The sequence below is a fragment of the Myripristis murdjan genome, chromosome 5, assembly GCF_902150065.1.
Source record: "Myripristis murdjan chromosome 5, fMyrMur1.1, whole genome shotgun sequence".
In the NCBI taxonomy this organism is placed as follows: domain Eukaryota; kingdom Metazoa; phylum Chordata; class Actinopteri; order Holocentriformes; family Holocentridae; genus Myripristis; species Myripristis murdjan.
Window position 1 is genome coordinate 17585508 of NC_043984.1, and position 135291 is coordinate 17720798.

The window sequence follows — 135291 nt, forward strand, 5'->3', positions numbered from 1 at the left end:
TTGTATTTTCTGTAACTTTTAGTGTATCATAAGATGACCATTTACAGTAGCTTGAATCATATTAGAATGGCAAGCTCCCACTATTTTTTTAAAAGGAAATTAAGACCTATCTTTTTAATCTCAGTTTTTATTTTATCTTTACATTCTTATTTTATTGTTTTAATGTATAAACTTACTGCTAGCAACATTTTATATATTGTTGATTGTTTTTTCCCCAAATTAAATGGAGCTGAGTTGAGCTTTCTAAGAACAGGCCTATCCACTGTTTTTTTTTTTTTTTTAATGACTGTGATAACTCCAATAATGCTGAGACTGAAAGACTGAAGGTTAGGTCAACAGGACCTCTTTACTCATGCTTTGAACAATGATAAATCAGGAGAAATGTAGTGTTGATAGGTGCTAAAAGTATTATTATTTATTTATTTATTGTCATTTCAACATAAATATGTCTTTAGATTAAGGCTCTTACCAGTGACTTCTTCCTTTCAAATCTTCCAGGATGAAAGTTGAGTATTTCAAGGTCTGGATGCTTATAAATGACACTTTGTTCAGTCCCTTTGTAATAAGTTTGTATTTCCTCCTCAAAGTGATAACAGGGAAAAGATTCATTCATTCTATGCTTGAGTCCAGCACTCTAGTCTTTAAATATCCAGGAGGCTCCACCTCTGTCTCTTGACCTACATGAACCTGTGCAAGAATCACTGGACGTAAAACCCTGCCTACTTTAGTTCTCATCAGCGGGAAGGAGCGCTTTATTATTTTTACCCTCTATGGTCGAACATTGCCAATTTATTCTGCATTTGTGTTGGGGTCCATATTATTAGGCTGACTCACACGCAAAGGCTTTATCTAGTAACAAAAGCTCAAACCAGGTTGTGACAGCCGTTCATACATCACGGGTCACACTTAGGCTATTCAGTGGCCAAGAAAGTAAACATTACTAATAGTTGATTGATAACTTTTTATTGACCTAACTAAGGTCATCAAAAATCTGAGAGTTAATGTTTAGGTCAACTCTGAAAGATCTTTTGTCAGGTTTTTGATTATACTAATAAATTACTCAGAAAGAATGTTTATTTTCACTACAAGCAAATAATAACTACATGCACTTTTTCATAATAAAGTAAAAGATATGAATGGTCACCATAAAAAAAAAAGTTTAAACATGGTTTAGTTTGAATATGAAAAAAAGACTGCACTGAAAAAAACAAACCAAAGGTGCTTTGCAGGGACAAATCTCCATTTTACCCCCATCACTGTGGTTCACTTCATTGACCAGCATATTATTACAGTTTAGTGAAAACAAACAACTGTAACAAGTGACTGTAATTTCATGTCTCCCCTGACTCAGTGCTTGCTCAGGCAAAAAAAAAAAGGCAATAAAGTGGAGTGGATTTTGGCACAGCCCCTTTTATCCTCTAAGGACAGCAATATCACAGACCGCTTTGTTCAAAACCCTTTCCCATGGAGATCGCACTGGAGAACTTTACAGACCTCCATGTCTCTCTTATCTGCATCCCTCATTAACAGACACACACATGCACACACTCCATCCCCCAGTGCTGGTTGCCTTTTGCAGCTTCCTATGCAGATGGTCCTTTTCACTGCTGGTGGAGGTCAGGAGTGTGATTTCAGCAGTGAACAGGCCCAGGCAGGTCATGCCACTGTTTTATAGGTAATCCCTTTGCCAAAGGAGGTGAATTTTCAGCAGGTCTGTGGCTTCAAAAGGACATTTAACAAATAGTTCTTTTGATATTGGCTGATAAAGATCACGGAGTTTCATTGCGGCATGCTGTATGTAACTTTGCTTTCAGAAAATAGATTTTCTCCTGAAACTTCCATCTCAGCATCTTTGCCTTCATGCAGGACATTATTACACTCACATAGACCAACAAATGCCACTATGTGTAAAAACTCCACTTCACTTTAACATAGCAGGCAGTTAAAAATGCTTCAGTGATAATGAGAGAAATACACACTATTGTAGAGCTGACTGAGCACTGAGTCAAGGTGGAAACTTTAGGGTATAAACCTTGCTTTGTTAGAGTCCAGTCTATTTTAGACCAACGCCATGCTCTGACCTCCTCCTATTAACACCAGTTAACTGGGTATAACTGCAAATTACGACCAGCATTAACTGATGTATGACAAAACTGAGAAGACATTGTGCACATTTCAGAGACTGCACTTGTAGCTCAGTGTCTTTTTTCCCCACTTAATCAGACACAGAATATCAAGACTGTTATTACCTCTATAGCTAAAACATTCGAGAATAAGGAAGCCTCTTAGATGAACAGCCACACTGTCTTAAAGAAAAAAGAAAATCCAGTCGTCTTTGAGTTATTACTTGTGTCTAAGTCTTTCTAAAGTGCTAACACTTCTTTGAAAAGCTTGAGCTCACTGATCTTTTGTTTTGGGATAAGATGAAACTTAAATAATTCTCATAAGGAAACTAGAAAATTGCAAAAATGTATCTATTTCAGGATGTTTACTTTACAGATGTAGATAACTTGGGTACAGATTATTTTTATTTGTATTGCACACTTATAGAATATATCCAGAAAACCTGATATGATGGTCATTACAAAAACTAATAAAAACTCCTAACATATTTGGAGCGTTCTTGAAACCAACTGTTTCTCTGGTCAAAACACTTTTTCTCTAGAAACTTCAAATCCCCAAAATGCCTAGTTAATGACAACTATTATCACAACTAGTACAAAAACAACCAAATGTACCTCCGAAATATGTCTGTCTTGGTCATGTAATCCAATAGTCTCCCAAGAACATGTGATCAAGTGATAACCTGCAAAATGAAAGGGAACTGGACTTCAGCCTGTTTTCATTACTTGAGCTCAGCAGATTAGAATATTTCATAAAATTTAATTTGATGTCATCCCAAATAGGAAAACTTAAATGTCAACGGTTATTCAGGAGGCTGATAGAAGTAGGAAAATTTAAAAACACCCTTAAATAACAGGGCCGGCGTTATGTTTCTAAAGGCCTCAATTTTGTAAAACATGCACATAAAACATGTAAACTCTGGTTGCAATAGAGGACATTTTAGTGCTAGGAGGCAACACATCACCCTATAACTTGAGGACTCAAAAGACACCCTTAAATTCACAGAAACTAATGTGCATGAAAGAGAGAGAGACCATGACACAGTTCAGCATTTCAAGTTGTAATTAAAAAAAAACAAAAAAAAAAAACAATGCAATTTTAACAGTTGTAATAAATTAAAATTGAAACATAATATGCTAAAGCATCAAAGGAAACAACAGGATCTCCTTTTGGACTCACTGCTGCTCTGTAGATGTGCGGCTCTGAGGTGTGGTCACACCAAGACAACTCCAACCAGCCTACCGCACATTACAGTATCACATTAACCCACTTCAGATCTTGTTGGCCACTGATTGTCAACTCTCTAAGTGTCGTTACTGATAAACAGATCCAGTTTCATGCATATTAAAGCAAGCCATGGTGGTATTGTACAAATAAAATGTGTGTTTTAGCGCTCTTGCTCTAAATTCTCTGGATGTACTCCTTATCTGTGACGAAGCTCAGCCACTGATATTAAACCACTAAAAACTGAAAGAAAAAACGATCATCAGTTTCGATTCAGCGTTCAGCATGACTTGAAATTCCCCTTGAGGCCAAAATTTACGAATCAAGACTAGTACAGTTCTACTTCCCACAGTTACACACAGAGGAACTTCTTACATTGTCCTTGAACTCGTCGAGTTCAATGAATCAAACCAGAAAAAGTCTGCTACAATACGGCTAGGACTCTGCCGCACTGCACCTCCTGCTCATATACACACACACACACACACACACAGACACACACACACCTGTGAACTGTAAACTGACTCGGTATTGCTGACCTGGAAACTTTTTATGTCCTTCTCGTCATTGCTATCTTTCAGCAGATCATCAATTCCCATTAGTGACCTATTCTGTGTTTAACTGCACACAAGCCAAAAACAGATCACATGCAGAGGCCCAACACACAAAGTATCAGCCTGTCCACATAAGGGCATCATATATATCAAGAGATCATGGTGTTTTGTAGGAGGGTTCAGGTTTCCAGCTCTAGGGGAAACCGCAGGACGGAGTTGACACAGTGGCTCGTCTGAGAATGCTCCACAGGCATCATCAAACTTCACAGAGGACAACCGGAAAATCTACATGGATGCAAGGGTGGTCCAGCTTTATAATTCCCTGAAAGGATAGAAAAGGGATTTAAAAATTATTTGGACTGATAACACTGAAAGAAATGTGTCAGCGAGTAAAGCCTTAGTTTGGGATTATAATAATAATTAAAAAAAATTCACACCTGAGGTATTAGGTTTTTCTGAATCCTCTTCAGCTTGGCTTTTTTACGCCCATTTTTTGTCACAATTGTCTCTTCATAGAACTCATGGGCCAAGTCTCCGTCCTCATCAAAATACAAAGAGCTGCAGCACATCAAAAAAACAAAACAAAACAAAACAAACAAACAAAAAAAATACAGTGTCAACAGTGTTACTCACTTAATACATGAATAAGCAAACAACACAGAAATACACAAATATGACATATGTCAGGATGTTACATAGGAAAACTTGAATAAAAAAAAAACTGCAAGCGAGTGCTCTCCTTTTCATATAAAGCATGAGCTAGGGAGTTCTTATATCACGGCGGACAAAGTAACTATATTAGGAAATCAAAAAAAAAAAAAAAAAAAAAAAAAAAAAAACAGAGCAAAATACATCTATTTTAGGTAACTACTCTTTAAATAAACGAGAACAAAATGAATACTTGGTATTATTGAGCAGTCTCTACAAATATGCCAGAATGTCCAATCACATCACAGTCTATGGGTCTAGCAGTCTACGAGGAACAGCTGCAATAGTCTGTGGAAAACCTTTGCCATATGAAACGTGATGAAGCCTACATGTTGCCAGGGCTATATTTACCTTCGTCTAGTAAACACAAAAGGTGTTGCATTCTGGAAACTTCGAAGTCTTGCCAATGACTGCTCATTTCCATCTTTGGTTGAATCTTCACCACTACCTGAGCCAGAAAAAGGCCAATATCCCTTGGATTTGGAGCCGCTACCTCCCATCTTCAACTGCAGCACATTATTTTCTTGGTCACAGGACTCCCAGTAGTAGTAGCTTTACTGTCCAAGATGAAATCTGACCTCCAGATTAGGAAACCTATGGAAAGCGACACAATGAAAGAGCAATTCAATATGTCTTCTGATTATTAAGCAAACAAAAATATGATCTTATTTGAGATCAAAGAAAGAACGCTTTGATTTCAAGTTAGGTGGTTCTATCTCTGAAACTAGAATATGACAAATTAGACACATTTATTAACCTACTCATTTGTTACTTTGTATCTTAGAAAACCAACAAAATAAATATACCATTAAAACAAATACATGGGGTACCTGTTAATTCAAATCTACTTTCCCTGAGACAACAAAATGACATTTGAACTCTATGTCCAAAAAACCAAAGACACCATTGTGTTAACTGTTCACTCTGACTATATGTTATCAGAGACTTTTCCACAATACTCTACTACTAGTGTTAGGAGCAATTATGGCTTAATGCCCAGGTCAGGTGGCTGAAAAGAAAAGGTTATAATACGGTCGAGTAAGACTAATAATGCCCTCTACCTGTTAATGTTAGCTAGCAAGCTAGTTTCATGACTCTGCAGTCAGCTAGTGTCATGTTGTACAAACGCAGCTCTGCTAATGCTAACGTTACCTACCGGGCCAACTTATAAAATGATTAGTTGGTGAATTACGACATAATTTGAGAGTTCAGCTCCAGGTTAGTGTGGATCATGTTAGGAGCAGGGTCCCGTCGCACAGTTATGCCAGTTTACGTTATCAAACTCTTACAGTTAGCTGTCATTAACATACTGCTGTTGCCTTATGTGAGTAGCATTAGCTAGGTCAAACTGTGTCTGCTCATCTGTTTAGCCCATGAGACGTTCACTAACGTCACGGGCACAAGAGTTAGCCGGCTGGATGACTGACTGATGTGGCAACCAGCTTAATCAAACACATACCCACAGAAGCCTTTTCATCCGCTGTCGGTTCGCAGGGGTGATTTCTTTTTATGGTCTTGTTGTCTTGCTAATTTGCAGCAGCACAGACCTGAACACAAACAGCTAACTATGCTTGTGCTAACCGGATGCTGTTCTGACGCTGGAGAGCAACCTTCACGATGCGCTACCGCCACCAAACGGGCTGGAGGGTGAACAGGAACGCCACACGCAGTATTTGGACCGGAGTCGCACAGTTAAAAAAAAAAAAAAAAAAAAAAAAAAAGTGTTACAAGCAAAAGTCCTGCATTCAACAGCTTACGCAAGTAAAATACACAAGTATTAGCATTAAAATATACTCAAATCTGCCACTGTAAAAGCACTCATTATGCACATTTCAAGTGCCCAATTTCATAATCCTATCCTGTATATCATATTATTGGACTATTATTATTGATGCATTAATGTGTTCATCACTTTAATGTTGCAGGTGGTAAATGTGAAGCTAATTTGATTTACTTTATTTACTGCTGGGTAGTGTTAATCTATTAAAAATACCCTAATTTGCACAACACAACACAACACAACACAACACAACACAACACAACACAACACAACACAACACAACGCCAAACACCACAACATCACAACATCAAACAACAAAAACATGCCAGTCAGCTCTACTGTGTGAAGAAATATAAAAGAGAATTGTGCCTATTACACAAAATTTGTCCTATTATTTACAGCCCTTTAATTCAACTCAACAACCTAACCTTTCTTTCATTGTCTCTATACTCTGAAGAAACTGAATGCATACATCAGTTATTTTAGTACTCCTTCCACTTACGCTTACTTTAATCCAGAGAGTGAAGTTCATCCTCTATTAGTTATAGTCACTGAATCAGATGATTAATGTACAATTTAAAATAACCAAAACAGCAACTTCCACAGACATGTGATACGTTATTAGTTTAATTAGATAATTAGATAATTAGCATACAAACACTCTTTTTCACAGTCCAGCTTACCCCCAGTTCATTTCACAGATACATTAAAGTGCCAAAATTTAGAGGGAAGGTGTCTGAGAACATCTAAATATTCACTTTATAAATGACTGACAAAACTCAGATCTGTGGATAAATAATCTAGTCAAGCAGCATGATTTTTCCAAAGAGAGTACTGCATCCGAGTTATCTTAATAATCTCCTGAATTCTGTCCGCTCAGTTCTTCACCACAGTGTCCACACACGTGCTGGAGGGCACTAAGTTTTTTGATGATTGACATAAAATCTAACAGCACTAAGGTCAACTTTGCTTTATTAGGCCTTTTTATCAAGACAGTATCAGAGTCAGACCTTTTTTCCTTTGTTTTTCTAGTGCTGTACATTTTTACTGTACTTAAAATTTAACCATGTGAACCAGCTGATTGTCTCTGGCTGCAGACAAAATCAACCAGGGGTAGTGATTCTCGCCATGGCCTGCTTCATCTTGTCTCTGGCAAGAGCGTAGCGCCTCACAATTTGCCGGACGTGCTCCTCTTCCTCGCGCTGCAAGATTCGCAGAAAGTTGCACAGCTCCGGAAGGCTGAATGCATCCCACTGTGGGAGAGAGCGAATTCAAATTACTGACATTTCATGTACAGTTTAGTAGCATACACAAACCGGCGCATAATATGATTTCATTGTCTGTGCAAAATGTTTTGAGGATGAAAACTTACATTTACATCTCCTGTTTCATTCTCTTTCAACACCAGACTCAGGGCTTTTTCACTGGGGCCGGCACACAGGCGTAGGTGGAGGGGACGCTCATCATCAGACAATTTTCGCAGGTAAACTGAAGGGTAAACATATTTATTTGTTAGTATTTAACTAACTTTCTGTCATTTGTCCTCATATATTTTTTTGGTTTGCAGTAACTCTACAACACTTGGGGCTCTACCTTGATTCTGTCGTTCGGTGCGTTCAAACAGGGCAAACTTTGCCGGGTTGTCCACCACAGTGAACTTGTTGAGCAATGCTTGTATGACTTCACGTGCCCGGGTTCGGGAGCTTATATGCAGGTGCTTTGCAGTGTCTTTAGGGAGGTAGAAAGATGTCCGGCGTTTTTTCAAGCGTTCCTGTGGGCCGCCTTCCTGTGTCAAGGACAGTTTCTTGGGAGGCGGGAGGGAAATGGGTCGAACTAACTGGAACTGCACCTTGATGAAACCCGTGTAGGAGCCATCTTTATTCTGCAAGGTAGAGAAATATCCATTATAAGACCAAATGAAAGGGTTTCATGCAATAATACGACTAAAATACAAAATTCAAGCACTAATTTTGTCCGTGCCTACATGTTCAGAGTAGAAAGTTATTAAATAATGATTCACTCACAACCACCATGTAGAGACTGCTGTTGATTTGAGCATTATACTCCTTCACCTTCTGCTGAATTTCACCAATGGTCAACTCTTGCTTTCGCCAATCAATTTGTTCATCCTGAATAGAGGTAATGAAAGCGAATTTACCAACAGAAAAAAAAAATCCAAGTTAGTCACCAGTGTTGAAAAAAATGAAGATTTGAATGGTTCATTTGCATAAATCACACAAAGAAAAAAGAAGCTTTGCACAGGACTGATGAATTCTCCCAGGGCCTCACCGTTGAACTTTTGGCTTTGTAAAAGAAAGATGTGTGTGCAGTGAAAAAACAGTCCGGTTCTGAGCCTACATCTTCCTGACCACCAAGACTGCGACTTGCTGTGTTTCCCCAGGTCATCTCAGAGGTTCAGGTGAACGGGATTAGTGGCTGTCCTCTTCAGATTTTTGTCATCAAGACTATCTTAGAATGATCTCTTACACGACAGTAATCGTCTTCTTGCAGCGCTGCTCTCCTCTGCCTCTCTCTCCTCTCTGGAGAAAACTAATTGTAAAACAGCTCTTTGGGCCCGGGTATACCCACTGGCCCCTCCCTGCCAATAAAACCTCATAAAGGTGTCTGCAGCATCCCACCTCCATTCTGCTGAATTCTAATCTTTCTTTTCACTGCACAGTCTTTGGATTTTTTTTTTTTTTTTTTTAAATTTTACTTGCTAAGATGGCCTAAAAATAGGCCTCAGGGGTGTAGATGCTGACCTCATTGTTTGATAAGCTGCCCTAGCCCATGAGCCGCTGCTGTGTCAGAATTTTGTGGCTCTGAAACAAGGGCAGCTGTTTTATTGTGAGGCTGTTCAGTAATCCCCTCCCCTTAGCTCTCTCCTAAATTACTCTCTCTCCTAAAAGTCTACATGCCTTGACATGCAAGGAGGTAATAAAAGCAGCGTCTTTGTGGACATATGGCTCACTGACGCTCAGATGACAGCAGAGGACAATCTGGTAGCCTCCATCTGCCTTCACCTTCCCACCCACTCTGATTGGACACAAGTTATCTGGGCCATCACAGTATGGGTTGCATGTGTGTGTGTGTGTGTGTGTGTGTGTGTGTGTGTGTGTGTGTGCGAGGGTTGTGTCTCTTTGGCTTCACAGAGGTACAGCTCAATTGATGATTCAGTTGAAGAATGATTTTTCTCTTTTGTAACAATTCAATTTGAGTTATAAACTGAGATTTCAATTAATGGTCTGACAAAGTACTTTTAACCAAAATTTTCTATCCATTAAATCAGTATGTGCAGTAATGTAAGGCTTTTATACATTTTACATATTTTTTTATTCTAAAAAATATTATTGACAAAACAGTTAAATTCAGTGTTTTGTTAGATCACCACAATGTGAATGATTTAATTCAAAGCATTTCAGAGCATTTCAAAATCAGAGTGATTAATTCCATTTACTTCTTGTAGTAGATCGATGCTGTTGAATCTGAAGAATTTATAACTGATGCATCAAACACAATGAATGAATTGTTAAACAGAGAGTGAGAGGGGTAATAATGCACAACAATGTGAAAGAGACATTGGTGCTGATTTGGTTAAAATTAAGTTTGCAGAGTGATTGTAATCGAGGTGGAAACATAAACTAAAATATATGACTAGCCTAGCAACAAGATAAATGAAATAACTTCAAAAACTCTCCATACTCAAAGTTCCCGTGCTGTGTCTCTAGAGTTAAATATAAAATTATCTGTAGTATTTATAGCTTACTTTTTACATCTTCCTCAATTTTACTGCAAATTCTCTGTACACCTTCTCCCATTCCATCAACATTTATAAATAACTAAACAATTCCAGGAAGACAGCATGGCCTCTACAGAGAAGTGCCTTTGTTAAAATGTCTTAGGTGATTCCTCTAATCCTTACGTCATCATGCTCCTTACCACATTTGTGTCTGTCTCTATGGTGTCCTCGGAGAAATCCGCCTGGTCTATTGACACACATGCATCAGTGCTGCAGTCCAGCTGGATGAATGGTCGGCAGCGGTGGTGGCAGGTATATCTGCAGTCTAGGAGACAGAGAATACGAGAGAGAGAGAGAGAGAGAGAGAGAGAGAGAGAGAGAGATCATTCAAATTCACTAGAGGCTGTACAGAATATTTGGTGTGCAACCCTAACCCTCGCAAAAGTAAAGAATTATATATTGTGGGCAAGATGACTCTTATAATATCTCTTGTCTGCAAGCTAAAAAGTGCTCAAATTTAAGTGATAAAATGAGAGACTTAAAGCTGACTCTTAGCTATTCAAATATTGGGCAACTGCTCTTGTTTTCTTGCTACAGCTGTTCACTGCTTTGTAGTATAATTATAAACGGCCCCTAACATATCAAAGCATTAAGTCAAATGATATGGGGAAAGAAAATATTCCCATTCTCTAGCTGTCCAAAAACGCGAAAGCATGAAGCTTCCCAGAGCTTCCTACAGATTGGGTTTTCCTCTGTGATAAAGTTTCTCCTGACTGGAAAAAAACAAGGGCAGTCCTGCATCCCAGCGATGTTGGAGCTTGGAAAGAAATGACAACAATAATAATAACAATGAACTCCACAGCCTTTGGATACGAAATTACTTAATTCCTATGACATTAAAAAGTAATTATGACATTTAATTTGAGGGTATTTTCAACCATTCTCAGAAGTGTAATGATTTTATCTCCGTACAAACTATGGGGGAAACTAGTAGTGACAAACAAGCATCATGGTTTATATTGCCTATTTTTAATCTCTGTTGAATGGTGATTTGAGGAAGGGTAATACACTATTTCTCTATTTCTGTTTCATCCTGACTCATGCAATGAACATTTGGCTGCCAGTTGAGTTTCTTTATTGCTTTGGTCAATCCCTAAACTGAAAACATGTGTTTATGAACAAATAACACCAGCACACACCCCACACAACCATCAAATCACACACAAGCATACACACACATACACACACACACACACACCAAAACAGAACAAATGTATCATAATGGCCAATGGTACTCACTGGCACAGCGTAAACTCTGCTTGTAGAGACCCCAGATGAAGTCTCCACACAGGTCACACCAGGTGATGTGGGTGTAACTGCATGGCTGGAAGTCATGGCCATCACCAGCCTCTCCTGCGAGACCCAAGGGTCCCTCAACGCTGACACTGTCTCCAACCAAACGGACCACACTGAACTGGCTGATGGGATGTTCTGGGTTTAAGGGCAGCGGGGCTGTTGCACGTGCCGCCGGGGCAGCCAGCTCAATCCGGTCATTTACACTGAGGTCCTTCAGCTCAATCAGCTCACATTTAGACATTTTGTCCCTGACACAGAGACTGACATGTCATGTGAGCATGCAGCGTTCAGGGTGAGCATGGGTTTGGATCCGGTCCCAGGAGCACAACATTAACCTTTACACCTCCACATCTTTAATGAAGACCTCAAGAATGTCAGATAATGATGCAATGCTGCCGAAAACAGCATCGACTCCGTTTCTGGATTCAGTCTGTATCCAGCTTGGTGCGCGGCGTGGAAGAACAGGTGGCCACAGAGTCCTCAGGAGCTGTAACACAGTCATTGTTCCAAATCACAGAGCATTTACTCGCTCGGTACTTCACTAAACCACTCCTCAGTATAATCCAGTCATCAAATGTCTGGATCCCACTGAGGGCAAAAACAAAAACCCTGACATATTTAAATCAGTATCAGTTCAGTCAACATACATTTATGAAATCCATTTCTCTGCTGTCGTAGCATGGACTTCACAAATGAAAAAAAGATTAACCTTTGTTATTTGATGCGAGGATTCATAAGATTACATTAAAAAAGTGGGACAAGATGACTGGTTTAATCCTGCACAAGCTGGGGGAGCTCATATATGCTTTTATATGAGTGGCAGTGGAGGGTGAGGGTAATTCTGGCTAGGGGAGCTTTCTCAGTCAGCCAGCACTGGACCAATTCCATTTTCATTCATTAAAATCAGAACAAATGGATAGTCCCATCCAGACAACACTAAAATATAGATGACAACACTCATTATCATAAATATCTGTCCACATAATTAAGGTAAGCCTTAAACCTGTAGGATTGACGCTTTTAAATGTGTGTGTGTGTGTGTGTGTGTGTGTGTGTGTGTGTGTGTGTGTGTGTGTGTGTGTTTTAATTATAATAACTGCGTGCTGCTTGGCCTATGCAACTGGGGTGAGTAGGCTGCACAAATATGTACCTCACTTGAATATCAGTCGGACTCTTGTGGATAAGTTAATGACAGCATGCTCACAGGTACCTCTGAATCTGCGTTTCATTAGTCCTCCCGTGGAGCTGCATTGTGACTTGAATATGAACAACACATGGGCTTTATTTGCCAACTGGGTCACCACACGGCTCAAGTATTCCCACAGGGCAACAAGAGTACATTGTAACCAGGATCACCCAATAATAAACTCCCTGTTAGCTGCTTTTTGTCATATCATGGCATAAGTTGCCTTCGCCTGTATGATGAATTTATTTGTCATTTATTGCAGCGCGCATCCCAGCCTGTAACGGGACAGTCAAGTTTAATCCTGTTCTCCGCCGGACCACAAACTCTTCGTTGAACACGTTGAGGATTACTTACGGATTCGCTGACACACAACGTTTAAAAGTGGCCTTACCTCATTTCATTTCTGACCACCACTTTCTTGCGGATGAAATTTGGAGAGTGGAAGTAGTTTTGTCGCCGATAAAACATCGAGTCCCCTCGGTGTCCCGACGCACGCTCCTGAATTCGCGCATGCACATTGTGACCACCGGATTACAGTTTAATCCCATGTGTTCATTAACCATCCTGAGAGGGGGATATACCCTCTGTGCTTCTACATCAGAAGCACTGTGTGCAGGGAGGGCGTGGGGAATGAAAAAGTGGGTAAATGTAACCTCCAGTTAGTGGTCATGGCAAAACCAATCAACAGCATCCAAATAAACAACAAACAAATCATTTATATTTTCAGAAAACTTCACAACTTGATTTTTTTCTTCTTAAAAGACCATATACATGTATGAGTAACTTTATATTACATGTTGTGTATATGAATTCTATAAATAGCCTACTATGCATTTATGTCAAATCGGATTATTTAAACCTAAAAAAGTAACAACATGCGCCAAGAAGAACTTCACCCTTATAAAAACCTTAACTACAAACCTTGTACATGTCCCACCATTCACTCAAATAAACCTAACTTCCGTTTTGTATAAATTAGGCTGTTCCTCACCTCTGATGGTCCACTGTCAGTGTTTGGTCTTGATTTTAAAACTTTTAAAACTCTTCTAGGGAAGCAAAAATAAAATCCTGAAATTCATCATTTCATGTCTGAAATATAGACGGCCTCTGTAGAGAACAAGGGAGCCTCTTTTTTCAACCGATGGATATCTCATTTTGGACTGAAATGACTCTTCAAAGTTTAATTACGAGCCATTTGAAAATCACCCCTCAGGGAAAAAAGCCTCTAGGCTGAAATATGTTGTCCCGATGAAAGGCATTTGTGCTGCAGTACAGTATCTTTCTCAAGACAGACACGCCAGCAGAATCCTCTGATAAAATTAAAAAAAAAAAAAAAAAAAAAAAAAAAAAAACAGAGCATCACGAGGCTTCATAATGAGCAGCCTACCTCTGTGCAATTTTCTTAAATGACTTGAGTATTTAGTGTTATAGGACAGTGAGATGAAACAAGGGGAGCGAGGGCAGGTAAAGGACTGCCTACGACTGCAGTTGTGAGTTTGACAAGCGTGACCTTTGGCCAAGGGTCAATGAGGAACAACTCTGTCTGTTTTGGAAACACCACCACTACTGATACCTCTATACTAGTGCACTCGTGGGCCGGTACGTATACTGTAGGGGTGCAAACAGTTTTACAGTAAAAGACATAGCCCTATTGTAAAATGATGAGGAAAGTGCCGCTATCCGCTTGCTATGTGACATTTAACAGTGTCTCGCACAATGTTGCTGACTTGTGCTGAGGAGAAACAACTAGGGATATAGCAACTATAGTAACATCATGATAAATGAATCATAAAGTTTGCCATAGATGTTTGACCAGTTACAACAACAAGGGCAAAAAAGAAAATAGTTATTTTGTGGTGTCACATGTGGTGTCAAGGGCATTTGTGTATATTTGTTAGAATGAATTTAATTTGTCACATTTGTTGATGAGTGGTTGAACTTTTGCAGAGTTACTGCATGTCTATTTTAGCACTTACTTTAACAGTTCACCAGTTAATGGTTGTCATTGAGGCCAACGATGAAATGAGTAGTTGTGATAACATTAAAAAAAAGAAAGAAAAGAAAAGAAAAGAAAAAAGAAGACAAGGACTTCTATCAAAATGGACTGTAAAGATCAATCAGGGGGCCAAACAAAGAAACAATATTTTAATTGAAATTGCCGCTTGATGGCCCGCACTCCGCTGGAGCTCTATTATTAGACTCCTTTTTGTGAGTAGAATGAAGAGAACGGAGGCCCTGTGCCACCCTGTTTCACGGTCAGTGTGTGTGTGTGTGTAAGAGAGACAGAGAGAGTGAGAGAGAGAGGGTGAGGGAGGGAGAACCAGAGCCATCCTGAATGAGCTGTGTTGTGTGAGAGCATGTTGTTGTTGTCTTGTGTCATGCCTGCTGCCTGTGTGCCCGGTGAGCAGGCCCGGCACAGTCACAAGCTTATTAGGCAGGAACTGGAGCACAATGAGCATCCAACAGTCGAGCACTGAGTGTCCAATGAGCTGTTGAGTCTGGAACGGATGGCATTACTCTGAGACATCGCATACATGACAAAAACCAAGTTTACACTCACTGACGCATTCTCCAACTTCACTTAGCCAGGTTATCATAGTTTGGACTGGGTTAGTTAATTTTAAAGGGAAATGTTTATATCTGACACGTTATCAGTTTGAAAGACGGTTAACTTAATGTGTTTCAGCTAAAAAGTCAATTTTGCAGTGGTTTTGTGACTGTTTTACTAAATTCAAATCTTAGCACTTCTTAGTCATCAAGTGCTTTAGACATGCAGCTAAAGTATACAACTACTACACGATACATTACATTGAAAATTAATGGTTAAGGCTCCACTTCAAACACTTGATCGATCTATCTATCTATCTATCTATCTATCTATCTTTTTAACCAGTGGTATGCAGACATATTTCTTCAAAACAACTGGGTAGTTTTTTTTTTTTTTTTTTTTTAATGAATTATGACGTTTTAATAGAAACATCAATCTTACTAAGCCGGTTGCATGGCCCTTTAATGAATCTTTGTGCTTTTTGGTAACAGCAGCCTGTTATAGTCCTCAGTCCTAATGAAAGCCTTTTCTCCTGCGGTTTATGTCTACAGGCTCCCCCACACACCACGGTGTGTTGGGTGTTATTGTTATTTAGCTCCCCACCGACCCTGACTGAGGACTACTGCGTCGCTCACCAGTGACGCTGTAAAAACTCAGTTTCCCAAAATGCACCTGGGGAAAAGCAGGAAGTGTCCACGTCAGAGAACAGCAGGCTGATGGAGAACAGTTATCTAAAGTTTCGTAAAGAAGCGGCGCTTGTTTTTTGACTGTTTCCAATGTAGTCTTCAGTTTGAGCTCGGTGACTGTCTCCAGACCCGGACGAGACTCCCGGCAGGTGGAGGTGGCAGCTTGTCCATCAGCTCGGCTCCGGATCTGAAGTTCACTTTAGGTAACGCAGTGTGCGCGGTGAGTTTTAGCTTCCTCGTCCGCCTCTGTCACTTTGAGCTTCATCATGGGTCAAACCAGGGGCCCTGAATCCGAGCCGTCTATCTACGGCTACACCAGGACGACGTGCGCACTCCTCACCCACTTTGTCTGCATCGTTTTCACGGTTTTAGTTGCTGCTCTGTCACGACCGGGGACAAGTGAGTGTTCATCCTGCGCCCAGCTTGAAAACAAACAAAACAAAACAAAACAAAACAAAAAAAACAAATCACCTCACTGTGTCCTATCTGTGTGCACTGATTGACAATTTAACTGCATCCATTTGTTTCATTTCAGGTTGGTTTTCTTGGCACCCCTTCCTCATGACTCTGGCTGTAAGCTCTAAAGTCTAAAAACATCCTAACCAAGATCTCATCATTAAACACTTGAAGACAAATCCCCCTCATCTTTATTTTATATGCTTTTTCTCCTCCAGTTCTCCCTCTTTATGACAGAAGCCATACTCTTCTTCTCTCCCCACGGCTCCCCCATCAAAAAGCTTCCACACAAGACCAAAGGCCGAGTCCACTGGATCCTGCAGTGCCTCTGTGTCTGCTGTGCCGCCCTGGGCCTGGCAGCTATCGTCTACAACAAGCACCTGAATGGCAAACCCCACTTCACTTCATGGCACGGTCTGCTGGGCCTGGTGACAGTGTGTGTGGTCGGGGTGCAGTCCTTGGCAGCCGTGCCCCTCATCTATCATTCCCTGGCCAAAGGCTGGTCTCTGGCCAAGCTGAAGCGCTACCATGCGGCGTCAGGACTCGTCACATACCTGCTGGGCTGCGCCAGCCTCGTCCTGGGCCTCTGCTCCACCTGGTTCACTGCCTCTGTCAAGGGGCACGTCTGGTACCTGTCAGCGCTCTGCCCGGCGCTTTGTGCCCTTGTTATCATGAGCCAAGTGACCAATGCCTACATGGCTAAAAAACGCCTGCAGTCCTGACAGAGGCCACAGTATCAACATGACACTTTAACAAAGAACAAATAACATTTCCTTTTCTTTAATAATTTAGTTAAAAAGCCAGCTTTGTTGTACAGTTGGCATCACAGAATTTATCCCCCCCAAGTCAAATATAGTCCATTTGCTTCCATTAATGCCTTTTGTCTCCCAAAGAATCAATGGTGCCAAATGTGGAATATAGAATATGTATTTCTTTTCATTCATTTGTCTTTTGTACGTTTCTACACATGGAATTAATGAATCTCAGGTTACTATTTTCTTACTGATGCTGCTGTTTGATTATTAGTGATTTTCCTGCGTTTGAATGGCCCGATGAATCACATTCAAATCTGTTGTATAGTAAAAGCATTACCAAACTATTCACACTGAAATTGAAGAGTTTTATTGTTAAAATAACACTGATAACACAGTCATATTCTGCTCCACTCTAGGCTGCTTATATGAAATCAAATTTCTTACTGGATCAGCCATCAATGGGTCGAAGTGAACAAAAAGGTTAAAAAACGTAATTACAAAAAACTGAGAATATATTTTCCATCATAAATAAATAAATTTGGTAAACACATCGAAATAAGGAAAAAGAACTGCCAGAGGTGAGCTAACACCGATAAGAATTTATAAAAAACATTAAAAAAATGAATTATTCCTATGAAACATAAAAAAAAATGCACATAACTGACAAGAAATGACAGACAGGGTTTGTTTACAAACTGATAATACCATGATTCAGATGAGCAGTGTTTCCAATTGATTTAGAAGACTGAGAATGAAGACATGGGGCCAGTATGATGTACTTTGAACAATTCACAAGTTCAGCAGATATGATTTTTTTTTTTTTTTTGTCAAAGTGCCAAGCCTGTCTACCTTCGAATTGGACAAACCAAATCAGAAGTTCCCAAGACATAGTTAAGAAAACTGAAGGATGTCCATAATCATGGGAAAAATATAGCACACAAAATAACAGATAAGGAGCCAGTAACAAATTAAGTAAAATGTGTACAGTACTAAGTGTTTGGGGCCTTTGAGCAAAAAGCAGACCCTGCAAAAAATGGAAGAAAAAAAATAATTCCATTGGGAATGATCAGCTGTGTTAGATTATCCAGTGTTCTCATAAAGTTAATTAGTACCCACTGCATCTACCCTATGTATCAACGGATGAAAGGGATCTTCCCGGATCTAAATACCTTGAGGTGTCGTCACAACACAGAAACACAAGGCTACAGAGAACAGCACAGACCTAAAGTCCCTAAGCATCGCAGTCCGACATGGACACTACAGAAAGAAACTACACACACTGCACTGCTTTAGAAGACACACCTCTGTGAAACGCTACCACATAATGGCACTGTCAGTTTGGTAAGGCTGTCACATAACCTGACTCGATCTGCCACAGTCGGTGGTGGAAGTGGTAAAATGTAACCGGCTTGGTGACTAGTAGCTACACTGACTTGAGGTGTTGTACACTCGGGCTGCACAAATGCAATGGCTCCTGGGTAACTGTTCTCAGCATGTCTCTCTGAAACTAAGCCAGACTTTATAAGCAAAATGTAACAGTCAAAGCATGGAGCATGTAGGTGGACTCTGCAGTGTTACATGAAATAATGGTGGGGATACTTCAGTTAAAAGTCAGTGTGGAACAAAAAAACAAAACAAACAAACAAACAAAAAAACAAAACACATAATAAGCTCTTGTAACTGAATTAGCAACAACAAATCTTGGTTTGCACTCTATTTGACCCCTGCACTTGGTGCTTTTAGTCATAACGCTGAATCTACCTTAAACTTGTGTTTTGAGTTTGACACCAACTGTCTCAATGCTCAGTAGTTCTTCCAACAGATTGTAAAAGGATGTGTTGACATAAATGCTAAGACTCAAGACCCCTTTGTGTCATTTAAGGCTAAAAATTAAAGAACACAGTCCGAATCCATGTCCCAGCCCGTGTTATCAAAGGCTAGCATGAAAGTACATTCATTTTAGTTTAAGGATTCTTTGAAAGAAAGTAAATTTGTTTCCCCGGCATCAATGCAAGGGTGTGTTTATCGTCATGAGAGTCATCATAATAATAAACCATCTCCCTAAAACCACTCCCTTGAACCAAAATCTGCACACTGCACAGTATTAACTTGCAATATAAACAATGATAATGACCGCTATTTACAAAGTATCAACATTTTCAGGTATAGTATTGTAATCAAAACATCCAGATCACATGATATCCTTTCCAACAGGGGATGCTACAATGTCTATCAAATTGCTAATGACTAAAATAAGCTCTCTGAAAGCTTAATCCAATTTTTAAATCTTGAAGGATTTTCTCCAAATATATATCGTCGAGTGAATTGTGCTAACAACTTACACTACATTCTATAGCCCCTGCGAGCTGCTCGTTGCTGTGCTAATCTATTATTTCCCCCTTACATATTTAGTACCATTCCAGTCTTGTTTATCAGAGGGGAAAACTGCACTGAAGAAGTCCTGTCCTGGACTACATGAGTATGCAGATCACCGGGGCTACTACCTGCAACAGCAGTATTCACTGTTTATTTACTTTTTTGCTTGCACTTGAATGGTTCACAATTCACAACCAGCTTCACAATATATTATGAGAAAATCCAACATGAAGCCTATTTTTGTAAAATCAAATGATTCCTTCTCAGCACAGTGGAAATAAACATATTTGCATGGTGAAGCCTTGTTAAAAATACAGCCTGATAGGCTGTGCTTGGAAAGCCCCTTTAAAGATTGAGCTGGTCCCCATGTGACAAAAGTCTGTTCCTGTCGTCTCTGTAGCTTTAGCTGAACAAATCGGAGATATTCAGCATAAGGATTTGTTAACTCTGTCCTCATAACTTCATCAACTTATTTGCTCATTTGCTTGAGGCATGTGAGAGTCTGTGTGTGAGTTTGAATTTGTATGATTTCATTAGGAATGGGAATTTTGATTTCACTGATGAGCTGAATGATACACTGTTTAAACGACTAGCATGAAATAGAAATAGAAAATGCAAAAACAGAAACACTAAACAACCTTTGCCAGTATAATTGTATTCCATCAGATGTTCGAAACAAGTTAGGATTTTTTAGGTGTACGTGTCAAGTTGATCTCCTTTATTATTCTACTCCTGTGCGTTCCAATGTGCTTGTACACTCAAAAAAGTAGCAATGCAATTAAACTTAAGTAAGCAGCTATGAAATATAGACATATACACCACATACCAAATTGAAGAAAAGTAATATAGGGGTAAAATTAAGGGACAGTGCTGAAAACAAGAAAGTTTTGATGGAAGGCGTCCAATAGAACTGTGCCTTTTAATGTTGAAGACCAGTTCTGTCTGCATCTAGTTTCACATATACTTTTTTTTGGCAGAAAAGCACAGTTAAAGAAACAAGATCTTTTAGGTTTCTTATACAACTATCATTTGGGACTTGTGAAAATAGGAAAGACAAATTAGAATTTCATCAAACATAAATAGCTGTACAAGTGGCAAGTGTAACAAGAAAAACAAATTTTACATATTAAATTCATGGGTAAAAGTAATTAATTTAGTTACACTATGATTTTAATTGTGCCTGACTTAACAACTAGTCATGTAAATGTGTAATCATTGCCGTCTCCAGTGAATGTTCCCATCCCTAATGTAGGGTCCCCCATTTTTGTGTGTGAAATCGCCTCTTGAGGTCTCTGACTGTCTACTGCCCTGTCACCTCTATGACGTCGTCATCAGAGCTACTACCGCCGTTCTCTGTGGTCAGATGTGTATCAGGTTGGCTCAGAGCTGCCCCCAATAGGCTGGAAGTGGGATTGTTGAAATGTGACAGGAAGCCGGCTGCAGCAGAGCTGGGGCTGGGTGCAGGGAAGCCCCCGGACCCGGAGAGAAGAGGGGTGGGGAACATTCTGGGCTCAGAGAGCAGGGACTGACTGTAGTTGAGAGTGAAGCCTGAGGACAGCAGACCAGCCATGTTGGGGTTCATCAAGTAGGGGGGCAGAGAACCTGACGCCAGGGAGGAAGAAGAAGTGGCTGCTGACGGGGTAGAGGACATGGGGATGGTGGTGACAGCAGAAGGGAAAACGGTGGAAAGGGAGGATGACGATGACGAGGAAGAGGAGGTGGAGGATGTGGGAAGGTGTCCATTCCCTGTGGCTGACTGGCTCAGCAGATCTGATCCTGCAGAGGGGAACATGTTTTGCAGGTCACCCAGCGTCTGTCCTGGTGTCTGAAGGAATGAAGATCCGCCACTGCCACCCATCAGAAGTGGGTGACTCATGTGGCCGAGGTTTCCCAGTAGGGAGGAAGAGTTCAGACCCACGGGGGGAAAGCTGAGCCCACTGCCCAGGGGGAGGTTGGGGAAATGTGCTGTAGCACAAGTGCGCTTGCCTCCTATCGGCTTGTTACCATGGCTTTCAGTACTCTTGCGTTTGCCACTGCGCACCTCTAAATTAGAGCCTAGGAGGTCATCACTGAGTTGCCGGCTGAGGTCACCGGTCTGATTGTTCTGCAGATTGCCTCCGTCCCCTGCTGGCAGCGCAGACATGTCTGATGGCGACGGCAATTCACCTCCCCCACTTGCAGCTGCATTACCTGTGGAGGTGGTGTAGCGGCTGAGCTCCCGCAGAATCTCCGGGCTTTCTGGGGTTGAGGGGCGCTGCTCTCTGTCCGGGCTGCGTTGTTGCTCCGCAGGAGATGAACAGCCATTACTGACCGGGTGGATTTGAGAACCCTGGGAGTCTGCAGAGGAGAAAGATAATGCAGTCATAAAATGTCTCGAGACATGTTTACCTCCACTTATTCATGATTTATTCTTAGGAGATTAATCCTGAAATAGAACTAGTTTGCACATACATAAACGTGAATGTAATATTAAAATTAGTATTCAGTGTATTTACCCAAGCTTTTATGAAAATGAGTGGGTATGACTTTTGAAGGGGCTCAACTGCGCATTTTAGAAATTTGTGATATGATTGATTACAATCATGTGCTCTGTCAAAATGTGGCTAATTTCAGAATAAAAGGTCAAACAAATTCACTCCAGAGGTCAAAACTTCCTGGAAATATTCCACCATGTAACACTACATGTTTATTAGTCCTGGACACAGGACTGATTTGTAAACATAAGCAAGTCAAGATTTTCTTGGAGATGACAAATTTTCACAATACTTTTTGGACACAACATTATTCACATGGGAATGCTGGTCCATCTTCTAGTTAATACATGAACCTTGGCCTCATATTTTTAGCACCAGGTGTAATATATTAGGCAAACAAAATTAGAGACAAGTAGAGATGCCAGACAATCCCAAGGCAGTTAGCTAGGTGTGCAGCACCAACTGTTGCTGTAGCTGAAGTTACTAGAGTCCTGCAACAATGAGGATGAGAAAATCATTCACCAGTGGCTTGTGAAATAAAAGCATAATACATTGAATTTAATGTACATTGCAATCATTGCAATGAAGCAAATGTGGTGGGATTACACAAACCTGTTGAACCTCTAGAAGAAGCAGAGCCTCCCATCGCTGGTCTACTGATCTTTCCAGACCGGATAGCAAAAATTCTTCCATCGTTGGTCCTAATGTAGGTACCTGCAGTGGATAAGACATCAAGTGATGGAAGCAGTTTGTTGAAATGTATTGTCTGCAGGCAGAGTCCTTACTGGGTTACTGACACTACCTTTAGACCCTTTGATGACGTGGATGCTCTCTCCTGCACCAATTCGGGCTTGTACATCCGTTGTGCTGTTGGCTCCTGGGATTACAATATCTGTGGATTCAGACAAAATGGCTGATGTTAAAATAATGCTTCATGTCAACTGTCCATTAAGATGTTTCATACCATTAAAACAAGAGAAAAAATGTTTTCTGGTAACAATAAATGAATTTTCTTTTTTAACATACTGAAACTAACATACCACATTTATGAGTATAGATTAAATATTGTTAAACAGAGTTATATTTATCATGAATACAATAGTAATTACCAGTTGTGGTGACAATCCTCTGCACATAAACCCCAGCTTTCTGCAGGTAGTTGACAGGAAAGCTGCCACCAGAGCTGGAACCAGCCATGCCCATGGTGACCTGACGAGGCATCATGGGAATTGGGGTGGACTGGATGGGTCTAACACTTGCCACGGGCTTGTCATCTGGCCGTGTCATTGGACGCCTGGAAATAAATGGGTTAAACTCATAAGATGATCATAAACACAACCTATAAAAGATTTGAAATTGAAACCGCTTTTTTATCTCTGGTCCAATGGCTCACAACCTCACTGAAGCACTGGATTTGGCTCTAAAGCTTAGTATAATGCTTTGGCTTTATTAGTGGAATATAATATACCTATACTTTTATTTCACTCTGTAATAAAGTAAAAGATGATCCTCAGAGTTTTTAGTTGAAGTTCACAGTTTGAAACTCACCAGCTGCGCTGACTAAATGCTGGTATATTGGCAAGTGTCTGGTCACTGGTTGGGTAATAGTGTGCATAAGATGGGCGAGAGTAGGGCACAGAGGCTCGCTTCTCATCTTCATAGCTCTTCTTGGCCGCTCTTTTCTCTGCTTTGGTCAGTTTTGACTCCTTCCGGTCCACTAGCAGAGACTCATGATGGAAAGGTATCTGCTGAGACAAATGGAGAGACATTTTATTTGGGGGACTGAATTTTAATTCAACAGCCAAGTGGAGCTCAGAAGGTCCAGGGCAAACTTGACATGTTCATATATTGTACATATGTATAAAACTTTCACATTATGATTTGTTTGTGCTGAACTGCAATATGAAATTGAATATCAGTGTAACCTAACGATACAAAGTTTGTAGCCTGTCTTTGAGCAGCAAAAATCTTCCTCTATTAGCAAAACTAACTGGTAAATTCAACAAAAACAAGCTCGTTAACTCTAGTTAACAATCCCTATGCATTTACACTGTACCTTGGTGATGAGATGAGGGTGGAGCTGACACGCTCGGCTGAGGACCTCCTCCATGTCCTCCCGGAGCTCCAGAGCGACTTTGGCTGGATCGGGCTCCTCCTCTACAAAGTGCAGCAGTGATTCCACTTCCTTGCGGGTGAAGTTCAGCACTGGGTTCAGGTCATCTACCACTCGGTCTTTGAACATATCAAATAAAAAAAAAACAAAAAAAACAAAAACATTTTAAGGTTGGCTCAACTATTCATAACAACCATGAATATAGATTCAAGCCTTATGTAAGTGTTCATGTAATACCTTTACAATGAATCATTCAGTCCAAATGAGTCATGTGCTCTGACATCTACAGTGGATTATATTTGTTTCATTATCTTTTTTTGTGAGCTGAATACAGTCCCTCAATATAATCACTGTTCTCCCAACATGGTGGCATGTTTCCCCTCAGACAACAGGTTGTCACATAATTTTGGGCTCATCCAGTGTGTACAGATGAACCATGAGATCCGGTGTTGTGTAACTTTTCAAAATTAATATATGTTACATGCACCACCCCTTTTACTGCCAGGTCAAGCACTTCTGATGATCTGCATCACCTCTGCCAGCAAAGTATTCCTACTTTGCTGGCAGAAGGTTATGTTTTCACCCCAGTCTGGTCTGTTGGCAAGATATCTCAGAAACTAAAAACAGATTTGGCTAAAATTCTGTGGTCTATTAGCCCTTGGATCAGAATCATTTGGTGATCTGGGTCTGGGATTTCTTCCATTAGATGATTCTGATTTTTTCTGGCTACTATTACTATGCCGTGTCCATGTGCTGGACAGTGTTGCAGTCACATGCTATTTTGTCAGGAAATCAAACCAAGAAGACAAATGATGAAAATGCTAGGAAGCTTTGCAAGATGGAAAACTGTTCAGTGTGGGTGGAGGCTTGTGCTCTATCAAGTACCCTCTAGTTAGACTGGCAATCATCAAAAGATTGCCTCAATATGCCAAGACCATAAAATATCTTAAATCCCTGAGAGACTGGAACTAAATAGCCTTCATTTCCCTCTGAGGTCACAGTTGAGCTTTGTGTTTTTTTCCTTTTAATTCACCAAGGTTTAAGGGACCAGAGAGTCCATTTACTGGATCTACACTGTTTATGGAGAGGTAGCTGAAGTGTCCTAAGCTATTCCTGTAGCCAGGTTGGGGGTGGTTTTGCAGTATTAGCCAAAAAACCATGGGCATAGGACACTATGTATCATGTAAACATGATACATAGTATAAACAACTCTTTATGGATATTCCTAATACAGAAAAAACTCACTCACTCACTTAAGATGTGCAAATGAGCTAGATTTGACCCATGGTTAAAATGTAATTTAAATATGGCACATGGCAGGGGATATGCCAGTAGTAAAATAGACACTGGCTAATACTACACTGTAATAATGCTGATATAACCATACTGGTTAACAACAGCTGGCAAACGGCAAACACAATAACAGGAGGGGTAAATAGACAAATAGTAACTATTTGAGAAGCACATGAAATGAAATGCACAATTCCTCCATTGAATACATACAGAAGGCAGATATTTTGAGCAAAAATAATAAGGCATGGAATAATAAGGCCTTTCCAGGTCCTATTAATGTGCTTCTGCCAAAGAAATCCCACCTGCTGAAAACCTTACATGTATGGTAAATGATCCAATTACATGAGAAGGTGTTTCTCCACTTACACTACTTTTTTAAAATTCCTTTATAAAATCTCATAAGATGACAACATTTAGAGATCAAGCCATAGCCAGTTACCACTCAGTGAATAAATCAATCTCCTTACAGTAAAGTTACAGTCGCATCATTTTGATGTATTAGAGGATTGGGAGCTCTCAACTAATTATAACTGATTTACTGACTATACAGGAGCAGAGATGATGAGAAACCATTTTGTGAAATGGATAAAAAAGAGGGGTGGTGCAAATAACAACACCATATAATGTCTGAAGAACAGATTCGTCACATGTAGACGTTATCATGGTGATAACCAAGAACTGCTTTTCCCCATTTAGACACTGTAAATTGTGAAATTTGTTTTGTGCACCAAATAACTTTCCTGTTAAACTGCAATATTGTAAGCATGCAGTTCATGCCTTCACATTCATACATCGGTACACACACACACACTAACACACAAACACCCTCTTACCAGACATGCCCTGTTTGGAGACTTGTCTGTCATAGATCTTTTTCTCCAGGGTGAAATCACAGACGAGGCGATAAATGTGGCAGGGTTTTTTCTGGCCGTAGCGGTACACCCTGCACACTGCTTGGGCATCGTGACACGGGTTCCACGAGGCATCAAACACCACAACGCGGTTGGCCCCAATCAGATTTACGCCCAAGCAGCCCGCTCTGAGAGGAACACAGCAGATTATTGGTGAGATTTTTGCCATTGTGTGGGGGGATGGCATAATGAAGAATGGAGACAGCTACCTGGTAGAGAGCAGGAAGACCCATGCTGTGTTGTTCTCTGGGTCATTAAACTGGCTGATAAGTCGTTCTCTCTCTGTGGCTGATGTACTCCCATCCAGTCCTTTAGAAAGACAAACATCACATCTCTACACCAAAGCACCCAGACCCTTATCTTTAAATGACACGGAAAAAACAAGGCCAATATGTTTCAAGTTGTAACAAGACACTAAATTAAAATTCATTCATTCATAACACAAAGGGGAGAATTCATTTCTGCACCAGCTTATCAGTCCTGCTAAACCATACTTGAGCACGACTATCCATTGTGGGCAGCATCGACTGGCTTTCTGACTTCAGGTAAAATACACAGATGTAGATGTGTTACCTAGAGATATGCAAACAAATAACGTCTTACTACATGACTGATGACTGGGGCACTAAATTCCTAAAGATTTAAGAGGAAAACGTGTAGGTGATGGCTACGTGAGAGCTCTAGTGCTCATGGCCATTGTCTACCAGATGCATTTTTTTATATGCCATGTGGATGTGTGCATCACAAGCATACACACAGCTATATTAGCCAGTGTTGCTGAGTCCACTCGGTGCAGTGCATGGGCTGGACAGGAGCGGCATGGCATTTTGCACATTTCGCTGTTTTTGTCCTATTTTTGTCTTATATGCTGGAGCAGCTTGCATTTGTGAAGCATACAAACACACTATTCTGACTTCTGAGTGTGTCTATGGAGATAGAAAATCAATATATCGTTTTATTTATTGTGCAAAATTTTGAGTTTCCCAACTGAAACTAATGAGTCAATGATAACAAATGGCTAAAACTTACTATAGAGTACCAGAAACACATTTAGTCCCTATAGTAATACCATAGCACTATTTTAGTGATTTTTCACATTGTTTTTGTAGCATAACTGACCCACCTATTTCTCTGGACTTGACTGCTCTGTAGCCTAATTGTCAGCTGTGAGTTACAGCCTTTAGTGACTTTCTATTATGCAGCAAATTCAATTTCCTGATTGAAGCTGACATAAAAAAAAGTGATGCCACTGCAAGCGACACTTGTGAGCTCATGATTGTGTGAAAGTTGAGAAATCATTGTGGAAACATCAGGTATACTACTGTTATATCAAGACAAATATCAATCATAAGAGTTTCCACGGTGTTCAGATCTGATCTTAGGATGGATAGAGGTCCAGAGAACTGAGGCATGTGATGAATAAGGGTGCTGTATATAAAAACAACAAGCACTTTATTTAATTTCTCTCAAACCCACAACTTCAGGGATCTTCAGTGCCCAAGGGAACCCTTCATGTGTTAAAATTACTATTTTTGCCAAATTTTTTTGAAAGGAGTGTTAGTGAAATTAAAATCAAAGAGTATCCTAAAACTAAAAGGGTATGGGAAAAGACAAATTAAAACTCCCTTGTCTACCATGGCAAATAAATTGATCTTAATGTTGCTTAATACCAAAGCACAGAGCAAATATGCAGAGAAATCTGTGCCAAGATAGAAATATGGGCAATGACACTTTTAATGATTCCATGGTAAAGATCACACCCTCTGTAAAGTGGTTGTTAAGGGAATAAAGCACAAGAGACTCACTGTAGTAGTTGAGGTTGCGGACCCAGTTCTGGTTTTGGGTGTCACAGGATCCTATGCCTGTCGGCAGGGGTCTCTTTGACAAGAAGTCCTCAATCACCGTCAGGGTGGACAAGCTCTGGCTGATGGGGACACACCAAAAACAAATGAAACAGGTATTAGAGGTGAGTTTGGATTTAAAATGCAAAACATGACTCTGAAATATAGCAGAGTTTAACTGACTGCAGGTGTTTGAGAACCATGGGTACGCACAGATCAATGAGAGACAATCAAACTTTTTTACTAGCCAATAGCCATACTACTATATATACACACACAGAATTTGTAGGGTCAAAAATGATCAGTTTCAATTTCAAGGCAAGGCAGTGGTATTTTAGATGATAAAGTAGACACGATTCAGGCCAATTAATGAAATTTCCATTTACAGAGATAGCCTGGCAAGAAGCAGAAACCCTCTGGAGATTCAGATAAAATAAAGAGTAATTAATTTGAACACAATCAGCAACCTAAAAATTAATATCAACCAATATCCATCTATCTAAGATCTGAAAGCTGTAACTGGTCCAGTTAAATGGCCTTGCCACACAGTCAGTGTACCTCTAGGATAGGTTGGTTCATATCTGATTTATATTTAATGTCTGGTACGTTGAGCAGAGGACCTACCTGAAGACCAACATCTTGTCTCCTCTCCTCACACTCACATCAATCAAATGGAAAAGCAGAACCATCTTAGCAGAGTTGTCCAGAATGCCTGTCTGGTAGTTGGACATTATGTCTTTTGCCTGAGACACGTCAATCAAAGAAAAGACTGTTGAACTGCACAGAAGTAGACATGTAAGTGTTTCACACTCTTCAGCATTTGAAATTTTTGCTTGGAGCTTTGAAACAAAGATATTACAATGACAGGATTTAATAAGCTGTATTTACAAAGTAACACTAAGCTGTAGGCTCCAGGAGGATGATTATTCAGACAAAGGAGGTGCTTAGCATGAAAATTAGCTTTAATGCTTAAGATTATGTAGCTTTGTTAAACCTGCTTTCTATGTAATACCTTTGAAAGTTTTCTAGGCGATGAATGCCCCTGAACCTCCTGGGCTGATCTTTTTCTTATCGAGTTGGCTTCTTTTTACCCTTGTGGCTCACACTGACATTGTGCATTTTGTTCTAGGGCTGGTTAACAATGTAACAAAACTGCTAAACCTCTTGTGTACCTTTGTTCAAAAGGACAGACTTACTTATAAAATAAAGTAAGTTTTCAGGCTATTTCTCTATGGATGTCATTATGTATTGTGTTTCTAAGGGACAAAAGTTAATGAAAATATACAAAAAGACCTAATAATATATAATAATATTTTCTGACTGTGTTTTGCATTTGGAGGTCAGTTTAATTTCAGCTCATAGTCCGCCTTTCCTGAATGGAATCACTTAAACAAAGCTACACAAATGATTACTATGAGTGAGTTGTATTGTATTTAGGACTGAACAATGAGTCCGCAATGAGTTTACCGTGTCACGACTGTGATACATCTTTGTAATGAGTGGGTTGTTATTATAGCATACCCATTCATATGTGATGACTTGATTGGCTCTATCCTGAATGGGATTGAGCCCTGGCAAGTTGTTATTAACTTTGCTGTTGGTGGAATCGGCTACTTTAGCTTTGAGGCCAGTGCCGGGGGCGGGGCAGCGGGAGTTGCTAGCTGAAGTGATGTCATCGAGGTCCAGGTCCTGCTCGCTGGCCTGATTCTCCTTCTGCAAAGCTTCATAGAGGACGTCCGGGTGATTCCAGATCTGGAGGGAACAGGAATCAAAAAACAGGATTTTAGCCATAGCCAGAGAGGAATCAGATCAATCTCTGGAAAAAGTAGGCAGGTTGGCAGGTTCAGTCTGAATGGATGGACCCAGAACCAGTGGCTTCTCTAAGTTGCTCTTGGGGACCTAACAGCACATGCAAAAAAAACAAAAAACAAAAAACATTCTCACCTTACAGCACACACAGAAGGCCTTGAGTGGGTTGAGACCGAGCCAACCACTGTTCCCAGCCTCTCGGAAGCGGTTCATAAACTCGGTATAGAGCGCCCTCTGGATGGGAGACAGCCGCACCAAGATCACATGCTCCTCCTTGGAAGGAAGCTGATCTCGCAGTACATCATGACCACGTCTGCACACCAGAAAAACATCACAGACAACTCAAACCAGTTAGAATGGTCCACATAAGAAAAGTAATAATGGTTGTTTTCATGAGATCTCTTTATGAAATGCAGCCACGGTCAGCAAGCAAGCTCACCTCTGGACAAAGCCCTCCAGCAGGCTGTGCAGCACGTGGCTGCGGTAGCGCATCAGGCGAACATCTTGAGGTGTGCTGTCCACACACTGCCCATTCAGAATGGGCCGCTCAAACATGTTGCTGAATTCTTGACGTGTGCCTAAGAAGTCAGGCCTAACAAAGTCCACCATGCACCAATACTCAATGAGGTTATTCTGTAACGGGTAGCCTGTCAGAACCACTCTGCGGCGTGAACGGATGTTCTTTAGAGCCTGCGATGTGTTGGCATGGCAGTTCTTAATGCGGTGACCCTCGTCACAAATCACCACATCTGGGCCAGGCCGTGCAAGCGCCTTTTCAATACCTGTGCAGAAAAAGAGGAGAGAGGGTAAAGAAAGAGGAGACAATGAATAAAATATCATAAGACAATTTGCTGAAGTGTTTTTGCGATCTCAGTCTCATTGTCCCAGAGGAAACGAGTCACAAAAAATGAAATCAACATTGTCATTTACAATGTGTTTCTTAGGACTATAGACTATAATTTAAAGTAATTGATTTACCTTTCATGAGCTCCTGCTGTCTATCCTCCTCATCCAGGTCAATGATGATTGGCCCTGCTGGTTTCTTAGACTTCCTCTTCCGGCCCATGACAAAACTCTTCTTCATGGACAGCAGACGGTACATCTCATAACCCATGAGCAGCACCCCCCCATCTCTGGACCACTCCTCCACAACCTTGGCCCTGGCCAATGTCGTTCTGCAGGTCACACACAGGATGATTAACAGATTAAATGTTGGCAGATAAATACCTGACTTCACACACACACACACACACACACACACACACACACACACACACACACACACACACACACACAAATATATACATGTGCACACAATATAGTATGTTACATACTTGTGCTCATCGTTGAGGATGTGAACTTTGAATGTGCGGCCTGTGACAAACACAGGGTCAGTGTCAGGAGGAAGGGCTTCTTGGGATGGAAGCCAGAGGTTAAACTCCGCCAGCCAGTTTTGAAGAGTGTTCACCTGACACAACCAAATGAAAGAGTGCAGAGTTAAATCAAAATAAAAATACACAGTTCAGCCAACATACATATGCGTATGCTACAAAGAATACACAGAATACTCACAGGGACAATGGCCAACACAGTGTGTGCCCCAGTGTGCCTCAGCAGGATGTCTATGAAGGAAATGACCTGAAGGGTCTTGCCCAGTCCCATGCTGTGAGCAAGGATGCACCCGAAGCCGCTGCTGGTCTTGTACCGCTCCAAAGACTCAATCAGGTTATCATAGAGAAACCTGATTCCACCAACCTTAAGAGACATGAGAGATGAATGTTAGTGTGTGTACAAGAGATGTTACAGGAAACTGAAAGTCAAAACAGCTTTAAGTCTATTCCTCAAAATTCATGCAGAGCTCGGAAATGGGGGCACTCGGAAATCTTTAACAATAACTAAATAAATAAATAAGACAATGAATCCTAGGTTACAGAACATTATTATAAAGTAGATGGGTGTGTGTAATACCTCTTGAACTGGGACTATTTGATCCATGTTCAACCCATCTTTTGTCAATTCAAATCAAATCAGTCAACATGGGTTAATCTGAGGTCATGACAATTCAGATACAATCGCAGATACAACCGCTCCTATAAAATTAACTCACATGCTGTTAATGGGCGAGAGTTTATACATCATATTCAGTGGACACCTAACGTTGTCAACTTCCTGCACAAAGCCAACAGCACTGGCCCCCTTCTTGAGCTCTTCCTCACCACAGACGGCCAGGAGCTCTCGCACCTCAAAATCTCACCACACATCGGTGTTCACAAAACTGTAGTTGTCTGAGTCGTTTACCTCAAATGAATCAGAAAACATTCCAGCTGCCATCGCACCATCTGTTTATGGGCTATGGACCCTGTGATAATTTTGTCAAAGCTGTGCGCCCCATCTGCAGCAATGAGATAATTTGTCCCACACCAGTTGTTAGCAACCTGGGTAGAATCCTATTCACTTTGAAAACAACCGCTGTCTGACATTTTTACGTGAAGCCAAGTCGGTCAATGCGAGTTAACCTTTTCAAACGCAAAATCAACACTGGTTCAAGCCTGGTTGAGACCTGAGTGTGAAAAGCTCCAAGAGTCTGTGACTGGGATTAGAGAGTGTATACCTGGTGAGGTTTGACAGCCCGGGCCAGTTGAGGGGCGAGGTAAAGGTCCTCTTCTTCTGCAGGGTGGTTGATGTTGACCAGCACTCTACCCTGGGCATCAGGCTGGTTCAGTGTGTCGTTGATGTGCGCCCCGCTGCTCTCCTCTGTTCCACCGGTACCCTCAGTCTCTTCATCAGCTGACTCGCTGCTAATCTGCAGCGCATCCTCGTCCCCAGAACTGAGCTCAATTACATCTGTGTCAACATTCGTGAAAGCACCGCATGAGAGCATGCTCACAACTCATATGGTCTGTGATCAAGTGAGACTGCAAGAGTGCCATATCAAAATAAATATTATTTCAATCTGTGAAGTTTCAAGCTTTGCCTGTGTATATCTTTCAGCAAAGAGAGAAAAGCATAAAGTGTTTAACAGATATGCATCCACCTTACCATCTTTGATGGCAAGTGCAGGCAGCTTAGGCTCCTCTTTTTCCTCTTCCTCCCCACTGCTATCCAGACAGATCACATCGTGCTTGATCAGAGAAGCAGGTACCAACTGAGATACTTCCCCTAATCTTGAAGCAGTTTCACCTGCTGGAGAAGCAGGAAAGCAGATGGAAGCTTAGGATAGAAGGCAGGGCGAAGCAAAGCAACAAATGCATGGAACGAAAGTGAGCTTATAAACAAAGGACTGAAGTCAGACCGCATTTTGATAGATGATGTGGTATATATTAGAGAGATAGGCATGTCAAGATATTATTGCATGAACCATCCTTATCAAGCAGACAAATACCCAGTAAAATTCTCAGTATTCAGCACACACGCAGCATATATATATCAATAGACAGCCAGCACAGGAGAACTAAGCACAACCAACGCAAAATTTTCAATTTCAAAAACTTAATTTTAAAAAAATTATGGGACCTCAGTTTAATTCATGACAAAAAAACTTCCCATCAGACTTTGGTCTCTTAAAGTCCAGTTTATGTTCAACTCAAAAAACAACCTCTACCAATGTTCACTTTGTATTAAAAAACAAAAACAAAAAACAAAACAAAACAAAACAAAACAAATAACCAGTACACTCCTTTACCATGGTCAGTCAGAGATTAATCAGGAAAATCACCAGTTTCATCCAGCAGTAGTTGTTAGTAAATTGATGCATCAATATAAATAATGGATGTTAAACTGCTGGCATTTCAGTGTCTCTCAGACAGATATATAAATGAAAATGCAAGGAGAAAAAATCATCCAAAAGTACAGGTTTGTTGACAGAGGAACAGTCACCTATTTGAGAGTCAGGGACAGGCGGGGCAGGTGTAGGAAAGTCCTTCCTCTGCTGTTCCAGACGTTTCCGCCTCTCCAGCTCTTCCTGCTGGGCAGCCTTGGTCCCTGCCTCCAGCTGATGCTCTTCCAGCAGCTTTCTATGAGGACAAGGGAAGAGAGGGTCAAGCTACAGAGAGAAGATTTCCAATTATTTATGATGGGAAATGACAAATACATACCTGATATTCTTCCTCATGTGTGCAGGCTTAGATGGCTTGGAGGGTTTGGAGCCTTTTGGAGCCTTGGAGGACTTGGACAGTTTAGAGGCCTTTTGTTTCTTTGTTTTGCTGGCAGGTGGCTTGCTGTGGGTTGAGTTCTCTGGGCTGGTTGGAGGCTGGGAGCGAGAGGCAGGTCTGGAGGGAGCTCTGGAGGAGGGGCGGGATGCAGGCTGAGACGGAGGCTCAGAGGAAGGCTCTTCAGAGGTAGCTGAAGTGGAGTCCCCACCATCCTGAGCTGTTTCTGCATTGTCCTGGGCACTTGCAGGTCGTTCTGTGAGAGAGAAAAAGAAAGAGTAGCATCAGCTGGCTAAAACACAAGCCGGGTAGAAAGGACTGCAGAGCCTGATTGGACATGAAAGCAATGCTAAGCTATGACAAAAGAACAGGTTAGTTTTTTGGATGCATGTATCATACAGAAGAACACACCAACTTGTGCTAGAACATGTTTAATTCTTACATCTTTGGATCAGAACACAACACTGAAAAAATAAGTCTTTTTTTTTTTCAACTAAATTCAACAACTTCTTATGAAACTCTCCTAAGATTTCAACTTGTCTTGCTGATTTTCCCCATATCTCTTTCCCAGAAATGGGGGAAAAAAGTGGTCAAGAACGTTTTTGTATCACTCATCACCTGTATCATCCTCATCATCTCCATCATTTTCATCCTCGTCTTCATCCACATCCTCCTCCTCCTCCTCTTCATTTTCCAAATCCTCCTCTTCACTGTTAAGACTGTGCTCCAGGTCACTTTCTGAAAATGCCTCTTCAGACATGGCGTCCTACGGAGCTCTGAGAGTATTACCTACACACCCTCATTAGGAGCCCTTCAACAAAGACAAAACAACACATTTTTTGCAGAGCAGTATTACACTGAAGCATTTGATTCTTTAAAAAATAATAAAACCTCCAAAACCCAGGAAACATTCTGGGTGCCAAGGAGAATTATATCGATTTTAAGAGGCGGCACGCTTAAGAGGGAGGCCTATTGAGTAAGTAAAGGGCGAAACATTGGTAATAGGAGTGGGGAAAAAAACAGTAACTTAAGTATCACGATTTATTTTTTAATCAATTGTGAAGATATTGGTATCATATGAAACTAGATGATCTAAGGAATCGATTGTTACCAAACAGTGGTGTCGCATAAATTGGGTTTAACTGGAAAAACTGAGACTCTTGTTAACAATAAGGCCAATATTATTCATGCAGGATGAAGTTAGCCCCCATGGTAGCCATTTAATTGCCATGAGACCATTTTTTGGAACTTGACATCACTGTATGAAACGACTTATTGTGATATTCGGGGGGATCACAGCATCGTGAGAATTTAGAACCACAAATTAGAGTATAATTCAACATACAAAAATCACAAATACCTGATCACAATACTTGTAGAATCACAATAGTTACTGAATCGAAAGCCCAGTATTGTGATAATATTGAATCGGGATATGAGCAGATGGTAGATGGTGAATTGAACTATAATGTTAAGAAGTGTATGGGTCACAGACTTTTATCACTCAGCGCACAGGACATAACATTTTTGGACAAGATGAACTTTAATCGTGTTCACCGGATATCCCATAACACTTTGCTGAGTGGTGGCCTGCTGCGGCTGAGTCCCTGACAACAACTCGTATACCTCAGTTTAGACCACAGAGTAAATGTCTTCTTTTTAACTGCAGTGTTCAAAGACTTTCCTTTGATCAGAGGGACATTTTCACATTGAGAAGTGGAGTTACACATGACGTGAGCCATGGGAGGGACTTCACCCAGCAGCTAGTGAGCCGAGGATGGAGGCAGCAGGCAGCGTTAGGCTAACTGCGCAGCCATCCTGCTATTATATCATGTTATTGTCGCTCCTGTAAACACTGGCAGCCCCGAGCCGCGGTGCGTTAGCCTGCTACACAAGCTACTCAAATACATGTAAATCCTGCTGCTGCCGTGCATAAACCTGCAGAGCATTACTGGGAGTTACACAACAAAGAACGCAATTTCAAACGCCAATAAAAAAAAAACAAAAAACACGAAACATCCATTGTCCATCAACAGCAACAACAAGGTGGCTGGCCGGTAATGAGACAAGCAAGCAAGCAAGGATGCTACCCCTCGCTAACAAGCTGGATGATTGTTGGCTATCACAGCTAGCAATCTAACATTGTGTAGGTGTATCGTCACTTGGCTAACGCTAGCTAACTCCCATCATCCAAGCTAGCGCTGTAAGCTAAGTCAGACGCGCTAGCAAGAAACCAAGTTCAAGCCCGGAGCTGCTGCCCGGCCGCGGCCTCACCTCGTGTACGCTCACTTTCTCCCTCCAAGAAACGTGCGTGTTGGTGCCTGCAGCTCAGATTAATCAATTACTGTGCCCGGTAATTGTGTAAATGAACTGGTAAAGGTTGCTAATTTCCCAGATATTCCAGTGTGACCATAAAGATCGTCCCTGCAAAAAACGGGGAAGTGGTTAGTCGAGCCAAAGGTTCCGGGGTGTGTGTGTGTGTGTATGTGTGAGTGTGTGTGAGTGTGTGTGTCAGGGGGCCTCTGGCAAACTGTGAGTCCTGACCCACTGTTTGCTTGTTTGTTTGTTTGTTTTTGCGATTGAATTTAAGTCAAGCACATTAAGTACAAATGTTACATGCATTTTACATTATAACAGTGTATGTTTACAGTATAGAAATAATCAAAATAAATTACTATGAACATAACAGAATATAGTGAAAAGAAAGAAAGACAGAAACAAACAAACAAACTAATTAGAGCACATTTGAAATGTCTAAATAACAATAACAGTTTTGCCAGTTGGTGATTTCTGAGTTTATTAGTCAAATCTTAAAATTTGAATCTTTAAAAAATGTAAAATGAGGGATATATTTTGAGCCAACTTATTTTATGGACAAAATATTTAGCTAAAATAATAATCAAATTAATTATATTAGATTAATCTGCCCTGGCCCACCGGTGTCTCCCAGCAAAGGATCGTTTGGGCAAGTGGATTACAGCAATAAAATACAATAGATATAGAAATCAGACTAAGAGCCACAAGTTTACAAGCTGGCGTCGCAATATTTGATTGCTCTTTATTTCCATTCCCTATGGGTACATTAGTCGCAGCCCCTTCTATACTTAACAAAAAATTCAAAACCCATCTCTGCTACCTAAAAGCTGGAGTATCTTGAGTTTTCCACATTCAGTATAGGCCTACTGCTAATCCATTCCTCTCTATGAGCATTTCCCCTCTAAATCTATAAATTGTGATCTTCTCTGCATCTTGCTTTCTCTTCTTCTCTCTCTCTGCTTTTGTAGGATTAATGCACATATTTAGACATAATGCACATACTACGATTAATGCAGAAGATGGTTTTCTCTTCTTTTCTTTTTTATAGAAATTTCTACGGCACATATTTGTATATTTCTTATTATTTTTATCTATTTATTCTACTTTAATTCTTCTCTTGAGAATTTGAGCAACTGTAACTGACCCAGTTTCCCCTCGGGTGAGTAGCCTATTTTCTGATGTTTCCGATTCTTCATCTGCAGAGAAAAGTGAGGAACAAAGTCCAGTCACTGATGGCGAGGATCCCGGACACTGAAACTACTGTACAAGTCACAAATAATGCATTAATCGCTACTAGCAATTACAGTTAATTAAGTTACAAGGGATTTTCATTATGTTTTCGCCTTTTGATTATCTGCATGCTACTGGCACCAGTCACTAAATAAATAAGAGTGACAAAAACAAACAAACAAACAAACAGACTGACAGATAAGACAGATAAAATAGATAAACAAAGACTGAGGCGAAGGACCCCCCCGCCTTTTCTAGACGTTTTCTGCAGGACAGGTGCTCTCTCTCTCTCTCTCTCTCTCTCTCTCTCTCTCTCTCTCTCTCTCTCTCTCTCTCTCTCTCTCTCTCTCTCTCTCTCTCGAGCGCCTGTCGTTGCGTGATGACGTAATTTGTAGGCGTCCATGCCGTCTTTTGTGTTTATCTTCGGTCCCTAACAGCCATCTACAGTGATTCGTGGATAGATGGGTGCTATGTTTTGAAGTCTAACTGATTCACAGGCCTGACCGGACTATGGACTGGCAGGCATCTTAAATATCCAGAAAGCCGAGCACAAATGCAAAGATGAACAAAGGCTGGCTGGAGCTCGAGAGCGACCCAGGTGAGGAGTCAGAGCTACACGGCTAGCTGGCGTTAGCTTCCCCCCTAATTTGATGCTTTAGCTGCAGTGGTAGTCAGCTTAAAGTCACAAAAAACAAGCCAGCACTGCAATATGGTTAGCTAGCGTGTTTATCATCGCCTGAATGAGCTGGTCAATTCAGTCGGCGTGTGCTAAATCCGTCTATTAAGCAGGAGGCTCTGTGGCTAGCGGTTCACACCGTCCATAGGAAACAAGGCTTTAATGTTGTTTGATTCACTTTTTTTTTCTAGCAGAGGAAAATGAGCTTACTAAAGGAGCCTGGCTTGTACCTAATGTCACAATATTGGATTGGTAATAGTGAGGTAATACTTAACTAGCTTACAATGCGGTATAATTTGAATAAGTCATGTTATAGAATTTAACTTAAGTGTCTTTGGATGAGATTTAACAAGCCAGAGTGAGCAAAGTTAATTAAGGGAGGTGTGTTGTAGTATTTAAGAGTGAAGTGTGAAATGATAATGAGTAGGGGGAAATAACAGCCCTTCTAGTATTCCTCTAACAATATTGTTTGCATCCCTTATTAACGGGTTTTGTTGTAATTTCAGGACTGTTCACTCTGCTGGTGGAGGATTTTGGTGAGTGCTCAATATTGACTGTCTATGTGCACCAACACAAATACACTCTCAACATGTAGAGCGACATTTAACTCATCTTGGACGCTGTGAGCACGGTTGTGGACACATTGGAGTCAATCATGAGCAAGAAACTTGAGATTTGTGTGTGTGTTTATGTGTTTCTTTAGGTGTCAAAGGCGTTCAAGTGGAGGAGATATATGATCTTCAAAGCAAGTGTCAAAGGTATGTTGCTTGGAGGAGTTAGTTGAGGCGCAGTTCCTCGTATCCTGAGGACTTGGCTTCCTGACACCAGTGTTTGTGAAATGAATAGGTGTCTGAGCTGATGGCTGAATATCAGTAGAGGATCCTGTGTGGCTGTGCCTTGTCGCTAACCCAGCTCTCAGTCACTTGCACCATGTGAGACATCTTGTTTTGAGAGTTTCATTTGGTGATTTTGAAAAAAAAAAAAAAAAAAAATCTTGTTCAAGTCTACAAAAACATTTTGAGCTGGATTTTTAATAAGGACTCCAACTCCTTTTTTTGCCAAGAAATTCCTGACTTGTAATGTAAAAGTATAGTGTGTTAACATCTAAAGCATTTCTATTTAACCAAGAGATCGGCACATTTTTGTCCAACTTAAAGTTACGTTTTTGCTCCATCATCTTCACCAGCGGTAGTCTTATCTACTTTTACTACTGAGGAAGGGTAAAATGTAAATTGGCATCTGTTTTTAATGAGTTTTTTTAGACTTATGCAGTTGTATACAGCATAACAAGATATCAGTAATGCCGACAGCAAACACTGGCTACTACATTGAAAAAGAATGTGAGGATCAAGAATTATCAGATTTCCTGTAGATGTAGTTCCCACAAAAGCTCCATGTAACTGAGACGCAAAGAAATTTTAGACCTCACAAATGACAAAGCCCTGGTGCTCATATAGTGTATTTTGTTGTTTTTTGAGTTTAGCATTTCCATTTTTCATGTTCACAAACGCAGGCTCAACTGTCTAATATGATTAAAAATAACACTTGTAGGTATTTTACTTACTCTACATATCAATTGGACATCCTTAACATTTCAAAGTAATACAAATGAAACCTCACTGATCACAAATGAGCTCAATGGAAAAAAGTTACGGCAAGTTAAGAAAAATACTAGTGATTGCCCAGTGTGACATAAAACTTCTTCAGGCAGATAATAATGTTTGTGTAATTTTACCATCAATTCTAAAGGCCTACTTTATTAATGCACTTACCAGTAGTAGTCTATATAAATTAGAATACCTGAAAATGTATCGATCACTGATATCAGTCTTATGTCTATTATAATTAACCTAGTTAGTACAAATGCATATTTATGGCTAATTACATTTATTGACAGCATCCAACGCTCCTATGCATTTTCTGCTTTCATAGCAAGTTATGGACCACTGCCTTTTACATGTAAAATTCATAATTAAAGTATGGCACCTCAAACGTAGCGCAGTACCATGAGTAGATTCAGAGATAATCACACTAGACTGTCTTGAATATCCCAAATTTGAAATACATTCAATAATAGCATCCATTCCTGAAAGTCTTGCAAGATACAACTGAGAGGAAACAGGCCAAAGCATAAGTTCACTGTTGGGGTTTCCCACCTGTTATACGATATCCTTATATCTCTCAAACAAATGAAAAGCCTTTGGCAAGATCTGAATCTCTTCATTTCTGTCCTCTTAGCCCCGTCTATGGCTTCATCTTCCTCTTCAAGTGGATTGAGGAACGCCGGTCCAGGAGGAAGGTTTCCACCTTGGTGGATGAGACTTCTGTCATCGATGAAGAAATTGTCAATGACATGTTCTTTGCACATCAGGTAAGGGTCTGTGTGGTCATGCACGATGGTAGATATTATTATTATTGCTGTGATGTTGCCAGGTTTTGTATTAATGTTTACCATGTTAGTATTTTCAAGTAGCAATTTGGCTGGGGAGCTGTCTTGTTTAAAAATTCTTGGGATGGCCCTGTCATATGGATTTTTGTTAGCACGTCTTTTTTAAAGTCACCAAATAGTCAAATTTGTCTGTATTGTATCCAATTATAAAAGTAATGTTTTAAATGTTGGTATGGACAGATCATTTTAATATACAAAACCACAGATCTAAAATGCAATATTCCCACAGTAATAAAAATAGGATTCCAAAATATTGGATGGTTACATATCAAATATTACCACGGCAGTGACCAAAATGTATAACAAGTACCCATGTCTGTTACTGAGAAATTGCACTTTAATATCACAAGGGATAGTTCTAATTTAATTATAAAGTCTGTTTTTTTTAAATAGATGTCCCTGGCTTTTACAATTCTTTCTTGAAGTACTTCTAGTTGGTTATCTGTGTAACACGGTCATGTAAAATAGATATATAGTAAAAGAGAAGTCTTTATTTGAAGTATAATAATCATTATTCAACTGAGTATAAGGCTATTGCAATTATAGACTGCTGAGAGCGTTTCTAACAGGCTGGTTGAACAATGAGCCAGTGGAGACAACTCTGAATTTCACTGTTCTTTTTCTTCTACTGTAGAATTAACTTCCTACGCTAAAATACTTGTAATGAGATATCTGAGGTGGTGTTGGTGTTAATGTTGCCATTTCTGTCTCTAGCTGATACCAAATTCCTGCGCCACCCATGCATTGCTGAGTGTGCTTCTGAACTGCAGTGGAGTGGAGCTTGGCAACACTCTGAGTCGTATGAAAGCTTTCACAAAAGGCTTTAGTCCAGAGGTAAGGGCTCTCCTCTTTCTCTTTCTGTTATAACATTAATACCTGTATATTATTGTTTCTTTAGGAATTGGTGACTCAGTGTGATTAAAATCAAATTCGGGGTTCTCAAGGTTTTCTGCTTGATCATTCTCAACTGAGAATCAGCTCTCACATTATTTTTGGCTGACATTCCCAAATAAGAATTGACGGTGGTCAACAACCATCAAATTGACAACATACTGTACAATTCAGAGCTCCACTGCACTGACTCAGAAGATTCAAAAACCACAAGACGTGATGGGGAGTGCAAAGGACAATCCAAGACTTATGAAATACCACTGAAGTGCACTCTAGATTTCCCACTTGTGCGGCCAACAAATTGAATCAACTACAATATGTCAAAGAAAATTGGTCATCCTCACCTACATTACCAGTCTCCCTCTTTTTCATGTTAACTTTAATTCTTGTTCTTTTTTTTTTTTTTTTTTTTTTTTTAGAGCAAAGGATATGCTATAGGAAATGCCCCAGAGTTGGCCAAAGCACATAACAGCCATGCCAGGTAGGTGACAGCCCATGACTCATAGTCCAATGTTTTGAGGTGCCCAGGCACATGATTGCTTTGCATTGTACTGGGAGACCTCAGGCTTTGTGCAGTCCCCAGTTTCTCAAGCCCTCTTTTCTTGTTTCTATGGAGACCGGAGCCAAGGCACTTGCCAGAGAAACAGAATGGGATCAGTGCAGTGCGGACCATGGAAGCCTTCCACTTTGTCAGCTATGTGCCCATCAAAGACCGTCTATTTGAGCTTGATGGGCTCAAGGCTTACCCCATTGACCATGGTAGGACTCCATACCAATGAGACTGTTTTTTTTTTTTTTTTTTTTTTCACAATGACTGCTATCTGTTAGGGACCATTAAAAACTAAAATAAATAGTTTTAAAGATTATCTAAAAGTAATGTTATAAATGGTACACGGCAGGGCCTTGGGGAGAGGAGGAAGAATGGACTGATAAAGCTCGGCGGGTCATCATGGAAAGGATTGGACTGGCCACTGCTGGGTGAGTCTTTAACCAGTGATCTTAAGTAATCATAGCCTGGTTTCTAGATCACATGAATCACACTGTAATTCATAATGGTCTCTCTCAGAGATGATTTAGTCAGTGCTTGTCCCATCTATGGGCTAAGACAGGCTTTTAATTTACCAGTGGCATAACAGATTCACACAGGAATGAGTGCAGTTCCAGACCTTAGGACTTGCTATGTAATTCAAAAATGTGGGTGTGGCAATTCAGGAGGGCTGGATCCAGGCTCAGTGTAAACACACACTCTACTACACTCATTTACAAATTTCTGCCCTTATGTTTTCCCCTTCTTTAGTGAGCCATACCATGATATCCGTTTCAACCTGATGGCAGTGGTACCTGACCGCAGGATGAAGTATGAGTCCAAACTGGAGATTTTAAAGAGGAATCGACAGACAGTCCTGGAGGGCCTGCAGCAGGTCAGGAACCACCAGGATGCTTGTCAAAGACAGATCATTTTCCCAGAGTTCCTTGCTGAGCAGAGCTTTACAACTGGCATTCCTCGACATGTAGTTAGACGCTAAAATTGTGTGAGACACACAGACTGGATAAATGTCTCACAGTGATACTGCATTTTGAGAGCAATAGGTGCCTACAGACCTCTAGTAATAATCTTTATTAACCTATCATTTTTCAGAATGCAGTCATGAAGGGCTTTACAGAGCGGTGGTAAAATTTGAACATACATTAGCAGCAATTAAAATAACATAAGAAATATAAAGAGACATAAAAGTAAATCATAAAGGGAGGTCAAAACAGTTAATTTAAAAGTCATCTCATAAAAGCGGGTCTTTAAGAGTGATCTTTTCTTTTTATTCCAGTATCAAAAGCCTCTGCTGCAAGTTGCACATGAGCAAGACCGCTGAAGCAGGAATACAGAGAACAGCAGTAGTTAAGTGAAAGGAGATAAAAGCATAGATGAGCATAGATTTTTTTTTACAGATCTCTAAAGGATAAGAAGTGCTTAATTTTTGAAGTATTTCACAGTTGAAAGACCCAATATTACACAACTCTCTTCACCTGTTCTTCAAAGTTTGGTTAGTTCAAAGTTCTTTCTTCAAAGTTTAAAAATACACCTAAGTTTCTTGCTGCTTTACACTGGCAGACAGAATATGTTATGCTTGTTGGCAGAGGAAGCATGTAAATGGAGAATAAGATGGAGCCAAAATTGAGCCCTGCAGGACCCGACAAGTCAGGGAGGTTGAGTTGCCCATGGTCACTAAAAATGTACTGTTGGAAAAGTAAGAGGTGAACTAGTGAAGAGGCTATGTTTTCGTGACCAGCCACGTTTCTCAAGGCTACTCTGAGATGTGAAATGATTAAAATGGAGCATAAATGAAAGTTGCTGGTCTCTCTCAGGAGGGCAGAAACATGGTGAACACTTTGCCAATCGTGCCCTATTTAATTTCTGGGGACGTGAAATGTTTTGTTGTTTCTCCAGCTGATTCGGCTCACCCAGCCTGAGCTTGTTCAAGACAAGAAGCAGCAGGACTCATCTTCTCCTGATGATACAGCCACTGCTATCAAGAAAGAAGTTGATGCGGAGCCAGTTACATCCCAGGGGGCTCAGCAGGCATCTTCAGGTACCGAATTTTACTTTATTCCCGCAACTTTTTGATGAAATGTACAGTATTTTATTGTAAATTGTGTGAGGACTTGGCTTAAATATTAATCTGATAGAAATACATACACTGTCTCTCAATTTAGATCCAGCAGATGAGTCCGGAGTTCAATCCCAGACTGCCTCCAGCCCTTCAGGCAGTACCAAGGTCATGGGCAAGCCACCAATACCCACTGGAGGAGCTTCCCAGCCTGTCACCAGTCCCAACCCCATTGTTCAGCGCCTGCCTGCCTTCCTGGACAACCACAACTATGCCAAATCCCCCATGCAGGTACTAGCGTTTTCCTACTGGCTGGCAATTTAGCTGTGGCCAGAGAGGTGTGGTGGTGTTATGAATGAACTGTCCTTAGTTACAGCAACAGCGTGTCCAATGGAGATAGTTAACAGGGAAATATGCCACTTATATTAACTGTGTCTCTAAGTGTTGGGTAGCCTTAACATGACAATTACATAAAATGTCAAGGTACTGTTTACAGAGTTAATAACACATTCAGGTTTGATACCAACTAAAGAAATTTGTTTCCATAGCTTGGCGGACATAACAGGATTGGCACCATGGAGAGAGACACTTAGATCTATGCATGTACTGTGCATTTAGGGGCGTGTGTGTGAATGTGTGTGTGACAGCAATGTGGGGAGGAGTGACAGTCTGGCACATGCAGGAGGAAACAGAATGATCATAAAGACAGCTAAAGTGATAGTAATAGTAATAACAATATATAGCATTATTTTTTTCTGAGTGATGTGAAACTGTGGCTGCAGAAATTAATCTGTGGTGGTCTGACACAGTTTAATACATTAATGGGAAACACTGATGTCAGCAGGTAGCACGTAGCTCAACCTTTACCTTGTAATTTATTGAAGATTGTCTGTGACTGACAGGAAGAAGAGGATCTTGCTGCTGGAGTTGGTCGCTCTAGGATACCAGGGCCCCCCCAGCCACCTTACTCTGATGATGAGGATGACTATGAGGATGATGATGAGGAAGTTCCTGGTTCAGCGGGCACATCTAACAGGTTAGCACTGCATGTCTTTCTTTGTACGATCACAGTGTTGGGAACAAATCCCTGTCTGATCTTGCGTTGATTTGCTTTGTTTAGGTTTAGACGAAAATCAAGTCTGCGTTCACGATCGGGGCGAGTCGGTGGCATGGAGAGCCAGATTGCCCTCAGTGTACTGGCTGAGAAGCTAAAGAAGGAGGTCCAAAGGAAGGACGCCCTAAACACACCCCTGTCTGTACGCACAGAGGGCCGTACCGGGGGCATTTGTATCACAGCTGCATCGCAGCCTTCCCCAACGCCCAGCAACGAGAGCACTGATACAGCTTCTGAGATCGGCAGTGCCTTCAACTCCCCGTTGCGCTCCCCAGCACGCTCCCAGGCCGCCACCCGCCCGTCCAGTCCGGTTGCCTCCCATCTCTCTCGTGTGCTGTTTGGAGAAGATGAGATGTTGAGGCTAGACTCCAGACACAACCGTGCTGTACGAGAGCTGGGTCCCTTTGTCAGCATCGCCTTGCTGCACCTGCAGGAGGACGGTGTCATCTATGCTCTCCCACCAGCCGGTAAATATTTTATAGATCATTCTTGTCACTCATTTTAGAATGGTTTCAAAGCCTTGGCTAAAGGAAATATTTGATTATATTGCATGACATTTGGAATGCACTTCTGAGTATGAAGGACACAAGTAATTCAGTAGTGGGTTGATGGTATCTTGATAGTTTTCATAGTTTTTTTCCCCCCCGTTTAACTTTTGCCTAAACAGTAGATTCTGCTGCTGATGGGACTAAACGGCCTTGTACGCCTGAGAAGGTAAAAGACAAAGAGCAAGGGTGCCATCTAGCAGGAGAAAGGGAAGGGGTGAAGGCGGGGGATGAGGGGCCTTCAGTGGAGGTGACTGAAGAGGAGAGCAAAGATGGAGCAGATGTCAAACCCAGCAAGGAAAAGCTCAGCTCCATGGAAATTGTTGGAGCCCAGAAACCCCCTGGGGAGAAGTACTCTCCTAAGGTACATCCATGTTTTTTTTTTTTTTTGAATATATATATATATATATCTTGTTTCACTGTACTTTTAATTCTGTCTCCTTATTAATTACAATTGAAGAGCTGTTGCTGAATCAGTATACTATTTTTTGTTTTCACACAAATGCAACTGTTAATTTTTATTTTGTTACTTACAGGAGTTGCTTGCTCTGCTCAAGTGTGTCGAGGCTGACATTGCCAATTATGAAGTGTTTCTAAAGGAGGAGGTAGAAAAGAGGAAGAAATATAAGGCAGGTTTTATTCACATTCGCCTAGAGCAGTCAAGTCTTATCAAATATCTTTGGATCTGTTGGTTCCTAAACACAATATTTCAACTTCAATTGATCAGATTGACGATCAAAGGAGGACCCATAATTACGACGAGTTCATCTGCACCTTCATATCAATGCTGGCACAAGAAGGTAAATCTGTCAACCTAGAGATTTCAGCTTCTCCTTCTTTTCTAATATCCACTGCCTCCCTTTTCCTTCACCACCACAACTGCCTTAAGCTTTTTCTGAGTTTTATTTAGACCTCTGTAGCCCCAGTGGACAAATCCTCGAAAGGCAGGACTTAGTGTTTGAATGGTACATTTCTGCTTCGGCGCTGGGTTTTGTCTGCAAGTACACTACACCACACTGATTTTTACACATTTTTACACTGAATACTACACACTGTAGTCTATTAGAAATTAGAAGTCAAGGAAAACTTAGATTGCTCTCTTATTTCTGTGTGTGCTTCCTCACTGGTGGTATGCACTGCTGCATGTTGTAAAACATTTATCAAAGCTGGAATCTCTTTAAGAGAACCTGTGTAGATATGAAATACATTGGTGTTAATTCTGGGTTCAGTCCTTGTTAACAGTTTGTTGCACTTGTCATAATTTCTCCCTGACTGGGTCTCGTTTCCAGGCATGTTGGCCAGCCTTGTCGAGCAGAACATTTCAGTGCGTCGTCGGCAGGGAGTGAGCATTGGTCGCTTGCACAAGCAGAGGAAACCTGATCGCAGGAAACGCTCTCGACCCTACAAAGCCAAGCGGCAGTGATTACAAACTGCTTTACAGTCACTGCTGTAAGTCACGTCTGTAAGCACCAAGCAATCACTGCAGAGAGAGGGAGAGGGAAAAAATACATAGCTCCTGATACTTCAGTCTGAAAAGACTTTATTCTTGTATTTTAGTCTGCCTCTTTTTTCGTAAAATTGACCATGGAGGTCGTTTCTTTTACCATGTATGTATATATGCACTCCTGTTTTTGCCCCAGTGTAAAGTTGCTTCTGTATGTGCCACTACTATTTAGGATTGTAAATTTTAAAAGTATTTCACAAGTAATTTGGAATGATCTTTGTTGATGAGGGATTTATTCTCAGAAAGATTTTTTTCTACGATCATTTATGGTCATTAGATATTTGGTTCATTTGGTTATGTTTTTGTTATAAATTTCTGTAAAAGCACCTTCGTACTACAGAATATACACAGTTTGCTAATGTGAAAACAATTCCTGCATTTGTTGCTCTCATTTCCAGTCATTTCAGTTCCAGTATTTCCACTGTAGGTAATATAACACTAGCTCAAGCATCTTTAATGACATTCCTCAGCGGACAGTTTGACCCTCAAGAGGATGTTGTGTAATGCTTTACCCTTTGATATATCAACTTTTATTCAGCAAAATGTCCTTTCAACTCAAATAAGCCTGTAAGAAGGCTGTTTGCGTGTACTGTTTTGTATGACTTCAGCTGTGTGTGTGTGTGTGTGTGTGTGTGTGTGTGTGTGTGTGTGTGTGTGTGTGTGTGTGTATGTTTATCGTTTGAGGTCATGCAAATGAATAACAAGCTTTTATGTTATTTTCTTACCTGAAATGGATCTCAAAATTGAGTGAAATTGAGTGTGTGCAGTTGTGTGTTTTGTACATATGTATCTGTTCATCAGCTTAGCATCACTTGTGTACAGTGAGCTCAGTTGGTTTTTGTGCTTGCCAATTGATACAACAATAAACTTGAAACCAAGTCAAGGCTGATTTGCATTTTTTAAAATCGTTTTCATAATGACATTTCAAAAATTATCTTGACTGCAATTTTTGTTCCAAACTCACAGTTTTGTAATGACGTTGTCAGGTCTCTGTTGGTTTCATGATAATATGCCAAAAAGTTAGGACTAAATAAAAGATTTCTATTGTTTTTTTAAATGTAGAACTAGCCTTTCTACAGTAGGGGGAGCAATGACTCAGAGAAGATGGTACATACTGTGTAAGAGAGTGATGGTTGTCCCAAGCTTTCCTAAGTTGAGGCCTTCATTCACAATAAAGTGCTTTGGATTCACCTCAACGGTGTTGTGTCACAGTGGCTTTGCTGCACGTGTACTCACATGCAGATTAACTTCACTACATCCAAGTAGTAATTAGTAATAAGTAGTTGCCCAGTGTTCCTTTGTAAATTTTTGATTGATTAACACATTTAAAACATGGTTATTGTCTGATCACAAATTTCTTTACTCTTCATGCCACTGCCATTCTGGTATAGTCATGATAACCTTTCATTTATATTGTGAAAATACCATACAGTCACAATTTATTGTGTTTGATTAAATCACCCACATGAATTTGATGTTCAGCTTAGACCAGTGAAAGCAGCCGAACAGGGCAAGATCTCTAAATAGTGTCTACACCTTACAACTGGACATGGAGTAGTTATTTGACATTACAGGCACCCATTACTAGTAACAGTGTCATTGGCAATTGCCCTGTTGTTGGAAAACAGTTTTGTCTTTATGTTGTAAGTTAATGGGCTTATTTGAAGCAAGCATTTTTGTAAGTAATGTCACTCCTTATGTTGCCACAAGGTTGAGCTCTGATTTGCTCTTGTAATTTTTATTAATGCCACTCATAAGGTCTAACTTGGTGAAACTTAGACCTTATGAGTCAGCCTTTAGCTGCTAAGTATCAGTGGAGCACAGGCTTGTCTAAAACAACATTTTTTTTTTAAATCGTTTTTTTTTTTTTTTTTTCTACTGGGCTAAATTGATTAACTTTCCTCATGCCATGACATATTATTCAATTTGGACAGTAACACTGGCTGTTGTGCCAGGAAATCATTAACAAGGTCATATTCAAAGCAACATTTTTTGTAATTTCTCATTCCAAGTCTAAATAAAGCTCTACCCCACCTAAAAAGGATTGCTGTGATTTAACATTTATACAGACTAAACATTATAGGCTCCACACTCTGCAGTAGCCTGGCATTTAGGCCTGGAAGTAGAATTTATTTAGCCTAACATGACAAAGCACTGTCCTATTTCAAACATGCTGCTTGTTATTCATAACATCACAAATAGCCTCTTTACTAAAGGTAGGCACTGAACTAGTAAAGTCAAACAGACTGTGCTCCCCGCCTGTGCAATAGAGGGCCAAAAGAATACAGGTTTTCATTTCAGCCAAACATATTTTGTAACATACTGATTAGCACAACTTTAACCAGAATGACAGAAGAAAATAGCGCAACAAACGGGAGTTCAACAGCAGAAATCAGAACTTGCATATCTTACACTTGGACCTCCATTGCTCTACATTGGAGAATACTGATGTAGCCCATTTGCGTTGTGGCTGACAGAAACTGGGACGGTGAACGCGCACGTAAAAGCGCTTGTTCCCACCCATTGCGTCAGCGCGCTCCCTCACTCCTTCCGTCAGCGCGCGTGCTCCGTGCAGGATGCTGAATTGTAGGTGATGATGGCGGAAGGGGAACAACGTTGAGTTTTATCTGAGTTTTTATTGCAGCTGTAGAACCATCTACAACACCGTTTCTCTCCATCGAATCACATCCCGTATCGATGGGGAACGAGGCCAGTCTGGAGGGGGAGGGACAGGCGGCCCAGCCCGGCTCCGCCGTCCCTGCAGCAGGGGCTCCGACTTCCATTTCAGCACCACCGGACTCTGGACAGCTCATAAAGCCCAGCAATGGTGCGCCAGCCGGAGGAACGGGGGCTGGACCCGGGCCGGGGATTAACAGGTAGCCACAATCTAGGACGTTTCTCTGCAAAACTATGGAAATAAATCAACACGGTGCCACGAAAGGGTGTTGTGCTCCGCGTCTATACGATGTTGAGCGTATGGGATCAGTCGATTTGCAATGAGATAGACTAGTATGGGTGCTTAATTATTTATTTCAATATCCCTGTCAACACAATTCACCATCCCCTTTCAGACCGATTTTTGCTTCATGACGTATCATTTAGGCTATGCCAGGCTATTATTCAGTGCCATATTGAGTCGAGCGCAAAGGCTGGATTTTAATAGGCACCGGTTTTGATTGGAAATCAATAACGCGTGAATATAGCTTTCAGATGTCTGTACAGGCCGAATAGGAATTTCCACGCCCGTTATCACGGTGTCTGTCCTGAGGCATCTTCAAGTATCATGAATGAGCGAAAACCCTTTTTTTTTTTTCTTGTGCTCATGAGTGGGGAAATGCCGAGTAAATAGGAGTACTAACTGGGAACTGGATTTCAGAGATATCAATCATATTTTTTACAGTTGCTATTAACTGCTAAAATAATGGGAGGGAAAACTGAGGATGGATGCAAAGAGTAATGTTTATCACGTTGATGGGTGCTGCTCTGTCGGTGCTGTTACAGGTTGCATTTTCCGAGCATGACTCGATCATTCAGTCCCACACAGGACAAGATAAATGTCAGTAATTACACAGTCATTCTGAGTAATCGCCTTCCTCATCATGATGAAGCATCAGTAGGCCTATCCTGATGACAGTGTTCTCTTACAGGATAACAGTGCTCCCATCAAATAACGCCATTGAGGGGCTTGATGGGTATGAAAATGACACAAGGCGTATATGCCATTGCTGTCTCAGTTGCCAGATGAATGTAAGAAGTGGAAATTTTGGAGCACCCACAGACAGTCTTTTCCACCTCCATCAACAGAACAACAATGGGTAATTTCTTGTGCAAGAGTGGTGTTGCATCACAGACACCCAGAGCACAAATGCATTAACAATGCTGTTTCCCAAATTAACAGCCCATGTCCCTCTAAGCATTCAAAAACATGTGGTATAGCTCTGCATTTCCCATGAGCGTGAGAGAAGCATTATCCTTTTTACCTTGATAAAGCCTTACCTTAACAGTTACAATCCTTTAGTATTGCAATACCTCAAAAGCAGCAACACAGCAAAACCTTGTATTTGTCGCACCTTTTTACTGTTAGGTTTCACTCACATTTTAGCCTCCGATCTAAGTAGATGCGAATATTTTAACACCACCCAGCCCTAACCAAATGGCCACATTTCAGGAAATGCTGATTCTCCACAAGACGTCTTCACTTTCTGATTTGGTTTGAATTGTGTTGTTATGCAAGCCATTCGTAATGTATAAGAGTGAGCTGTGTGTTACATAAACTGTGCAGGGTGAGAGGAATGATAATGTTTAGACCCGTTCATAAATTTATTTGGGAAGAGCACTCTTTGTACATGTATTCAATATAGGTCAGGATTAGAGCATATACACCACATGTCACCTTATAATTCTTTTATAGCACTATATCTGTCTGGGTGGACACCTCTCGTAAAGTGATGGCCACTGCTGAGAGAGTGAGTGTGCTGAGAGATGAGGAGAGAGAGTGAGAGTGAGAGTGAGAAAGAGAGAATTTCATATAGCTGATGAAAAATGGTTCTCTTGAGATCATGGCCCCGCATTCGGTCCTGAATTTTGCCGTAGTCAGTCTGCCTGAAATTCAATGTAGCAGTGGTGAGGTGGGGCGATCGGCGATTAGAGATGTTGGAAGAGTTTCATCCTCATCAAAATGTGTTGCAGCATTTTACTGGTAGTTAATCTAGAAATACGCATGGGGACAAAATACCTGAGTTAAATAGGCTGTAACATTACTCAGAAGTGAATGCCGTGTAGACATTTTTGTGCTCTATTTTGGACTAGATTATATATATTTTTTCAGAACAGACAGAGAGCACAGTTTGAATCCATACGTGAATCCTTGAAGCTAATGGAGTCGACCTGCTCCTCTGCTTGTCTGAGAGAAAGCATCAAATTGGGTGTGTTCCCGTCTAATCATAAGAGCTTTGACTAAGTGCTCAATCATTTAGACTGGATGGTGACCACAGTAGAGAGGCATTCAAAATGTGATCCAGCCTGGCATCTGTCCTCATTGACTCTGATGTATCACCTCATGTTGAACACAAGACTGATACTTTTCCTGTTTCCCATTGTGTGCTAACATAAAGCTGAAATTCTGTACTGCTACTGTACTGCTGTCTAATCATTTTCCTGTTGTTTTGAAAATAGGCACAGAGGTTTCATGGCAGTAGCATTGATTAAAGTTAGTAAAAACCTGTAACTCATCCCATCATGTAATAGCATATTCTTTAAAAACTGTGATAGCCATTTTATTATTTGATTTGTATAACTAATATCATCCACACAATGTAAATTGTCAAGTATTTAATGTAAGCCAAATTTAATCCCAACAAAGCAGCAATATACAGGATATCCTAAATAGCACAGAAGAATGCTCAGTATTTATGATGCATGAACGTTTAAGTCCAGACGTAGACAGCACACTCAAATTTCAAAATGATCAGACCACTAATCTTATGAAAGCTACTTAATATTATTTAGAGGACACATATACTTAAACATTGCTTTTTGCTTGCACAGACTTGAAGGGCAGAATGCTGGAAGTGAGGCACTGAACCTGACCGAAGCTGCAGCACAGACACACTCCCATCTCAAATCTAGGCCTATTGCAGTTTACGAGAAGCAGTGGGTGAGGTTAAACCCCGCTCAACCTCAACATGCAACCCTTATGTGTTGTGGCAGCATGGCACCAGTTGGCACAGTGGGAAGCCACTTGCAAACAAACGCGTCAGCAACACCAAGTTGTCACAGATCTCAGTGTATTCATGTCATTTTTATTTATTTATCTTTTATTTATCCAGGAAGGTTCCACTGAGATATAAGATCTCTTCCTCTAAGGGGCCCTAGACAAGACGGCAGCACGACTAGTTTCACATAAAAAACAATTTCACATGATAGATCACAAAGCAATACGTAACTGCAACACGAGAGACATAATCAAGGAAGGGACATATGCAGGCCATACCAGCGATATCCAAACACAGTCCATCTCTAGTCAAGGAAATTATGTAACAACAACACAGTAGTTTGTAAAAGACCTTTAAAATATTCAAAGAAGGGAGTACTTCTAAGGTAATCATTTTTTTGCAGCTCATTCCATGCCCTAGGTACGTAAAAAGACACACGGTGCAAGAACAGTCACCAGAAACAAAATGCAGCTGTAACACGCCATCTGTGTGCTGTCTTCGTCATCAGTATAAAGGCCTAAATGCAATAAATGCAATTTTTGAAGTATGCCACTTCACACACCTCATTTGATGCTTTTATGAGGCACTGCAGTCAGGGGTTTTAAAGCAGCAGCACCACAGCACTTGCATTTGACCACTACAATTAAGAGTACATTTTCCTCTACAGTGAGCTTTGCCATGTCTGCCTTGGCTGCTCATCAGGTCGGCCAGTTTGACAAGATTTATCAAGTCAGAGTGACATCAGTTAAAATGATAGGTTGCCTGAAAATGCTGGAAATGAGAATGCCAGTGTGCCTGTGGCCTACTGCTGCTTTGCAGTTCTGTCAGAAATATTGTAATTATGAGTGAAGTGCATAGTGTAACAACTCTGACTCTGTCACATAAATGACCGAGCAAAATGATCAGCTGCACAAAGTCAGAACTTTCTATGAGTTTCTATAAGTGGCTTAGATGTCATGTTTATGGGCTGCAGTCAACAGGTGATAGTTTGTTTTTCTTTTAAGTTTTGCTTGGTGTGGCTTTTTAACTTTTTTTTGTGCTAAAAATGGATACATATCTGGCGCACAGATTCTCCTCTTTATTCTACAAATGCAGCATAAAGCAATTCTTTGCTGCTTGATTTCTGAAATAAAACGGCGTTTACAGGACCCAAAACACGTCAGAGTAAACCCTTGCTCTTTTTGCATGAAGAGACCAAATGAATGCCACCACATAAATTTTAGTTAAGACGTTTTGCTGAGAAGTCTGTGCTACATTCCAGTTTCTTTTCCAGTAGACAAAAGTATAAATCAATTAGAAACTTATCCCTTGAGTACAGGGATGCTGACACAGCATTAGACATCAGTCTGATACCAGGCTAAAATAAAGTATCAGGGACAAGTCTAAAGCCAGGGCAAACATGTTTTTTTTTCATAAGGAATGTGAGACCTGTCTTATATTTTTGGGTCAGCACTTTGTCCCAGCAAATGCTTTGTCAAGCATTCAGAGTTGGTTGTCAGTGCAAACATGGAATAGGTACATATTTACTTGGAAGAGACATTTCATTTAAAACTATTGAACACAGGCTCTTCATTAAGAGATGGAAAGACATTAAGAAACAGGTAGTACTGGCTGTTGAGATGTTACTGATCTCACCTGTGATTTTCTGTTGAAAGAGAATTTCTTGCCTCTTTATTCTGTGTACACATTAAAATGTATTTGAATATGAGCTTTTGATCAAACAACATTGTTTCAAACAGGGTGTAGAGAAGCTCTGAGGCACATCACTGCATTTTCATATATTGGATAGTGAAGAGGCTTGTGTTTGCAGAAGGGAAGAGTATTCTGCTTTATTTTAATATTATTATTATTATTTTTTTTTACTCTGCAGAGGTATGAAAAAGGTGAGAAAAGTTTGTAGCGTGACAGTGTAAGATTACCCGCGTTGTATGCTTTTATCCTCTAAACGGTGGAGTTGTGCTGCAGCTGCTGTGTTAATTTGTGTGGTGTGCACGTTTACATTTCCACCAGTGGCACTGGGATATTGTTGAAACATATATTGTTGAGGAGTTGTAGACAACCTCACTGCGTCTCTGCTTTCTCAGGACTGATCGTTTCACAGGGGAGTTCCCATCAGAAGAAGCAGGACTGGCAGCTTCTAAACATTTCACTATCCACTTAGTGATAAAGCAAACAACTTATAGTGCTTTAGACACAAAGCCTCAAGTTGCTCTCAGTGGACTAAGATTTGCCGCATGATAAAAAAAACTTCAGAGATCTTTAGAAAAGATGACCTCTAGTCAAAGCTCTCTGATGAAACCATTTCTTTTTTCCTCTTTTTTCCCTCCAATATATTTATTGATTTCTACATAGAAAATCAAAGTATTAGAATATTAGTATTAGCCAGAGAGGTTAACAGATGGGATTCGGCCAGGAAAATCAGACAAAGACAAGGCTTGTAGAGTGCTTAAACTTATGAAAGCCATTTTTAAATCACAGATGAAACTACTTTATGCCTTGTGAGTACACCTTGAAGGCTAGATTAATATAATAAGGGTCAGTAGTTTACTAGCAACCTCAAGGGTCAAGTTTAGCATCAGACAGAGTGAGACTGGTGGTAGTAGCACAATCAGGATTGTGTTAAAAGTTGTAAGAAAGTAAGTAGTAAGAAATGTTTATTTGTAAAGCACCTTTCAGCACTTCAAGATGGTGTACAGGAGAAAAATGTAAACAGTGTAGAAAGAAAGTAGAGATTACAAATATAAAACAAAACAACAAAAGACACAAAGAGACGAAGGACAGAATATTACTCACTAAAGTATTTATAATAGAAATGAGTTTTTAAAGGCGCCTTTAAGCCTGCAACAGACTCTGAAGATTTAGTATAAGTGAGGGTAACTCCTGAGGGTGGGAGTGATAACTGAAACAGCACAATCTTCCTTTGATTTCTGCCTGGACTCGGGAACCACTAAAAGGCAGTGGTCAGAGGACTGAAGTGATCTTGCTGTGTTGTAGGGACATGTAGCTCTGAGATATGTGGTGGGACCAGCCCATGCAGGGCCATGTGTGTCATCAAAAGAATTTTGAATTTAATCCTGCGCTCAACAGGCAGCCAGTGTGGAGAGGCAAGAATCGGGGTAATGTGTATCCTGCGTGAGAATTTTGCTAAAAGTCTGGCAGCAGCTTTCTGGACCAACTGGAGTCGGGAAATAGCAGAGCAACTTAGCCACGATAAGAGAGCGTTTCAGTCACCCAGACAAGAAGAAACAAAGGCATGCATGATCGCTTCCAAATCTTGAAAGGACAGAGTAGATGCTTCTGTTATTTTATTTCCATCCTCTCTCTCTTCCTGAAAAAAAATGACAGCAAAGACTGTCTTTAAAGATGACAGGCCCTATAAAACAATGTCTGACTTGTCATGACAGTTGAAATCCTCCATTTCTATCTGACTATTGGCGCTAATATCTTCAGGCAAGAATGAGCAGAAAAAGCTAAACTTTGCAGCGCTGTTGATGTCTGATAAACTGCCTTCGCTTCACACCGACCGCATCTCAGTGGCCGGCAGAGCAGCTTCAGAATGGAAACAAGCCACAAGGAGCACTTCACAGAAACTGATACAGGCTTTATAAATATTCAGCGTTTGTCTCTCTTGAGGCCAACATTTTGACTAGTGTGATAGCACATCATGAACAACAATAATAATCTTTTTCTTACATTATGTAAGGCCTATGTAAGCTCTGAACAGAATTACTGTACAGAATGTTACTGAGGTGCCATACCGACGAGTAGAAAGAATACCCAAATATCTTACTCGAGAAGCAAGTAAGTTTTGTGGAAATTTGACGGAAATAGAGAAATACTGGTCTAAAAATCTACTTAAGTAAGAAGTAACTTATTTAAAATGTACTCAGAGTAAAATTTACATTGTTGTATTGTCTTTTGCCTGTAACACTAAAACACTGAAGGGGCTTAAAATGAGAGTCTTATAATTAAACTAACTAACTAAATAAAAGTAAACCACTTAATGCAAAGTAAAGCATGCATCAACACAACTCTCAGGACTGTGCTTGTGCTGAGGTTTTCAGGACTGCTCATGTAAATGGGACAGCCAACTTGGATCTGATGACACTCACTGACTTACTTATTCACCATTTCCTTCTTTCTCTTACTCATTTTTTCTTACCCGTCCACACTTCCTCTCATCCATCTTTCCCTCAGTCACCCAAAAAGATTGTGAGTAGAGTAAATTGTGAGTTGGCTGTTGCTGATATAAACTGCAGGTTGAGGACATAATAAACGAGATAGAGGGGCCACATGACAATATGCTGCATAATTGCAGTTGGCAATAGTTATGGTCTGCACTGTGTGGACATCTGTGTTAACAACTCGGATTATTGTTTACTGTATAAATGTGGTGCTGATACTGAGCATGGTTCATATTCAGCAATCTAAAAAAAAGTAAAGATCATGAAATGAAGAGATAATCGTTATTTAACTTAATGTTTGATGAAGCTGCAGTTTCCAACTGGCTTCTCTCTGGTGCAGTGCTTATGCAGAGTCCACAGAATGTGTCCTCTGACTGAGATTTAAAATCAAAGCATATTACTTGACTCAAACAGGCTTGAGTAGGAATAAAATTATATACCTCAAAAACCCTCAAAAAGTATAAGTGCACAAAAGAGCCACTCAGTTACAATAACGTCAGTAAATGTGATTCATTACAATTCGTGACAGTACCACATTTTTAATTATATAGCCTATTACATGACCGTTACACAATCTAGAATGGGAGGTTTGTCACGATGTCGGTGGTAGTATGTGTGCTTGTGTGTGTGTGTGTGTGTGTGTGTGTGTGTGTGTGCTTGTGTGTGTGTGTTTATGTCACTGAATGATAGATGGAGTTGAGCCATAATGAATTTCCACCTGCATGTTAGAAACAGTGATATATATAGACAAAAATACATGCCACCTGCTTCCTCCTCTGTAGCAGGGAGAACTGGTGTGTCTGGGTATCGCCAGTGAGGTTAGGAGGCTGAAGGTGTGTGAGCAGTGAAACTGATTTGCACACAAAGTCCTGAGGGAGGCAAACACCACTTTGTGACCTGACCAGAAATTTTATCCGTGTATCATGGTGTATACTGTGTATGAGGGTATATATTGGTGTCTAGGAAAACACACACACACACACACACACACACACACACACACATACGCACAGATACACGTTTCCAGAGTCATGCAATATCTGTGCTATCTGCTTAGCCCCACACTCTGGCCTGCACCCTCTGTGACAGACTGGCCATCGCTCTATCCATCTCTGAGTCTTCTCCCTCCTGGCTGCCCAGAGGTGATCTTTCCACCTCACTCAGGACTTGCAGGGGCATTTTGCAGTTTCTGTCACAGACTGAAAAAGTTAGGCACTTAGCTCTTATTGATGCTATATTATTAGATATACTTAGACTTGCTTGATAGGAGTGATGTTTTTAGTTTAATGTTTGGACCATAGAATTAAATTTCTATGGTCAGAGCAATTTTTTACTCTTAACTGGCTACTTAATGTGTCAGTGTTTGAGGAATGTTCAGTTACTTTATTGTACACTAATTGGAAGTCATACTTGAGAGGAGCATTTGCTAAATGCCTAAATTGCAAATTGTATGTAGTATATTGTCCTTTTTAGTTGAAGTGGCAGAGTTTCACTTTGTTGTCTGACAAATGCTCAGTATATGTAGATCATGTTGTATCCCAATCGCTCTGCAATTAAATCATTTAAATCCCTAACCTATGATGCAGATGTGATCTCCAACTTGTTCTGTGATTTTTTTCCACAGTATCTCTGGCCGACCACCTCAATCAGACCCGGGGCCCAAAGCAGGTGTCCAGAGCGGTGTTGGGACGGGCGACAGGTTAGCGTCCCATGATAGCCCTCAGCCACCAGCGGCCCAAGGAGAGCAGGGTCAAGGTCACGTTGCCAGGAAGAGCCTGCAGGTGGACGTGGGTAGCAGCAAGACCGGCAGGTCCCCCTCTGTGTCCCCGGACCGAGGCAGTGTCCCCACCTCCCCCTACTCTGTGCCTCAAATTGCGCCCATGCCCAGCAGCAAGCTGTGCCCCGTCTGCAAGACCACCGACCTGACAGGCACCGGAGACGACCAAGCGAACTTCAATCTCTGCACACAGTGTCGCTTGATGGTCTGCAACCAGTGTGGCTTCAACCCAAACCCACACCTCACAGAGGTAGGCGCTGCTCCTCCGCTGAGAGTCAGAGGTTCAGAAAGATAATAATAATGTGGTGTTTTATTTATCCACATGGAGAAATTTTCCCCTCCCCTCCAGGATGTCAGACTGCAGGGTGAACCAGTACAGACCCTGAAGCTGGTAGGGATTTAATATCTTTCTGAGGGACACTTCAGTAAAGCTATAACACAGATTTAACAGCAATTCAAGCTCATGCAGTCAGTGTGGTTGTGATCAAAGTGGGTGATATAGGTACCTAATTTATTCGTTTATGGTTTATTTCATAGGGACCGATATCATCTACATAGACAAACTGAAAACAGCAATCCAACATTAGCATCATAATGTTTGTAGCGAATGCTAATTTGTAACACACATCCCCAGAAGGGCTTTTGTAAACATCAGAGAGATTAAAATAAAATCAAAATAACAAAAAAATAGAAGCTAAAGTGATTACAGCAAGAAACAATAAAACACACATTTAGCAGTAACATAACTACAGATAATTAGAAAAGGATACAGTTGTAAGCAGTGGACATAGATGTGATTACAGAGGTTCTGTGGTTCTTATGTGTCACTGGATGTGGTGGTTACAGTGTCATCGATGACTTTTGCTATCAGCCTGGATGTGGCCCCACCCACAGGCCGGGGTTGCACCAACTGGAGGCCCTGTGGTAGGATGGGAGTCATGATTTGAATTGCACTCATGCTGGGAGGGAGATTATCAGTCCATCTGGTTCCAGTCATGGTCTTCCGTGACTGGAACTGGAAGCAAATCAAATTCCCACACACACAGGATCACCTCTGCTTCGATTTATTTGTCAATGTTTTGGTCAAATTACCTTTCTTGGTAGAAATTAAACATTTTATGATCTGGTGAGCCCTGATCTTCCACACCCCAAAACTTGGCTATCACATAGTCCTTCTTTTTTATTTGCAGACGGGGGATCACAGGCTCTAATCTTGAAAGACATGCATAATTTTGCGAGGGAGGTTACAAAGAAGATGTAAATGAGACTTGAACAAAGTTACAGCCGTCCTCCTTGACACGCATTGGTGAGCCATCCAAATCGTGCCCAGAGCCTCTTCCAAGGCAAAGCTTTCCATAACAGCTCTGAGAAACAGTTTGCTCTATGCAGCGAGCATATCACCCCATCACTTGAAATCATTCATATGCATCTAAATAATCAACACTGTTAACAGGTATCTGAGAAAGCCTATTGCCTTCTTCCCAAAATAAATCACTCGCCTAATTTGAATTAGGCTATGCTTCGCTGTTACCATGAGTCAAGTTTGGCTGTGTCATCTGTCATAAAGTTTCTCATCAGCTCTAGTGAGTCATGTGGCAAATTGCATCCAAGTTGCAATGTCAGTTGTGCTGCCTACAGGCTTTCAGGGCTACTGTAGGCCAAATACATGTAAGAAATTCACGGGGTAAATATCTGCTGTTTGACATTATGCTAATGAATTGATTATTGTGTGTGTGTGCATTCGTGCATATTTGTGTGTACTTGAGGGTGAGAGAGGAGAGCAGACTCAACAAAAGACAGACAGAAGAAGACGGGAGAGGAAAGGCAGGGATCATGGAAGGCACAAAAGGGAGAGTGGACCAGGCGACAGTAGAAACAGACAGTGAGGAATAGATCATGGCAGAGAGTGAAGGAAAGCATGGAGGTATAGAGAGCAGCAGAGGTGGATGTTACGGGTATTTTTCAGCTGAGCCCCTGTGAGCTTGTCACATGCTGACAGGCGGAGAGACGGTGAGGGAAAGAGCTCTACCTCTGGAGACTAGAAGATTTACCCCCTAACCTACTTAGCATGGATTCAGCTTGTCTATCACTGCAGCATATCTAATACAGTCATTCATCAGAAATGTTAACGATGGCCACGTTGTTGTTGATAACAGAGATGATAATGCTGAAGATGAAGATGGTGATTACGATTGCAGTGATGGCAGTAGCGGAAAGAGAACTACAGATTGCCACTCAAGTAGAAGAGCTACTTTGCTGATATTTTACTTAAATAGAAGTAGACGTGCTGCCGTAAAAATCTACTGCAGTAATAGTAAAAAGCAGCTCGTTTAAAATGTACTCGGAGTAAAAGTGATAGATTTACTTTTTCAAAACAGTAACTGTGTTAGGTGTGATGTTTTCTAGGCAGTTAAAAAAAGGAGGAGAGAACACAATTCAAACTAGATTCTGCAATGCGCAAAATTGCTGATGGTTAATTGAAGTGGGGACCCAGACACAACTGACAATGTGGCAATAAGCAGGTAATACGATGGATGAGTCTAGTTCTCATCACCAGGCCAACTCACTGACATCATTTCCGTTTATTATTGACATTTTTTCCACACTTTAAAATGTAATGACGTATAGCACTCAAGCCAAAATATACTTAAGTAAAAGTAAAGTAAAATTACTGACTTTAAGAAATACACAAAAAGCTACACAGTTACAGCAATGAGAATAAATGTAATTAGTTACTTCCACTACTGACTGATGTGATGAAGGACTAGGCGAATAAGCAGTGCTGAGGAGGCTGAAGTGAAAATTTTATCCCAATGAATGACTAACCCGTAAACTTTGACAGTTAAATACTTGGATATGAGCATATTTAATATTTGCATCTTGATTTTGTCAAGATCTAGAAATGTTTTTACCTATTGAAAATAAGACTTTGCAGATTTTCTCTACTTAAAATAGTCATTTTATTCATCTAAACACATTTTTTTTAATGCCAGTGCTGACAGGAAAGGCATGCACATCTGTCTTTCATTCATTATCAGTTGTGCAGTTGGAGGATTTGTCTCTTGACGACATCATGAGGTCAGCCTGGGATCTCTTGCTTCTCGCTACTGTAAGGCTCTTGCCCTCGTCTGTTGTACACAGTGGTTTACAAATGCCAGCTGAAATGCCCCAGATAATAGGAATAATATGTGCGCTACAGAGGAAGATTTTCCCTTCAAATCACAGAAAGGCGACAGCGTTGATTGAAGTGTTGATAACCAAGGGGCATTTGCATAGTTTGATATTTTAGATTAAGCTTATCTACCACACAGCCCCAGATGGTATCTCCGCCACAGCATCACACATGAGGGAAAGGCTATGTAACATGCAGCAAGAGGCCATCCTATCACTGATTTTCTTACTAATTCCATTCTTGTTTATGTCAAATTCATGCGAAATGATGTCAAAATACTCAGAGAAATGCAAATTGGAGCAGGAATGTAATTTACTGAGCATTAAAAAGGGAAGTAACACATGGCTTTTTATATGCTCCCCTCTGTTTCGGGATTGTCTTTCGAACGCCGAAAGACGAGGTTTTCTGTAAAAATGCAGGCTTAGATTCGAGACTTTGCAGATAAATTGTGCATATGCGCATGCAGCGATGTGTGCAGTGTGCGTGTGTTTATGCGTGTGTGCATGTGAGGGTGTGATGCCGTACATAACACTGAGATAAAAATGAATAGTTGTCTGTGAGTGATAAAAGTGTTCTAATAATAACATTGTAATGAGCGAAAGGAGGAGAGTCAGGCAAACGACGAAGCAGACACAGAGACCGAGGATAAAACAAGAGAACAAGAGCTCAGAGAAATAGAGAAAGTACCACAGACACTCCCCACACACAGTGTTCTCCCACCATCGTTCAGGGGAACATCTGCTTTATAATTAGTCCATTTTCTATTTATAGAATCCACCCTCCTTCTGTCTGCAGCGATGGCCTGGTCCTGAGGAGCCACAGCTGAAAAGAGAGAGAGAAGAGAGAAAAAGGAGAGAGATGTTGGAGATCAGGGGAGGAAGCAGACAGAATGGGAGATGAAGCATTATCAAAAATTAGCCATAACAGTCTGACTGCTTGTTCAAACACTAAAGTGGTGCTGATTCTGCCTTTAAGCGCCACAATGCAAAAAAAGAAAAAAAAAAAAAAATTCAAAAAACAGTTCCAAGGCACTCTTCAAACGCAAACTTTAAAAGCTGGTTCTTCATGCACTTTCGTGTGCTACTCCATGATGAAGGCTTCGGTGTGGCAGTAACACGCTTGACTTGGTTTTAAAATGTTCTTTTGAAGAAGCCATGACATGAAGGCTTTTTTTGTTGTTGTTGTTTGAACTCGGAACTCCTTTTCTCATTTAAGTGACAATCCCAGACCAAAGAGGGCTTCAACAAATGCTTCCACACACATATACACACATGTACACACACACACACACATACACACACACAAACATGCAGCAGCAGTACTCTCTGTCCTTTCTTGTCTGAACAAAATATATAAGGTGCAGGTCTGAGGGTGCTTGCCATAGTTAGACGGCTGCACTATTTCATTCTGTAATCAGTCCAGTGATGCAAGGCATGACATATAAACAAACATTACTTATGATTCAAAAACACTGTGTTTCGATTTTGAAGTATCACTCATCACTCAATATTTCAAGGATATGGCAAATCTCATCATTAATGGGTTTCTAAATGTGTGCGGGAAAACTTAATCAGTTCTTTAAAACTGTGGATATTTCATTTTGGAATGAAGCTTTTCATTTCATCCTTCTCGATTTCTTGGTAGCCGGCTGACAAAAGCATGTTGGGCGAAAAAAAAGATGGGTTACATGAGAGAAATATTTAAGAGCAAATGAATAAAATAAGTGGAAGTCAGAGTTAAGGGGCCCGAAATTGATTTTCTCAAGGTAAGAGGGCCGACCTGGGAGAAGAAACTATCCATGGGGTCATAAATAAACATCTTGTTATGGGTCTCCTGTATGGAGTTTTATTGCATGCTCTGAACTAAAAAAAAAAAAGCCCATTAAGGCAAGTTCAAGGGCCCAAGAGCTGCGCTTTGAACTATAATTTAACACGAGAGTTATTTATAATGATTATAGTTTGTCAGGAGATGAAGAGTCTTGGTGTTCAATCAAGTGCTGCCATGTTATTATTGCTTGACCTAAAATAAGAGTTCCTTGAGTTGTTCTTAGTCAGATTATTTACAAAAATATGGTCGCAGTACAGTTCAGTACCACCTCTGACTCACTGCACATGTTCACATTTATTCTATATTTATGACAAATGAGAGCTAAAGAAAAAATAAGTGTAAAGTGCATGTACCAAAAATAATGAGGCAGTTATATCTTATGGCCAGATAATAAATCTGCTCCTGGTGAGTCAGTGCCTATATCATAATCCCTTCAAATTAAGGGCAGGGTTCAATTCCTGTTAGCACAAACACAAATATTTTGCATTAGAGAGCTCTATTGCCAATTTGGTTTTGCATTATATGGCACAAGAAATTCCATGACTTTGAGATCTGACCCAGAGGAAGATGAAGATGAAGATGAAGCCTGGATCCTCAGTTTTGTTGTGGACAGTTGAGGTGTTAGAATAGGATTTAGTAGAGAATCATGAAGTGCTCCCTCTGATAATTTTCAACCAGTGGTTTTAATAGCCAAGCTCCAATATTTTGCTAGGGAATGTGCTCTGGAAAAAAGGTAGGGAGAGAGTTTTTTTTTTCAAACTTGGAAAAGGTGTTGCTGTCCAAAGATCATGTCTGAAGTTCATGGCAGGTTTTTATTTTTTTGTTCCTGGTCATAAGACTGACTGAAAACAGATGGTCTTCTCATCAGATATCCTTCCCTTTTCAGTTTATTTTTTTAATTCCTTCCTGCAGCAGACTGGTGACCTGTCCAGTGTGTCTCCCAATGTGGCACCCAGTGTCTGCTGAGATTGGTAAAAATGAAGAAATTGAAAGAAAAAAAAATCTAGTCTTGGGATCAGGTGTGATTCCTTTTGTTTACGAGAGAAGCTAGTTCTCAAACATGTTGCAGGGAAGTGAGTTGCTCAGTTATTTGCAGGGACTTTTTCCAAAACAGAACATATTGGAAGTTATTAAGCCATAGTTGCAGTCTGTCTCCTATCACTTTTGCAGCACCAATCTGGCAAAACTTGAATGTCTATTTATTTTCTTTTGTGCGGTGAGGCCACAGAGGACAGTCTGATTTTAGAATAGTCACAGGAGGGGATCCAGCCAGATAAGGATATAATGCTTTAGTTAAATTAGAGCAGAATTAATAATTTATTAAACTGAAAAGCAACTTTTTGCCTTTTATCATGTCATTGCTCAAACACATGTAAACACAGATTTTTTTCTCTTGCATATACATTCATTACACAGTACTGACTTAAAACTTCACTATTTCTCTGGCCCCAAAATCAACCTGTACAAAGTCAAACTTTGTTTCTTCTTTTTATTATACAGATTTGGATTCACATTTAGAACAGATTGCAAAGCCACACTGTATCAAAGGAGAGCAGGTGCAGGATAGATTCATAACACTTGTAATAAGTTACTAATCATATATTTAGCTTCACTTCAAAGTCTCTACTATATGACCCTTGCTAACTAAAACATGGATATATTACCTGGTTTGTGTTGAGATTCACTTAAAAGATTAAATCCACAATTTATTTGATCATATAAATTATGAATAAAATCACATGCTATATGTTCTTGAAGACTCTGACTCCTTAAATGAGAAATAAGGATCAGCTGCAAACATTTAAAAAAAAACAAACAAACAAACAAAAAAAACAGCAAGCCTAAACATTTCATGGAACTGCGAACACCATTTTCACCCAGCTCCTGAGTCCTGAGTAAAACTGTCAGTGGGCAAAATTCAGCTTGAAAACCATATGTTTGATCTGCTACGTCACTATATAAATAAGGACAGTGGTGGTCCAGCAGTTTCTCAGCAGCGTGAACCAGACTGTAGTCACAGATTGGGCCTTTCAGTGGACAAACAGTATGAACTGGGTCAAGAATCCAGCTGAGACGCTACTTACTGAATTTTACATATACCAAAATATTTTGCAAGGAGAACTGCCAGATACTAAATCTAGGACACTGGTTACCAGCATTTTTTTTTTTTTTTTTTTTTTTTTTTTAATCATTGGGGCCCTATGACTTACTAGTGATAAAATGCCCAATCCCTTTTGTTAGCTCAGCTGTGCTGTTGAGCAAGGAATAATAAAAACAATAACCTTTTTTTTTCAATCTAAGTAAAAATTGAGATAATGCACATTTAGATGATGTTGTCCACTTTCCTCATTGTCTTCTGTAATATGATTAGACAGGCTCAGAGAGGCTCAGTGAAAGCTCACCCTCTGCAGTTGCACAGTGTGTTGATGGGCAATTATTTCATTTGTCTTTGAAACCTATTAGACAGAACTGAATGCAGTCCAGATGGGAGCCCCACAATTTTTCTGTGTTTGGAAGCTACATCCATGTAACAACCTAAAATCCCTTTTAGATGCACGGAAGAGAATTGGTGACATCTTTTTGTACTTTTTGAGCAATTCTATTCTTTCCAATGCATCTGCAGTATATGAAGCATCTTTAGAGAATCTTCGCTTTCTTTATTACTTAGTGTCAAGTGTCTATTTTTCTCCACACTGAGCTGAGCCTTTAGGTAATAGTTAGAGCTATAGGTCATTTTTTCCCATTTTGTGCGAGGTTGAGTGTCCCTTTATCAGTACCAGCTGACAAGACATTACATATTTTTGTCTGAACAGGTCACATAATTCTCTACAAGCCTATCACACGAATATAATTCCATAGTTCATTTCAGTGGCAGATCTTGAAAAAAAAAAAAAAACCCTGGCTACAGCTGTATCAAGGATTAATACTAGGCACCACCACTCTCCGCTACTTAACATCCTTAGAAGACTATGGCTCCCCCGCTGCGGCTGTCAGTGTAGCAGCACACCTGGTGGGAGATATTCTGTATTCAGCTATGGCAATATAATGGTGATTTTCGTCCAGGCCCCAGATAATTCTACCAGACTCTCTGCTTAAAAACTGTGACGAAGCTCAGCAGTAGTTAGCAATAGAGCAGATGTCTTTGTTGAGAATGCACTTGTGTATGTATGTATGTATGAGAGAGAAAGAGAGAGAGAGAGAAAGAGAAAGATAGAGTGAGAATATTGCCTCTTTAAAACATTCTTGCCTGTGCAGCAAATTGAATTGAATTGAACTGAGGGAGAGAGACGAGGGGGGCAGACAGACAGAGAGAGAAAGAGAAAGAGGGAGGTCTTTTGATGTCGTCTGGCCCAATTTGCACCAACTTGATAAAGCACTGCATTCTAAACATCCTTATTCCCAAACTGCAGCGCTCATCTGCTCCATGCACCGACTGCACGGTGATACTGCATTGAGATCAGTGGGACGGAGCTCGTTCGTCTGTCCACATCTTTGTCTGCTCAACTATTTATGTGATTCTCTCTGTGAGTCCATGCTTGTGACTTACCCAGCTGTCCTGGGGAATGACAGACTGTGTGATGCATGATGTCAAACTCTGCAACAAATGTAAAGAGAAAAGACAAGGGAACTTTGTGGACCTGTCTGATGTGTGGAGTGTAACAAATAATATTAAGCAGTCTGCATGTACACTTTACGACCTTTATATTTATGTCTGAAAAGTCTATGGGTGCTGGCGAGTTGTGCATTTGAAGGCTGTAATAAATAACTGGTTCTTGCATTATGCAGTAGCCGCTTCCAAGTCCTCCCGCTATATCATTGTTTCTTCAAATAAACTGTTTCCGTCAGCCTTTATCGCATTTTCTCCTCGTAGAAACGCCAACCAATCCACCTGAGCTGAATATGAAAAACTTTTTTTGCTAAGTTAAGGAGTGAAATTCCAGTATTTCCATGCAGGTTATCCAAATCCGAAAATTCACATAAAATTACTTGGATGGTTCCCCTCTGTGTCTAAATGTTTTTGTGTGTGAAAAAAAACCTTCCTTCTTCTACCCCTCTCCTAGCACGTCTTCCTTAAATGATCATGTATCATATATAATATCATATCATATCCTTACTATTGCTTGTGATAATGGTGAGCTCTAGGATTTCAGGCTTATTCTCCTGTTGCATCCATTTTTAATTGGTTTGAATGGGTGAGGGCATGAGAAAAATGCCCTAAAATGTTAAGAGTGTGTGAGTGTGTGAGTGTGTGTGCTCGTGGGTGGTGGGTAGATGCTGTGCTCTTATTATTTGATCTATACCCAAGTCTCTGTGGGTCCTTGCTGCTAAAAGGTTCTATTTCTGGCAGCAAACCGTTGTTCTCCATAAAACCACAGTGCTGGAGCGTCCCGTTGACACACACTGTGTTCTCACAGAGCTGTGGGCTCAGGTCCTGGCTCATGACCTTTGATGCACGTTGTCCCTTCACACACACACACACACACACACACACTCTCTCTCTCTCTCTCTTGCACACACACACCCATATACACAAATGCATAGCGAGCAAATGCAGGAATTGAACATGAGAGTGAAGGAGGTTGGCGAGGAAACGCTGGATGAAAGCCATCAAAATGTATAGATGAGATGTGACTGGAGGAAGGGAGAGAGAGAGGAAGAGTGAGGGGAAAGATGCAGATAAGAGGCAGAAATAAAGATGGGCGAAGGAGAGCAAGATGGAGGGTGTAGCTGAGAAATAGAGGAGGAGGGCAGGAGACTGTGATAGAGTGTGCCGCGCGCTTGTTTTTTTCATGATACAGATCAAATTTCATAAAGATCCACATGATTGCCTCATAACAAGGGGGAAGCAGAGAGGGATGAGATGGAGAGATGAGGCACAGGCAAGCAGAGAAACGATGAAATTGATAAATAGCAGCTTAGCCTCCCTACAGCTGCTTTCTTTGTTTTCCCTTTTTTCACAGGGACTAATATGATTATCCTAAATGGTATTTGGAAAGAGAAAAAGAGATCAAGGAAAACTATAATGACTGTGAGACCTGACTGAATGAAGACTTTAGTGTTAGTCTGGGTATACTTTTAATGTCTCTGTCTACATCACTCTGCAGGTTCACCTCTCCTCACAGCCTCTCAGTTTCCCTTGACTGACAGTGAAAACCGTGGCCTCATCACTCCTTATATACAGAGCTGGCAGGGGGCCAGACACAAGGCTAAGATGCTGTTGAGCCAATGACTGACTCCATCTGTCTATATATCTGACTGACTGACTGAGAAACACAGAGTCAGGCAGGAGGCTGACCAACTAACACATTAAACAACTGACCAATTCAATTTGCAGTTGAGGACTGGCCCTATAAAAAATATACTTTAACATTGTTTGGGATCTTGGTCTGCATGAAAAATGTTTCTGTGTCAGACCACTAAAAGGAAAACACTGCTTTGGTTTGGCCTGCAAAATATGGAAAGCAGGCTCAGTCTTGCTGGGCAGATTTACAGACTTGTTGAATTTTCACACTAATTTTGATAAATCCTCAGTGAATGATGCATCTAGCCATTGTAATCTGGTATTTACACGATTATGCTTAATTTCCATCAACAACAGGGAACAGTGGTGAAGAAGAGATTAGTGTTAGATGTCTATGTGGAGTAACAGAGAGGAGGGAGGCTGTCTGCTGATCAACTTTAATCAGAGTTCCCGGTTTAGCTGACAGTCAGAACATAGCAATGAGTCAGTGCCTTGTAATGTGTGGAGGAATATTAAGTACATTACATATTAGTTTTTTTTTTTTTTATTTAATTTAAAGACTTTTACTGGTTATTTGCAAAGTGGTTTTGAGCACCTACAATATATATATATATATATTTTTTTTTACATAGGTTAGTAGGTTAATACACTGTTAAGTGTTTCCAAAACATTTATAATTGCTCTACATAGTTGCTCTATCTCATAACTAACGAGGTGATGATGATGTGATGGTGATGGCGACAATGACATTTACTGGTCCTAGCAGGAACGAGCGTGTGCTGTTGTGTATTTGTGAGCTTGACAGCTGGCACATTTGGCCACAGGCTTGCAGAGATATTTGACTCCACAGCGTAAGTGAAAAGGTCTTGGGGAGAGACCACACCTTGCTGCTGGAGAGGGGGTGCGGGTGGGGGGTGGGATTCCCACTGAGGCAGAAAGAACAAAAAAAAAAGAAAAAGAAAAAAAAAAGCTCCCATAGTACAATAAGACGGTTTGGGTAAAAGCTCCCACCAAATGTCATGTGTATGAATCCACCATGGCCACAAGCTTGAAGAGAATTAAACTGAATGAGTGAAAAGTCCAGTGACAGATACTTCACCCTCTACACTGTCAGCCCTCCCTCCCACTTTGCTCTTGCATCTCTGACCTCCGAACAAACTCCACACAGTCATTTGTTGGAGGATTTCTGGGCAAGGCATTATGTAATGACCAAGAGTTCAAGACAGTGATTGCGCTGTGGCAGCTGTCAAGGCACCAGAGTGCCAATTACTACATATGGCCATGTGCCATCACCAGGGCCTCACTTTCATCCTCTCCAGCACCTACATGGAGCAAAGAGAGAACCAGAGAGGAGGTAGAAGGATGAAGACAGAAAGTAAATGAAGACAACAGTAGAAACAAGGGGAGGAGGGTAGGCTTGAACAAGGCAGGAGACTCTTAGGCTCTGATTTAAAAAAAAAAATTAATGTGTGCAAAAATTTTGCCCTTGCCCTTATTTAAGTCTTAATACTTTCTTTGAACACTAAAAACATTTTACTACCCACTAAAGGTTTTAGTAAATCTTTTCCACATAGTGTGGTGAGAGGGAATATAAGATGGGTTTTGGCGATGAAATGCAGAGAGAAGAGGTGAGGAAAAACTGGATATGCTGGAATATCAGGATAGCCATCTTGTTTAATAGAAGGAGTCCAGCATTTAACCCATGCATCATACTCATTTGTCACACACTCACTGGTAACTGCTATGCTATAAATGCTCATAATGTTGACCATCAAATTAGTTAATCCACATTGCTGATTAAAGGTATCCCACCTAATATTCTTTGTGAATACACTTTGCTTTGTTTACATGCAAATTTTTTCACCAAAATACATTGTGTGTGTCCTCAAGACCTAACATGAGGAATGCATTTCCGACCTCTTAAGACATTAAGGAAGTCTTATTTTGGAAAATCTTGTAAGCTTCTTTGTTTACACTGCAAGAACATGTTATCTAAACAAAATGATAATCCACTTTTCCCAAGAAGGGTCCAGCGGCAAACTGAAGACCTCAAAAACCTCAAGGAACAGTCACAAGGAACGACCCCTCATCCTTAACCCAGCCTTAACTGAACCAAACTGTTGCCTAAACTTAGCCATCTCTCAACCTAATGCCTACATTTTAAATTAATTGTGAGGAAAATGATGTGAAGTGGTCACAAACCACATTAGATACCTTTAACTTTGTAAAAAAAATCTTTCATAGGTTATATACTGCCAAATGAAAATGAGAAAACTCTTGGTGATTGTTATGTTTTTACTCTTTTTCCTTCATAGGTACAAGAGTGGCTATGTCTGAACTGTCAGATGCAGAGAGCTTTGGGGATGGACATGACCTCGACCACACCGCGCTCTAAGAGTCAGCAGCAGATACACTCTCCTTCTCATGCAGCCAAACCTGATGTTTCAGCTCAGCCTGCACCCCAGACGCAGACCCCTCCTCAGACACAGCCTCCACCACAGGCCCAACAAGCACCTGGCCCCAACAAACAGACTGCTCAAACCGGCCCTGGCCAGCAACAACCTAAGCTTCCCCCAGGCGCAGTCCCTCTCCCTGGCATGGCCAAGGCCCCATCCCAGCCTGACCTGTCCCGCAACTCCCCTGCCCACCAAGCCCAGAAACCTCGCCAGGACCAGACCCGCAGTGCAGGCAGCTCCCCTTCACGACAACCCCCACCTCCGGAGCAAACATTTGGGAAGTTGTTTGGCTTTGGTGCTTCACTTCTTAACCAGGCCAGCACTCTCATATCAGAGACTGCTCAAACCCAGCAACAGCCCCCCAAAGCTGCCCCAAAACCTCAGGGTCCAGCAGCTGGAGCAGGTAAACCCTCAGGACCTCAGCCTGGCCAACAGGGGGGCCAAGCCCCTCAGCAGCAGCACCCGGACCCCGCGTCTAAGTCCAAAGCTGTCTGTCCTCTCTGTAAGACAAACCTCAACATAGGCAATGCAGCGGAACCGCCCAATTACAACACCTGTACACAGTGCCACTCCCAAGTGTGCAACATGTGTGGATTCAATCCCACTCCGCACCTCGTCGAGGTAAGACTCTTCCTTTAACGTGGTGTGTCTTTCAAATACATGTGAGAGAGAAGATGAGGTCTCAGTGCAAGAGCTTGCAGACCGTCGCTTGGTTAAATGAAATGATTTATTGACGAGTTTTTTTCTGAAAACTGCTGTGTCATAGTGCAGTGGAGTGTGTTGTATCCATTTCTGGCTGCCTGGTCTTTGAGCGAAGAGCCATATTTTATCGAGGATCCCTGTTGCCATGGATCAGGGGCTTGGCTTCATGAGCTGTCATGTGGCCTACCATGGCCTCAGTTTGCTAACATTCCTTGTTTTATCTCTGGGCTGCTTCTTCTTCTTCCTTTTCTTTTTTTTATACCTATATTTCTCAACAGTAGTTCATAATTGGTTGGTATTATTCTTCAGTGCAGACGGATCAATCAGTAAAATTCAAAATATATAATATAAAGCAAGAAGAAATTAGTTATGGAAGGATTCTTGATAGTTGGATTTAGACATAGGGTGTTCTGTTCATGCAGCCTGTACACTTAATACCGAACTTATTGACTTACCGAGCTTATTGAGGTGATTCTATTTCTTCCTAATTCTCCTTCTTTATATTGTTGTTCGTAGTAATGGCCTCTCATGTAGTTAGCAGAGTGAAGTCGCGGCTGTGACTCACCTCATCAGTGAACGGTCTTCCCTGTGGCGGCACAGAAATATATGGCTCATCTACAGGGAACAGTTCTGATGTAATGGATGATCTTAATATTGATTTGTCACACTGAGATATGCTCACCTCATATCATCCAGGGGTCAGCCAAGTCCCTTTACTCCCCTTAAGCGCACCCTGTCCTCCTCATGGTGGGAATCCAGCTGGTTAGAAAAGGGGCTTGTTATACTTTCAACAGGCAGGCAATCACAGAGTTTAATTATGCAAATCAAGCCCAATTGAATGATAGCAGTAATAACAGGCTTTCTGCAGAGCATTGGCTTTTTATGGGCAAGCCTTGTCTTCCCAGGCATCTGGTTGTCACAGGCATAGGCAGTGGCCATTCATAGATTGCTATGGAAACAGAGAGATAATTTGTTTGTCAGGCGTCCCTTTCATGCTTGGCTGCTGAGATGCTGAAAATGTACAAAAAACTTTCAGAGACGGCTGTTCCCCTGTTTTCATGAGAGACTCTGTTATTAGGTGTGTTGTATTTCTGCTCTGCTGGGTGCAATCCGCAGTCCAATCCGACACAAGATGCATTCTTTCCAAACCTGTGAACAAATTTGTTTCCAATCCATGTGAGCTTGCAGGTGGGTTGCACCAGAGTGGGTGAGAACCATTTGGAGATGGTGTGAATCTTGTTACTTTTAATCTATGTTTCTCAGCTTGATTTCCACAGTCTGTTTGGCACATTCCACCTCCTCATCCCTTTCTAATCTCCTCAAATATTATAGGTTCTCCCTTTCTGCTGACTCTTCCTGCCTGTTGCAGGCATAGTTGTGACCACCCCTCTGTCTTTTAGTGAGGGCATGCCAACGGGGCCTTTGGGTTTGTTTCTGAATACATGGAACTTATGTTTCAACATATTGGCAGATTCGATCAGAACATTTATGTCAGGTTTGCATACAACTCAAATTTCCTCCTTTAATAGAGATGCAGTGCACATGACAGTACTTCAGTGACCTTGATATTCCTAGAAGTAATCATGTAATTTTTAGTTGATGTGCATTATCTGTCTTACTTAGAATACATAACGGTGTTACACATGTATTTTGTTTCTATGTAACCCTGCCTGCATGCATGGACAACTGGCAGAATGAAGTGTTTTAAATTAGCATTAGCTTTTGGAATGCAGGACAAATGCAGCAAATATTCATGAAATGATGATTTCTGTCACCTCATGGGTTACATAATGCATAATTCATACAGAGCAAATTAGATGAAACTGTATCATATTAAGAAAAGACAAATTTTTTTATCTGTTATGGGGGAAAGAATGCCAGTCATCTGTGTGAAAGAGAAAGTAAGAAAGAGGGAGAGCATGAGGTGACAGATTGAGACGGAGGAGAGAGTGAGAAGCAGAGATAATGAGAGAAGGCTACAGTTTGGTATGTGGCAGAATATTTTACATCAATCAGTGCTGAAATTCATGTGTCCCTGAGTAAATAAGATGTCTTTGTTTTGGGACTGCTTCCGCCCCCATTCCACTTCTCTAGTAGATTAAAACAAACCGTGTGTCACTCTCCTCTCCCCAGAGTTTGGTTGTAAATAGAACATAAACTGTTTTCACTGGAGTGTTTTCTGCCCGATCTGATTTACACTGCATCCCAATCCTCAATCCTGAATCCCTCTCTCTCTTTTAGCATGGGCATGTCAGAAATGGCAAAGTGAAGGCCTTGTCTCTGCTCTCCCTTGATCATAAATATAGATACAGGAGCGTTTGACAAAGTGTATTAGGTTACAGTTCTCAGCGGTCTCAGTGTAATATTAGTTTTTCATCCCCACTTTTCCCATATGCCTGAGATTTCTTCCCACAGCCAAGCCTGCTTACTAATCTGGCTCTGTTAGCCATAATGACATAGAAGGTTGCACACTGTTTATAGCAAGACAGAGGCCCTGAGTGGATCATTAGAGGAAGGACTGAATTCCTCATAGAAGTGTAGAAACAGAAAACATTGCTCATCAATAATTCAGTGAGGGAGAACATGGTAAATAGTTCATGAAATGTGGATTGAGAGTGCAGTGTTTGGTTCATCATGTCACATAAGGTCAGTCTGTGTGTATGTGTTTGTGTGTGTGTGTGTGTCTGTCTGTGTGAGTGTGATGCATGGTGTCTGCAAGTGCATTTATAAATGTGTGATGTGTGCCTGTTTGTAATTGGCTGTGAAAGTTATGGAGCACCGGGAGCAAGTTTTATTTGAGACACTGGGAGCAGATGTGATTTATTATGAAATCAGTAATGATGGCAAATACTGCACTTGGACTTTTAACAGGTGTGGTTAGTCTATCAAAACATAAATTTCTTTAGCTAGACATCCTGGCATGTCCACCACATCAAATATTCTTAACCTCTTGTATGCTGATATTCCTTTGCGATTCTTCTTAAGTAGCTTCAAAATTGGAAAAAAATAAAATACAGTTTCTCCACATTGTACCACACTGTCACAAACATATTCTGTATCTGCTGATTGCAATGCTTCATAAAAGCTACATCACATTTATATTAAGTGAAATGTTCAAACCCAAGATGCCTTTGTTTCATGGCTGCATCATTACATCACACAGAAAATATCTAGAAGTCTTTCCCTAGATGCGTTTTCCTGTAATTCAGTAGGACATATTTTGCGTCTTTGGAAACCTTGGGATCTCCACTAGAATTTAAAATAAAGTTCTGTGGGTTTGAACAAAGCTTGGCTGTGCGGCATGCATTTGTAATGACGAACTCTCCGATGGGACTGGCAGAGCTGAAGAGGGTTTTTTTTTTTTTTTTTTGGTCCTACTCGGTACATAATGTACTGTGAATGCAACAGTACAACAGATACCATTCCAACTTCGTCATGCCTGTTCAGCATAAATAAAACAAACAAACAAACAAATACTTAGGGCTGTCAAACCATTAAATGTTTACATTGCATTAATCACAAGGTAATTCAAAGATTAATCATGGTAATCACATATAAAGTGCATTAAATTACTTGCTTGTTTACCTTTTCACTGTTGTATGATGGACTCCCCAACACAGTCTATATGATGGTTTTCAGGCTGTTGTCCTCAACACCACTAATGGGCAGACAGTCCATGGAAATCCATCCAGCAACTGCATCGGTCAGTTTTGCTGTGCTGACAGATTTGCCCCATACCACAGTTGTGGTTTGACAAGCACAGACAAGCACCACCACTGTTAATACTAAAATTACTACTACTATTGGAAACTCAAGCAGAAACATGTTTGACATTAGCTGATATTTACAGTATGTACATACTACTTTATTTTTGTCCAGACATCCGTCAGGAAGCTTCTTGAAAGAAAACGTGTCATCCAGTGGGCCACAGGTTGTCTTTCTATTCATTTTTGTTTGTTATTAGTATTTAGTTGCTCAACATCACAACATCAGCTGCATCAAGTGTGATGTTGTGTGGGATTGCTGGTCCAACAGCCCATTATTCTGAAACCCCAATAGTTTGAAACATGTCCCATTGGACCTAAAGACCATTCATTTGACGGCCTGTTTTCCTGAAAGCAAATGCCCATTGCTCTGAAGGCCAATTGCTCACAAATACACACTCTTGAGTTGTTGGAGCTCAGTGACTGCTGGTGTTATGCTGAGTTTTGCATCCCTGCTGAGAAATGCATCCACCCCTGTTTATGCTAACCTTTCCCCGAGGAAAACCCTGGGGGTCCCCATGGGGACTGCCCATTGGTCAAAAGTGGATCATAAGTTTGTCAAAGATTAACATTGCATTAATTTATGTTAATTTTTAAATTCAGGTTAACTTTGACAGCCCTAAAAATAACATAACTAATGTTTTGTTTTTTTCACATATCGTGTGACATTGAGATGGGTCAGACATAGTTTCAGTTTTATATTACCATGTCCAAGTATTAGTGGGGTAATCTTGTTCATCCTCACTGCTGATCTATCATGACTCAGCCCTGAGGGCCGGGCTCTGGGGCCTGGCTGAAGTCTCGGTTTGCTAGGCTGGCTACTGGGAACAGTATAAATGTATAGAGCTGAAATAACATGGACATATCAAAGTAGTCACAGATAAAGTATTCATTAATTTGCATTCTACCTGTGTAATTTGAACATTCAACATTTCATAAACTATGTAATGAGGGATCACTGATAATGAGGAATTGTAGATAGTACATTGTGTAGCATGAGATTTTGACATGAACAATATTTGTCTTTAAATCATTTTCCCTTGTTTACATGCTGTGTTGTTGGCTCAGCTGAAGAAACATTCATGCCCATGTCCTTATTTTTGCCAAAAATGCTTTGAATCCTCTGTACATAAAGAGGGCTTGTCTTCCAAACACAGATGCACAGATTAAGTGTTTCACTTCAAAACCATCCAAATAAAATATTGTCATTGGTCCAACCAGGACTACAGATCGCTGCAGACTGCCATGCCCCTGATGATACACCTGACATGCCCAGAACATGCATGTGTTTTACGTTTGTGAACATCAGCGATGTTCACAGCTTGGCAGCAGCAGAGTTGCTGTTTTCACACTGAGTTACAGTATAGTTGAACATGTCAGAACATTGTGGAATATGCTGGAAGTGCTACTGAGGGTTGGCACCAGCCTGTGTCTCCCTCAGGAGTCCCATCCAATGCCAGATGGCTGAAGGCACCAGGCATCCAAGCCTGCCATGCTCCCACACCCACCCAGCCTCAGCAGCTCAGTGCCATTTAATATTTCCATCACTCCTTTGCGCTGCATGTACTAATGTATTCATGCAAATTAACAGACATAAAGTGCTGAATCTACACAGCTTGAATCTACACAGGAATTCAGACTAACTGTGGTGTGTGCACGCCCACACACAACTCACCACACGTGTCAGTGTGCACACATGCATGTATTCACACGGACTCGTGCATCACTGAGGACTACAGGATACATTACATGGAGCTGCAGTAATCTGATTACAAAACACGATACAGTTAAAATACAATAAAAACACATATACAGTACTTTTGAAGAAAACATTGTTGGAATACTCAGAAACATTTTGTGAATATAGAAATAACTGGTGCACTTGAAAGAATAACACCATTACTATAATAATATTCCACTAACAGTCTTATACAAATAAGTATCAAGGGTCAAGTAAAATTAAATGCATAATAGCTGTCAATGTTATGGTTCTTTTTTCCTTTTTGGGGAAATTGATTGTATTAATTGATATTTAATTTAACTGATAATTGATAATAACTGATTGTAATATTATAGTATTATGCTACTGATTATAATTTTAAAATGTAACTTTGAAATCTTAGATATTGGTAATAGTACACATTTTAGAATAAATGCCAATTTGTCAACCCTGCACGTGCACATGTGTGCATGCGTGTGCGCGCACACACACACTCACACACATACACAGAGTTCTTCGGCTTCATGTTCTGTTCTTTCGAATGAGTTAAATGAATGTACTGTGTGATCCTATCTCCCCTCCCAGTGGCCCTGCCATAATGACAGAAACAGAGATGTAATCTAATGAAATGTTTCATTGTTGTCTTGTATCTTACTTTGATCTCATTGAACTGTGCTCCAGCTCTCTTACAGTGCTCTGATTTAGGACACAGTGTCGGATGTGTTTAATCTTACATCTTTATTTTTTCATGACGTGTTGTCCTTTATTTTGGGAGTATGTGTTGCTGTTGCTTTGTCTTCTGCCTGTTTGTTTTCAGTCTGCCTCAGTCATTTTCAGGTCTGGATGTTTCTATGTACGCACCTCTCTTCTCCCTGCGTTCTCATTCCTCTTCCTGCTGTCTACATGCCTTAGTTGGAGACTGCTCGCTGTTGACACATTGATTGAATTGGCAATTACTGCTGGTTGAATTGCTCGCAGTTGACATTGCAACACGGGCACTCAACCCTCTTGATGCAATGCTTGCTCTGTTGATTTAGCAGCAACAGCAGGGAGAGCATTTTAAAACCCCTGCACACAAGACACAGTGTGTTTGTAAGAGGTGAGACAGACACAAATGGGGTGAAGAAGAAGGGGGGCTGGGGGTGGGGGTGGGATCTTGTAGAAGGACCTAATAGCTGAGGGTATTGGTGGTTATAATCCTTGTTGAGGGAGTGTAGTGATCCCCTTGAGGATGGTGCTTAACCCCAACACACTGGTGTAAAGACCATCCCACACAAATGAGTGTCATCTGAGAATAGGAAGCTTTGTTGGATGATTAAGCTGTGAAACTGCCATCGCACAGTTGTCTGATGAAAATGTAAGCGAGAGTGTAAGAGTCGAAGAAAAAGGTTTTCATCTACATGCAGCCTCATATAGTAAGATGGTTGCATGAGGCACATTCATACAAGATGTGTGTGTCTTTGTGTATTCACTGACAAAATTCACCCAGTGACCAAACTCCAACATGACAACAGGAAGCTGATGTAACGTACAGTTGGGCCTGCTTCCTGCTGAGATTAATGTGGCACCCAGCACAGATGGTTCGTTGGTTTGGAGGCTTAAACGTGACTCCCTGTCAGCTTGGACGCCTTTGTGTTTGGAAGCGAGTGGGCTCAGAGTGAGTTTATCCCCCACTGGAGTTACATACACCATCTCTAAACTCCTGTATATTTCAGATTTGTTAAGGTATTAATAAATCTGCTTCTCATCCGTAGATACAAAGGTGAAGCTCCCGGAACTGTTTTTCCATTAAATGATGAAGCACAGGATTTCATTTAGGATTCTTAAAAGGATGATAAATCCAGATAAAAATGTGGATTCTCCTATTAAGCTGTTATTTTTGAGTACTATCTTCATCATCCACCAAAATTTAAGAGTATCAGTGTAATAAAATGGCATGTTAGCATGTTAGGTACTACATTTTCGACAGTGATACTTTATTGTAGGGATGATTGGGCTTTATTTCATGCTGTAGGGTAATGATATTGTCTCAACTCCAGTCAGACCAAACAACTGTCCAGCAATGTGGAAACATCCTGCTTGTTGGAAATGAAACAGCTATTAGTCTAATAGTTATTTGTTGGTTGTAACAATTTGTTGCCACCGTTTTTTTTTTTTTTTCTTTTGTTATGACCAATAATGCTGTAGAGCTCACTCGCTAATAACATAGAGGCTTGTAGTAGAGTTGATGTGAAGAAGACCATGACTGACTCCATCGCTAACTAAAACTCCATATCAGGTAGAAGCACTTTGTTAGCTCTCGCCCCTTCTGATGTAATGTTAGATTGGTGAAATAATCCTCTGAAAAATGGTAGATTTTTACCCAAGAACAGCACAAAATCATTGTGCTGTGCTGACCGAATAGTTACTGCTGTTTGTTGAGGCGAGCAAGGATAACAGGTGCAGTTTCTTCCTCCGTGTTTTTAAACGGAGCCTCTGTGACGCAAGAAATGACAATAAAGTTGAATCGTAAGGCATCGTATTGTAGTGTATCATAGGAGTCAATCAAATGGGGGGCAGAAGGAATAAAAACTGAGGTTGTGTGCTGATGAGATCGCTGCACTCCTCCATGTGAAAGAAGCTTTTAATCCCCAGCAAAACCCATTGATTGTTTGACTCAGGAGAAATCAACTGACAGGCCTGTCTCTGCATAGAAAGCACTTGTCTTAGTTTCTCACAGTTTCATGGGGTTTTATGCACTCAGTGGTGCCATATATACATGCATAAATAAATAAATAAATAAATACAATTTTAATGAATAAATTAGGATTGTTGAAGTTTTGTTGCCAGTTCTGCTTCGCTGGCCTGTAAAGTTGACAGAAATTAGAGAAGAGGAAAAGATCAGCAGTGTTGATGATGAGCTAAACTGGAACCTTTGACATAGGGAATGCACCTTATTCTGCAAAGCCACCGTACACCGCAAGTGTTCATTTTTCATGAGATGTCTTTGAGGTCAACCTCGACCTGTTCTCAGCTCTGCCTGCACCAGCAGCAGTATCAGCTGTTTTGATGAATGACTATCTGAGCAGCACAGTGACCATATTGAACTTGAATTATCCCCTCCAGTTCTTTTCCGTTGCTCTCTCTGCAGACACCCTTCCTTTTCATACCTTGTGAGTGAGGGCGTTGTGAGGCCTACAAGGGACCTTAGCGTTGGCTTAATCACCTCTTCAGAACTCATCATCTTCAAGGCCTGGTGGCTATGCTAACGAGCTGCTGTGATGCTCCAGAGGCCCCTGGCTGTGCCTTGTCTATCCCTACTGTCAGAGCCGCAGAGGTGGGGCAGAGCAGTCCTCCCGCCTCTGCTGCTGGGCCCTCCTGTCTCAACACATCATTTCACCCGCCTCATCTGTGCTCCTGCTCTCTTCTCCACAGTACCTCAGGCATGTCACTACTCCCCCTAATGCTGGCATTAGGAAAGAAGGAAGGGTTTAGCTGAGTGTTTGCGGTGCTTAGAGGCTGCGAACACCAAAAGGCTGGCAACACAAACAAGAAAAAGGACATATGGTTGTATGTTGGTGGAACAAAAAATATAGCTGGAGCGAGCAGGAGAGCTAAAGTGAGACGGGGCATTGGAAGATTGAGAAACAAAATGAAAAAAAAAATGAAACAAACAGATCAGCGAGATATTAAATTTAACCCCTTGCTAATCTTCTCAGTGCTGCAGCTGTCAGGTGGCAATGGACATGATCAGATCACTTCGTCAGGCCCGGTCTGCTGCTCTGACACTGACAACAACAGCAAAAGCAGTGTGGGGGCCATTGCACTCAGCCACCAAGTTGGCCCTCCCACTGACTCTGTTTGTGTAGACACTAGAGCTCCATTTCCAGTGTATTTTTACCGCTGAGGGCTTGACATAACAACTACAGTAGGCGTAACAGTTTGCAAAAGAGGTCTTGAATAGGTTCATTTTTCACCTTTACGCATGCATTTCAATAAACACCTACTTTCACAAACCTATGCAAACAACAAATTTAATTTATTTTATTTTCTATAGCTGCTTGTTGTTATCTTTGATGGCGACATCCTGTAAGCTCCTCCAGATGGAGAGCATACTCAGATTAGTGATCTCCCACTGCTTTTTTTTGTGCAAGTTAAAGAAATATGGCTCAGTATGCATGAGGATGAGTCTGATCTACTTGCTGCAATTTGAACTTTGCTTCCCAGCAAGCATTTCTCTCTTGACAGCCACTTAGAGATAAACCACCCAATGTCTCACTGTTTTCCATTAGCAACTCTAATGGGTGAAATGACCACCCTGCAAAGAATTGAAAGGAAAAGACATAAACTGCCCCCATATAAGTTAATGTAGCCCCTCATGACTGGCGGAAAGGCCCTCTATTCTGTGCGCTTAAGTTGCAAGCTCACAATACGAACAAAAGCTGTTCAGCTGGGCTGTGAGAGAAACCCAAAATGGCACCCAGCTCACATTTAAATGAGCTCTTTCTCCCCAGGAACTGTTGTCACATGTGAAAGCTCATATGAATCTGCTCCGTGGACTGTGGCAGTGCCTCGTGTTGTAACCTTTTCATTGTTACTTCTCTTGACAGAACATTAATCTTCTCTGAGACTGTGGTTGAGATATAATACAGACTTATCTATTTGTCAGATTAATGTGCTTTATGGATCAATGTCTCAGTGAGAGATGGTTTAGATGGTCTACTTTATGTGTTCATGAAAACTTGGAATTGACAATTTCTCTCTTTAGAATTACAGATAAATCACAAGATATCCTATCTGTAGATAACTTTTCTATCGACCCTTTATGTCATTATTGTGCTGTAATTGCCATTGTCCAGAATTTTGTTGAATGACTTAAATCAGTCTACACCCTCCTCTTGTGGACACGCTGTCACACACATGCTCAAATGATGTTTAAGCTGCCAGTGCTGCCTTTACACAGGTAGTGGCGCCATGGGGAACATGCCAAGTTTGAAGTTTGAACATGTATATGTGTGTTACATGTATGTAATTTATCGTTTTTAGCCACCTACCTAACAGAGTTCTCTGTCTTGACTTTATTTGTGTAGCTCATCAAAAGACCAAACAGCAGGTGACAGGGTACAACTCGAGTGTCAGATCTACAGTATGGATTGCTTTTGTTTGGCTGCTAGCTATAGCTTTGCCTCACAAGAGTTGTAAGAAACTCATAGAACAAAACAGGGGTGAGGAGGGAGCCTTATTAACTTGTCTGAGAGAAAGACACATGTTTATCACTTCGCTTTGCTTGGCTGCAGGCTATAGACTGTAACAAAGTTTGTTCTTTTGCTGCTTGGTTTACTTTTTGGAAGGCAGATTTAAGATTTAAGACAGTCTTGTCAGCCTTTTTGGTGTCAAGGACCTCCAACTTGATACTCATTACATCAGGCCACTGACCCATATTTGATAAGATGTGCTCTCAGGAATCCCCATCTGATAAGATTTAGTTATTCCATAACTGTCTGTACTGTAGACTGGCAGATTAACATTCTTATAAATTATTCTTATAAATTATCTCATTGGGCTAACTTCTAGTTAATGAATTAATAGTAAAAATAAAATATTCCCCATTTTTCTGGGGATCCCTGGAACACTCTCCAGGACCCCTGGAGGTGCTCAGACCCCAGAGACCCTCTTGGTTATTAAATGAGTTTTGTTGTTGTGCCTTAATATTTGTCTGGGGGGAGCTCTGTAAATGGCACGTTCAACTGAGGTTGGCAAATTAACCATGGCACTGCCCCTAGTCTGTTGTGACAGAGCATTTAGTGCATCTTATACACACACGCACACGCACACACACGCACACACACACACACACACACACACACACAGAGAGAGAGAGAGAGAGAGAGAGAGAGAGAGAGAGAGAGAGAGAGATGCCAGTATCAATACTTTACTGATACAGACTGCAGCACAGACACTGTTATTGACCGTTACATACATTTTCACTGGACTCATTTGTCCACATTGAAATCTTCCATCTTACTGGCCAATAACCTTACTGACATATAGCCTGATTAAAGGCTGCAAACAGTGGAGGGCAGTGAATGAGCCAGAAAACAGTGTGTCATCAAGGGGATTGGTGTTGTACGATACTGAAAATATAGTGCATTGGGGATTTTTTAATTATTTTGTGATCAGTTATTTTTGTTGCTTGTCATGTAAACACAATAGGTAGCACAGCTTCAAGTTACATAATTGATTCCTTGACAGCGCATTTTGTGATAGAATCATTGTGTAATCACAACAAAGTCATAAAGAAAAAGAAAAAGGAAACCTTAAAAGGAGGGAGAAATGAAAACTTGAACATCAACCTCCCACTTCCCCCATCATCCGTCTCTCAGGTCTTCACCCCTCCACTCAAGCACAGATTAACCACCAGGCGGATTGAGCTGGTGCCCGGGGGCCTCCGACCTCTAGGCAGCCTCTAACCACCCACTGTCTTTTTTTTTTTTTTTTTTTTTTTTTGGAAAATCAAGTCAAATAAATTAATTGAGTGAGTGTGTGCGTGCATCTGTCAAAATATAACGCAATCAATGCAAAGTTACTTTATTTGCAAATAAGGAAAATATTATGGTTGGTTTGCTGGCTGTGTCTGATGGCGATGAGTCAGGTCAGGTGGTGTCGTGACCTGGTGGTGACACTGGCACCCCCAGCATGGTCAGCACAGGAGATTTCTCATAATGTCCGCTGTTTTAAGTTTAGCCTGTTTGACCACAGAAGGAGAAGCATAGAAGACGCATCCACTGCTCAGCTAAGCTGATCTGGGTACTTCTAAGACCGATAAACAGTGTAACTCATCCTGAGTATTTTGTGGGAGAATTAGCAGAGTCAGGCTTGGAGACTGAGCTTAAAACTATGGAAATAGGAGTGATATTAAAATCTCAGCAATGGTTGATTGTATTTAAGTAGCAAATTTGTGTGTGCACTTGTGTAAATTTGCACATCTTTGTGGATGTAATTTTGTGTGGACAAAATTACAGAAACCACTTAATATATGAATATCAATCACCACCCTTTGCCTTCAGAACCACCTCGGTGTCTTCCTTGAAGGGCTGTGTTACGATACAAAAGACAATATAGAAGTATTTATATACAAGTTCTTTGAGGGATGAAGGTAGAATGTCTCATAATGGTGCAGTTGTGGTCGGATCAGGTGACTGGGGAGACATCCTGATGTTCATGAAACTATGTTGAATATTTTAATAACCGTGTATAGGAGCGTAATCTTATATAGAATTTAGAAACATTAGAAACATTACTCTAGAGTGCAGCTGGTTGTGTAAAATGACCTCTTCTTGGTGTTGTATGACTGTACCACTGTCTAAATGACTCCCACAAGATGGCTGCCCACACCATTACAGATCCACCACCGTGTTAACCAGTAACAGACACATCCTGGCTGGGCTTTCTCTGAATGTACTGTAAACTTACCCAGATGTAGGCATAACAGTGAAAAATCACTCATCAGTATGCATCTGTGTCAGACTCGGTGCGGGAGGAGATGTGAGGTTAGCTGTGTGCTTTGTCAGCCAGCAGCATGAAAGATCTTGTGTGATCAATTGGATGCCTTGATGCTAATATCTACAGTCTCGATACTGAGGCAAGAGAGCTGTTGTTTTACTGTTTTGGCGGGCTGTGCGTGCTGGGAAAAAAGGGAGGGTTCGGGAGGGGGGGGGGGGTACCTGTTGTCATTGCTGAAACAAACAGAAACAGACAGGATAAGTAAATAAAGAGCAGAAAACATGACCTGACCCTTTGCTACTCGGCCCCAAGAGGGACAGCAGAGACACACTTAATGGCAGATGACACACACTTGTCCTGCAGCAACACGCTTTGTTTGCTAGGATGTGAGTCGTCTGAGTCCTACCTCACAAATCCAAACCTTAAAAACAAAACAAAACAAAACAAAACAAAACAAAACAAAAAACAACAACAACAATAATAAAAAAAAATCCTTCACATAAAAGCCACCTCTGTTTTTGAAAGCTGTGTGTTTCACCAAAGTGTCAAGGGCGGCATTTTTTTTTTTTCTTTTTTTTTTTGTGGGTGTGTGTGTGACGTGATCCGTCTGATCTGGCTGTGCTTTTCAGTCCTGCTGTTGCTGTAGTGATGACCTGCCTCTGTTTCCTGCTTTATTCTGTTCCCTGTGTATTCACATCACCTCTACGAAAGCAGGATGTTTTGTTGGACTATCCTCAACTGGTAACACCTAATGAAGTTGTATGAGCACATTACTCATGCAGCATTTAAAGCTCAAGTGTGTTCACTAATTGCACCAAATTTGTCTAGCCTACATGATCTACTTTATATATAGTCTGTGTTGGGCCCAAATAAACAAATCATACACCAAAGATCGCCTTTCTTTTTTTTAGACATCTGTCAACACTTTTGCTCCTTTGTTTTGTTTGCAGTGTTTAATTCATTTAATGATGGTCAACTGTTTTTCAAATTAAATGAATGATTCTATTCTTTAAAAATATCGCTTCCAATCCTATAAAAAAAGAGGACATACAGTTCAAGGTGTAGTTAAGAATTTCATCTTTTCCAGGTATGCTGACTGCAGTTAAAGCGACCCATTCAGGATCATGTTAAACTAATTCTGTGAATGGACAGACCTTGCCACATGCAAGATTAGTTGGAGCTGGGTGTGCAAAACCTTGCAGAAGCATGTACCTACAGTGTGTTTGTTTTTTATGCTTTTTGTTCACTTCAACTTTCGCATCACAGGCCTCAGAAAAGCTAGCATGTGACATTAATGGCTACATTTCCTGTTGTTCTTACAAGATTTTTTTAGACACTACATTAGTTTAGACTAGAATCTGATGCTGAATATATTGGGGCAGCTGTTCATTGAGAGTAGAGGCTTTGTGCTCTGAATCTGACACTGCTGGAGTGTGGATTGTTGGGTCGAGCTAAAATAATGTGGTTTGTTTTGGAATAGGCTGCCAGTTGGCCTGTAGAGCATGCTGCAGTTTCTTAACCAGTTAGACTGAGGGTCATATTAATTCATTCAGAAAACTTTTCATTTTCAGTGGCCCATGTACTCATTCAGAAGGATCCCTCTGCCAAGCTGCCAGTATATCTTGAAGGCATGGTAGACCACTGAGCGTTGTACATCTATATTTAGCATCCCTGTCTTGAATGCATTGGACTGTACTGTACTTTGGTGACTGTAGCTGTGGTTCAGTCCTGCTTGCTCAGTGGATGATCCTTCATTTCCTCTCTAATCCACAGGCCTGACCACGTGTCCCCATTGAAGGAGTCCCAGGGGATTGACCTACATACCTGCTGACTCGGCCTGACCTGTCACAGTCGTGGCGTGGCATGGCAGACCATGGCACACTGCAGTGACATGTGCTCACTTACGCTTTGCACTGTGCACTTGCTAGTCTCACAGCAGCGTTCATTCAGCCTGTGCACAGGCATAGTAATAGAAATGCTGTTTTGCAAGGCTATTATAGGGATTACAGTAACCGGCCCTTTTGACCTCTAAATCTCATTCTGAATATTCCTGCAATGAATACAGAATTGAATAGTGAGATTATTTGTAGCAGCTTCCATTCTGGTTGAATTCTGATTGCTATGATCACAGTACTGTGACTTGCATTTGCTAGTGTGTGAATGCATATGTGGGTGCACTGTTTATTATATGTGCCTTTTTGTGTGTGGGTGTGTGTGCATGTAAAATGATGCATGACACATTTCCCTACTCACCTTAAGCTCACCCCGTTCTCACCTGCTTGGCAGCGAGCTCCTGTGCACGTGGTAGTTAATAATTCACGCTGACCCGCCGCTCCTCTGACCTTCACTTGTTACAAATTAATTATGATCTCCTCTGTCGTACGCCTCATTAATCTCTCTGAGACCCAGAAGTTGAAGGATTATTATTCTGATTTCCGCCTTTGTTGTTGTAGTTTTTTAGTCATCCTCTTTATTTCAGTTGTTTATGCTTATTGTGAGGATTGGGTGCAGCTGATGTGGTCATTATTTCTGTTGTGCATTGTCAAAACTATTTTATTCTGCAGTGAACAAAGACCACGCTGTTTTGATGGACAAAAAAAAAAAGCGAAATCTCTCGTCAAATTATGTTTAAGAAAGTTGGTAGGATGAGGAAAGTTTTTGGCTTACAGTTAGAGGTGGTGAAAAGAGGGAGAACAACTTCAGTTGAATCAGTAAAAGGGAGATATGACGTGCAGTACTGCTGTGGATTGCTACTGTAGCCATCCACGGCTGTAGTAACGCCTACGTCTGCTTTCAGTGACCTTCTCATTTTCGTCACAAAATGTTCTTATCGAGCTTTTGAAATGTTGCTTTTGTTTACCCTTACATTTGCGATATCTGCTCCTGCCAGCTTTATCGGGGGGACTTCCAGGGCCTACTTTATAAGGGCACTGTATGTGTGTGGGTGATACTTTTTCCATTTTAAATTTTTTATCTATTAACATCTGTGGCTGCAGCACTGCAGTTTAAAAAATGTTCAACTTTAGCTGCATCACCAAGCCTCCTACCTGGCATGAGGCAAAATTCCGATGAACTAATATTTCTGGAGGTCTACAATCTTCGATCTGGGAAATGCTGTATGTTCTGGTTATAACTGGCAATGAGAATTTGAAATATTCCATCTCAATAAGGCGTATGACTGCTTTTAATGACAGCTGACATTTCTTGCTCACAGCTTGTGGTTTGGATCCTGTCAGAGGAGTCATGTGGGAGAGTCTTGCTGTGAGCTGACTGTCAGTAAGAGAAGAATACCGATGTTGTGTGCATACATCAAGGCTGCCTGTACTTGTGTATATATATATGTTTAAAAATGTTCAAAAATTAGTCATTTTGTGTGTGTTGTGTGTGTATGTGGGGGTTGGAGGGGCTAAGTGGGGCAGAAGTGGCCTCTGTAGTCTTTCCACGTTACATTCTTCTCTTATCTTCAGCCCATTCTTAAAAGATGTCGGACTTTCTTCTCCAGCATGCGTGCACAGAATGATAACAAATGCTACCGAAAGATTATTTTAAGATTATTAATATGCAGCCTACTCCAAGTGCAATATTTAGCAAGTTGCCAGAATCTGTCTGACTGCCTGTGTGCACAGCTTGTTTTTGTTCTGCGCGTTCATGTTATTGTGTGCATGTTATGGGTGTGTATGCTCCCATGGGGCTCTCTCTCTCTCTCTCTCGCTCTCTCTCTCTCTTTCTCTCTTTCCTTCTCTCTCTCGCTCTCTTCCTCTATGAAATTCTTTTCTCTCTGGCTCCCTCCATGGGTAGGAAGTGTTAAAGCTTTCTGTAGTGCCCTGCCTACCACTAATGTAATTCTGGAGCTCTGTTATTTATTTATTTATTTATTTACAGAATTTTCAGGCATTTTTGCCTTTACTTGATGAGACCGAGCCAGAAAAGATTGGGAGAGAGAAAGAGAGGTGTCGTGCAGTAAAGGCAAAATTCAAGTCCAGGGTGGCTTTAACCAGCTGGACGCCTGATCTGAATTTTAACTCTGAATTTGTCATTTTACCAGTGGGGTTCCACATAACACATTCAGATTTGATTGTGATGGGCTTGCAGGCTTGATAATCAACACTCTGTTCCTACCTTTCAGCCATGATGTTGTGAGCGTGCTTTATTACATAATTTGGTAATTTCACATATGCAGAAATACATGCATGTACTCATATGTGCTTGCACACACACACACACACACACATTTTGAGTGATCAGGGCTGTAATTTCTCAGCAAGCTCCTCTGAGAGTGTGATCAATCTCTCTGACCTTTTCCTTGTGGTAACCTGCAGTGTTCAATCTCTCATTATTTTGACAGTGAAAGGGCAGCTTTTCCGGCTCACAGCTGACTGGAAGGAACTTCACCATCCTGCTGGGCGTTCACACTATCCACTTTTGTCTGTCATGTCGGATTTAGATTCACTGATTCAGAATAACGCCAAGTGCACAGAGAAACTCCCATGCACACAATCCAATTCATAAAACGAAAGACAATCAAAAAATGCAATTTACACATGGTTTTCCCCATGATTTCAGAGTCCCGACTTGCGTACGCTTGCAAGTCTTACACAAGACTAGACACATGAGAGCCATGTGCTCTTTCTTTTACAGCAGCAAACAAACCAAAATAAGACAGGCAGAGTAACTTAGACCCAATTGCTGACACACAGAGGTGTGCGTAAAATACTTTACTGAGAGTAAAGCAAGTGGCAGGCAGGCTGGCCAGGCATAGGTCAAGCAGAGGAGGGTTCAGGTAACCACAGACAGGTACAAGGCCATGGAACATGAGAAAGCTAAGACACTCACTAGACAATCTGACAGAGAGACTCCTGTGTAAGTGACTGGTCTGTACTGCTGAAGGCTGATTAGTGATGAGGAACAGCTGCTGCAGGGAGGCACAGGGCTGGGTTGACTGCAGACAGGGAACAGGTGTGCAGTGACAGAGAACACTGGGGAACCTAGTGGACTGGACTGAAGCTGCAAGCAAACACTCACTACAGACACAGCACACAGAGCGAGGAGAAATACAGGCTGGGAGATGAAGGAGGACAGAAGAATAGACCAAAGATATTCTATCAGTACAAACTGTGCTCATGGTATGAAATGGTACACGTTTCTGGTGTCGTAAATGGGAGTGCTCATGGTCTCCCGTCATCCCCCCACCTCGTTTGGCAGTGTCGTCACAGACAGTTGGCGCTGGGAATGTCGTGTGGATGGGTGGATGTGATACGGCCGCTTGCTTCCTAAAGGGGCGGGGCATCCATGTGACACAGATACAGGAAATGACTCTACAGTGAGCCACCTCTCTTCTAAGCTGTCTGTGAATAGACCCGTTTCACAGCAGCCGTTTTGGCATGAAAAAGCAGGGTAAACAGAGATGATAGTGATGACATTAATTAAAGTTCAATTCCATTTAAGTCTAACAGAGCTACGCCCCTGGTGTTGTGTATGCCGGCTCTCTGGAATGGCTCTGTAACACCTAAATGGAAGGAAACTGTGATTAATGTCATCTGTAACACCTGTTTTTTCCAGACTATTTCATGTCAGAATGGCTGCACTTGACACGATTTCATAGAAATGTTGTGTATTTTCTGTTGCAGAAATATACAAGTATGAAATAACGCTCATTTGGCTGCAGCAATTCACGAATTCTATGACTCCACAAAGTGAGCCTTTTCACACAGATTTTGATGCGAGGGACTTGTTTGTCAAACACAGGCAGGCCATTTCAAGACAGGAGATAAGTTACATGAGAAAAACTTGAATTTTATTTAAGGCTGTTTTTCTTTCTTTTAAAGAAAAACAAAGTGCTCATATAAATCATCATAAGTAAATACCAAAGTGAATAAACAGTATGACTAGTTGTAATTAAGGAAGCTCACCTATGTTTTTCCACCATTTTCAAATACCACAGATATTATTTACTCAGTATGTACTATAAAAATGTGCTTTTCAAAAGTTCTGGTTTACCTGCATGGTGATATGAGCTGTGGGTAGCATTTGTACTGAGGGCTGCAAGTAGAATACCTATCTTCTTTCCACTGGGCTCTGCTGCTCATTCTGATGTGCAGCTCTTCACCTCATCTGGCCAGGCTTATGAAGACAAAAATGAGCCTGTTGAAGAGATGTATGCCTGCCTCAGAAGTCACGTGTGAAATGTTTAAGTTTGTTGTATGATGTGTATCCTATCAAATTATCTTGAGACCCAATGCACCCACTGATGTTAGCAGTTGTTGTGACAGCAGACGGTGCAATAATCCCATCGACACATTAGACTTAATGGCCACAACAGCCAGTGTGTGTTCATCAAAAATTATGTGTCATTTTGTCAAAGTGCCATTGAACAAGATGCTGAAAACCACAATATGTTGCAGGGGATAAGTGCAGAAGCTAAATGCTTCAAATATAAATGAAAGGTTGCCATTACAGTTACAGTCTGCAGTCCTGTCAGCCGCAGTTAAGTTACAGTTAAGAGCCAAGGTTAAGTATACTCTCCATTGAGAAGACCTGTTAATGTCCCGCTACTTAATAGGGTTACCAGTCCACAAACAAGATGAGCTCGCTGACCAGCTAAGCCTGCTGCCTCTGTGCAAATGCAGCACAGACACATAAACACTTTTTACACATGCTTACTTTTAGATGTGGACATTAAGCATTTTAATGATGTTTATTTTTCAAAACACAGCATAGTTTTGATGGTATAAACTTTACCTCAAATTATGTAACTGTAGCAACTGAGCATGGTGTGGTCAGTGCAGGTTAATTTCCTCGGTCACATTGCCTGTTTCACTCCCATCTGAAGGTGCGTGCAAACCTGAATAGTTCGATCGGCGCGATTACATACAAAGTGAATGCAAAGACGAGACGATGACGCGAATGATCCGAACGGGGCGGTGCGAACGACGCGAACAGTCGTTTCGGTATCTTCGATATCTTTGTCCCAGTAGAAAAAATCCATCCGGGGCGACCTTCGCTTCCCCCTGACTCCACCCATTGCATCCTGACAGCCAATCAGCGTTGATGTTGGGTTGATGTTGGGTTTTTATTTTTTCTCAGGGCTTGTTTTTCCCAGGGTTTCTCATTTTCCCGGGGTGGTGTTGCGATAAAGCGACTGAAGCGCGTTTTAACCAACGCGGACCAACGCGGACGTGTGCGACCAAAGTGAAGCGATAGACGCGTCTAGATAAAAAGAAATAGCTTCAGGTTTGCACACACCTTTACACCATCTATAAATAAATAATAATAATAATAATAATAATAATAATAATAATAATAATAATAATAATAATAATAATAATAATAAAAACATCTATTGTCATGTTGGCGGGGGCACCGTGGCTCAGGAGGTAGAGTGGTCATCTGGTAATCGGAGGGTTCCTGGTTCGATCCCCAGCTCCTCCAGTGTGTCGAAGTGTCCTTGGGCAAGATACTGAACCCCGCACTGCACCTGATGGACAGCTAGGCACCTTGCATGGCAGCCTCTGCCATCTGTGTGTGAATGGGTGAATGTATGATACACATGATAAAGTGTGTTGACTGGTCAAAGTGACTAGAAAAGCGCTGTAGAAATGCAGTCCATTTACCATAATGGAGTCCATGTTTTCCCCCAAATATTTTGTCATAGAGGTGGCTTGGTCTGGGATGTATTTTCAGCAGCACAGATGTTACTCAATGGAAATATTAAAGGAATATTATAGGAATACCACAGTCATTCCTCCTGCTTTTGCAATACTACACGCTTCTAATTGTCACTTTGATCATGAGGGTGGCACTGCTCTATAGAGTATATAGGCTACAATATAGTATGGAATTGATCCAGAACAAAACAGAAGTGCAGGACTGAAGGTGCAATTACAAATCCATCTGCTACTTCAGCACCATGGACAGTGCCATGGATTTATCAAGGCACAGCACAGTAAGGCTATTGATATTTCAGAGCCATGGTGCATTTGGTCAGTTTGCTGTCAAGTGGGATAGTATCCCCCCTCAAATCTCTTACTGATAGGACCAAATTTCAAGGTGAAGATTCATAGGCCTGTTTCTGCATTTAACATAATGTAATTGCCTATCATCCTCTAATTTTGTTGCAGTTTAAATGCTATGTATTGGAGAGCTGTCCAAGCTGCCATTCTTCTGATGGCAGTAAAGAAGTAGAGGAAGGGGTTGCCTCAGTGAGCTGTTGGCACTGTTTTCAAGATGCATTAAAGGCCTGTGTTAGATGCACAGAGGCTAAGTCTTTCATATGAACATGATTTCCTCCACACAGTGTGGGTGAGGTGGAAAGCGCAGCCTACATTGCTCACTGCCGTACATGCTAAAGCACTCTACATGAATAATTTGCTACTCCCAGCTCCGGTCTGGCCTTGCTCCTCTCTCCCCTTCACCCACGCAGTGATGTTATGCTGATTCAGGAGCAAAGAGGGGAGTTTGGCAGCGCAAACATGGCAGGAAGAAAACTGCTGTGGGAAACAAAAAATGCTCATTAGTAGCTCATTTAGGCTTTTCTTTTATGAACATGCCCCAAAAACGGTAACGACAGATTGGACGTGCTGCTGATTTGGAGGAAGTCAGTAGTGAGTCCCTGCTCGCTGATGGAGGTGGCGGACTTTCCACAGGATTTTTTTTTGTCCAAAATTTCCATGATAATCAGGTCTGTGTGTGTGTGTGCGTGTGTGTGCATAGAATTAAAATTGTATAGTTCTATATAGAGTAGCTTCAGTAATTCCCACATTGTCCCGACACATAGCGGCTTTACTCTGACATTTCTTCATGACTCCATTTTTTTTTAACACGTGAAAGAAGCAGCACAGATGGTTAGTTCTGAGAGCACTGCACCTGTTTATATATAGCTTCTCAGTAGAGCACTTGAGAGAGATGAAAACAAAGTAAGTCTGTCTGTTTGGTATGCCAATGACTCCCTCCATACTTCATTGCTTCACTTGAACAGACAACAGATTCCTGTAGGATTTGGGTATGATAATTAAGGCTTTATCTTGCATGGATAAATAGCATCAGTAAAAATAGCACATTATACGTAGAGCTGAAATGTAACCACAATCTATCTCTCCAGTTATGTCATAATTTGTTTGATTTTGGCAACGTATGGTGTTTGGAAATGCCCATTGACCACACTAAGTGGATTGGGTTGTAAGAGAAGTGCCATTCTTGGAGCAGCGGTAGAGCAGAAAAAAAGTTTGCATCATCCTCGAAAGGTGTTCTCTCTTTTTTACCCTGGCCAAGTATTTGGCAGCCTCTTATTTTATCTCCTTTTATGCTTGAAAAGTTTGCAGCTGCCCACACTGGTCATAAGGTTGCATGCATGCAGTATTATACCGTCAAACTGCCTATTTTCATAGCACTACAGGTTTTAAATGGCACAAGGTCTAAATGAGGAAGTTGTGTGATTCATCTCTAAGCCTATGTTCGTCACTGATTTAGTATAATATCCCATGAAAAATATGTTGTGATGTATCAGTTAATATCAGTGCTGTATGCTGTCATTTATTGTACTGATCACGACATAATAACTACAGGAGCTCTAATTTTATTTTGGCTAATTTAAAATACATGCAAGTTAATACAGGCCTGTTTGTGTGAATATTAGTTTACTACGTTATAAATGATATCCATAAGAATATAGATTTTCATAAATCAGTGTAATACGGCCTGTTGTGAAATTGATCGGACTACATGGTTGATTGTAGTTATTAAAATGACTGTAAAGAACTAGACATTTGTTTTTCATGACTGAACCTTTGAATGTTCTGCTAGTCATTGGGGATAAACATCTAAAAGAAATTATACCTTCAAGTAATCTGTCTTCTGGTGCCCAACGGACACTGAATAGTCTCCTAGGCCTGCAGGAATGAAAACAAAGAGAGGCGATCATTTGTTTGAGATGTACACAGATAATTTCAGTCATCTATTATCACTAGGTGGTAATATCACATATTATAATATGTAACATTACCACTGGCATATAAACCACTATAGAGGATATCATCTTCACCATCCTGTTTCTCTTCCTCCTTTCCTCTTCCTATTTTACCACCACCACCACCACCACCGTCATCATCATCATCATCATCAACATCATCATCATCATCTTCATCTTCTCTCTTCTCTGTCTCCTCTCTTTTTTCTCTTCATCCATCTTTATTTCCTTCTTCCCTCATCCCTTCATCAAATACTAGTAGCTTTTTTCTACCAGCCACTTTAACAGGTCAACATCCATTGCTAGAGGATTACTTTCCAAAAAAGCTTCCCTGTGAAAGTGAAAATAGTGAAAGCAGCCAATTATTTTCTGCATCTGCTGGCCACTGGGCAAAAAGATGTGTCCTACACTTGGCAATCCACAATTAGAGCAGAAACATGAAGACACACAGCCCAAGTAATGAGCCCTGACTGGAGAAAAACCAATAATCAATCTCTCACTTACATGGAGCCTGATCAGTTTCTCCATGGACATTTGGTATAAAGAGAAAAGGAAGAAAGACAGACATTGACACTCCCAGACCTTATCACCATAAACCTGTCTGTCAAACTCTGGTTTCTGGGGCCTTTAGATTAGGATCCCCTATCATCCTGTTAGGATCTCTCTTGGTGACTGGACAATCCCCACTCTCACTCTGTCTCACTTGTTCTCTCATTCATTCTCACTTATTTTTACACTACAGAGAGACAGCCTTGCAGTTTAGTCCACATTCCATATCAGATTTTTTTTTTTTTTTTAGAAGAATGCTGCATAATATCAGTATCTGTCACAAGTGCAATTTTCATTGTATTTGATAGTTAGAGTTTGTGTAAAATATAAAGGCATTAAAAAAAATCTATATTTTGTTTGGTGCCCTCGGTGGCATCTTAAATGGATTTTTTGGCTGCGGTAAAGATGTCCTCTGATAGGGTCATTGAACACCTGCATTGTATTTATTTATTTTCACTGAGAGTGTTGTACTGTTAAATTCCATTGTCTATATTTATGCTTTTGAGTATGACAACAATAAAAGAAATGATTTATTGGAGAGATGGTAATCGGCAATAGAGGCGTTTATGAGGTTATTTGTTTTGTTGTATGAGGCTGTGACACAGAAATGCTATTTCTCCAGGCCTGAGGCGTAGATGATTATCATAGAAACTGAGGGCTGGGTTACAAACATGGTACTACCATCTCTCTTTTCAGCTTTCATAACCTGTAATAGAGCCTTTTCTTGCCTATTGAGTGGTCTCATCGATCTACTGCATTGACCTGAAATCAAATCTGTTTCTGTTAATATCCTGTCTTTGATGGGTTTTGTTCTAGATTTTAGCGGTGTCAGAATCTTTAACTGCCTCCAAAGATAGGGCTCAGGGAGGATGACTGTGAAGGACAAATACCCTCATCCTGCTCTTACTGATGAGAAGAATGCTGTGGGTTTCAGCTGCAGTTGAATTCAATCTAATAACAGATGTGTTAATTTGTATTCACGCAACACTTTTCCTCTGTGTACTCTGTTTCAGAGTGCTTAACATTGTCAGATGATTAAGTCTTCTCATAGGGATGAAAGGCCTTGTTTGGACAGGCTTTCAAATATTCAGTTGTTCAGACTTACTAGACTGAGTCCTTGGCCTTCCATGACCGTTTATGGAGCAACAACTTTCTAATTTAATTCACTTTACTAACAGACGTACTTTATTTTCTGTGTCCATCAGTCATAACTTATTTGGCATGGCACATAAATAATGTGTTGACACTGTGTAAATATCAAAGTAAATGCCAACACTGAACATGTTTTACATATTTAGAGTCAAATTACTGCCTGTTAAAAGTCATCTCTCTTTTGGTTTGTTGTCATTGTTGGCGCTGAGTACTTAATAGCAGAACTTGAACACATCAACTTTGATCACAACAGCCCCATGAAATAGTAATGGGATTTCAGTACAGTATCAAAGCAGCAATGACCCTAAGGAAACCTAGAGACTGAGTTGGGCAGGGTTTCTTTTTCACTGATGTACTGTACATGAATTCTCTTAGAAGCTTGTGCACTTTTTTCCCCCGATGATCTTACTTTCAACATCCCTCAATATTTTTGTTTTTGTGCTTATTTTTCAGAAGAAAGAATGGCTTTGCTTGAACTGCCAGACCCAGAGGGCTCTGTCGGGAAGCCTGGGAGATGCTCCTGCCCCTATTACACAGCCAATGGGATCCCCTCAGCCACCAGCCCCAGCCAATCAACAAGCAACTCAGCAGAAAGGGCCCAATCAACTTCCAGGGCCCAGACCCACAGGTCCTCTACAGCAACAGAAACCATCGGGTCCTCAAGTAAGTGGCCCTCTCTCTTCTGTCAAACAGGCTGGGCCCACACCACAAACCAAGGGGCCAAGCCAACTTTCCCCTCAAACCAAAGGTCCCAGCCAACCTTCCCCTCAAACCAAGGGTTCTACCCAGCCCTCTCCTCAACCCAAGGGTTTGAGTCAACCCTCTTCCCAAACCAGGGGTCCAACCCAACCCTCATCTCAGAGTAAGGGACCTCCTCAAACAAAGGGCTCTAACCAAGCTCATGCTCAGAGTAAGAGCCTCGCCCAGTCTGCTAACCAAGTGAAGGGCCCTAGCCAGGCCAAAGGGCCTACTCAGGCCAAGGGATCTGCCCCAACCACCACTCAGACAAGAGGGTCTTCTCATCCCTCTGGTGCCAAGACTTCATCCACCCCTGTTAAAGCAGCACCCACTTCTGCCAAGGCCTCTACCACCCCTGCAAAAGCAGCATCTCCCCAGTCTAAACCCGCAGGTAACAATCAGACCCGCAAACAGCAGCAGAGCCAGGAGAAGACTAAAGTCACAGCTAAATCTCTAAAGGAAGACATCAAGGCCTCATCAAAGAAGGCATTATCAGAGACTGTCACCTCATCAAAAGACTTGAAGATATCTGAAGATTCACAGAAGCCAAGACACCATGAAGTGAGCTACCTGCAACTTCTTCGCCTTCACTTGTTAATCTTGATTCACCATTTTTTTGCTCCATCCACATAATTTTAACCACTTCTCGTCATCATCATCATCATCATCATCATCATCATCATCATTATCTTTTTCTTGGTTTTCTTGTTCATATTCATATTCCTGTACTTCTATTTCTCTTTTCTCTTTGTCCCTCACTTTTGTCATCACCATTTTAATCATCTTCTTTGTGTTATTTATCTTCTTCTTCTTCTTCTTCTTCTTCTTCTTCTTCTTCTTCTTTTTCTTCTTCTCCTTCTTCTTCTTCTTCTTCTTCTTCTTCTTCTTCTTCTTCTTCTTCTTCTTCTTCTTCTTCTTCTTCTTCTCCTTTATAATCATCTTTTCCATTACCTCCACCATCATCATTTTGATCTTCTCATTACAGTTCATCCTCAGTATCGCCACAATCTCAGTAGTACTAGTGGGTCTGTAATCACTATGTAGTAATAATAATAGTACTATCACATATCATTTTGGTATCCTATCAGCAGCTTCATTAAGATATTGTAGCACCTTTCTGTATAGTTTCCTCCTCCTCCTCCTCCTCCTCCTCCTCATCATCATCATCATCATCATCTTCATCTTCATCATCTCCATCATTATCACATCACCATCATCTTCACCATTGTTGTCATCATCCCTTTTCTTACATCTCTTCTTTTATACCCATTTATTTTTATTTGTGCCAAATGCAAGCTTTTCATCATCTGTGATGATGTTTTAAACATTTTGAGCATGTAAATGAATTCTCATTATTCTTCAGTGGTTCGAAGAATGCAATGGAGAATGCATCAAAGATGACAATCAAGCATGTAACCAAATGACATTTGTCTGTAGATGTCCTAACTGTCTGTTATATTCACTTTGTCTGTCAATTGATTTAGCCATTTGTGTGTACATAACATAAAAGGCAAATTCAACCCAAACATAAAGACAATAAAATATAGTCAATGGTTTTTATAGTTTCTATTCACAATCAAGCTACCCAAACCAAAATTCTCAAACATATTTCTGTGATTTTACATATAATTATGAGATTCCTTTTGTCCTATTCCCATTTATGAGCATATTTTTGCTGTGTTGCTCAATGGGATCTGTGGGCATAGTCAAAGCTGTTTGACTGATAGAACATAATTACAATGCAGAATAGTGATTATTCTAACGTGTCAAACTCATGTTGGCTAAAGTGCCTAAAGTCAATTATTTTGGGTTGATTTAACCTTTAAGTGTTACTGTGTCTGTTGCCTTGATAAAGAGTTGTTTGTTTGTTTGTTTTTTGTTTTTTTTTGCACTGTAGCTATTCTTTAATGTCTTGTTAGAATAGTACTATAGACTGTATTGCAACTGTATAAGGTCCAGTGCCTTTATTGCAGTCACTATTATCTATGAAACAAATGTCCATGAAAGTGTCACTGCTGATGAGTCTGGTGAAATAGTGGGATAAAAGGTGTATACCAAAGATTGTAATTGGTCATGCCATGAAATGATGCTGATCCTTGCCTCTGACTTCTTTTTTCCTCTTCCTGTCTTTCCTCAGGATTCCAACAAATCAAGCACACAGAGTTTAAGTGACACTGGCTACTCCTCTGATGGGATCTCCAGCTGTCAGGGGGAGATCACAGGCCTGATCCGGGAGGAGGGAGTAAAGCTGACTGAAAGAGGTGCTTTGAGCCCCTCAGAAATCACCAAACTGGAGAGCTCCATGAGGCCACTGCTAGAATCAAAGACTGCCTCAGACCAGAAGCAGAGGCCACACTCACTTTCTGTCGGACATGACCGGGAGTACAATCCCGATGAGGATGCAGCAAGGGAAGAATCAGAGGATGACCTCAGTTGTAAGCTGCGCCATGACTATGTGGAAGACAGTAGTGAAAGTGGACTCTCACCATTGCCACTTCGGCAGAAGAAGTCACATAAGGATTTGACAGATGAGGAGTTCATGAGGAGGCAAATTATGGAAATGAGTGCTGATGAAGAAGAGGCAGAGGAATATGGAAACCAGAAAACCAAAAGAGGACATAAAACCAGTGGAGATTCGGGGAAGGAGAGGCGACGACTGTCTCACCATTCCAGCAGTTTTGAGGAGGATACCAAGGCTTCAGATGGTGCTTATAAGGCAGGTGAAGATGAGGAAGGCCTAATGGCCTCTCAAGGAGGCTTACGGCGATTTAAGACTATTGAACTGAACAACACCAACAGCTACAACCGAGACATGGAGCTCAGTACTGAGCATGACCTAAGAGAACCAGAGCTAGAGATGGAGAGCCTGACTGGTTCACCAGAAGAGCGCTCCAGGGGGGAATATTCATCCACCCTACCTGCCACAACTCCCAGCTACACATCTGGAACGTCCCCCACATCTGTGTCTTCCATGGAGGATGACAGTGACAGCAGCCCTAGTCGTAGGGCAAGATTAGAGGAAGCAAAACAGCAGAGGAAAGCTCGGCACCGGTCCCATGGGCCACTCCTGCCCACCATTGAGGACTCATCTGAGGAGGATGAGCTGAGAGAGGAGGAGGAGCTACTCAGAGAGCAGGAGCAGATGAGAGATTTGGAGCAGCAGAGGATCCGTAGCACAGCTCGAAAAACAAAGAGAGACAAAGAGGAGCTTCGAGCACAGAGACGCAGGGAAAGATCTAAAACTCCCCCAAGTAACCTCTCTCCAATTGAGGATGCATCACCAACCGAGGAGCTCAGACAGGCAGCAGAGATGGAGGAGCTCCACAGATCATCATGTTCTGAATACTCACCTTCCATGGACTCGGAGGTAGAGGGATTTGAGATGATTGGTGGAAAGCTCTACAAATCGGGGAGTGAATACAACCTTCCAACCTTCACGTCTCTCTATTCTCCTACTGAAAAATCCTCTGCAATGTCACCACCTGACAAAACACTAAAAAGTGCAGAGGAGGTCTATGAGGAGATGATGAGGAAAGCAGAACTCATGCAGAAGCAAGGGCAACCTGTAAGCAGTCAGCAGAAAGGTACTCCACAGCCTGGCAGTAAACAGCATCTAGAAACTGGGACTGTCTTAACCCCTGGTTCAAGCCCCACCCAGATCACTGCACCTATGTCCTTCTCTACACCAGGGAGTGACCCAAGAAAACCAGGAATTCATGGAACACAGCATTTATCAAAAGAAACCCAAAATAGGATGATGACACAGACTGCCAAAATTGGAGGGGTTGTTGGGCCTGCCACAACCAAAGCCCAAGTCAGTCATGCTGCCACAACACGACAGTCAGGAAGTGCAGCATCTGCCACAAACAGAACAGGTTCCCAGGGGCCAACACAGGCAGCAGCATCAGACTCTGGAGCATCCTCCCTTACCTCCAAAGTTTTCTCCTATTTCAAAGGTCCAAGCCCCCCAGTCTCCCCTGCCACTTCTCCAACACAAAGTCCAACTCATTCGCCATCCCTGCGACCCACTGGCCCTGCTGGCAGACAGCTGCCTTCTGTGCCTGGTGGCTCAACATCTCCAGCAGCACCTCATGGAGCTCAGGCACCTCAAAGGGCAGTGTCCCCACGTCTTGCACGACAACCGTCCTCTCAAGATACACCAGTAATGGTGATAACACTGGCCTCTGAAACAACGAGCCCTGCCAAGCCACTTACTGTAAATTCCTCTACCTCCCCTTTATCATCACCAACACAGGCCAGCTGTAAAACCTTGTATAGCTCCCAGCCTCCCTCAACAAGTTCCCCAACATCACCACAAATGCATCCACCACAACAGTCCCCTAAACATTCATCACAGATGGCCCAAAATATTGAAAAGGTAAATGTTGGTATAAGCACAGTGACCACAACCACATATAGTCGAGGATCATTGTCTATGGAAAATATATCCCTGTGTAAAATCTCAAACATCCCAGGCACTTCAAAGGTTGTAGGACAGGGCCAAATACATACAAGCAGTAATGTGGTGGATCTGAGAGCCCCAATGAGAGCTGCCCCAATTATAATGACAGAGCAGGGAATGGACTTAACCTCTTTGGCCTCTGACACAAGAAGATATTCTCTAGGAGCAGAGCAGCCATCTGGTCGGCACACTGCAGTGCAACCACTCATCATGAACTTGAATGCACAAGAGCAGCCACATGTATCCATATCAACACCAACTACAGTTAGCGTTACAGTTGCAGCTTCTATGTTTATGTCCCAAACCAAGCAACCAGTGGTGTATGGAGATCCACTACAGAATCGTGTGGACCTGGGGCAGGGTGTTGGCTCAGCAGTTTGTCTAACTCAGACTAAGCCTCCAATTACAGATCCATCTATTCCCAAAATTGATGCCTGCCTGGAGGACCTAGGTATCCAACAGCAACAACTACAGTTACAGCAGCAGAAGCTCCTGCAGCAGCAACAGCTCCTTGAGCAGCAGCTCCAGCAGCACCAGCAGCAGTCCTCTTTTGCTCGTTACAACTTAGCTAATCAGGTTCAGCCAATGTTGTTGAAAAAAGACCTTGTGGTGAGCCAGTCAAGCAGTGCCCAGCCTGTGGTGAGTGTCAGTGCCATTCCTAGAGTATCCCCACTACCTGCACAGTCAGTGTCTGGGGCTCCTACTTCTAATACTCCACATGAGATCTATGGTGGGGTTGCCCTAGAGTTGAAAAATAAGCCCACAGTAATGAACTTGTCCACAGGTAAGCCACATGTCATGATGGTACAACTGGATGAGAGCAACACATCACAGGGAGCCACAGTGACTCAGCTAGTGAAGAGAGAGGAGCCCCCACCCCCACCGCAGGTCCTGGATCTCACTGGACAAATTAAACCTGAAAACCAAGTGGCTTGTTGTGATGTCGTTTACAAATTGCCATTTGCTGGTACCTGTTCAGGATCATTCACTCAGAAGTCCACAACAGTAGCATCAGATAAAAACCCGACCACTGAACCTTCTCAAGCTGCCCATCCTCCTCCTCCACCACACTACAATGCCAGTCAACAGCAACAACACCAGCCACCAGCCACCCAAGGAGTAACTGATGAACATAAACCCTACCAACCACCCATACTTCCAACGGGAAGAATACAACCTTCTATGTCTGACACAAATCTCCCTTCCATGACTGATGCGGGTCCTCAGCACTATCAAAATAATGTCCAGGGAGGTCTGGCAGTTGATCTGAGTAGCATGAATCAGGCTTATGAGGGTGGATACCTTGGCATGGGAGCACAGTATGGATCTTACACTGACTTACGTATACAAGGAGATAGTGCAGGTCCTCCATTACCCTTACGTCGATATGGCTCCATGTCAAATTTAAATTCTGACTATGGCTATGGCCCACGTGACCTAACAGGAGCACAGGATTCAAATCTGGCACAGTACAGTGCAACCACTGCCAGGGAAATCAGTCGTATGTGTGCAGCTCTTAACTCAATGGACCAGTTTGGGAGCCGTTTTGGTAATAATCCTGAGCTTATGCCATATGGAGCTGGAAGGGGTGGACCTTTGGGTAGGCTTAATCTACAGCAAAGCTTAGCATCAATAAGAGCCAACCTACTGTATGGCCCTGATGGAAGACCAACAGCAAATGGCCAGACCCTAACTAACTTAATAAATGCTAGACAAGCAAGTATACGAGCCTTGTACCCTGCTGCTATGAGAGGAGCTGATGGCATGATATATTCCACCATAAACACTCCCATCGCTTCCACGTTGCCAATTACCACCCAGCCTTCCTCAGTCCTGCGTCCCATGCCAAGAGGAATTTACAGACCTTACCCTACAGGTGTAACTGCTGTACCATTGGCTAGCCTTACCAGGTTACCTCAAGTGACTCCGAGGATGCCTCTCTCCACACAGGGACCATATTCTTACCCCGCTGCAAACCAGTATCCAGCATCAGCCCCACCCCCAGGAACTGCACCTGCTGCAAGCAGCTCCCACCAGGAAACTCCTGTCTACCTTGGGAAGCCTTTATCAACTGTTGCAACACATGCAGCTGCAACTGTACCACCAAGCCAGCCTGTAACACATTTAGCACCTGGTATGCACACTGCAGCAATGCAAAGTCAACCTGTAGACCAACAGACAAATCAAACTCAGATTCCTACCCAGAATGCTACATCCCTCGCTCAAGGCCAAGGTCAGCCTCAAAATGTACAGCAGGTGCAGGCCCAAATGCAACCACAATTACAAACACAACAATTACCTGCTCAAACTCAACCATTATCCTTGACACAAAGTCAACAACAAGTTCAACCAATTACCCAACCTCAGCCACAGGCATTAGTGCAGCCACAGACCCAGCCACAAATCACACCCCATGTCACTGCTATAGCAGCACCCAGCTCCAAACTTTCTCCACCCATGGATGTGCAGAAAGATAAGGAAGACGAAAGATTAAGTCATCAACAAGAGCAAATGTTGCAGCTGGAGCGAGAGCGAGTAGAACTGGAGAAATTGCGGCAGCTGCGCCTACAAGAGGAGCTCGAAAGAGATCGCATGGAGCTCCAGCGACACAGAGAGAAAGAACAAATGCTTGTGCAGCGTGAGATTCAGGAACTGCAGACAATCAAACAGCAAGTCCTACAACAGCAGCAAGCAGAGCGGGAGACCCAGCTTATTATGCAGAGAGAACAGCTGGCCCAGCAAAGAATGCAGCTTGATCAAATTCAGTCTCTGCAGCAGCAGCTTCAACAGCAGCTGGAGGAGCAGAAGAGGCAGAAGACAGCAGCAGTGGAGGCAGCAGCAGCAGCTGCAGCAGCAGAGGCAGCCGCTGCATCAGCAGCAGCAGCAGCTGCAGCAACATCAGCCCAGGGTGCTATGCAAGGGGTAGTTGTTGGAACAGGGCATCCTCAAGGGTTCATTATTTGTGACCAGAATGGTAGAGTGATTCAGCAAGATGGACAGAGTGTTCAGTTCTGGCAAGATGGGCAGGTGGTTCAAGCCGTGGTGACTGCTAGGCCTATTCATAGTTCTGCCTCTGAAATGTCTTTGAGAAGTGATGACAAGGTTGATACTAAGATCATGAAAAAGCAGAATTCTATGCCGCGGTTGAGGGATGGTTCAGAGGAGGATTCAGTGAAAAGGATTGCAGACAGCTGTGTGCAAACAGATGATGAAGATGGAGAGGACAGATACATCAGCAGGCGCAGGAGAACAAGGCGTATTGCAGACTGCAGTGTGCAGACTGATGAAGAGGACCAGGCGGAATGGGACCAGCAGCCTGTAAGGCGCAGAAGGTCACGCATATCTAAGCATTCTGACTCCAATGTTGAAAGTAAATCAGAAGGATCATCCAAAGTGTCTTCCTCAAGTATAGCTATTCAAACCACCAATGATTCCTCATGCCAGACAGAGCCCGACCAACTAGGCAGAGTTTCACCTGCAATCCACATAACGGTGGCAGAATCCTCAAAGGTTGATCTTTTACATTACATAGCGGCCCCTGAAAGGACCCAGAAAGGAGAGAGTCTAGCATGCCAGACAGAACCAGAGTCTCAGTCTCAGGGGGTGGTTGCCCCTCAGCTTAGTGTGCCTACAACAATCAGTCCCTATTCTACCAGTCTGCATATGGTCGGTGCTAATGCATCTGATTCAGTCTCCCCTCGACTCCAAGGAGTTGCTAAATTTGAGAGGAGGAAACCAGACCCCCTGGAAATTGGCTATCAGCAACAACAACAAAATGAGTCTCCATCTCGCCAGCCCCCCAAATCTCCCCAGGTGCTGTATTCCCCAGTGTCCCCACTGTCTCCTCATCGCATGCTAGAAACAACATTTGCCTCCCAGGAGAAGCTCAACAAGGCACATGTCACACCGCAGCAGAAAGCCTTTACTGCTGAATCACCACAGCGGCACCAGACCCTCCCAAGACCAATAAAGAGTGTGCAGCGCTCCATGTCAGACCCCAAGCCTCTCAGCCCCACATCAGAAGACCCTGGCAAGAACAGGTTCTCCCCTTACCATCAGCAAGCTTTGTCCAACAGTCAGGTATGAAGTCATCAATTTTTATTTTTAAGATTATTTTTTGGCATATCTGCCTTATTTGATAGTAGAGACAGACAGGAAAGACATGGGAGAGAGAGGGATGACATGCAGAAAAGGGCTTGGGCAAGAATTAAGCCTGTGCTGTTATGATAAGGACTTAGCCTTCATATATGGTACGTGCTTTATCAAGTGAGCTAGTGGGGCGCCCATCAGTCTTTCTTTAAAAAACACTTTTGTAATGGGAAATTCTGTACCGTGCCTTTAAGTTGAGCTAGAATGCAGAATATATGGATAAATTGAAAGCTACAGGCTACCAGGCTATTATCTATATGGAAGTCTTTGAGTTAAAAGCTAGTCCAGTGGTATAAGTATTCCCATGGTAAAGATGTTTGTCTGGTTGATAACATTCAAAGTGGCATATAGGCAGCACACATTCCTGGACCAAGTGCCATGTACAGTACAGGCCAAAAGTTTGGACACACCTTCTCATTCAATGCGTTTTCTTTATTTTCATGACTATTTACATTGTAGATTCTAACTGAAGGAATCAAAACTATGAAAGAACACATTTGGAGTTATGTACTTAACAAAAAAAGGTGAAATAACTGAAAAGATGTTTTATATTCTAGTTTCTTCAAAATAGCCACCCTTTGCTCTGGTTACTGCTTTGCACACTCTTGGCATTCTCTCGGTGAGCTTCAAGAGGTAGTCACCTGAAATGGTTTTCCAACAGTCTTGAAGGAGTTCCCAGAGGTGTTTAGCACTTGTTGGCCCCTTTGCCTTCACTCTGCGGTCCACCTCACCATCTCGATTGGGTTCAGGTCCGGTGACTGTGGAGGCCAGGTCATCTGCCGCAGCACTCCATCACTCTCCTTCTTGGTCAAATAGCCCTTACGCAGCCTGGAGGTGTGTTTGGGGTCATTGTCCTGTTGAAAAATAAATGATCGTCCAACTAAACGCAAACCGGATGGGATGGCATGTCGCTGCAGGATACTGTGGTAGCCATGCTGATTCAGTGTGCCTTCAATTTTGAATAAATCCCCAACAGTTTAACCAGCAAAACACCCCCACACCATCACACCTCCTCCTCCTCCATGCTTCACAGTGGGAACCAGGCATGTGGAATCCATCCGTTCACCTTTTCTGTGTCTCACAAAGACACAGCAGTTGGAACCAAAGATCTCAAATTTGGACTCATCAGACCAAAGCACAGATTTCCACTGGTCTAATGTCCATTCCTTGTGTTTCTTGGCCCAAACAAATCTCTTCTGCTTGTTGCCTCTCCTTAGCAGTGGTTTCTTAGCAGCTATTTGACCATGAAGGCCTGATTGGCGCAGTCTCCTCTTAACAGTTGTTCTAGAGATGGGTCTGCTGCTAGAACTCTGTGTGGCATTTATCTGGTCTCTGATCTGAGCTGCTGTTAACTTGCGATTTCTGAGGCTGGTGACTCGGATGAACTTGTCCTCAGAAGCAGAGGTGACTCTTGGTCTTCCTTTCCTGGGTCGGTCCTCATGTGTGCCAGTTTTGTTGTAGCGCGTGATGGTTTTTGCGACTCCACTTGGGGACACATTTAAAGTTTTTGCAATTTTCCGGACTGACTGACCTTCATTTCTTAAAGTAATGATGGCCACTCATTTTTCTTTAGTTAGCTGATTGGTTCTTGCCGTAATATGAATTTTAACAGTTGTCCAATAGGGCTGTCGGCTGTGTAGTAACCTGACTTCTGCACAACACAACTGATGGTCCCAACCCCATTGATAAAGCAAGAAATTCCACTAATTAACCCTGATAAGGCACACCTGTGAAGTGAAAACCATTTCAGGTGACTACCTCTTGAAGCTCATCGAGAGAATGCGAGAGTGTGCAAAGCAGTAATCAGAGCAAAGGGTGGCTATTTTGAAGAAACTAGAATATAAAACATGTTTTCAGTTATTTCACCTTTTTTTGTTAAGTACATAACTCCACATGTGTTCATTCATATTTTTGATTCCTTCAGTGAGAATCTACAATGTAAATAGTCACGAAAATAAGGAAAACACATTGAATGAGAAGGTGTGTCCAAACTTTTGGCCTGTACTGTATATATGTCAGCTCCTCTCACTTACCCGCTAATATTTACCTCAGACTGTTTGCTTTATTTATTTATTTTGTTTATTTATTGCTTTAATTCTGGCAAGCAAGTTCCTACCTGAGATAACTAATTAAATAAAATTGTTTGCATCAATAAATAGGTTACAGGTTTTGGGTAGTAGAATTTTGTCACAACATATTAGAAGATGATATTAGTTGCCTTTTGTTAAAACCTCAACCAACTGATCAATCTGTAGAATTTCAAATGGACTAATTACTAAGACATGATTTTACATATTTTCCAGTCATGGTGGACACCATGCTGTAGACTCTAGAGGTAAAACTGTTCATCATGATCTGCAATAATTCACACTACGTTTCTCATCTCTGTGATGAATGTTCGGCATAACTCAACCTTACATCTTGAGAACTTACTATAGACCCCCCTTAGGCCAACTAGTATCATTATCTGTGTCAGGGAAAACAACCACCATGAGTGTTTATGTGCTAAAATAGAACCAATAAATAAATAAATAAACTGAAAAAGGATACTCAGTAAAGGTAAACTGAAAAAGGAAAATACTGGTATGTCACTTTTAATCCATTTGGAATATTGAATGTGTTGAGGCATTTACATTTGGTTATGTCAATAAATGTTGTTTTAACTGTTCAAAATAATTCCATTTCAAGGTATATTAGTAGTTTAAGTAATAACTTTGGTCAATATACAGAATTGCTATAACATACACAATATAATGTATGCACATATGACAATGTCATTAGTGTCATTCCACATTTACAAGAGCCACTTGATGTTTCAAGTGAAAAGCTAAGCATTTAGAGATAAATTTAGATATAGATAAAAATAATTTATAATAGGTAATGATTGTTCTGTGTAAAAAAGATCAGCCCCTGTAGAATAGTCTTAGGTAGCCTGTACATTGAGACAGAGAAATCTTATGCAAATAGACCATGTAGTGAAAAGGATATGGCATGCTGAAAGTGTCTTGTGTGTGAACACAGATGCATCACACAGGGTTTGGCATCAGAGAAAGTGACAGAATGTTCTCATGAGAGCAGCTGGCCATGCCAGGGAAGCTCTTTCCGTCTTCCTTTTTTTCCGTTTTCTCCTCTTTATTTTATCGTATTCAACCTCTCTCTCCCTCCCTCTCTCTCTCTCTCTCTCTCTCTCTCTCTCTCTCTCTCTCTCTCTCTCTCTCTCTCTCTCTCACTCTCTCTCCCCCCTCTGTCATGTCTTCTATATCTGGCAAACCCTTAAGAAATGCTGGGGGGACACACAATGTGGAGACATTCTGGTAGTCCTTTGCTGTCTTCTTGCTTGTTAGCAGCTGGTCAAAATAAATTCACATTCCCTTTGCACTCAGTACTAAATTAGTCTGGGGAGCAAACACAGAAACATAGAAATTAGATTTCCTGCTATTTGTACCAGTCATCGTTTAGTGCTGTGTTAGGGCTGTCTTGCGGATACTTATTATATTCACCATGGATCTACTCACCAAAACTGATTTGTAAGTAATAGACTAGCATATCTCTTTACAATGATATGTAATCACTTTTTGTTCTTATGTGAATTATCTCTGCATGCAGTAGAGGAAAAGAAAGAAAAGGGATGGGGGGATGTTGTAGATATTTGATAAAATCAGTAAAGGGAAATTTAATATATTTTAAAATAAGCTTTTGATTTAAATCAAGGCTCAAAGGACTACTGCTTCATTGTATTCTCCATCTTCTAATATATGATTTATATGTTTTATTGTCTCCAAACTAATGTTATGTTGCTACGCTGTTTAAACTCACACTTCTGTTTTCATTACTTGGAGATTTATTTCTGTAGTTAAAAAAAATTAACATTCATATAAATCACTTAGCAGTTTAGACTGATGAATGAATAAGCACACCTGCTGTTTTGTCAAAACCACGTGCGTGTCATTCATGTTTGATTTGTTTTTATATATTATTAAATCATGAACTTAGACCATATTTGTCATAATAAGTAAAATGGGTTAACTGTACCCATGAGATGAAAGATTTTGTAATATTAATATGCAATATGATGTATGTTCAGCACTGTTTTGACCGCATTAGCTACAATTATAAAAACTACATGTAATTTAACAAAAAATTAAAAATGTTACTTGGCTTCAGTGTTAAAGAATTTTAATTAATATTATTATATGAAACTATGCTAATTGAGTGATGCACTGAGGAAGCTAAACCTCCTTCAATAATTACCATAAATTAATCTGATAGCATATCAGACTGCAAAACTCTTAGCCTAAAATGGAGAAAAAAAGAGAAATATGCAGACTCTCTGTAAGTACTGAGTGTACAGTAATGAGTCTCATTTACATAAAGGCATTGTGTTCACAGCTCTGTGTTTGCTGATGACGTGTCTCTGCCTCTCCTAACAGATGGCCTCCCTGCAGCAGCAGCAGAACTCTCTGATGAGAAAGGTAAAGAGGACTCTCCCCAGCCCCCCTCCAGAGGAGACTCCTCTCCCCATTGTCACTCCAGCACAAATGTACAGCTCTCCTGGCATGCCCCAGAGGGTCCTGCCCAGACCCGCCCAGGGGGTCACCAAGGCAGGCCTGCTGAGTGAGCTGAAAGCTGTGGAACAGGAGTCGTCCAAACTCCGAAAGCAGCAGGCTGAGCTGGAGGAGGAGGAGAAAGAGATTGACGCTAAATTGCGTTATTTGGAGTTAGGCATCACCCAACGTAAGGAGACCATGGTGAAGGAGAGGGAAAGGAGAGAGCTGGCTTACCTGCGCTGTATGGGTGATGCCCGGGACTACATGTCAGACAGTGAACTCAATAACCTCAGGATGGCAGCTGCAACTGGAACCTTTGATGCTAATGGTCTGCTGACAAGACCCAGCACTGCACCATTGAGCCAGTTTACTAATGACCTCAGTGCACCCTCCCAGTATCCCTCAACCTCATCTTACATGTCATATCCATACCCTCAATCCCAACCATCAACACAGCAGCCAAGCTCTGCTTACCAACAGATAGGTTTCCAACCTCCTCAGTACCCCTCATCCTCTGCACCCCAGCCAGGAACTTTCCAGCCCCATCCACCGCCAGGCCCTGGCTACCAGACCCAAGGATCCTACTCCTCCCATATGTATGCTCAGCCGTCCTATCAGACAGAGATTGGCATGCAGCAGCATGGCCAGCAGGGCTTCCATCCAACTGGCCAACCTATGCCAGGTCAAAGCATACCTTACCCGAGCCACAGCTCTTACCAACCTGGTCTCTCCTACCAGCCCCAGGCAGAGATCCTCACAGTCCACCAAAGGCCAAGGCAAACCTCACTGGCTGACCTTGAGCAGAAAATGCCCACCAACTATGAGGTCATTAGCAACCCAGCAGTGTCAGTGGCCACATCAGCTCCAGATACTAGCTTTGGCTCAGTTTACAGTAACACGTATGGACAGTACCGCCCCCCTGAGCCTGGCATGACTCACTCTGTGGACAGCCCCACCTCTGCCTATGCTGCAGATGGCCTGTACACATCCAACCTGGAGCAGAACATTCCTAGAAATTACGTCATGATTGATGACATCAGTGAGTTGACAAAAGAAAACACCAGCCAACCAACTGATAATTTAGGTCATTCTGTAGGAGGACGTTACGGCAGTGAGAATGGCCCTGCACGTGGGAGTGCCTATGGCAGGGCTGAGGATGAGTCTGTAGATGCTTATGGCAGACCTACAGGCACAACAGGCTACCAGAGCACTGGGGACAGTCGGAGCACCACATCAGGGGGTGGAGGATCCTCCTATTACTATGACGATTATAAACACTCAACACGGAGTGGCTCTGGCACCCAGAAAATCTCATCCAAGAATTTGGCCCCTGCAGTAGTCTCCTCCAAACGTAGTAAACACAGGAAGCAGGGAATGGAGCAGAAGATTTCTAAGTTCTCCCCTATCGAGGAAGCACGGGACGTGGAGTCTGACCTTGCTTCATACACCATGACATCATCAACTGGAGGCAGCTGCACAGTTGTGTCCAGGTCCAAGAAACATCAGGATGATATCACATATGGGATGAAGAAGAATGTATATGACCAGAAGTATTATGGGACCAGTCGTGAGGGCCTGGAGGAGGATGATCGCATGTATAGCTCCGGCCGGTCCAGATCTACTGGATATGGTATGGACAAGATCTCCTCCCGGGATGCCACAGGCCACAGGAGTAAGTCCTACGAGAGGGACGCAATGGAGAGGTCTCAGAGAAGCAGCCGCAGTGGTAGGCCTCCAATGCGCAGCCAGAATTCAGAGGAGGAGAGTCCACTCAGTCCTGTGGGGAAGCCTGTAGGCATGGGAAGGAGTTCTGGCATGTCAGATGCCCATGATGTGAGAAACCAGTATGGCTCCAGCCATTCCCTGCCAGATGTGCAGGATCATCACATGAAGGATCTACCCAGGAGTCATGTCTACAAGCCAGATGATCCATACCTTGTAGATGACATGCACTGTGCTGTTTCTGACAGTGAAGGTAACTGGTGCTGAATAATGACTACTGCCTGTCAGTTACTCCTCCCTGCTTAAATGTGTGCTGAAAAGAGACTGCATGCCAGGTTTTGAACAGCACAGTTACTTCTTTTATTCTGTCATTTTAAAACTTGAATGTTCTCCCACTATCTGAGGCCAAATATGACTTTTTTTTTTAAATTCTGTTTTGCATGCACCCATTTTTTATGTGTGAGGCGATTTGTTATTTTATTTTTTATACATTTTATTTTTTTTCCTGTTGGACTTCTATGACTGCATGGCTCTGGGACATAAGGCATGTTTTCTTCACTTCCAATGCATGGCTTCAATCTGCATGCAACCCTCCCCAAACATTATTATACAAAACGATAACCTGCCTGATAACCTTTGTTTTGGTTTTAAAAAGCCTATCATTTGGGCCAAGAGGAGACTGACTGGTTTGAGAAGCCACGAGAGGCCCGTTCTGATCGCTCACGACACCATGGCAGTGGCAGTCACTCATCTACAGGTAGGCGCAGTAACGTCAAGCACACCTACCATGATTATGATGAACCCCCAGAGGAAGACTGGCCCCAGGATGAGTACAACCAACAGCGTCACTCTTCCTCCACATCATCACGGGAACACCGTCACCATGGCAACAGCTCTTCGAGGCATGGCTCTTCCCGCCACTCTTCAGAGGATCCCAGGTCCTCCCGCTCCTCTAGGACACACCCCAAAGACCCATCAGGCCGCTCTGAAGGCAGAAGCTCCTCTTCTGCACAGAGGAGGGGTGGACCAGACTCCCGTTCCTCTCAGGGCAGTCACCGGGACTCGGGCGAATTCTCTCGTGACCCAGCCTCTGGCCACCACCATGGCACTGGGGGAAGGAGCCAGAGGCCACAGGGAGATCGGACATCCTCCAAGAGACAGGATCCCTCTGTGGGGTCTAAGCAGCAGCAGCAGCCCTCTCAGGGCCATGCTGGGCAGCAGCGGTCAGGTGGCCAGGCCCAGTCTGTGAGACAGCCGGGCTCTGAGCCGCTGGATGGAGCTCAGCAAGCCCAGCAGCAGCAGCAACAGCAGCAGCAGCAGCAGCAGCCACAGCAGCCACAGCAGCAGCAGCAGCAGCAGCGTGGACAACAGCAGCAACAACATCTGCAGCATGGCCAGCCTTCTCAGACCAGCCAGCCCACAACAGCCACCTCAGAACCAGGGCCAGGGCCAGCACAGCAGCAGTCCAAGTCTGGCCAGACCCCAGCACAGGGACGTCAGCCTGCAGGAGGGTCTACAGCAGGGCAGCCAACAGCCACAGCGGTAAGTAAACTACACCTGTGCCTGTTTTTAGTTTACCTGCATGAAAATATCTATTTTTGTCACAAAGCACGCATGTGCTACTTAAAAATTATATGGGTAGCATTTCCTTTTTCATATATTGAATATCAGTTATTGTGAGAGACAATTAGTTGATATGACAGGCAATGTTAATCATAAAACACAATTATTGTTACCAGAAGTAATGCCAGTTATTTGCTGTATGTTTTTGTTTCGTCCAGTTTGAATACTATGGCTTATTTCAAAAGGTTGCTTCCAGAAGGTGGTAGACATACAGTGTAAGTTGTATACCAAAAATAGTGAGCATAGGAAAATACATAGTTAAATACTGAGGGTGGGAAAAAGCTCCTTGCTTGGGCTGTAGGACGTGGTAGTGATGGTTGTTATAATAATAGATTTGACAGAGATATGACGTATGCATAAAAAAAAAATCCTGAAAGGTCACAAAATTAATTGCACCAAGGGAATGAAAACCCATCTCTATATTTGTCTCTGGCTGATTAATCACAGGCGAAAATGGATGCTACACCTGCAGCTGCTGCCATGGGAATGAAACCTACAGCAACAGCACCGACAGCAGCTCAACCTACCAAAATAGCTACACCCCCTCTAACAGGAATTGGTAAGTCTCACTTCCACCAACTAAATCACATAATGACCACAGATAAACTCAGATGTGCTGTAAGTCAAACATACGCCCAGCCAGTGTGACATGCTCTTTAGATGTGATGGTTGTGTTGTTCCTCCTTGGCAGGCTCCAAGGCAGCCCCTGTTGGGATAGGTAGTAAACCTGGAGGTATAGGCAGTGCTGCAGCGGGACAGGCACCTGCTGAAGGGGAAAACGTTCTCAGCAAAATCCTGCCAGGAGGGGCAGCAGAGCAGGCAGGAAAGCTTGGAGATGGTAAATTTATGAATATCTGTCACTTATCATTTATCTTTTCCTCTAAATGCACAGTGTCGAATTCAAGATATTAGCATGCATGGACTGTTATTTGATTATTTGGGTTGGCTGCTTTTCTTTTATTCACCACCATCACTTTATTACTTTCACAGCATTGTCTGGCCTTGGGAAGAAGTTCACTTCATTTTGGTGAACTGAAGAGAGGAGGGTAAGAGAGCCTATTTTGTTTAATGATTGTAACTGGCATCAGCAACTCAGCAATTTTAGCTTTTTTCACTAGGAAAATGATAAAGCACCTGCCTAAAGCTGCCCTGTGTTTGTCTTTCAGGATGTGAGGGTTTGAAATGAAATGGATTGGAGGCTTTGTACTGGAAAAACCTATGAAACAGCATTTAATACATTTCACCATTACAGAGGAAATGAAGGAAAGAGGGAGAGGAGTGATCCTGAGTGTGTCAGTAAGTATTTCATTAACTCCTCTCTATCCCTCAAGAGATTAATATTTTCTTGGACCTGTTTAGGCTTTTTGGCCATTGCAATGTGAAATTTCATGCCTCTTGTTTCAGGACACTGCAAATGAAAACCATGCCATTGTAGAACCATATTAATTAAAAAGAAATACTGATCTATTTAATCCACATTGTGAGAGTCACCATATAAAAAATGCATTGCTTTCAGTTTCACTACTTTACCTAAAATGCAGAGAATCCAAGCTGCAACAGAGTGTGCTGTGGCTCTTTCAGTGCTGTATCAACTGGATATTTACATAGATTAACATAGTCCATGTCTGTATAATGAGATGGCACAAGTGAGGTGATGACTCATTAATTGCGGTGATTGTAAATGCAGACTGACCTGCTATGTGTATCCTAACCCCAAATTACCAAACAGAGCTGGAATCAAAGGATGCCTCGTCAGCACTGAACTCCCCAGACATTGGCATGTGATTAAAGCAAATTGAGGATGGGTGATTGCTTTGTCAGCACGGTGTTACAAGACATGAGCAGAGGACTGAGGAGGCCTGTAAGTGAACGGATGCTTTGTCAAACCTACAGTCCCAGAATGATGGTTGTAGAAATGCCTCATTTGACTGATGGTAAGTAAATAAGTATCCTTCCCATTCTTGTGTGTGTGTGTGTGTGTGTGTGTGTGTGTGTGTGTGTGTGTGTGTGTGTGTGTGTGTGTGTATGTGTGTGTGGTTTGGATGTGCAGCAATTTCATTTAATTGGTTTTCTGCTGTGTCAGGCCAGATAATTAAAGTCACTGTCTTCTTGACCTTACTGCTTTAGAGGTGAGAGGGCAACGCCCATAGCAAGGAAGACAGAACTAGTAGGGTTTACCTTGTGACTCCACACACTTCAGTAATCTGGGCCAAGCACACTGGGCTATAATTAGTCTGAGAAGGCTAACTGTGGCTTGGCTTTAATGTCACATACACAAAGGCACGCAGGCACAAAAGCACATGCAGGCGTGCACACTGTGCGCACACAATCATGACTCATGGTAAGCATCACTCATTACATGGTGGAATGAACTAACAAACTAATTCTGCTCAATGTAGCAGAATTGCAGATGAGCAAATAAAACCGATCTCAGTGGACATTTTTTAAGCTTCTGTCAAAACACATACTGACTTTGACAGGATAAAGTTAATATAATGCCCTTGCTATGTCTGCTATTCAGCTATTATGCTACCTCTGTTGACCCTGTCTATAATATCAATGGCCGTGCCCGTCGTCTCTTGTGTCCGTGGCCACTGTGAGGATTCAGAGGAGGAATCTGGAGCTAAACCCTACTCAGTGCCTCTGTGAACAGCAGGCAAGCCTGCTCAGTCCAGTGGATTACTGCCAATCCCAGCAGTGCTGTGATTGGCTGGGCATGCTGTGAAGTGAGGGAGGAGCAGCCTGGTACAGCTGTGACATAGTAGAAGGGCTTGGTCTGTTTAAGAGTGTAATATGTGGTGGACATGTGTCACGACAAAGCACTTTGTAATATCACAACCCAAATGCAACAACTTAATAATAATAATAATAATAATAAAAACATATTGCTCTAAGAAATAAAGGCTGAGAGAAGGACAATATACAATATAATTAAATATAGTGTCCATACTTGTAACTCCTCTTTCTCTGCATTGTGCCCAATAAGCCACTGAAATCCAGTTGAATATCATTCTGTGTATGCACCTTGTTAACAATTCGGTTGTCTCTGATAACATTCATGCCTTCATATTGCTCTCTTTTCAGATAAACACCAAAGGTCATTGATGAGGCTGTGGCAAAGAGCAAGAGAGAGTAAGGGGGAAGGGGACATAAGCTCTATTTCCCTTCCCCCTTCCTGAGAAACCGGACTAGCATCTGTGTCATGCTCAGGCTACACTCAGATTCCATCGCTCATTAAAGGGCCCGCTCGCTGAGGAAGCATCACCTGGATATCACAGGAGTAATTCACAGAGATTGGCTATCCTTGTACCTCCTTAACCAAAACCGCAGGTCCTAAGTTGCAAGACGGCACCATGAAAGAGGGAAGCTTCAGAGCGCCCTCTGCAGGGGATTCTGGTGGAAAACCACTCATGTCTGAGGACTGCACATCTGGCAAGGGTATTTGATTCTATATTGATGTATTCAGAGCCTTATCATCACAAAACACAATGGAGAAAGACACATTTTCATAGGTTTTCCTTGTACCAAAGAGATCTACTATAGCCCATGATGACATCACATACCTGGAGGAGCCAAGACGTATCACGGCAATGACAAACAAACTGACCCCGCTCTAATCCTTGAATGCTTAGTTTCTCTGATATCTCCAGTACATTCCAGAATAGGGAATTTGACCCCTTCTTTGAATGTGTTTTTATTTATCCTTTTTTTTTTTTTTTTTTTTTTTTTTTTGTTTCGATGTCTACAGAATGCATTGTGTAAATGTGGACATGAGATTGCACGCACAAAGATTTGAAAAACTGAAAAAAGAAGCCCATATTGAAACTTTTTTTCACCACATATAAGAGGCCACATGTCGCTAAAACTGTAGGTTTTTAGGGAAGGGAATTATTACCAGTGTGCCCACAAGTGTGAGATTCACACAGAAGAGAGGACCAAATGAAAGAGTGGCCACGGCTCTTTATTAGCCATTGCAAAGCCATCATAACAGCAGGTCTCAGAGCCCTCTGGGACTTGGTTATCCTTTTTAATGATTTGTTCTCATCTTTTAGTTTCTTTTCATTTTTGCCTGATATTCACTGAAAGGAAGAGCCTTATTCAGTACATGTTTTTACTTGTATACCTCATATGTTTTAAAATGTCCATATCATCTTGCATTTCTTTTTACACAACTGTATACTATTGTATGTACATAAAAGAAACAAGAGTTCTAATTATGTAAATTACTCATTTGTGTATCTATGGAATCATTTTTCAGTGATTTTCTTTTTTGTTCAGTGTTTTTCTTTGGTAAAACTTTATATTTTCTTTTTTAAAATTTGTTTTGATCTTTGTTTTTCTTGCATTCGAATAATTTGCTTGTTGATTTTTAAAAGCAATAGCATGCAGAAAATGGTATATAGCACAATGGTATCAATGTTGTTTAAATTAGTGATGGGAAATATCAAACACTTCTGTTGATAGCCGTAAATACATTTGTCAGAGGGTTTACAACCACAGTACCAAGTCCACACATGCATGTTTTATGCAGATGCATACAAGCATGCAGGTACGCGTGCGCGTGTGCGCACACACACACACACTCACACACACACACACACACACACACACAGCTATACAGGACACACTTCAAAACCCATTTGCAGTGCAGAGCCAGGGTTCATTGTGCTCTCCACTGAATAAACCTGCTAACTTCCAGACGATTAATGAGGTTATCTTTTCACAATCAACAAGATGATCTCACTAACAAGCTGGGCCCACTGCCTCCATTCAAACATCACACACACACACACACACACACACGCACGCACGCACGCACGCACGCACGCATGCACGCACACACACACACACACACACACACACACACACACACACACACACACAAACACACAGCGATACACAAAGGAGTGGATGAAAGCAATTATCAATTCAAATGTTCTATGCAATGATTCATTTTGAACTTGGAAGTGATTCAACCTAAAGCAGTTTATTATCATCATTGTAATTCACTACAAAGCAACAAAATTGTGAACTGAAATGGTAAAAATGGTCTTGAAAATGTTTTTACTTAGCAACTTGTCTGTATGAATTTGAATATTGAATATTTAACTCTAACTGTTTTTATTTTTTGTGGCATGTTTAGACCCCTCACTCCCCATTTGGGGACTTGTTGCCAAAGGGTAAACTGTGTAGACTGTCAGTTTTGAATGTCCACCATCATGTTGCTTTTAAGCATGGGTTTGCTTGGCTTTGTCTGGCTGTTTGTAAGCCCTCATTGAATTTTTGTGTGTTTTGGCTGACCTGGGCTCCTCAGTGTTTGGCTTGCAGTTACCATCCGTGCTGCTATAAACCTGTGATACAGATGGTCAGCGTTTCTCATCAATATGCGTCAATGTACATATCAGGTGTTGGTATATAATCTGTGGGGTGAATGGAATGCTTCTATTGGATAGACTATCATTTTGTTGATTAAACTGTTCAACAGCCAAGCCATTCGAACGGTGCATGATTAGATCTTATATCCTTGGAAGTTATACCTGAATGAACACAGTGAGGCATGATTTTACCAGGTTTTGACTATCGAACCTTAAACTTTCACAGGCCAACCTTGAGAATGTTGATTCGTAAAATATTCACATCTTGAACCCAAGCCACATATTCACCAAATCAGGGCATGTCATTTTGAAAGCACAAGCCTGACTGGTAGCAGTTGTTGTTTGAGAAAAAAACAAACAAACAAACAAACAACAAAAAAACAAAAACAAAAAACAACGAAATATGGAGGATTTGTTATGGTACCTTAACAGTAAGATCTGTAAACTCTTACAAGAGGTGTAGAATGCTCCCAGGGAACATTGTGGATGGGAACAAGGCTCTCTGGTAAACATGAGGTGCATGAGATGAAACAGCCTTCAGTGCAGCCATCCAGAGTGACATAAGGACAGACAGACACACATTCTTACTGTAAATACAGACTGAATCTTCTGTACAGCTTTTGAGTTCTGAGTACGGCTTTCATGTGCATCCCCATGCCGTATTTGCTGCCAACTTTTGTGTATAAAAGAATATTTATTACCACAATGATGAGAGTGATGATGATGATGATGATGATGACGACGATGATGATAATAATGATGATAATTATTATTATTATTGCATAAGCATAGTGTATGTGGCTGACTTGTATTGACTGTTGACAACAGTGGAACAAACATGTATTCAGAAACATATCCGGTCTGTGTAGAGTTTCTATACATATTGTGTTTGTAAAACAAGAAGAAAAAAACCTCCATGGCAACTGCAGAGTGGAATGCCTTTGTCAGACTATCGGGAGGTATTTGATGGGTATGATCTGTGAGGTGATGAGAGCTGATGAAAGCAATGGGGAAAAAATTAAACAAAAAATCTGGAAAATGTCATTCACTGTTGTAAGTGCAATGGGCAAAACGTCAGTCGTGTATCCATTGTGAAACCTTGTGTTCTATTCAGTGTATTCCTGTAAACGGATAGAGTAAATTTTGGTGCATCATGTCAAGTAATGTGATTAATGAAAATATTGACCCTGCAATTTCCAAACAGAAAAAGAATAAAGAGAAAATGAATACATGATGGTTATTGTCTTCACTGCATATGCGTGTCTGTGTGTGTGTGTGTGTGTGTGTGTGTCTGTGTGGCATCTATTTCTTTGCAGTGCTGACTGATACACCTGGGACACCTGAGTCCTGTAGTGGCTTTGCTGCAGACAGAAGAGAGATCAGGAAAAAGGGCTCAGTAAGCAAAGAGACTGTGCAGATAAGACCAGGATTTACCAGGATCGTACTGAAGCAGTGATGACTTATCCCAGTGTGGGTGGTGGGTAGGCAGGAGCAGCCAGGGGAGAAGTGTTTGTTGAATAAAAAAAGATGGACTCCCATGTGTGATGGACTCCCATGTGTGTGTGTGTGTGTGTGTGTGTGTGTGTGTGCATTAATGCATGTGTGTGTTCATGTGTTCATGAGTAAGAGAACAAGGGAGAGAAAGAAAGAAAACTAATATTAGTGTCTCCTGTTGCTCACTCATCTCTTCACCCTGTTTTCTCCTGTCAGTTTGCATAAGCGTACCTTAAAGCAACATCTCGACTGAAAACCATATATTTTATATGATTTGCTCAACCTAACATGTCTTCTGTGTCCAATGAGAATGGTTTTAATCCCATTCTTCACAGAAAATAAAGGTTCCCAAAACTGTAGACACCTCTGTTGATTGGTAACTTCAAAGAACAGCAACAAAATGACATGAAAGTGTCAGATTCTAAAAACTGTTTGTGCAAACAATCTTATATATATGGCATGACAAATCATTGCCATATCATTTTTGAGTATTTTTGGTATTCTTTTAACAAATATGGTGTTATGAGGATGTTTTTATTATAAAAACACATTTTTATTGGACTGTAAATACAACAGTTATGTATTGTTATACATTATAACAAATTTCACCACATCTAATACAGTTCTTTAAACTGTACTAATGAACTCATGACTGCAGATTATAAATCTGAATTGTTGAAGCCCTAAATGCAGAAACAAATGCAGAAACCGTTAAGAGGGCTGTAACCACATTCAGGCCAACTCTATAGAGCCAGCTGTGTGTTAAGTAGTGCTTGAACAGACAGAGCCGACAAGGTGTCATGTTCCTGTTCTTGGCAACATGGGGTGCTACAGTGCAGTGGAGGGGTACTCAGCTTCTGTGAATGATGAATGACCCATGAAATTACTATAAAACAATCCATTCTGCAGATCCACTCCATCAGACCATATGGTATGAACAGTCAGAGTCACAGACCTTGGCTGCCCTCACCTGGTTATGTGCAGAACTGGAAGCAGGGCAGGCCAAACCCCTCTGAAGTTGTGGATCCACATGCAGGTATACATAGTATTCTGAATAATAAAAATAGAGTCCAATGTGGAAAAATGTATTTTCATATATTTGGATGATTTACCCAGAACACTCTCACCATGCAGGATTGTTCTAGCACAAGGACAAAGGTCAAGGCTCAGAATGGAATGAACAGAGTAACAGGCCCTTTCTTTTTCTTTCGGATACTGCCAGCTGTTTACCACTCCTGTAATTGTTTTTACCAGATGCAGTACCACTCTGGTGTTATGAACAACTGAGGGCATTTTTGCAATATGCAATGTTAGCCTATGTTTTGTTTGCTAAGGACCAGAAGGTGGGGCTGGATGTTGGGCAGGGCTGTATGTTTGGTGGAGCTACATGAGCCCCCCCACATGTACAGCACCTACACCTTACATTAAAGTCCTCATGAAATGAACTCGCTTGTCTTCTAGGCTACTTCCTGCAAAACAATATCTTTAATGGTGACTCACCCAGCACTAATGGGCATAATTAAAAATTTCAACCCCTAAAACCTAGACAGATTTTTGAAGTCTCACTCCATTGTGCCATTGCATGGGGTCTTTAACCATGTGTATGTATCTTAGTTCATACACATGGATACTTAGTACAGTGTAGACGAAGATAGCATGTGTAGCTCTGCTTATCATGGCCTCGCCTTGACCTCGAGGTTGTATTGGGGGGGAATTTAAATGGAGCGCAATGTGTCAGTCGGCAGAAACTCTTGTCAGCACACTGGACATTAGAGTAAACAAATGGTTGTTACAAGTCTCTGCCATTCTTGCTGAGCCTTACAGCCTGGTTTGTGACATGTTAAATGAAGCAGAGCCACGGGTCAAAGACCAGTGCACTGGCACGACCCATCGTTTAAACGAGGGATGGGTACTGGCAAGGATTTCACGATACAATACCTAACACAATACATTAGCCATGATACAATTTGTTTTATAATACATTGCAGAGCTGACTGAAAATATATAATTAAAACTTAAACTATGAACTGTTGCATAACACTTGTGTACACTAATAAAATAAAGAGACTGACTCGAGACAATTTAAATCAACATGCCCATTCCAATTTATGAGCACACTAACACAGAAAATCATATGAAAATACATAAACAATGTGTATCGGTACAAGAGGATACAGAATTGATAAGGTATTGTAAAAACTAATGTCAGAATACTCACCTGTATCAATTTTTTCTTTTTGCACATCTCTAGTTTCAACAACATCAAATCACTATACTGAAAGTTTTTTCAACTACAAGGAGCATTTCATGAGGAATTGTTCACTGCAACCAGATTAAGGCAGGAAATCTGATTACCCAAAAACTCCAGTTTACATGCGCTGGGAATAATCAGGTTCCCCCCACCAACAACGTTCCCTAGATTGCTATTTATAGACCCAGTAAATGACCTCTCTGCCTTTCTAACCTTGTGAAATAAAAAAATGAAACCCACACGCAACTATAATATCAGTGGAAAATAAAGGCTATGTACTCAAAATCAAATTAAAATAAATGTCAAAATAAATAAAAGCAAGCAAATAGAATATATACAGTATATGTATGTGTGTGTGTGTGTGTGTGTGTGTGTGTGTGTGTTTATATTTTATATTTTAAGAGGTGATTTTTCAGAGCGTCCTAACTTATGCATCTCCAGTAAGTCATTCTGAAACTGCAGACTGCCTAACAAGGTTTTAGATGATCTGTGATACACTGGGAACATGACCCAGCCATGTCTCAGAAGTGATCAGTAACATCTTACAATCAATTTTGATGCACTGCGAAATACTGTGGTTACAGTAGATATTACATGGCTAAGGGGGAGCCTGTATATGTGAAACAGGATGGACCTTAAATCGAACTTAAGTGGTGTACCAACCCAGAATCTGAAGTGGTCAATTAAAACTGCATGGTCTACATAGTCAAAGACTACATTAGGATATGACAGGATTAGCCTGAACTTTCACCCACATCTGCTGCTAAAAGAAGGTCATTGGTTTCTTTAATGAGGTCAGTCTCTGTACTGTGCATTTCTCGCTCTCTAAAACCAGGCTGGAATTGCTCAGAAATGTTTTACTTTTTTGCTTTCTTTGAACAGATTTCTTCAAACATTTAGATATAAATGAAAAATGTGCCTGCCAGGATATAGGCTCATTTTTAGAGGTTGAACTACTACAACAGAAGGGAAAGCCCCATTGGCAAGAAAGATAAGGATTATCTACTGTATGAAATACCACCATAAAATGTGTCAAAGACCTCTTTCAGCAGTTCTTTAGGAACAACATTAGAAGGACAATCAGTGGGCTTCATACTACAGTCTCTGATAACCATGAGAGGGAAATTGGTTCAGAATGCTTAAAAAACACTTTCTCTATTAACAGATAGAGCACCGGTCAGCGGGGGTGATCTGGAGCCTTATGTGCTCACCTTTCTCTAAAAAATGTTTACTGCTGGCCCTTGCAACTCTACTGTGCTGATATCTAGCCTTTTTCCTCCAGGTGTTTCTTTTGAAAGGAGATATAGTGCACAGTATTCACACTGTTTTCACATTGTTACCTCTGCACAGGAGGTGAATCCTGCAGCAGGAGGTTATCACCCCTGTCTGTCTGTACGTCCATCCGTCTGTCAGCACGATAACTCAAAGAGTCCTGGACACATTTGCACATATTTCGGTGGAACGCTTGGTCATAGGCCAGCAATGAGGTGATCTGGCAAATGGGGCGTGGCAATTGGTGGGGCTTGGCACAAATAGGGCTCCAGTTTGGTCAAGGGGTTTGGTCATGACGTTCGGCATGGGTCAAGGTGATACTGACCAACCTTACCTGCTGATGAGCTGATAGGGGTGTGTCCTATGACAACAACACTGGAAAAAGGGGGCATAATGTGTTGTGATATTATGCCACAAATAATTTCCCAAACTGTTGAGGTCTCTCAACTGTGATGTGTATGTAAGCAAACATATATGCATACTTTTTTCTTTGACGCTTTTTTTTTTATGCAGGTATTTGTCCTATAGGTTTCTCTAAGCCAGTTCTGCAGTAAAACAGGTGGATGTTTGCTTGTACGTAGCAGGTAGATTAATTGTTTGCTATTATTGTCCTCAGTTATTGGTCATTTGACCCACAGGATGCCCTCATAATTTAGGTATAAAATGTAAGTCACTCATATATTATTCGGATGCTTGCATAGAGCCATTTCCTGAGAACTCAATGACAAGCTCTGCCGTCTTCATGGGTTAACCTGGCTTAGTCCCGTCAGTGATGACCTCAGAGGAGAAAATGATTTTGTGACTCACCGGCTAGTGACGGGAACTGTGACATACAGAGGCAGAGGAAATGGGGAGGCCAGTTATGCCATTAGAGAATGACCAATGGAAAAGAAAATGATTTTTATGTCATCCTCTCAGCAGCCACTCTGCGCTGAGACCACTTCTTATAATAAAACTGAATCACTTTTTTATCCCGATAATCACATTAGCTGACTTGTTATTCTTGATGATACTATGACATTTCTCATCTCTCCAACCCAAAACTATAATGACAAACTTTTTGATCCACGTAAGGCTCTATGCATTTTCAGATATAATCGCAGCTGTGATGTTGCATTTATAGCTATATCTTTTTTCTAAATCACAGGAGGACAATCTTTAACACCTCAAGATAGTTGTTGAGAGTAAGATAAAAGTATAAAAGTAAGTCTGCAGCAATTCATATAAAATGTGATTTATTTCAGTGGAAGGATTGAACATGACTTTGATGCATTTAACAGTGCCACCAGAGGCCAGCAGAGGACAATCCATAACCCTGTCAGCCCTGCACATGTCAAGATTAATCACTCTGTATGTCCCTAGGCAAAATGACAAATGAAAGGGGGAATTCGCTGGTCAGGTTTTTGTCTCTCACCTGTCATTGATAGTCTTTATTTGTTTGCTTGTGTTTCCAACAGACTGCATAATCAATACAAAGTCTTTTGATAATTAAACAGCCCTTTCCTCTCTGCTTTCTAAAGGGTTTATTTGTCCCGGAAATGGGAACTGTTGGCGTCTGGACTCCAAAAGGATCAATACCTTAAATATGATTGCCATCTCTCAACCAAGAAAAATAACCAGAGTCACTGAGGAGGCTTGAGAAGGAAATGTGGAGGAGTGATTTTGTGCCACTCAATTCCACCAGGACTTTAAATGGATCTGCTGCCATGTTAAATAGTAGTTGATTTTGTTACTGAATGAAAATAATTTGACCTTAAACGCATTAAATGTGAAACTTCTCAACAGATTTTTACTCCTTTAATCAATTTCGGATTTTAGACGTTCTGTCAAAAAGAGTTTATCTGTTTAGTGAATCCAGGAACATGCACCCTGAGGAAAATAAAACAGTTTGCATAATAATTGCATATAAAACAGAGAGGTTATAATTTTATGCCTAGATAAAAACATAATCAACATTTTCTTTTTTTTTTTTAAGGAAAGGAGGCTGTGAGCTCAATTTTAGCATATTTTTATGTATTCACCAAATTAGAGAGAAGAGAGGGAGACAAAGTGGAAGGGGTTCTTGAACAGGTCCAAGTTTTTCACAAGGATCTTGCCATACAAAAGACCAACTTTCAGAGGCTATGACACTTTACTCACCAGCCGCCGCTCACTTTTTGTCCATAACATTATCCCCCACAATAATTAAGGCCATCCCAGCATCTCTGTACACTGGGTTTATACCTCCAGGCCATCAATCACTGATTCAAGTGCTGTTTGAAAACACAATAGGCCATTTAACGTGTGTCCTATTCCTCAGCGAAAAACACATGTTTCAAGACTGTATGTTGCCACTTGCCATTGCTGACTGAACATCCTGGAAAGAGGCACCTGATCACCTGGAGCAACAAAGGACACCTTACAGTATCTTCCTTCCTTCTTCTTTGTTATGTCACCTTGTGTGAATGTGTGAAAGAGAGACAGACAGAGAGAGAGAGGAAATAGAGAGGAGAGAAACTGACTGTGTGTTTGTGTTCAGGCAAGCAAACACACAGAAATGCTGATGCTCCTCCTTCGGGCCCTGTCAGACACACTTATCATCAGTGTTTACAATGCAAAAGGGGAGCAGGCCCCTATAATTCCAGGAGGCTTAAAGGCAGGCGAGAGTCACAGGGAGATAGTAGCCATTGGGACATTGTGCTGTTATGGGAAAGCCTGGGGGGCTGTCTGTTGGAATTCGTCTGAAGGACACACTCACCTCACGGTGGAGTCACAGTCTGTGATGTCATGGCTTCAGACTGATTCATGCTGTGACAGGACAGAAGTTACCGAACAGCTCACAGAACCCGGGGACTTACACTGTGGCAGCCCGCAGGCAGAAACTACCTGTGATTTACAATGCCAGGACTCTGAATAACGGAGAGGAACTGATTTACTGTTTTATAAAAGACCCCACATATCAAGTACCTGCACTCTACACCAGTGTTACTCAAAGGTAATACTCAATCATGTGGGCTTTACTGTCCGATCAAAGACGAGCTGTCCCCGTTCTGAATATCCTACCAAAAGAGGCAAGGAACATATTTCTAAATTGCTTTTTGGTGAGCATGGTCTCAGACGTTGTCACAATGATCCATATAACTTGTGACAAAAACAAACAGAAAAGTAAACTTGATTCTTCAAGAACATAATAGATTTGTATTTATTATTATTATTATTATTATTATTATTATTATTAGTAGTAGTAGTAGTAGTAGTAGTAGTAGTAGTAGTGGTAGTAGTAGTAGTAGTAGTAGTAGTAGTAGTAGTGTAAATAAAGAGAATTTTAGAATTATTATTATTATTATTCTATTTTATTTTTAAAAAATCTTTTTCTGGATTTTATCTTTTTTTTTTTGTTAAATGAATGTTTTTATTCTGTGAAGCACTTTGGAAATTGTGTTTCAGAAATGCGTAATAAAATAAAGCTCACAATCATTATTATCACTATTATTATTATTATTATCTTTATTATTATTCATTGTAGTTGTTGTTATACACAGAGGGTTTAATCTGACTTTCATTAAGCCACAGGCCCCCATTTTCAAACCATTTTCCCTCATGGGCCATGATAAGGAAACATGCTTGAACACTAACAAATAGAATCAAAGTGGTTAGATTGAAACATAATGTTAAAATATCCTATGCAAACATGCACTCTGATACTCTACATTATAGAGTATCTGCACACAGTTTGTCAGTCTGAAGGATGCACAGCTTTAACTCACCTATCCTAAAACGTAACCTGTTCAGATGAACTGATTGACCACATGTCACAAATCAGCTGGACTCCTAAATAATGCACAGGGTGGCGTCTCCAGGAACCCAAGGCACTGATGAAAAATGAACAGAGACATAATTAGGCCAAGGGGCTCAAATGAAATGAAAATGAAAATAAGTCAAGGGGCTGTGAATGGACCAATGAGTGTTTCCTACAGTATCAAGAAGAGGAATCTTAAATTGTGTGCAGGCCGCTCACCGCATCTCATCCGCCCATCCCCTCCTGCCAGCTGCCACTTGCAGTAGTGGTGATGCTGCTCCCTAGTGTGTAGAGGAGGAGAGAGAGCGTGTCCGCTGCCCAATGACAGCGCAGGATGCTGAGATCGGGCTGCTGGTGTGAATGGAGGCAACAAGATGCCGTCTACAGCGGCGATGGGGAGGAATTAACATCGAAAAAGGTGCGTTTATTCTCTTGATTTTACACCCAATCCATCTGAGGTTGAACATTTTATGATTTACTCTTGTAACGCAAGAAATGTCCTGTCATTATATGAAGGGCTGTTTAGCGACTTGACGGAAAAGCATCTGTGCGTTAAAAAAAAATCATTCACATTCCGTGGTCGTTGAATTGCACAGCCTGTCAGTGTTCACGAGATATTCAAGAAATTGTCTTTTTATTTGATAGACCGGTACGATATTTCAAAATAATCTAGGTTTCTATCGGCACCCCTATGGCAGGTTTGCATATTCTCGGTGTATTCAAGCACTCGACGCACACCACGCTGGAGGTATGTAAAATGTAGGCTAGGCCTGCTCAACTGTCAGTTGCACGTTCGTGTTTCCTATATTGCACCAATTGCAATCACTTCCAGTCAGTCTACACATCAGCACTTCAATATTTTAATTGAGCATTTGGCCTAGAGATGTAATTGAACTAAATAGCCTATCGGTCGTGTGGGCTATGTGTCACATCATGGCCTTTTTTGTAACACTTCTCGTGTAATCAGTGGAGGAAACCATTTACAGCCCAATTAGGAATCATGTGATTAAGTCTTGTGAATATCAGTATTACAGTAGCCCTTAGAAACTAAAAGCTACATGTGTCCTCTTGATACAGACTGCTGGTGAAAATTGGCGTTTGGTTGACAAGCGAACAGGCCATTTGGAATATCACGTTGTCATTTTCTCATCTAATCAGCCAACCATTGAAGTCAGTGGGAGGGAGCTGGACAGTCACAGGGCGTCGAGGCTACATAGTAGAATGCGTGATGAGTAGCCTACGCTGCTTGCCCTGCATCTACCCCAAGATAATACAGCTGTTGCACTGCTCTGAACTTGCTGGTATGGTTTGCTGACATAAGCTTACTCTAAACTTGGCCTTAAATATAAAAAGAGCTATTTCCAGAATCGCATACGACTTTTGAACAGTTGATAATGGCTGGAACCAGACATTGCCATGATCACAAAATAACTGCGATCCACGGGTTTCTCACCTCAGAATCCCTCAGTTAAAGCGAGGAAAGGAAGATAGTTGTTTTTGTATCTGTGCTTCATTCATGACTCAGACACAAACACCCAGGCTATCTCGATCGATCCTTCATATTCTTCAAAATCAGTGCAGATGCCTAATTCTCCCTGCAATCAGTCTACCCTTAATGGAGTCCAGTTTTACCAGCGTTTGAGCAAATGTCTGCATGCAGCAAGTCTCTCTCAAAATGTCACGGCAGCCTTATAGAAATATAACCCCCAGAGCCAGCTCTCTGGCACAGCTTTACCCATGGTGATATCTTTTTTCAGAACGTCTGAATTGCCAGTGGTAATATCTTCAGTGCCCTACTGACATTTGCTGACAGTTTTGCGCTCTCAGTAACTATGGTTGCTTGATAATACCTGAGCCACATCAGGGCCACACAATAATGCTGGTCAAAAATGAATTAAAATTGTAACATCGCCAAGTGCAGAGTCATGTTGCGAGAGGCTGACTGAAATATCTCATTTTAAACTCCAGTGTAGAGTCGATCATGGATTATAATGTTTGGTTAAAAGGAGCAGTCAGTGATAGAGGACATAGGTTCGGTTAAGGATAGGTAAGGTTTTACCATGAGAATAGAGTCCACTTAGAACTAATAAAAACACCAGTAATTTTTTTCTATGTATCTTCTAAGCTCCAAAATTGCAGTGACATTCCTCATTTGCTCTTGGTTAGGGGTGGTGCAGAGGAATTTAACAGGACCATTGGGGTGGGGGGTGGGGGGATAATAGCACTGTTCTCAGCTTGCATCCACTGGTAGAACTGCAATATTATCGCTTTTTCTGCAATAATATGATACTCTCTTATTACACTTTGGTAAATTCTTCATGGGCACAGCTCCTGAACAAGGTAATGCGGTGTCCTATAAACCTGACTGGTGAAATCTGACATTTAATTATGTCTGAGCTCATCGCTGCATTGGTTTGCATGTAAAGGTTTCATTAATTGATCAGCATGGATCTGCAGGAAGGTTATTGATAAAGTACCTAGTAGAGCAGGGTACCTGGAGGATTTTCTCTCTTGGAAGTGTTGAGCTGGGCTGGGAGGGCAATAAATGGACCGGAGTAATTATGTTGTATCATAAAAGACAACTGGCACAGAACATAATTGTGTCTTTCAGTGGCATACAGACAATTGATTTCCTATTTTACTGCCCACAGTATGTATAATCGAACCTCCATGGTCTCACCACAGGGAATTCCCGTAAAGTGTACCCGCACTAATGCTCTGCGGTGCCAGGCATTGAAACTTGTCAAATATAAGAGTCTGGGCCACCCATGTGACTGCAGTCTGCGCTGTATATTTGTACCAGAGTGTTTTCAGGAGTTGCTTGTGGCCTTTGTTACTTCTTGTTTCTGCTCTTCCATCTTCCCCTACCTGATAAAGGAGAAACATTTCAGTTGCTTCAGGGTAAAAAATTTGAGAGGTAAAGTGTGAGCTAAATTTTCATTTTTGATGCTTTAGGTTTGTTCAAGCCAGCTGTAGCAGCTATAGATGTGCACATTGGTGACTGCTGTTTGTACTGTTTTCCAGCCAGACTTCATAGACCTGCTGTAGCATACTGACCACTGAAGATAAGAATGGCACCGCTTGCTGGTGTTTAATTAGCGTGGGTCTCTCAGAGCAACTATCCACCAGAGAAGGAGACTCCTTTGACTTTGCTGTGCATAGGCTACAAATACAAAATTTGTCTTCTAATATACGCTGACATTAGGGCTGAGCAATATATCGTTGTCACATTGTTATCAAATGTATGTTCAGAGTTAGCCTAAGACAGCGATTGGTCTGTTCACATCCAAAAATATTTTGTGAAGTAATTGCATTTTCTACATCCAGTTGGGCGCTTTTTTTTTTTCAAGAATGGTCAATTTGCTCTGCTGTTACACTTAAGATTTCAGATAAGTGTGAACCCACAGTCATATCATATATCCTATTGCTATCCAGATATTTGGCATACATATTGAGGTGTGAAATTTTGTCCATATTGTGCATCTCCAGCTGACATGCACTGTTAGAGCCTTCAGATAGATTGTGGTGGGTTTGCTCTGCCATTTTGTATTTGCACATGTCCCTCCCATCTCCAAGCGGTTGTTCTTCAGTGCAGCTGAGGGAGACGACGGTGTCCTGTCTGTCCTCCTCCCCCTGTCCGCAGTGACCACCCCCTGGCCAAGTGTTTCCCCACATGAGCTCATAGTGTGTGCAGATAAGCACTCTTATCAGTCAAAGTCGTATTGGATTTCATATTTTGCAGTGACTCCTTTACACCTGATTCCATGTGCCATATTGTCATTCCATCTGTCCCACAGTGAACTGGTGGTACAGAATTTGCATCAAGTTGAAAACTAACATAGATCTATTTGTGGAGTTTGGATGGAGAGAGAGGCTAGTGGCCATCTTGTCATCACCTTGGCACCAAAGCAGGAACCGCACATGTGACAAGACCATCTGCAGCCTCTTTGACTTGTTTCCTCCCTTAGCACCTTTTTGAAACTTAAGTTACCCGTTATGTAAGACTACCCAGGTGCTTTATCTCTGTCAGCCCAGGCCTGGTCAACATGGCAACTGCGTCTGAGAATCAAGTGTCACCGGATGGAAAATGTACCACAGTCCAAAGCGGTATGACTCTTTGGCAGAAAATTCCCAGTTTTACCCACAGACAACCCAGTATTATTAATGAACCGGCATGAATCTTTGAGATCAACAGCTCCAGGATTCCATCGTCCCACCAACACATATCAGCCTTTTCCCCCAAACTCTCATTTCAGTTCTCATTAATTTTATCTAAATTGTAGGTCAGTGTCATGCTCATTTCCTTCTATCCTCTGCATTTGCTGATTGTAACGCCTTTCTGTATTTAAGCTAAAATACATCTATACTGAATGATATATTTAAGCTTGAAGTGCCATATAAGGGCAGTGCCATTATTTCCCCATTAAAAATTAAGGCTCTCATTACCCTCACTTCCTTTGTAGCCAGCATGATCTGCAGTATTAGATATCATCAAAACTGTGGAACCGCCACCCTTTTTTTTTTTTTTTTTTTTTTTTTTTTTAGTGTGGCTATTAAACTTGACAAATGTGTTAAACACAAAATTAAACTTTAAAAAGCCCATTGATTTAGTACCACAGTTTGGTATTTCATGCTCAGTGAGTGTGACCCTTGTAGATAAATAAGTTGGTAAGTTCATCTGATTTAGCAGCTGTATGGGAAGTGTATGGTGCAGTGATTGATTTTTCAAGGGTTTTGTTCTTCAACCATAAAATATGGAAAATACTTTTAGATCAGTACACAAGCATGCTTACTATTTCTTGGCAATTAATCTGGATGTTTTTAGGCCCTTGGTAAAAGGACTCATTCTGATAAAGTACGACCAAAAGCTCAGTGGATGAATAGTTTATTGTTCAGCTGATTCCAACTTTTCAAAAGTACAATTTCCATGGGTACAAAATAATTGCAGTTCCCTCCCTGGCCTGTCTTCAATTATAACATATGTATACATATATATATATATGTGTGTGTGTGTGTGTGTGTGTTTGTGTGTGTGTGTGTGTGTGTGTTAAAGAATTACCTAGTGTTGTTTTGGTGCTTTCATTTTTGTGTTTTGTTTTTTGTTTTTAATCTGCATTATACATTTTAAGCATTGAAAATGTCACATTAGCATTAAATGATCATTGCTTCATGAATATGTTAATAATAAAGATGCTAGCAAGATATTTTTCTTTGACTCTTTTGATTAACATGTTTTTTAATCAAAGTCATTTCCTGTTTGTTGGTTGGTTTGGCATTTTGTTTTTCTTATAATTTACCACATAGCAATGTCTGGCCTGTATGTGTTGATTGTTTATTTATAATTGATTTTTGTTAGACTGAGTCAGAAATATTATAAACACAGAATTTGGCTACCATTTTGGGGCCTTTGGTGTGAATGAATACACAGGAGATGAGCTCACTTGTGTCATGCAGCACTACAGCTGGTACAGCTTACGTTCATATGTAGCCCTGTTGGTGTTTTTCTGTAGTTCCACTTGAGGTAAATTTGTCCGTGGAGTTTCTTGATAGGGACGTACTTCCGGCCTTGAAGTGTCTGAATACATTTTCACTAATTATCATTTTCACTTTTTATCCTGGTTCTTTGCAACTGCAGTTATCAAGTGGCCAATTTGCGTCACTCAGGCACAATCGATTCACCTCACTTCTCTGTTTGTGGACCTGCTCTTTATTTCATTGTACAGAATATTACTTTCTACAAATTGTCTCCGTTCCTAATCTGTTCTTTGCCATGTCTGCACATGTATCTAATTAGTAAAAGGAATAAAAAGTAGTCTTATTGTTAAAAGTTAACCATCATTATGAATCCCCCTATCTCAGCTGCATTTTTTTCATACAGCACCCATAATCCACTTCTCTCATATCCTCATGACGTTCATTTGATGTCATGAGGGTCCTGAGTTCTTCAGTTTTATTTTATTTTAATTCATTTTATTGTTTTGCGTGATATTGTGGTGCACGGTGATGTACATAGGTACGTCTTTTAAGAACTGTAACACCACACATACGCTGGCATTTTATAATTAAACATATCTTGTGTAAACAGTGGCTCTGTGGCTGTATGCAATATGCCTTAAGCTGTGTTTGTGAACGGTTCAGTTGCTAACATTAATTAGCAAGCCCAGTAGCCAAACATCACTCTGTTCTCCTTAGAAGAGATTAAGAGAGCTAATCAACTCGGGAGCCAACTAGCTGCGATCACATTCAAATAAATTGCTAATTAATTAGGTCTGTATGCCATCACCTTAGATTTGCCATGGGACAGTACGAAATCAGTACTTCTTTTGAGAATTGCTTGCTACTGATCTTTAATCACTGGAATTTGAATGATTAGACTTTGGCTGATTCCCTGACTTTGTATGATTTTGCATTTGGCATTTTGGTCATGCTCCATGCATAATATACAGTTTGCTCCCAATCCAAAATCAATTGACCATCACTGAGGTAAGAAACAGGCCAATAATGACATGAAATGTAATCTATACTGTGTTTAATTATTCTGGGTTTTAGATTTGTGCTGCATGGTTGAAAGGTGTTCTCTCTTTTCAAATCGGGTCAGTTGCATGAATGGTTTTGGGATGAATGCTTGCAATTGGGAAAGCCAGGTTGATGCTGGGAATCCCAGCGGGTCATCTGACATAGGAGCCAAACAAAATCTGACAGCATGCTGCCGGTAGTGACTCACCCAGTCTTGAAACTAAGGGAGCTGTCTCTTTCTTCCTCCCTAACA

General features: G+C 41.4%; 6 protein-coding genes and 1 long non-coding RNA gene across 10 annotated transcripts; 3 read left to right on the plus strand and 4 right to left on the minus strand.

Moving 5' to 3' along the window:
* Nucleotides 1–3163: 3163 nt before the first annotated feature.
* On the minus strand, nt 3164–6232 carry tusc2b (tumor suppressor 2, mitochondrial calcium regulator b). 2 transcript variants are annotated; one of them, XM_030050774.1, is made up of 4 exons: nt 6070–6232; nt 4962–5204; nt 4340–4460; nt 3164–4224 (listed from the first exon to the last, which is right to left on the minus strand). In XM_030050774.1, exons 2-4 carry the CDS (start codon nt 5108–5110, stop codon nt 4159–4161), a joined length of 336 nt encoding a protein of 111 aa, XP_029906634.1. In that variant the 5' UTR covers nt 5111–5204; nt 6070–6232; the 3' UTR covers nt 3164–4158. The 2 variants fall into 2 exon arrangements, with proteins under 2 accessions (XP_029906634.1, XP_029906636.1); XM_030050776.1 differs by lacking the exon at nt 6070–6232 and adding an exon at nt 5767–5915.
* A 1211-nt stretch (nt 6233–7443) lies between these two features.
* rassf1 (Ras association domain family member 1) lies at nt 7444–13205 on the minus strand. Its single transcript, XM_030050725.1, has 7 exons — nt 13063–13205; nt 11429–11972; nt 10330–10454; nt 8415–8519; nt 7984–8272; nt 7763–7878; nt 7444–7643 (listed from the first exon to the last, which is right to left on the minus strand). Exons 2-7 carry the CDS (start codon nt 11724–11726, stop codon nt 7494–7496), a joined length of 1083 nt encoding a protein of 360 aa, XP_029906585.1. The 5' UTR covers nt 11727–11972; nt 13063–13205; the 3' UTR covers nt 7444–7493.
* Nucleotides 13206–15896: 2691 nt separating this feature from the next.
* cyb561d2 (cytochrome b561 family, member D2) lies at nt 15897–17462 on the plus strand. The gene is made up of 3 exons (XM_030050755.1): nt 15897–16304; nt 16441–16478; nt 16580–17462. Exons 1-3 carry the CDS (start codon nt 16172–16174, stop codon nt 17081–17083), a joined length of 675 nt encoding a protein of 224 aa, XP_029906615.1. The 5' UTR covers nt 15897–16171; the 3' UTR covers nt 17084–17462.
* Nucleotides 17463–17467: 5 nt separating this feature from the next.
* On the minus strand, nt 17468–36495 carry rad54l2 (RAD54 like 2). 3 transcript variants are annotated; one of them, XM_030050654.1, is made up of 22 exons: nt 36356–36495; nt 34700–34892; nt 34028–34337; nt 33810–33946; nt 32973–33113; nt 32545–32777; nt 31506–31688; nt 31268–31401; nt 30912–31108; nt 30373–30715; nt 30069–30246; nt 29646–29876; nt 28749–28867; nt 28089–28207; nt 26493–26592; nt 26206–26411; nt 24023–24198; nt 23515–23711; nt 23076–23260; nt 22769–22858; nt 22579–22680; nt 17468–21829 (listed from the first exon to the last, which is right to left on the minus strand). In XM_030050654.1, exons 2-22 carry the CDS (start codon nt 34839–34841, stop codon nt 20793–20795), a joined length of 4560 nt encoding a protein of 1519 aa, XP_029906514.1. In that variant the 5' UTR covers nt 34842–34892; nt 36356–36495; the 3' UTR covers nt 17468–20792. The 3 variants fall into 3 exon arrangements, with proteins under 3 accessions (XP_029906514.1, XP_029906513.1, XP_029906512.1); XM_030050653.1 differs by having other exon boundaries at nt 32973–33116; XM_030050652.1 differs by having other exon boundaries at nt 32973–33143.
* A 1536-nt stretch (nt 36496–38031) lies between these two features.
* Nucleotides 38032–48288, plus strand: bap1 (BRCA1 associated deubiquitinase 1). The gene is made up of 17 exons (XM_030050673.1): nt 38032–38225; nt 38810–38839; nt 39007–39061; nt 40542–40674; nt 41467–41586; nt 42063–42124; nt 42260–42402; nt 42543–42621; nt 42941–43064; nt 44087–44228; nt 44353–44537; nt 45149–45282; nt 45367–45827; nt 46028–46269; nt 46442–46534; nt 46633–46705; nt 47195–48288. Exons 1-17 carry the CDS (start codon nt 38189–38191, stop codon nt 47326–47328), a joined length of 2247 nt encoding a protein of 748 aa, XP_029906533.1. The 5' UTR covers nt 38032–38188; the 3' UTR covers nt 47329–48288.
* A 1728-nt stretch (nt 48289–50016) lies between these two features.
* bsnb (bassoon (presynaptic cytomatrix protein) b) lies at nt 50017–120961 on the plus strand. Its single transcript, XM_030050779.1, has 13 exons — nt 50017–50285; nt 58932–59334; nt 71641–72402; nt 97565–98410; nt 99987–106391; nt 110891–112982; nt 113385–114271; nt 114800–114911; nt 115044–115190; nt 115343–115398; nt 115519–115648; nt 116082–116286; nt 117437–120961. The coding sequence occupies exons 1-10, from the start codon at nt 50107–50109 to the stop codon at nt 115381–115383; spliced, it is 11874 nt and encodes a 3957-aa protein (XP_029906639.1). The 5' UTR covers nt 50017–50106; the 3' UTR covers nt 115384–115398; nt 115519–115648; nt 116082–116286; nt 117437–120961.
* On the minus strand, nt 90125–92305 carry LOC115358775 (uncharacterized). Its single transcript, XR_003928206.1, has 3 exons — nt 92188–92305; nt 91447–91590; nt 90125–90719 (listed from the first exon to the last, which is right to left on the minus strand). It is a non-coding gene; the product is annotated as an uncharacterized LOC115358775 (long non-coding RNA).
* Nucleotides 120962–135291: the final 14330 nt, after the last annotated feature.

Bases quoted from the DNA above. Each gene is read 5' to 3' on its own strand.
- tusc2b (XM_030050774.1), bottom strand. From the start codon at position 5,110: ATGGGAGGTAGCGGCTCCAAATCCAAGGGATATTGGCCTTTTTCTGGC. The intron at 4,461-4,961 runs GTAAATATAGCC...GATGTGCTGCAG, and splicing joins TTTGTGTTTACTAGACGAAG to CTCTTTGTATTTTGATGAGG. The intron at 4,225-4,339 runs GTGTGAATTTTT...CTATCCTTTCAG, and splicing joins AGAAAAACCTAATACCTCAG to GGAATTATAAAGCTGGACCA.
- rassf1 (XM_030050725.1), bottom strand. From the start codon at position 11,726: ATGTCTAAATGTGAGCTGATTGAGCTGAAGGACCTCAGTGTAAATGAC. The intron at 10,455-11,428 runs GTGAGTACCATT...TCTGTCTCCTAG, and splicing joins GCAGAGTTTACGCTGTGCCA to ACTGCAGATATACCTGCCAC. The intron at 7,644-7,762 runs GTAAGTTTTCAT...TCTCTCCCACAG, and splicing joins ATGAAACAGGAGATGTAAAT to TGGGATGCATTCAGCCTTCC.
- cyb561d2 (XM_030050755.1), top strand. From the start codon at position 16,172: ATGGGTCAAACCAGGGGCCCTGAATCCGAGCCGTCTATCTACGGCTAC. The intron at 16,305-16,440 runs GTGAGTGTTCAT...GTTTCATTTCAG, and splicing joins TCTGTCACGACCGGGGACAA to GTTGGTTTTCTTGGCACCCC. The intron at 16,479-16,579 runs GTAAGCTCTAAA...TTTCTCCTCCAG, and splicing joins CCTTCCTCATGACTCTGGCT to TTCTCCCTCTTTATGACAGA.
- rad54l2 (XM_030050652.1), bottom strand. From the start codon at position 34,841: ATGTCTGAAGAGGCATTTTCAGAAAGTGACCTGGAGCACAGTCTTAAC. The intron at 33,947-34,027 runs GTATGTATTTGT...TTGTCCTCATAG, and splicing joins CACATGAGGAAGAATATCAG to AAAGCTGCTGGAAGAGCATC. The intron at 23,712-24,022 runs GTACAGTGTAAA...TTGTCTCAGCAG, and splicing joins ACCCTCATCTCATCACCAAG to ATACCTTTCCATCATGAGTC.
- bap1 (XM_030050673.1), top strand. From the start codon at position 38,189: ATGAACAAAGGCTGGCTGGAGCTCGAGAGCGACCCAG. The intron at 38,226-38,809 runs GTGAGGAGTCAG...TTGTAATTTCAG, and splicing joins GGAGCTCGAGAGCGACCCAG to GACTGTTCACTCTGCTGGTG. The intron at 46,706-47,194 runs GTAAATCTGTCA...TCTCGTTTCCAG, and splicing joins ATCAATGCTGGCACAAGAAG to GCATGTTGGCCAGCCTTGTC.
- bsnb (XM_030050779.1), top strand. From the start codon at position 50,107: ATGGGGAACGAGGCCAGTCTGGAGGGGGAGGGACAGGCGGCCCAGCCC. The intron at 72,403-97,564 runs GTAAGACTCTTC...CTTATTTTTCAG, and splicing joins CCACTCCGCACCTCGTCGAG to AAGAAAGAATGGCTTTGCTT. The intron at 106,392-110,890 runs GTATGAAGTCAT...CTCTCCTAACAG, and splicing joins AAGCTTTGTCCAACAGTCAG to ATGGCCTCCCTGCAGCAGCA.